Here is a 144,179-nt window from a genome sequence, read left to right on the forward strand (position 1 = left end):
AGATCATTCAAAATGCTGCGGCAAGGCTGTTAGCACGCATCCCCAGATTCCAGTCGACCAAACAGGCAATAAGAAACTTGCATTGGTTAACTGTGAGGAATCGCATCAGATTCAAGACCTTGTGTCTTACGTATAAAGCCCTCAAAGGTCAAGGCCCAGCGTTTCTTAAACAGAAACTATGTTACTATCTCCCGAAAAGACAGCTTCGATCGGAACAGAGACTTCTTCTGGTGGTGCCTCGCACCAGGACTGTTAAATGGGGCGATCGATGCTTCATAAACTCCGCAGCCAAACTCTGGAACACGCTTCCACTGGAACTAAAATTGGCACCTTCACTGATCCAATTCAGAAAACGGGTAAAAACATGGTTATTTGACCAATAACTGCCCAACATCTCTCCTCATAAGGTAGACTGCTTGAGTAACTGAGATTGCCAGCTTAAGTCGCAGCGCCGAGACACCTACGGGTATTTGTCGCGCTTTAGAAATGTTTAAAATAAATAAATAAATAAGCATTCAGCCTCCAGAGCCACTCCCAGGTAGTGGCGGAATGGACAGCAGTAGTCAGGTGGGTCATAAGCATTCAGCCTCCAGATCCACTCCCAGGCAGTGGCGGAATGGACAGCAGCAGTCAGGTGAGTCATAAGCATTCCGCCTCCAGAACCACTCCCAGGCAGTGGCGGAATGGACAGCAGCAGTCAGGTGAGTCAATAGCATTCCGCCTCCAGAGCCACTCCCAGGCAGTGGCGGAATGGACAGCAGCAGTCAGGTGAGTCATAAGCATTCCGCCTCCGGACCCACTCCCAGGCAGTGGCGGAATGGACAGCAGCAGTCAGGTGAGTCATAAGCATTCAGCCTCCAGACCCACTCCCAGGCAGTGGCGGAATGGACAGCAGCAGTCAGGTGAGTCATAAGCATTCCGCCTCCAGACCCACTCCCAGGCAGTGGGGGAATGGACAGCAGCAGTCAGGTGAGTCATAAGCATTCAGCCTCCAGACCCACTCCCAGGCAGTGGCGGCATGGACAGCAGCAGTCAGGTGAGTCATAAGCATTCAGCCTCCAGACCCACTCCCAGGCAGTGGCGGCATGGACAGCAGCAGTCAGGTGAGTCATAAGCATTCAGCCTCCAGACCCACTCCCAGGCAGTGGCGGAATGGACAGCAGCAGTCAGGTGAGTCATAAGCATTCCGCCTCCGGACCCACTCCCAGGCAGTGGCGGAATGGACAGCAGCAGTCAGGTGAGTCATAAGCATTCAGCCTCCGGACCCACTCCCAGGCAGTGGTGGAATGGACAGCAGCAGTCAGGTGAGTCATAAGCATTCAGCCTCCAGACCCACTCCCAGGCAGCGGTGGAATGGACAGCAGCAGTCAGGTGAGTCATAAGCATTCAGCCTCCAGAGCCACTCCCAGGCAGTGGCGGAATGGACAGCAGCAGTCAGGTGAGTCATAACCATTCAGCCTCCAGACCCACTCCCAGGCAGTGGCGGCATGGACAGCAGCATCATGTGAGTCATAAGCATTCAGCATTCAGCATCCAGACCCACTCCCAGGCAGTGGCGGAATGGACAGCAGCAGTCAGGTGAGTCATAAGCATTCAGCCTCCAGACCCACTCCCAGGCAGTGGCGGAATGGACAGCAGCAGTCAGGTGAGTCATAAGCATTCAGCCTCCAGACCCACTCCCAGGCAGTGGCGGAATGGAAGCAGCAGTCAGGTGAGTCATAAGCATTCAGCCTCCAGACCCACTCCCAGGCAGTGGCGGAATGGACAGCAGCAGTCAGGTGAGTCATAAGCATTCCGCCTCCAGACCCACTCCCAGGCAGTGGCGGAATGGACAGCAGCAGTCAGGTGAGTCATAAGCATTCAGCCTCCAGACCCACTCCCAGGCAGTGGCGGAATGGACAGCAGCAGTCAGGTGAGTCATAAGCATTCCCCCTCCAGAGCCACTCCCAGGCAGTGGCGGAATGGACAGCAGCAGTCAGGTGAGTCATAAGCATTCCGCCTCCAGACCCACTCCCAGGCAGTGGCGGAATGGACAGCAGCAGTCAGATGAGTCATAAGCATTCAGCCTCCAGACCCACTCCCAGGCAGTGGCGGAATGGACAGCAGCAGTCAGGTGAGTCATAAGCATTCCGCCTCCAGACCCACTCCCAGGCAGTGGCGGAATGGACAGCAGCAGTCAGGTGAGTCATAAGCATTCCGCCTCCAGAGCCACTCCCAGGCAGTGGCGGAATGGACAGCAGCAGTCAGGTGAGTCAATAGCATTCCGCCTCCAGAGCCACTCCCAGGCAGTGGCGGAATGGACAGCAGCAGTCAGGTGAGTCATAAGCATTCCGCCTCCGGACCCACTCCCAGGCAGTGGCGGAATGGACAGCAGCAGTCAGGTGAGTCATAAGCATTCAGCCTCCAGACCCACTCCCAGGCAGTGGCGGAATGGACAGCAGCAGTCAGGTGAGTCATAAGCATTCCGCCTCCAGACCCACTCCCAGGCAGTGGGGGAATGGACAGCAGCAGTCAGGTGAGTCATAAGCATTCAGCCTCCAGACCCACTCCCAGGCAGTGGCGGCATGGACAGCAGCAGTCAGGTGAGTCATAAGCATTCAGCCTCCAGACCCACTCCCAGGCAGTGGCGGAATGGACAGCAGCAGTCAGGTGAGTCATAAGCATTCAGCCTCCGGACCCACTCCCAGGCAGTGGCGGAATGGACAGCAGCAGTCAGGTGAGTCATAAGCATTCCGCCTCCGGACCCACTCCCAGGCAGTGGCGGAATGGACAGCAGCAGTCAGGTGAGTCATAAGCATTCAGCCTCCGGACCCACTCCCAGGCAGTGGTGGAATGGACAGCAGCAGTCAGGTGAGTCATAAGCATTCAGCCTCCAGACCCACTCCCAGGCAGCGGTGGAATGGACAGCAGCAGTCAGGCGAGTCATAAGCATTCCGCCTCCAGACCCACTCCCAGGCAGTGGCGGAATGGACAGCAGCAGTCAGGTGAGTCATAAGCTCTCAGCCTCCAGATCCACTCCCAGGCAGTGGCGGAATGGACAGCAGCAGTCAGGTGAGTCATAAGCATTCAGCCTCCAGAGCCACTCCCAGGCAGTGGCGGAATGGACAGCAGCAGTCAGGTGAGTCATAACCATTCAGCCTCCAGACCCACTCCCAGGCAGTGGCGGCATGGACAGCAGCATCAGGTGAGTCATAAGCATTCAGCATTCAGCATCCAGACCCACTCCCAGGCAGTGGCGGAATGGACAGCAGCAGTCAGGTGAGTCATAAGCATTCAGCCTCCAGACCCACTCCCAGGCAGTGGCGGAATGGAAGCAGCAGTCAGGTGAGTCATAAGCATTCAGCCTCCAGACCCACTCCCAGGCAGTGGCGGAATGGACAGCAGCAGTCAGGTGAGTCATAAGCATTCCGCCTCCAGACCCACTCCCAGGCAGTGGCGGAATGGACAGCAGCAGTCAGGTGAGTCATAAGCATTCAGCCTCCAGACCCACTCCCAGGCAGTGGCGGAATGGACAGCAGCAGTCAGGTGAGTCATAAGCATTCCCCCTCCAGAGCCACTCCCAGGCAGTGGCGGAATGGACAGCAGCAGTCAGGTGAGTCATAAGCATTCCGCCTCCAGACCCACTCCCAGGCAGTGGCGGAATGGACAGCAGCAGTCAGGTGAGTCATAAGCATTCAGCCTCCAGACCCACTCCCAGGCAGTGGCGGAATGGACAGCAGCAGTCAGGTGAGTCATAAGCATTCCGCCTCCAGACCCACTCCCAGGCAGTGGTGGAATGGACAGCAGCAGTCAGGTGAGTCATGAGCATTCCGCCTCCAGACCCACTCCCAGGCAGTGGTGGAATGGACAGCAGCAGTCAGGTGAGTCATGAGCATTCAGCCTCCAGACCCACTCCCAGGCAGTGGCGGAATGGACAGCAGCAGTCAGGTGAGTCATAAGCATTCAGCCTCCAGAGCCACTCCCAGGCAGTGGCGGAATGGACAGCAGCAGTCAGGTGAGTCATGAGCATTCAGCCTCCAGAGCCACTCCCAGGCAGTGGCGGAATGGACAGCAGCAGTCAGGTGAGTCATAAGCATTCAGCCTCCAGACCCACTCCCAGGCAGTGGCGGAACGGACAGCAGCAGTCAGGTGAGTCATAAGCATTCAGCCTCCAGACCCACTCCCAGGCAGTGGCGGAACGGACAGCAGCAGTCAGGTGAGTCATAAGCATTCAGCCTCCAGACCCACTCCCAGGCAGTGGCGGAATGGACAGCAGCAGTCAGGTGAGTCATAAGCATTCAGCCTCCGGACCCACTCCCAGGCAGTGGCGGAATGGACAGCAGCAGTCAGGTGAGTCATAAGCATTCCGCCTCCGGACCCACTCCCAGGCAGTGGCGGAATGGACAGCAGCAGTCAGGTGAGTCATAAGCATTCAGCCTCCGGACCCACTCCCAGGCAGTGGTGGAATGGACAGCAGCAGTCAGGTGAGTCATAAGCATTCAGCCTCCAGACCCACTCCCAGGCAGCGGTGGAATGGACAGCAGCAGTCAGGTGAGTCATAAGCATTCAGCCTCCAGAGCCACTCCCAGGCAGTGGCGGAATGGACAGCAGCAGTCAGGTGAGTCATAACCATTCAGCCTCCAGACCCACTCCCAGGCAGTGGCGGCATGGACAGCAGCATCAGGTGAGTCATAAGCATTCAGCATTCAGCATCCAGACCCACTCCCAGGCAGTGGCGGAATGGACAGCAGCAGTCAGGTGAGTCATAAGCATTCAGCCTCCAGACCCACTCCCAGGCAGTGGCGGAATGGAAGCAGCAGTCAGGTGAGTCATAAGCATTCAGCCTCCAGACCCACTCCCAGGCAGTGGCGGAATGGACAGCAGCAGTCAGGTGAGTCATAAGCATTCCGCCTCCAGACCCACTCCCAGGCAGTGGCGGAATGGACAGCAGCAGTCAGGTGAGTCATAAGCATTCCCCCTCCAGAGCCACTCCCAGGCAGTGGCGGAATGGACAGCAGCAGTCAGGTGAGTCATAAGCATTCCGCCTCCAGACCCACTCCCAGGCAGTGGCGGAATGGACAGCAGCAGTCAGGTGAGTCATAAGCATTCAGCCTCCAGACCCACTCCCAGGCAGTGGCGGAATGGACAGCAGCAGTCAGGTGAGTCATAAGCATTCCGCCTCCAGACCCACTCCCAGGCAGTGGTGGAATGGACAGCAGCAGTCAGGTGAGTCATGAGCATTCCGCCTCCAGACCCACTCCCAGGCAGTGGTGGAATGGACAGCAGCAGTCAGGTGAGTCATGAGCATTCAGCCTCCAGACCCACTCCCAGGCAGTGGCGGAATGGACAGCAGCAGTCAGGTGAGTCATAAGCATTCAGCCTCCAGAGCCACTCCCAGGCAGTGGCGGAATGGACAGCAGCAGTCAGGTGAGTCATAAGCATTCAGCCTCCAGACCCACTCCCAGGCAGTGGCGGAACGGACAGCAGCAGTCAGGTGAGTCATAAGCATTCAGCCTCCAGACCCACTCCCAGGCAGTGGCGGAACGGACAGCAGCAGTCAGGTGAGTCATAAGCATTCAGCCTCCAGACCCACTCCCAGGCAGTGGCGGAATGGACAGCAGCAGTCAGGTGAGTCATAAGCATTCAGCCTCCGGACCCACTCCCAGGCAGTGGCGGAATGGACAGCAGCAGTCAGGTGAGTCATAAGCATTCCGCCTCCGGACCCACTCCCAGGCAGTGGCGGAACGGACAGCAGCAGTCAGTTGAGTCATAAGCATTCAGCCTCCAGAGCCACTCCCAGGCAGTGGCGGAACGGACAGCAGCGGTCAGGTGAGTCATAAGCATTCAGCCTCCGGACCCACTCCCAGGCAGTGGCGGAACGGACAGCAGCGGTCAGGTGAGTCATAAGCATTCAGCCTCCAGACCCACTCCCAGGCAGTGGCGGAATGGACAGCAGCGGTCAGGTGAGTCATAAGCATTCAGCCTCCAGAGCCACTCCCAGGCAGTGGCGGAATGGACAGCAGCGGTCAGGTGAGTCATAAGCATTCAGCCTCCGGAGCCACTCCCAGGCAGTGGCGGAATGGACAGCAGCGGTCAGGTGAGTCATAAGCATTCCGCCTCCAGACCCACTCCCAGGCAGTGGCGGAATGGACAGCAGCGGTCAGGTGAGTCGTAAGCATTCCGCCTCCAGACCCACTCCCAGGCAGTGGCGGAATGGACAGCAGCAGTCAGGTGAGTCATAAGCATTCCGCCTCCAGACCCACTCCCAGGCAGTGGCGGAATGGACAGCAGCAGTCAGGTGAGTCATAAGCATTCAACCTCCGGACCCACTCCCAGGCAGTGGTGGAATGGACAGCAGCAGTCAGGTGAGTCATAAGCATTCAGCCTCCAGACCCAATCCCAGGCAGTGGCGGAATGGATAGCAGCAGTCAGGTGAGTCATAAGCATTCAGCCTCCGGACCCACTCCCAGGCAGTGGTGGAATAGACAGCAGCAGTCAGGTGAGTCATAAGCATTCCGCCTCCGGACCCACTCCCAGGCAGTGGCGGAATGGACAGCAGTAGTCAGGTGGGTCATAAGCATTCAGCCTCCAGATCCACTCCCAGGCAGTGGCGGAATGGACAGCAGCAGTCAGGTGAGTCATAAGCATTCCGCCTCCAGAACCACTCCCAGGCAGTGGCGGAATGGACAGCAGCAGTCAGGTGAGTCAATAGCATTCCGCCTCCAGAGCCACTCCCAGGCAGTGGCGGAATGGACAGCAGCAGTCAGGTGAGTCATAAGCATTCAGCCTCCGGACCCACTCCCAGGCAGTGGCGGAATGGACAGCAGCAGTCAGGTGAGTCATAAGCATTCAGCCTCCGGACCCACTCCCAGGCAGTGGCGGAATGGACAGCAGCAGTCAGGTGAGTCATAAGCATTCAGCCTCCAGACCCACTCCCAGGCAGCGGTGGAATGGACAGCAGCAGTCAGGTGAGTCATAAGCATTCAGCCTCCAGAGCCACTCCCAGGCAGTGGCGGAATGGACAGCAGCAGTCAGGTGAGTCATAACCATTCAGCCTCCAGACCCACTCCCAGGCAGTGGCGGCATGGACAGCAGCATCAGGTGAGTCATAAGCATTCAGCCTCCAGAGCCACTCCCAGGCAGTGGCGGAATGGACAGCAGCAGTCAGGCGAGTCATAAGCATTCCGCCTCCAGACCCACTCCCAGGCAGTGGCGGAATGGACAGCAGCAGTCAGGTGAGTCATAAGCATTCAGCCTCCAGAGCCACTCCCAGGCAGTGGCGGAATGGACAGCAGCAGTCAGGTGAGTCATAAGCATTCAGCCTCCAGACCCACTCCCAGGCAGTGGCGGAATGGACAGCAGCAGTCAGGTGAGTCATAAGCATTCAGCCTCCAGACCCACTCCCAGGCAGTGGCGGAATGGACAGCAGCAGTCAGGTGAGTCATAAGCATTCCGCCTCCAGAGCCACTCCCAGGCAGTGGCGGAATGGACAGCAGCAGTCAGGTGAGTCATAAGCATTCCCCCTCCAGACCCACTCCCAGGCAGTGGCGGCATGGACAGCAGCAGTCAGGTGTGTCATAAGCATTCAGCCTCCAGACCCACTCCCAGGCAGCGGCGGAATGGACAGCAGCAGTCAGGTGAGTCATAAGCATTCCGCCTCCAGACCCACTCCCAGGCAGCGGTGGAATGGACAGCAGCAGTCAGGTGAGTCATAAGCATTCCGCCTCCGGACCCACTCCCAGGCAGTGGCGGAATGGACAGCAGCAGTCAGGTGAGTCATAAGCATTCCGCCTCCAGACCCACTCCCAGGCAGTGGCGGAATGGACAGCAGCAGTCAGGTGAGTCATAAGCATTCAGCCTCCGGAGCCACTCCCAGGCAGTGGCGGAATGGACAGCAGCAGTCAGGTGAGTCATAAGCATTCAGCCTCCAGACCCACTCCCAGGCAGTGATGGAATGGACAGCAGCAGTCAGGTGAGTCATAAGCATTCAGCCTCCAGAGCCACTCCCAGGCAGTGGCGGAATAAACAGCAGCAGTCAGGTGAGTCATAAGCATTTCCCCTCCAGACCCACTCCCAGGCAGTGGCGGCATGGACAGCAGCAGTCAGGTGAGTCATAAGCATTCCGCCTCCAGACCCACTCCCAGGCAGCGGCGGAATGGACAGCAGCAGTCAGGTGAGTCATAAGCATTCCGCCTCCAGAGCCACTCCCAGGCAGTGGAGGAATGGACAGCAGCAGTCAGGTGAGTCATAAGCATTCAGCCTCCAGACCCACTCCCAGGCAGTGGCGGAATGGACAGCAGCAGTCAGGTGAGTCATAAGCATTCAGCCTCCAGACCCACTCCCAGGCAGTGGTGGAATGGACAGCAGCAGTCAGGTGAGTCATAAGCATTCCGCCTCCAGACCCACTATCAGATCTGGGAGAAGAACGCCCGCTCCTCCGAAATGCCCCTCCAATGTGGTGTGCCTCAGGGCTCCTCACTGAGCCCCACATTATTTAATATCTATATGTCCACATTGGAGGAGGTTATCACCCCTTTCGGAGTGAGTGTCATCAGCTATGCTGACGACACACAATTAGTGGTGTCTCTGTCCCACCCTAAACAACAGAAAGCTGATCTCCTCAACTGCCTCACGCAGGTCCATCACTGGATGAATAGATCAGCGCTAAAACTAAACGGGACAAAAACCGAGGTCCTTTTACTCGGCTCAAAAGGAACTTCACTCCCTCTGGACATGTGGCCAACATGTCTAGGTCCTCCCCCAGACCCAAAGACAGAGGTGAAAAGTCTGGGTGTTTGGATTGACTCGGAACTCTCATTCGCCCCGCAAGCAAAGAAGGTCGTAGGGACCTGTTTCGGTCTTCTAAAATCGTTGAGGAAAGTCCTGCCCCTTCTTCCTCCGAAATCGCAAAAACTACTAGTCCAAGGTCTTATTATATCAAGACTGGACTATAGTAATGCGATTTATCTGGGCGCACCGGAAGCAACACTGAATAAACTGCAAAGAATTCAGAATACTGCTGCCCGGATCATTACCAACACCCCGGCCAGATCATCGGCCAAACCTGCCCTCAAACTCCTTCATTGGCTCCCTATAAGGGAGAGAATTAAATTTAAAGCCTTGTGTTTGGTGCACAAAACTTTGAACAACCAAGGCCCCCCAGTTCTCCGCAATTTCATCACCCCTTACACAGCCACGAGATCCCTCCGTTCCAACGCAGAAAATCTCATCAACGCCCCAAGATTTAGGAAAGCACGTTCAGGAGGAAGACGGTTCTCGGTCCATGCCGCCCGTCTTTGGAACTCCCTTCCTCGTGATCTTCGTCTGGAACCCCAATACCTCCGGTTTAGGAAACTGCTTAAGACACATCTTTTTCCCTAGCTCCTATGTCCTCCTCGTGAACTCAGCCTCGGTCCTCAGTCTTACTGTTCTAGGGTTCTCCAGCGCTGGGATACCTCCGGGTGACTATGCGCTTTATAAAAATAAATAATAATAATAATAATAACTCCCAGGTAGTGGCGGAATGGACAGCAGCAGTCAGGTGAGTCATAAGCATTCGGCCTCCAGATCCACTCCCAGGCAGTGGCGGAATGGGCAGCAGCAGTCAGGTGAGTCATAAGCATTCAGCCTCCAGAGCCACTCCCAGGCAGCGGTGGAATGGACAGCAGCAGTCAGGTGAGTCATAAGCATTCAGCCTCCAGACCCACTCCCAGGCAGCGGCGGAATGGACAGCAGCAGTCAGGTGAGTCATAAGCATTCAGCCTCCAGAGCCACTCCCAGGCAGCGGTGGAATGGACAGCAGCAGTCAGGTGAGTCATAAGCATTCAGCCTCCAGACCCACTCCCAGGCAGCGGCGGAATGGACAGCAGCAGTCAGGTGAGTCATAAGCATTCAGCCTCCAGAGCCACTCCCAGGCAGTGGCGGAATGGACAGCAGCAGTCAGGTAAGTCATAAGCATTCAGCCTCCAGACCCACTCCCAGGCAGTGGTGGAATGGACAGCAGCAGTCAGGTGAGTCATAAGCATTCAGCCTCCAGACCCACTCCCAGACAGTGGTGGAATAGACAGCAGCAGTCAGGTGAGTCATAAGCATTCAGCCTCCAGATCCACTCCCAGGCAGTGGCGGAATGGACAGCAGCAGTCAGGTGAGTCATAAGCATTCAGCCTCCAGACCCACTCCCAGGTCCCCCTCCAGACCCACTCCCAGGCAGTGGCGGAATGGACAGCAGCAGTCAGGTGAGTCATAAGCATTCCGCCTCCAGACCCACTCCCAGGCAGTGGCGGAACGGACAGCAGCAGTCAGGTGAGTCATAAGCATTCCGCCTCCAGACCCACTCCCAGGCAGTGGTGGAATGGACAGCAGCAGTCAGGTGAGTCATAAGCATTCAGCCTCCAGACCCACTCCCAGGCAGTGGTGGAATGGACAGCAGCAGTCAGGTGAGTCGTAAGCATTCCGCCTCCAGACCCACTCCCAGGCAGTGGCGGAACGGACAGCAGCAGTCAGGTGAGTCATAAGCATTCCGCCTCCAGAGCCACTCCCAGGCAGCGGCGGAACGGACAGCAGCAGTCAGGTGAGTCATAAGCATTCAGCCTCCAGACCCACTCCCAGGCAGTGGCGGAATGGACAGCAGCAGTCAGGTAAGTCATAAGCATTCAGCCTCCAGACCCACTCCCAGGCAGTGGCGGAATGGACAGCAGCAGTCAGGTGAGTCATAAGCATTCAGCCTCCAGAGCCACTCCCAGGCAGTGGCGGAATGGACAGCAGCAGTCAGGTAAGTCATAAGCATTCAGCCTCCAGACCCACTCCCAGGCAGTGGCGGAATGGACAGCAGCAGTCAGGTGAGTCATAAGCATTCAGCCTCCAGACCCACTCCCAGGCAGTGGCGGAATAGACAGCAGCAGTCAGGTGAGTCATAAGCATTCAGCCTCCAGACCCACTCCCAGGCAGTGGTGGAATAGACAGCAGCAGTCAGGTGAGTCATAAGCATTCAGCCTCCAGACCCACTCCCAGGCAGTGGCGGAATGGACAGCAGCAGTCAGGTGAGTCATAAGCATTCAGCCTCCAGACCCACTCCCAGGCAGTGGCGGAATGGACAGCAGCAGTCAGGTGAGTCATAAGCATTCAGCCTCCAGATCCACTCCCAGGCAGTGGCGGAATGGACAGCAGCAGTCAGGTGAGTCATAAGCATTCAGCCTCCAGACCCACTCCCAGGCACTGGCGGAATGAACAGCAGCAGTCAGGTGAGTCATAAGCATTCAGCCTCCAGATCCACTCCCAGGCAGCGGCGGAATGGACAGCAGCAGTCAGGTGAGTCATAAGCATTCAGCCTCCAGATCCACTCCCAGGCAGTGGCGGAATGGAAAGCAGCAGTCAGGTGAGTCATAAGCATTCCGCCTCCAGACCCACTCCCAGGCAGTGGCGGAATGAACAGCAGCAGTCAGGTGAGTCATAAGCATTCCGCCTCCAGATCCACTCCCAGGCAGCGGTGGAATGGACAGCAGCAGTCAGGTGAGTCATAAGCATTCCGCCTCCAGACCCACTCCCAGGCAGTGGTGGAATGGACAGCAGCAGTCAGGTGAGTCATAAGCATTCCGCCTCCAGACCCACTCCCAGGCAGTGGTGGAATGGACAGCAGCAGTCAGGTGAGTCATGAGCATTCAGCCTCCAGACCCACTCCCAGGCAGTGGCGGAATGGACAGCAGCAGTCAGGTGAGTCATAAGCATTCAGCCTCCAGATCCACTCCCAGGCAGCGGCGGAATGGACAGCAGCAGTCAGGTGAGTCATAAGCATTCCGCCTCCAGACCCACTCCCAGGCAGTGGTGGAATGGACAGCAGCAGTCAGGTGAGTCATAAGCATTCAGCCTCCAGACCCACTCCCAGGCAGCGGTGGAATGGACAGCAGCAGTCAGGCGAGTCATAAGCATTCCGCCTCCAGACCCACTCCCAGGCAGTGGGGGAATGGACAGCAGCAGTCAGGTGAGTCATAAGCATTCAGCCTCCAGACCCACTCCCAGGCAGTGGTGGAATGGACAGCAGCAGTCAGGTGAGTCATAAGCATTCAACCTCCAGACCCACTCCCAGGCAGTGGGGGAATGGACAGCAGCAGTCAGGTGAGTCATAAGCATTCAGCCTCCAGACCCACTCCCAGGCAGTGGTGGAATGGACAGCAGCAGTCAGGTGAGTCATAAGCATTCAACCTCCAGACCCACTCCCAGGCAGTGGTGGAATGGACAGCAGCAGTCAGGTGAGTCATAAGCATTCCGCCTCCAGACCCACTCCCAGGCAGTGGCGGAATGAACAGCAGCAGTCAGGTGAGTCATAAGCATTCCGCCTCCAGATCCACTCCCAGGCAGCGGTGGAATGGACAGCAGCAGTCAGGTGAGTCATAAGCATTCCGCCTCCAGACCCACTCCCAGGCAGTGGTGGAATGGACAGCAGCAGTCAGGTGAGTCATAAGCATTCCGCCTCCAGACCCACTCCCAGGCAGTGGTGGAATGGACAGCAGCAGTCAGGTGAGTCATGAACATTCAGCCTCCAGACCCACTCCCAGGCAGTGGCGGAATGGACAGCAGCAGTCAGGTGAGTCATAAGCATTCAGCCTCCAGATCCACTCCCAGGCAGCGGCGGAATGGACAGCAGCAGTCAGGTGAGTCAAGCTCTCTGACTAGGGTTGTCACATTCCCAAGAGACGTTTATTTGTTTTATCAAGTCTGCTAATGACTGGACATTATACTAAATAGAACTGGAAACAAAATCAGATGTATTCATTTGGAACTTTCGATTTCTGTTTTTGGTTACTCTAAGTAACAGTCATGTTATCAGCACTAGAAAGTGCTGTCTTATTTATTTTATTTATTTTGAAAGTTTTATAGCGCGTGAACGAGATCCTTGCGGATAACAGAGCGCTTTACATTAAATAAGGTTTGTTTTACATCAATTCAATGCATGTTAAACACATGTACATGACGTCATAAAACAGTAAAGCAGTAAGTTTAAGCAAAGAGAACCATCCATTTGGCGCAAGTAAGGGGTAGAAATAAAGACTCAAGTGTCTAAGTGGGCATTTGTCATAGTAAAGATTATGAGCACAGGTAGGTTTGGTCTCGCAATTTCTTTAGAGAATGCTCAGGAGCATTTTGCCATGAGAATCGCTTTTACTTCCTGTTTGAAAGAAGCCATAGAAGAGCTCAGTCTGGCTTCTGGGCGTAAGGCATTCCGTATCCTGGGCGCCATCCCTGAGAAGGATCGTTTATAGGTTTTCTTCTTGTTGAATCTTTGGGGCTTCAGAAGTAGGTTGTCTGCGCTTTACTTCTTTGTAGTATGTTTAGTTAAAGGATGCAAATGTTACCAGCTTTAGGTGATTTTGCTTACTTTTTTACATGCTGGAATAACATATCGGCCCTGTGTTCATTTGATTTCTGCAGCATGTGCTTACCTGTATTAAGCCGCAATAAAGTGCAAAGGGATGAGGATGTGAAACGCTTCATGATCATTTCTTTCATATCTTCTATGCAAACACATCATTTCATATCAGTATGTTAATCTTCTATTTCAAGTGTTTTGAAACAGTTTCAATGTATTTTAGGGTTTCTTGTTGATAAAAAACGTCTAATATTTTATATTTATCCCTTTTTATGCACTTCATTGCTTTGTTTTACTTGAGAGAAAATGTCCCCTCAAGTTTCTCACATTTGGCAGTTCGCTGACAACACTAAAAGCCCTTCCATTTCTGGTGTGTTGAGCAGTTTTAAGATCTTAGAGTTTCTTGTTAGTCAGTTGGGTGAAATGTCTGATTTTTATATGGTTCGCTTCTCCTTAGTGTTTGGTTTTGCTCGCGTGACAGTGTCACTCACAGACGCTGAACGTCATTCGAAGACGCTGAACGTCACTCAGAGACGCTGAACGTCACTCGTAGACGCTGAACGTCACTCACAGACGCTGAACGTCACTTGTAGAGGCTGAACGTCACTCGTAGACGCTGAACGTCACTCACAGACGCTGAACGTCACTCATAATTCCGTAGAAATGATGTGAATGATGCAGGCAGCGATCGGAAAGCTTGGCAGCTGTGCCTCACATGGCCAAAGCTGAGCACTCACCATAGCCCCTGGCAGCGCAGAGACAGACCCACCCGGAGACCCAGCGGCTTGTCCGAAACTCCTGGCAGGTGCAACTGTTCCCTGAAAGCCTCCATGCCATCAGCGAGAGGCACCCATCCATCACCATAGGGTGCCGCTCCTGAAGAGGGCCCAGCAACAACGAGTTCGATTCTGGGAGAAACCTGGGGAGATCGCAGCTCCACTGCAACAACTTCGGAAACCACAGCTGAGACATCCACCAAGGTGTCACCAGGACAATCTCTGCCTGTTGTCTGATCACCTGTGTCATCACTCTGGGGATCAGTAAGAATGGGGGAAACGCCTATTGGATCGTGCTCGACCAATTCTGGAGAAAAGCATTGGTTGCCTGTGCCATTGGCTCCGGCCTCAAGCTGAAGAACTGGGGAATCTGGCACGTGAGTCTGGAGGCGAAGAGATCCGCTGGAAGGGGCCCCAAACTGCCTGAAGCCACTGAAAGACTTTGGGAAGCAACTTCCAGTCGCTGTAGTCTCTGAGGTATCTCGAGTTCCAATCCGCTACCTGATTGGACTGACCCGGGATGTACTCTGCCATCACCGAAATCTGATGAGTGAGGCAGTAATGCCAAAAGTCCTTGGCTAATTCTACCAGAAGAGACGATCTTGTGCCGCCCAACTTGTTGACATACCTCACCGTGGACACATTGTCTAAGCGGAGGAGGATGCAACAAGAGGTCTGCCTCAGCGACAGTGTCCGAATCGCGAAAGACCCGGCGAGAAGTTCTAAGCAATTTATATGCAAGTATAGCTCTTGCTGAGACCATCTGCCGCCCGTGGAGATGTCGCAGCAGCGTGCGCCCCAGCCCCAACGGCTGGCGTCTGACTCGATAACCACGTCGGGTTGAGAGCCGAAGATTGCCCTGCTGTTCCAGGCGTCGATATGACCTAGCCACCACTGTAGTTCAATCCTGACTTCCTGAGACAATGGGATGGCGTCCGAATAGGGCAGTCCCTTCTGAAGGTGTCTGATCTTTAGGCGCTGAAGGGCCCTGTAGTGAAGAGGGCCCGGAAATATTGCCTGAATTGATGAGGCCAAAATCCCTACCACTCTGGCGATGGCCCGGAGCGTGACCGTCTGTCTGCTCAACAGCGCCAGGATCTCCTTCTTGAGGTCCCTCAATTTCGCTTCGGGAAGACATAACTGAGCGGACCGCGAATCGATTGTGAACCCGAGGAAATCTATCAACTGTGTCGGGATGACCACTGACTTCTTCAGGTTGATTACAAACCCTAAGCTCTGAAGCAGTGTTGTCGCGAGACTGAGATGCTGCAGTAGAGAGGTCTGATTCTGTGCCATAATCAGGACATCGTCTAAATAAATTATTAGAAGTATTCCTCGCTCCCGTAGATGAGCGACCACTGGTTTCATCACCTTGGTGAAGCACCAAGGAGCTGAGGAAAGCCCGAAAGGAAGAGCCAAATACTCGTACCATCGGCTGTTCCACCTGAACTGTAGGAACCTGCTATGTGGCGGGAAGATTGGGATGGAGAGGTATGCGTCCTTGAGGTCCAGCCTGACCAACCAATCTCCTTCCTGCAATAAATCCTCCAAGAGATGGATTCCTTCCATCTTGAAATGATTGCACGTTAGAAATTGATTGAAATCTTTGAGGTTCAGAACAAGCCTGTTCCCACCCCTTTTCTTCTGCACAATGAAGATGTTGCTGCAGAAGCCGTGAGGCCCCTCGTTGCACGGTGCTATCGCGTGCTTCTGCAGCAATCCTGCAATCTCCTCGTCTATAAAACTGCGATCTTGTAGGGAAAAATGGAGATCTGCTGGGAGATTTGACTGAAAAGGACGAGAGTAAAACTCTAACCGAAAACCCTGGACGGTTTGCAACACCCAGACGTCCTTAGTTAGGTCCTGCCACTGTCGCAGACAGTGTTGAGTACGACCCCCAAAGGAAGAAGAGAAAGGTCTACAACACTCACCTGTGGATTGATGGGCCTTGAAGATCGTCCTGTTGTTGCCGGACTGGAAACGCCCTCTGTTAAATCCCCTGCGGGATGGATAGAAAGTACCTCCGCGTGTGGAGTCCCAGTCGTTTCTCCCGCGACCAAAGTCGCCTCTCTGGGAACCTTGTTGGAATCCACGGCCTGACGAGCGGCCCCCGTCTCGCCCGCCCGATTAAAAACACCTCTGTTGAAGACTCGAATTATCCCAGTTTGCGCTTTATCCAGGTTAGTAAATGTACCGACATACTTTGAAACGTCTTTGACGAAGCGCTCCCCGAAGAGCTGTCCCGCCGCTAGGGGTCCGGGTTCTGCGTCCGCCAGCTCCGTAAGATTGCTGTCCATCCTGATCAGGAGTGACTTGCGTCTCTCCGACAATATCGCACAATTGACGTTGCCAATAAGGCAGATGGCCCGTTGAGTCCAAACAGCAATGATATCCAGGTCTATTGGGGTAGGGCTCTCTTTGGCCGCCCAGGCCATCTCTAGTATCTTGGCCAAAGGGCCCACAACGTCCAGTATTTTTCATCCTGGCACCCATGCCAGGCGCGGTCGATGCCACGTTTGGGATCCTTTGAGAATTTCTTTAGGAATGTCATAAGGCTTGCATCAATTTCGGGCGTCTCCGCCATTTTGTCCGGCAGCTTAGGGCGCGGACATTCGGACTTTAGGCGATTACGCACTTCCCTTGGAAAACCTTTCCTCAGGTTCTCATGGAGGTAGACAGAAACCGCGGGGGAAGGTATCCAGTCCGATGACCTTGGGTGCATAATCTCGGAAGGGTCGAAGGTGAACGGGGTGTTCAGAGGTTCCGCCAGTGACGGAAGAGTAGTCCTCACCTCAGAGGAGCCTCCCCCACCAAAGAAGGCGTCAGTGTCGGTGTCGGTGTTGGTTGTGGTGGCATCTGTGTCGGTGTGGGCCTTAAGCTTAGCTTTGGCCTTCGTCCCTGCATAGGAATGATCACTGGCGGGCAACGCGGAAAGAGCCTGTGCATGAGGCCATTGCTGGGGGTTGGATGTGCCCTGACCAGAAGTAGAAGCCTCCGATTTTCTCTTCTGAGGCTTTCTATCGTAGCCGTGTCTCCTGGCGAAGCCTTCTAGCTGCTTCCTAATAGGGCGCAGGGCTGCCGCTAGGGCTTGCTGAACAGTTTGCAGGACCGTGGTCTCCGTCGCCCTGTTAACAGAGGACTGGACTGAGGCGTCCAATGCCTCCACAAGATTGTCCTCTAAAACAGCCTCCTGCTGTCCGTCACACGCCTCCTCCTCATCATTATATTCATCTGGGTACTTTAACAACTCATCCATAATCAAAGGGTGGAGTGAAGCAATTAGAAGTATGAATAAAGTTCAATTGAATTGCTGACAGTCTATTTCACAGCCACCAAGAGGGGTAACACAACACACTGCACCTATAAGCCCCCTCAGCAAAGCTGTAGTCTAGAAGGTCAGTGACCCAGGCCAATCAAAATGTATCAAGAGCGTGTGCTCACTCTCTTCTGGCCAGAATTTTACAACCTGAGGCAGGCGATATTCAGGCAGAGCGATAACCATCACAATTTGTGTTTAAAATAAGGGGAAATTCGCGCTGCAGCCGCACCGCCCAAGACACGACTGAAAAGTAGCCCAAAAGCAGTCCAAATCAGCGCGATTGGGGAGCGCGTTGCAGCCGAGAGCCACCCGGTGCTTGCGGCATCACACAGGGCGATGAGGGAAGCCCTTGTGCCTGTGCGAGGAGCGCGCGCCTAATGAGGGGAAGATAACCGGGAACAAAGACTCCGTGAAGAGAAAAGGTATCGATCTGCCCCGGCCAACGACCGCAAATCCAGCGCGCCTTGTATCGGCGCGGGTCAGAAATGTACCCAAGGAAGTAAATCAAGGAATATAGGATAAAGCGGGCTGAGAGACGCGCTCACCACGAAGCGCCCGCTAATGCACCATTCCCTCACAATAGATTCAAAATTATAACAGTAAGTGGAACAGAGATCAATCAGTCAGTAAAAATACCAAACAATCAGTAAATATACCAAACAACATGCCATAAAGCAGAGGGAGGAAACAAAAGTGCACTTATCTCTTGCTGTGAGCAGCAAAGAAAGAGGATGATGGGACCACGCAGAGGGTTCTTATGGACTATGGAGGCATGGCTAATGTGTGGGCATCATGGGCAATGTAGTTGTTTATACTGTTTGTAAAGAAAATATGGATTTTCATTGGCTGCTGTGTTTTGCAGTAAAGATAAGAGAAACATAATCTGAAGCCTCCGGTCCTGTAATAGAATCACAGGGATGACCGCTGCATGGATTCAACATCCAAAAACAACCGTCTTCAGTAACCAAAAATAGTTTTCTCTATTTGATTGTAAATACAATCAAATTAAAAAAGAGAAAAATAAGATTTGTGAGGGATGAGGCCTGAGGGGTGAAGCACGGAGAGCAGCTTGGAGTTTACAGTGTATTAAAAAAAACCTGCATAATTGTGTGTTGTGATGTCCCAGCAGAGCGCTGCTGCAGGCGAGGGCCAGGAGCTCCAGAGTCCACGCTGGCATCCAGGCGCTCAGATCCCTGCCCGCGCCCCTGGGCTTCGCCGCAGAGACGGGCATTGAAGGCTCAGCAGTCATTCACCACTGCTGCTTTCATGCAACATCCAGTCCAGGGCACAAGACCTAAACAAGCATTTGCAATGCAACGGTCTCGTCTTTGCCAAAGTTAGAGCTATTGGGATTGTAAATGACAACATTTTTATTTATGTGTTAGCTTTGAAAACAGATAAATAAATGGCATTGTCATTTACAATGCCAATAGCCTAATCTCTCGCAAATGCGAAACCTATTGCATTTGGAGCCACACAAAACCGGATCACAAGCAGGCAACTGAGGCACACCAAAAGCGGATCACAAGCAGGCAACAGAGGCACACCAAAAGCGGATCACAACCAGGCAACAGAGGCACACCAAAAGCGGATCACAAGCAGGCAACAGAGGCACATGAAAAGCGGATCACAACCAGGCAACAGAGGCACACGAAAAGCGGGTCGCAAGCAGGCAACAGAGGCACACGAAAACCCAATCACAAGCAGGCAACAGAGGCACACGAAAACCCGATCATAAGCAGGCAACAGAGGTGCACTAAAACCCAATCACAAACAGGCAACAGAGGCACACGAAAACCAGATCACAAGCAGGCAACAAAGGTGCACGAAAACCCGATCACAAGCAGGCAAAAGAGGCACACGAAAACCCGATCACAAGCAGGCAACAGAGGCACGCGAAAACCCGATCACAAGCAGGCAACAGTGGCACTCGAAAACCCGATCACAAGCAGGCAACAGTGGCACACGAAAACCCGATCACAAGCAGGCAACAGAGGCACACGAAAACAGCAGATGGGTGCAGAGCATTATTTGGAGGATTGAGCAAACCCACAGACCTTGTGAGTGAGAGGAGAAATAACCAGAATGGGCGGAAACCTTAAAACAAAGGGGAGGCTTCGGTAACTGGGTTGGAAAACGCATTATTAATGTTATCAAAACCCTGCGCCCTGAATGTCAGACCCCCTGAAGGTGATAAAATACCAGGGAAACGCTAGTGAATAGGGTAATTTAAAGGAATCTTGTATAAACACTGTGTGAAGCACAACCGTGTACAGGTGGATTTCCGTGAATAAGAGACATTAATTTGTGTACCATGACCATGCAACGTTGGGTCTGTGTGTTGTGAAAAGAGAAAAGCACTAAATGCATGTGGGTTACAGGAATACTGAGCCTTCAAGGCCAAGACCAATACCAATTGGTACGCAGGACACAATTAAGCATAGCAGAAAGAGCAGGGAAGAGAGCAGTTTAAAAAAATCAAAACTTAGTCAATGGGCCGTGTGAATGTAAGTACTAATACTGTGTTGTGTTTGTAATCTCGCGGTGTGACCCCTGGCAAATTAAGGTGGGAGTGCGGAGCTCGAGAACAGCTGGGCAAAATACCGGGAGGTCAGGGGATGTAGCATATTGCCAAAACCATAAGCACTATGGAAGCCTAGCAGGAAAAATTAACTGAGGCCTGTGCACAAATAAAAAGGACAATCGATGTTGGAAATAGACTCACCAGAAGCATCAAGATGACGACTGAGTAAATCAAAAGAGACGCCGGCAAGCAAGAAGGCAGGACTTATATGGCTGACGTGCTGGACCAAGCCAGAGGGGAAAAAAACAAAAAACAAATAACGACGAATCAGTCAGCGGCAGGTGAAGTTCTGACAGCACATCCACTAGTTGGCAGACTGCAAGGGACCTTCATGTTTGTCTATTATTGCAATAAACTAGTGTACGCATGAGTTCTTCTTCCATGGTCTTGACCACTGAAGATATTTTCAATAAAGTTTTTGTTTAAATAAAAAGTTCCGATGTGGTAGTTGCTTGCCAGTCCTGTTTATTTGTTGGTGCAGGGAGGAAGTTTCCCGAGCGGACAAGCGCAGCAAGGGGCGAAAAAACGCACATCAGAACAGGAAGTTGGTTGGGGGCAATTTGAGCTACATTTTAGGAAGCATATGGTTACACCATGTGACTTTACGTAGTGGACACCTAATGCAATGAGAACAAAGACATTTCTGTGAAAAAGAAAGCATTGTCCTTTTCAAAAAACCCTGGCGTTGATGAAACTGAAAGGTCTTCTGTGATGGTATTTAAAGGAAAAGGAATGATTTAAGAACTATTTCGGAGCATTCCATTTATCTTAAAATAGAGCAAGAGAAATAGGCTGCATTCCAATAAAAAGAAAGTCATTAAAACAGCATGCCGACAGGCGCCCCACGCTGTTAAATAATAGCACCTCTCCCGGAAAGGACCTATAATTAACGCAGCAGGTCTTCCGGAGAGGAGCACTCAAATTGAATGAACGCGCAAAAGCTGTTCATGTGGTGCACGTTCACAGACCTGCTCGTGGGAAGCGCGTTCACAGACCAAAGCCTGCTCGCGCACTGGTCTGCATTACTTGGAAGGTATCACAACAAGCCATATTTGTGTGTACACTTCCATGCAGGTGAAGTGGTGTGCCTTTTTGTTCGTACCGGCTCACACAGTTTGCTACCTCTTACTTTTTGTTTGGTCTTGATACTTGCACAAGTGCCACCATTGCCTATGTAACGTTTGTTCTTGTGTTTGAGTGTCCTCCATTTATTGCAGTATTATACCTCTACTTATACTTTGTACGCTTTTGTAATCTGCACACGTCACTTTTTCGTCTTGTAATGCACCGTTTGCTACCACTTGTACTTTGTTCACTCACGATTGTCACTTTTGTTTGCCTCATGTAATGTAACTTTTGCGATTTGTTAACTTGTATTGTTCTCTTATATCAGTTCTGTTCCTTTTGTAAAACGCTCTGACACCTTCGGGTACAGTCCACGCTATATTAAAACGCATAAATAAAAAAATACAATGGGCAGCTTGCTGCTTGAATGGGGAGGGGTGGGAGAGACGCGCACGCATTGTGGACGTGCACATTGCCGTGGTCTGCAGCTCGTGCCCCGTGGCGGCGCCTCCAGGCTTCACCGTGCTCTGGTCGGTGGGTGCTGCGCAGCTCGGCGGCACCTTCCTCATGTCGGCTCTGCAGCCCAACATGGACACCTCTTCCCTGGCGCTGCCCTCCGACCGGCAGCTGGACCAGCGGGACCGCGAGCAGCTGAAGAACGCCCGCGTGCAGGAGCAGGTGCGGCTGCGCCCCGGGACAACGGCGCGGAGCAGACCTACGCAGTTGAGCGCACGCCTGGGGCAGGGGCAGCACTGCCTGGAGAGGGCCATGGCTAGGGGTGGGGGACTGGGGCAGGGGTGGAAGGTGAGAAGCACCCGGGGTGGAGGGCTGCCTATTATCAAGCTGCTGGGGTTGGAGTAAATGTTCGGTAATTGTGTTAAAGTGTATAGGGACACACAACACGTATGACAGGTGTCATGCATAGAATAACAGAGCAGTATTTAGTCAATTGTTTTGCATAGAGTGGACATCATCCCAAGGCATGTTTAAGTGCTTTACACAGGAAAGCATTTGTATATCTCACGGGTTAGGCGAAGAGTATATATAATGCATAGTAACTTAAAAAGGAGAGAAAAACAATCATCTAAAAATGTCTAACTTGTATTTACAGTCATTTTTTCAGTACCAGCCAGTTAAAGGGTGAGGATGGGGCAGTCATATGGGCGTTATAGTTTATTGTTGTCAATATAAACGGGCGTAGCTGTAAGGGAGAGTGAAGGATGGGTTTGGTGGTGGTCTGGGCGGTGTGATTATATAATGTGACTAGACTGTCCACACAGCCTGACACATGATGTGTGGCTGGGGCGTGTTACACAACACAGCACCAGGTAGGCCACGAAGCTCTAAACGCCAAGGCCTGTTTGGTTTCATACTGCACTGCAATTTCGCACGTTCACACTGTTGACTCGAGCCAGCTGTGCACGCTTTGTGGCAGGCGCTTCTTACGTGCGCGTCCACAAACCAGAATCGCCGCGCGTGCCCCAGTCCGTCTCCCTTGAGAGGCATCTCGACGACAATAGGTCTCGAGAGCGAGACCTAAAAAGAAGTGGGAGGACTAACCTAGTTAACCAGTATGCAAGGGGGCATCACAGCACGTGACACAACAGCGTGTGGCATTACAGGAAGTGGCATCATATCGCATGGCATTACAGGAAGTGGCATCACAGCACGTGGCATCACAGGAAGTGGCATCACAGCACATGGAATTACAGGAAGTGGCATCACAGCACGTGGCATCACAGCACATGGCATCACAGGAAGTGGCATCACAGAGCTTGACACAACAGCACGTGGCATTACAGGAAGTGGCATCACAGGAAGTGGCATCACAGCGCATGGCATCACAGGAAGTGGTATCACAGGAAGTGGCATCACAGGAAGTTGCATCACAGGAAGTGGCATCACAGCACGTGGCATCACAGCACGTGGCATCACAGGAAGTGGTATCACAGCACGTGGCATCACAGCACGTGGCATCACAGGAAGTGGCATCACAAGAAGTGGCATCACAGGAAGTGGCCTCACAGGAGGTGGCATCACAGGCATAGCATCACAGCGCGTGGCATCACATGAAGTGGCATCAGATCTTAAGGAAGTGACATCAGATCTGAAGCCCTCACATACATGTTTAGCAGGCGTATCATGAGTACATTGGAACACATTTCAAGTATACTTGGTAACCCTACTGATTTAGGCAGAAGAGTCACACTTTTGTACGCTACACAAAAAAAAATAGTGCCTTTTGTCAGCGTAAAGCTTCCTCTAGCCATAGTGCTTTAAATGAAAAAAGTAGTGAAATTAAAATTATTACAACACCTCCTCAGAGTTACTAAGCGCTATATAAATGCTATTTATTGTGTGTAAATACTGAGAAAAACCAACACATCTGAGGTTCTTACTGTGCATGCATGTCTCCTTAACAGAGCCTGAGCAAACTGAAAAGCTGCCTCTTAAGTATGTGTGAAGTGCTACCAAAGTGCGAGCCTTTGTTTCCCCTCTGCTGCATTTCCTTCAAGGTGTGATGGTCCTGATTGCTGCCAGCCAGGAGACTCAAACAAAAGGAGGCCTGATACCCCCTCAGACTCGGCCTTTGTTATGGGCCTAGCAGGAGTCACAAATAAGAGAGCTCCACCGATCCCCTGCAGGTTGTTGCGGATCGAAAGCAGATAACGAGCAGGCGCTGCTGTAATTGTCCAGGTGTTTGCAAATTACACCGGGACAAAGTCAGCATCTTTTTCAGTGGGGCCCAACTTCTTGGCAGCCATCCTGTGAAAAAAGGGGGTGGATGGCGTCCACCCTGACTCATGCCCTGATCCAGTCCCTGGACCAATGAGACTTCCTGCACTCCTCACTGCTGCGGCCTCCCCACTGACTCCCTGCACTCATGAGACTCCCTACAGACATGAGACTCCCCTGGCCTGCCCTCCAAAGTCCCTGCACCCTTGAGACTGCCTGAGACCTGCCCTCCTCACTGCACCCATGAGACTCCCTGCGGCCTGCCCTCCTGACTGCTGCGGCCTCGCGGCCTGACTCCATGCACCCATGAGACTCCTTGTTGCCTGCCCTCCTGACTCCCTGCACCCACAAGACTCCCCACAGCCTGACCTCCTCACTGCTGCGGCCTCGCCACTGACTACCTGCACTCATGAGACTCCCTGCCTACGGCCTGCCCTCCTCACTGCTGCGGCTTCACCTCCTGACTCCCTGCACCCATGAGACTACCTACAAACATGAGACGCCCTACAGACATGAGACGCCGTACGACCTACCCTCCAAAGTCCCTGCGCCCTTGAGACTACCTGAGCCCTGCCCTCCTCACTGCACCCATGAGACTTCCTGCAGCCTGTTGTAGCACCAATCCATTAAAGAAATGGGGTAACCCAAAACGGTACTGGACCTGGGTAACGTATTAGTATAAACAGACAGTGGTCCGAGATCTAATATTTTAAACGTGGAAAAATCACAGTTAAATGAATCAGAAGGCGTATGTTATTTTAACCGCCCGGATCAATTGATGAAGAGAGATAGAGAATAGGCAACAGCGACAAACTCAAAATGTATGTACAATATTTTAATCTATTGTCAGGAAACACAAATTGCAATATTTCAATCTATTGTCAAAGCAGAATTCACAATATTATGTACTTTTTTACTTTTTTATGCATTGTCCCGTATTCAGAGCGTGCAGTAGAACAAAAAAGGGGTGTCAAAAGCAAGTGAGCGTGATAGAGTGAACGGAAAAGAATCACACAGATTTAAGAATTAATATTCCAAGCAATTCACAAGAAACACCAGCCAGAGAAGGCCGGTACCGTATAACCTGGCCACTACAATTAATCAGCATAAATTCCTTAATTTTTACTAGACAACAGATGGCAAAATATGTCTGCACTATATCCACAAGGGTGATGCAGTTAGTGGTCCAGGTTGGTTAAATGAAATGTCGACGTTTCGACTCGACTAGCGGCCATGCGGTCGTTTTACTCCTGGGCCATGCGAGTCTTCTTCAGGACAGGTGGGGACGGGACAATAGGGATCCCAATTTGGTGACCCCTACTAGGAGATAATGGTCATGGTTCCAACTCCACATATACTCAGTCCTTAAGTGTCCGGGGAAGTTGTCCAAGTGGTCTCTGTGTTCTGGTTAGGATTTCCTATCCGATGGGTGTACATGTGGCACTACATGTCTAAATTACTGGTCCTAATCATAGGTATTGGGTATTCTTAAAATCAGGCCCCTCCTCAAGAGTTAATCAATAAGCCTGAAAGACAGTGTCTCAGATAGGGGGGTTCGGAGGGTAGTTAATAAAATCAGGGCCTCCGAAAGGGCTGAGTCCCGGATAGTGGGGTCGATTAATCGTATGTTGAATCGGGCCACTCAATCAGGTCCGCGAGCGTCTAAGGAGGAAGCGCGTCTCTCAAGGGACTCGACGGCAATGCTCGGCGAGTCCCTTGAGAGACGCGCTTCCTCCTTAGACGCTCGCGGACCTGATTGAGTGGCCCGATTCAACATACGATTAATCGACCCCACTATCCGGGACTCAGCCCTTTCGGAGGCCCTGATTTTATTTACTACCCTCCGAACCCCCCTATCTGAGACACTGTCTTTCAGGCTTATTGATTAACTCTTGAGGAGGGGCCTGATTTTAAGAATACCCAATACCTATGATTGGGACCAGTAATTTAGACATGTAGTGCCACATGTACACCCATCGGATAGGAAATCCTAACCAGAACACAGAGACCACTTGGGCAACTTCCCCGGACACTTAAGGACTGAGTATATGTGGAGTTGGAACCATGACCATTATCTCCTAGTAGGGGTCACCAAATTGGGATCCCTATTGTCCCGTCCCCACCTGTCCTGAAGAAGACTCGCATGGCCCAGGAGTAAAACGACCGCATGGCCGCTAGTCGAGTCGAAACGTCGACATTTCATTTAACCAACCTGGACCACTAACTGCATCACCCTTGTGGATATAGTGCAGACATATTTTGCCATCTGTTGTCTAGTAAAAATTAAGGAATTTATGCTGATTAATTGTAGTGGCCAGGTTATACGGTACCGGCCTTCTCTGGCTGGTGTTTCTTGTGAATTGCTTGGAATATTAATTCTTAAATCTGTGTGATTCTTTTCCGTTCACTCTATCACGCTCACTTGCTTTTGACACCCCTTTTTTGTTCTACTGCACGCTCTGAATACGGGACAATGCATAAAAAAGTAAAAAAGTACATAATATTGTGAATTCTGCTTTGACAATAGATTGAAATATTGCAATTTGTGTTTCCTGACAATAGATTAAAATATTGTACATACATTTTGAGTTTGTCGCTGTTGCCTATTCTCTATCTCTCTTCATCAATTGATCCGGGCGGTTAAAATAACATACGCCCTCTGATTCATTTAACTGTGATTTTTCCACGTTTAAAATATTAGGTCTCGGACCACTGTCTGTTGTAGCACCAAAGCACTACAGCTCAAACCAGTTTGGCGCAAAACTGGACAAAGGACATGGGAGTATCCTTCCCACTGTCCAGCCCCTCCTCTGGGAAGGACCCCTGAATCATACCAACCCATTCCTTAGGGTACTTAATGGCTTACATGAGGGTGGGTCGCTAGATTCGTTGTGGGATTCGATTCAGATCAAACTCTGCGTCCTCTTTAACCGTCTGAACATTCTGACCGCGTCGGACTGACCACATTGAACTTTGCCTTAGGAATGGAGACTGCAACTGGGAAGACTCCATCAGCTCCTGATCGGTTCGTTCTGCAAGTCCGCTGCACTGCCAGTGTCTGCGCCCCATACTAGTCCCTTCCAGGTCCTGTGGACACCCAAAAACACCCAAAGGAATCTCCCTTGGAGTGAAGGAGTCACTCCGATGCATCCGCAGGCACCACAACACAGCTGACTGATTGCTGATCCTGATCTTCAACCGAGTCGGTAACACAGATGATTGTTCTACAACTTCATCGAGGCCTGCACTGTCTCCAAACTGAGTCTGAGGCCAGGATCCCTTGTCAACACCACCGGAATGAAGTCCCTTTGTCGGCTGGCCATTGTTAAGGCTCTCCAGAGATTTTCAGGCCCGTCGAGGGTCTTCCTTGATTCCAGTAGGTTCCCCTGCTTGCTCGGGGCCTACCCTGACTTACTTGAACGTTGTGAGTCTCTTGGACCTTGCTGGTCCCGGCACTGTACCTTTTCGTCTTCTTCCACGTTTTGCTGTTGCTAAGGCCTATTGGTGCTCCCGCTGGACACCGACCCCCTGGATATCGACAATCCGATGTGAGACTGCTCGTACAGCGTTCCTGGTCATCCTCAGCTGGACCACATAGCTGCCGAGACAAGGGCACTGTCAACTCTCCTGCAACAGCCGACACTGGTGGTCACTCGACCCTCATACCCCCTGGTCACTCCTGAGTGACCTAGACTCTGCCCCTTCTGCTTGCATGTTCTACTCTTCTTGAAATCACCCCTGGATTCCTCCAGACTCTTCCAGCTTATTTGCCAAGAACATCTAGTTGTCTAACTGTCCATCTTCCTTGGGGTGTCTTCCAAGTCCTCTGGGAAGGGTCCTTTTTTAATAATTACAACTGCAACTTCCCCATTGACTTACCTTGAGCAAGCAGTTGTGTATCCACTTAGCACATGGCCTCCATGGAGTTCCTGGGTCCTTACCTCGGGTGGTTCCTTGGTCCCCAGCACTCCTAAGTCTTCTGGGTCCACTCCCGACTTTGGTCTTTAGTCGCAGTCTACTACTTTTATATATGGTTTGGTCTCCCCCTGGAGACCACTGTATTTTCGTGCTACTTACCTGTCGTATACTCGAATTATTGTGTGTATTGTAATTATATCTCCGGGTAGGAGATATTGCATTGGGTTAGTGAGTGTCTGTAATAAATAACAATTTTTATAACTACACTGTGTGGTTCTTTGTCAATTAAACTGCACTATAAGTTTAGATACTGGTTAAACAAGCTGCTCTACACTCTTCCTAGCCTCAGGCTGCCCTCCACAGCTACCACTTGGAGAGCTTTCTAAGGTTGTCTAAACGACTAAAACACCATAAGCGTTGTCTGGATTGGTGCACGGTGCTATACTTGAATGAGTGCACCATATACGAAGCCAGCTTCCTACAACTCCTATTCTGATAATGATGTGGTGATTTGATAATTGTATTGTAATTGCATTTGTATAGCGCTTACTACCCTTGACAAGGCATCAAAGCGCTTTTTCGGCACATGGCAGGCTACTCCGGGACCCATGGAGGATTAGTGTTGAATTAGTATAGTGAAACATGCAAGTAAATTTAAAGTGGTGGATAGGTTAGTGAGTTATTTGGATTCGGAAGGATAGCAGAAGGATATAAGAGGAAAAAAGATTTGTATTTATATAGCGCTTGTTACCCCTGATGGGGGTGTTGGAGCACGCTACTCGGGAAACCCATAAGGATTACTGTTGAATTAGTATGGTGAAACATGAAATTAAATTGAGTGGTGGATATTAGTGAGTTATTTGGATTCGGAAGGATAGCGGAGGGATAGAACGGTAAGAACGTTTTGCATTCATATAGCACCTGTTACGCCTGATGGGTGTTGAAGTGCTTTTCTGGTGAGTAGTACGCTACTCTGGAACCCATAAGGATTGCTGTTGAATTAGTATGGTGAAACATGAAATTAATTTGAGTGGTGGATATGTTAGTCAGTTATTTGGATTGAGAAGTGTTGGGGAGGGGTAGAAAAGGGAAAAAGGTTTGCCTTTATATAGCGCTTCTAACCCTGATGGGGTGTTGAAACAATTTATAGGTGAGTAGCATGCTACTCTTGAACCCATAAAGGATTAGTGGTGAATTAGTATAGTGGAAAATGGAATTTGAGAAGTGTACATGTTAGTCTGTTATTTTGATTGAAAAGTATAGTGGAGGGATAGAAGAGTGAATGATTTTAGTTTTTTTTTATTTCAAATTTTAGGTCATAGCAGTAGGAGGAGGCTTTTGGATGAGTAAAAAGGGATTTTGGAGGGGAAGAGTCAGAGGGAAGAGTTTAGAAAGGTTTGCTTTGGGGATCGGTATAGTAAAAGAGGTGTCAAAGATGCACGGAAGGTAGAGTAGGAGAGAGTCTAGAAAGGGTTATTTTGGGGATCATAGTAGTGATGTGGTTTTTCGGGTAAATGTGAGAGTGGATGTAGAGGATATATTGATAGAGGTATTCGGTGAGAGATAGGGTAGTGCACTGGAATGAATAGTAGAAAGAGGTTTGAGATGAGTCAGAAGGTTGGGCCAGAAGATATATTGAGATAAGTATAGGCTGAGAAATAGGATAGTGCATTGGAAATGCCAAATTAGAAGAACGTTATAAATATATAGATCCGTAAGTACATTGAAAGTATATAGATGCATAAAGGAGGTAAGTATATGTAGATTAAAGATATTGATGGAGGTACGGGATGATAAATAAGGTATTGCATTGGATATGCTTTTTCAGGAGAAAAGTAACAGACACACGGATCCAAATACATGGAGGGACATAGATGCACAATGGAGGGGCCAGCTGACATTTGAGGAGGATTCCTCCAGCGAACAGCACCTCTATCCATAGCTACATCGGTTGTAATCACTAAATATGCGCCTTGCAGCTAGAATTTAAATCCAATAACTATTGTGCATCGTTGGGCCCACCGAGGAAGCAAATATCAATTTGGGTCTTAAGACCCATTCCGCTTAAGGATCCTGTGATCTGTATGTATTGATTACCAACTCCTGAAGAGGTTGCTTTCAGAGGCAAAGCAAAGAAGCATGGACAATAATACTCTTTCCAGAGGGAAATGGATGAAAACCTTAGCTGCTGACCTAAGGACTGAAGCCAGAGGAATGGAGCTGGAGCATTTGTTCTGCTCAAGGGTAAGCTTTCATACTGCAGAGTCCATAATCGCGTGTAAGCGGAACGAGAGTGATGGATTGTGATAAACGGGTTGTCGATGTTCAGATTGAGCCACCATACTTCAGAAAAGTCTAATGTAGGCTTCCGTGGAAGCTCTTGACTTTGATGGGCACGTCGTAAAGGTAAGGGAAGCGCTGGTGACTTGAGTTAAATAAAATCTTTCAGTGATGCCATGCATGTATTTTAAATGTGATTATTCAGAACTGGGAATTAATTAGCACTATATGAGCGAAAAGGCATGAAACCGTGCATTCTAAGTAGTCCTTCACGAGTTTAATGATTTAATAGCTATTAATCCTCACTTACAGCTGAATACGAATATATAAACTTTTCCCATGGAGTTATAGGACAACTCCGATGCTTTTGATTTGAATAAATGATGCGGCGCACATCAAGTCTCATGGCGGGGATTTCAATCTGAAGGTGAACACTTACATGATAATGCCACCCGGCCACGTCCAGCATCTTGAACTAGCAGCCTTGGGGGACAGGGATATGAAATGATGCACCCTGAACATCTAATGTAAACTCTCTAAGCTTCTGAAGCTGGAGAATGTCCTGTAAAGTGACACAGGTACATTTTGAGCTGGTACATTTCTGGAATTGAATGTCCATCTCGTACACTAGTCCCAACAAGAAACGACTTGAAATAAAATTACTTATTTTGCGATAAATTTGAGGGTCTCCTTTCTGCAGCAAGAGAATCCGGACTTGCAGCAGACTGAGGGGTTGGTGCACCGTCTACAAGATGAGCCCAATAGGGGCTTCAATAAACTGAGTTGCAGCCTCTATTGCCCCAGGTCCAGGACCCACCTGTCCAATGTTAAAGCAGTCTATTCTTGTAAACCAATCGAGATTCCCCTGCTAAATGGGCTGATTTAAAAAAAATGTTTTTACACGGGAAGGAATGGGTGTTTCAAACCACACACTCTGCAGTCAGAGAAAGTAAAGTGAATCTGACAATCTTGGTGGGGTATAGAGTGTTGAAAGGAAAGACCATTAAATACCTGTTAATGAACTATACACATTCAACTATACACATTCAGCAGGTAGGAAAGCAAAATAGAAGCACATTTTTTGTAGTTCTGAAGTGTGTTGGAAACAAAGATTTTAATAGGATCAAATGAAGACACTACTTGGTGATACACAAATGATTATATCACCATGTAGATTAAATGCAGCACACTAGCGCTTTAAATCTGCTGAGCCAGAGACTGCATATTCGTGCATTTTCCCATAAGAAGGGAATTGCCTGAAAGAAAAGACATTGGCCCACATGCATCACAGCAAAAACCGGTCGCAAACGGGCAGAATCTCAGAATCTGCCCCTTTGCGACCGGTATTTTTGCATTTGGGATGCATCATCCCAAATGCAAAAATCGCAATTTAAGTCATCTCTAAATTGTGATTACCTAAATTGCCATTGCATTTAAGGAATCGCAAATTGAGATTCCTTAAATGCAATGCATTCAAGTAAAAAAACTAGCGATTTCGCTAATTGGGAGCGCAAATTAGCATGAAGTTGAACATCATGGTAATTTGCAAAAACTTTGAAACATTTTTCAAAGTTCCATTTTACACACACACATGCCCTTGGGGCAAGTGTGTGTGCAAGATGTACTCATATGCAGATTTCAAGCGTGCAACAGGGTGTCCTTTTGACACCTTGGCACCCTTGAAATTGCATTCTCAATTTGCGATTCTCTAATTGAGAATCGCAAATTGAGAATGTCTTCCCATTCATTCCGATGGGCCTCTAGGCCCATATGAATGAATGGGGAGGAATTCCTTAATTACGATTCGCAATTTGTGAGTCGTAATTAAGAATGTTTACAAATAGCTATTTTTTAAGTGATTTCTACATGCATAGCCTTTTGCTAATCCTTACTAGCGAATCCTTATTTGTTGCTAATAAGGAATCTCAAATGACATTGTTGAGGCATGTGCCAGATTGTTGGGTCTGAATAGGACATTCTTCAAGCCTACAACGGGAAATAAAGACTGAAGAAGGTTTTTGAAATGTATGTTGTCTGTTTTTAAAAAAGATATGGTGGTTCTTTGAGCACACAGAAAGAGTAAAGTTGATTTAAATTTTTGATTGTCTGATGGGTTTACTTCTGAGGTCCAGAGGAGAATGAGATGGGTACTTCTAGCTCTTGCTATGGTTCGGGACTAAAATTCCGCTCATAAAAACCAAACACAAACTATAAAGAATTACTTCATTAAAGTTACCAGGTCTCGGACCACTGATACCAGAATCCGAGTACAGGACCTCTCATTCAGACAAGCGAAGCAACACATTCAAACCACTAGAGTAATAATGTTAAGACGCCAGACCCTTTATATCTGAATATAAAATCATTTATTAAGCTATTGTGCTTAGATATCAAAAGCAAATCAATCTGCAACAGAATAATATTGCACTCCATAAAGTATGCTAAATGACCTGACAAGTCACAAGCATCTATGAAAGTGTTTATAGTTTAAAAAAATGTGGAAGTGAAGCTGAGCAAAGTTAGCCGGTGAGTCTACCTGAACAATCCCTGCTATGGAAGAGCGGTCTCTTCCAGTGAACTAGAGATGCTAACACACTTTGTTAATATTTTGTTAACACAATTTTCTCATGTTGGGGACTAAGTGTTGTTTCATTTAACCCCCTCTGCAGGATCTTAATATGACAAATCAGTATAATAAATTTTCAAAGTACAGCTTAAATGCCTACAACCCGGAGGCTGACGCAGAATTGGCATCAATAACTGGCTTTTGTCAAGCAATAAAAGAAGATCTTTCCTCCTCCCCTTGTTTCTAACCTGGATAACACCCACTCTTCTGTCCCCCCCACCTCTGTAGAATTACTCTCTTAGATTTTAATTGCATCTCCTGGTTTCCTCTCTATGCCTTCATGTTCTGAGAGTTCACTGTAGCTAGTCCGTTCCTCTCACGCGTATCATTTAAGTGGATTGTGTTGGGGTGATACTAAGAGATACCAGGGGGTGGAAGTTCCCTGACATCTGTGGCGAGATAACCTAGGAAAGGGACCCATAATGTGTCAAACTTCAGAGGATATACCCGGTTAGCAAGAAAGCAATCTTTTCCACTTCCTGAATAGTGCATATTCTACAGAGGCAGTCATGTACAGTTGGTGTCCTTGTTCTCTCCCAAAGGGCACTTACAGCCTTTCTGATGGACGTCTGAAGGCTGCTACATTTAAAGCTATATAGATAACTGATGGTTTGGTACTGACCTGCCCATTTATTGCTCGCATTTGTGATTATTCATTTGTTGATTTAGGGCTTGGCAGGTTGGATGCTAGAGCCACGAACAAGTTTGGGTCCAGTGAGGCTTCACAAATGATTTGGGGGAAGCGTGAATCAAACCATTTATAAAACGCATCACACCCAGTGAATTAATGATAGATGGTCAAGTAAACACAGAAAGGGTAAAAGAGAAGACAGACAATCTTTCACTGTGCCCACCTCAAGGCCTTGCTGGACTAATGAACGAACACGCAAGGGAACACCCACCAGTTGAGAAGGAGCCAATGTTTCAGGCACCGCACCAAGCAACTCTTTCTTCCCAGTGCACTGCAAAGATAGACATTGTAGAATGCCATTTGGCCACAAGAATGGTATCAACTACCTCGGTTGTCAAAACAAACGCAGGAGGTCCATCTGAGGCCGCATCGGAGGATAGATACTCACACTCAGGAGTTCTGGGTACCACACTCTCCGATCCAGCACAGGGAGTGGAGAGTGACTTCGGCCGGGTCTGTCTTGATCTTCCTTAGAATTTGAGGCAAGAGGAGTAGAGGTGTAAATACATCCAGATGCCCTTCCTTTCATTGCGGCTACTACTGAGTATCTTGTCAGGACTGCAAGGAATAGATTTGCTGAAACTAGTTTCTTGATAGTGGCAAATAAATCTAGTCAGAATGTACCTACAGGACCCATAAGTGCCATCCGGCGTTCGGGATAAGGAGGATACACAAGGAGCCTCACAGCCATCCGCACTGAAACCCAGGATTGACCCCTAAAGGTCGGGTTCATATCCTGAATGCTCTGGCCTCCCTGCTACAGTGGACAGGCTTTAAATGCCACAGTCTTCAGAACTGCCCCAATGAATGGAATGTTCTGCTCAGGGCTCAGGTGGGACTTTGACTCATTGTCGGCGAAACCCAACAAAGTGAGGAGTATGACCATTGTCCGTAGGTGGTCTGCGATTGATTGTGGTGCGTTTGCCTTTAGCAGCCAGCTGTTGAAGCATGGGAATATGTGTCCTCCTGACATCGGAAGTTGGGCAGTTGCCACTACTATCACTTTTGTGTACCCCGAGGTGCCAAGGTAAGGCTGAAGGGGAGCACAGTATAATGAAAAGCTACTGGCCCACCTTGAACCACAGGTAACGCCAGCGAGACTGCGGAAGGGGAATGTGAAAATATATGTCCTGTAAGTCTAAAGACACCGTCTAGTGTCCTGAGGCCAGAGCCTGAAGGTTCTGAACCAGAGTTAGCATCCAGAGGGCAGAGGTCCCCCATGAGTTTGAGGCCTCAATCTTTCATTGGAATGAGGAAGTTACAGTATCCTTCTCTCTTCCCTCAATCTGCTACCCACTCCATGGCATTCTTAGACGACAGAAGATTGACTTCCTGAACCAGGACTGTGGAGTGCTCTTCCAAAAGTTGCTCTGGTGTGGAAAGAAGATGGAGTGGTAAGGTAATGAGAGGTAGGGCTCAGCCTCTTTGATCAATTTGTAAGACCCACCTGTCTGACATGATGGGTTCCAGTCAGGGCGGAAGTGGTGTATTCTGCATTCTACTGGTCAGCTACGCAGGAGCCTGAGGACAAACTAAAGCAGCTTGGTAGCCGCCTCAGCAAGCAAAGAGGAACTGGAGGATTGCGGTCCCTCCTGGTTTGAGTTGTTTATGTCAGGCCCACGCCCATGGCATCGACAGGGCTGGGACGGTTGCTGCAGTGCACACTGGGAGGTCTGGCATTATCTGTGAGCGAGCCCCCCAGGGCTTCACTATTGGTGGGGGACTGTTTAGCTAGTATCAATAACCCCAGGGATTGTGCTGCTGCACAACTGTCTTTGAATCACGCCAGGGCAGTATAAGCCCCGTCTCTGAAAAGTCTGGAGCTATCGAAGAACATGTCAAACAGGGATGCTGCAGGTCTCCACAAACCTCGTCCGGGCGTGCCTTCTGAGCAAGGCGCCAGTTCCAATGACTCTGCCATTGCGCTCTCTAGTGTCCAGGTGAGATCAGAGCGCATACTTGCCTGCGTTCTGACCATCATGGACCATTTGGGCTAACAAGGCCCAAGGTCCTCTGGGGCGCCATCATGATTTCACTAGCCACGTCCCATGAGGCTTGGGTGTACTTACCAAGATAGAAACTCCATTGATAGAGCTGGGTGCTAGATTAGCTGAAGAAAATATCCTGTTTATGAATGCATCAAGGTTTTTGGATTACCTACCGGGATGATTGGTTGGAAATTAATTTTGATTAACCTTGTCTTTTAAAGTTTGAACAATCAAGCTTTCTGGTTTACGGTGCTTGGTTAGGTCAAACCACTGGCGGGCATGAGGATGGCTTAGAACATGTATCAAGGCGAGCATCTGTAAGGGCTTCAAGAACGGTTTAGATGAAGCTGGCCCTGGCTTAAAGGATCTCCGTCAACACATTCATCGCCATCCATCAGGCCCGTGATTTGCAGTGGAAGCAGGACCAATGCATTAACTCAACCTCTTCTTATAGTTTCGCCTCAGCTTCCGAATCAACTTTGAGAGCATAAAGGTCACTTGTCAAGTGACGCAGTTTCATGATCTATCCTACGCGGTGGTCCCCCACACCAGAAAGACCAGATCGGGAGGCCGCTCCTTCTCCTTCCTCGAAGCCAGAGCCTAGAATGCTCTTCTGCTCCACCTCTGACAGACAACATTGCTTCCCATCTTCGAAAGAAACCTCAAAACCTGGCTCTTCGACGGATCCCCTCCTTGATAGACTGGAACCTGCACACCCTTACCTCCAGCGCCTTGAGACCCGTACGGGTGAGTAGTAGTGCTTAACAAACGCCTGATTGATTGATTAATTGATCAGAGCCCAAGCTCCACAGACGCAGCTTGTGCAGGTCCATGTCAGACATCTGCTTGCTGTAATCTAGGTGTTCAGTGGGGACTTTGTTCCCTTGCTCATTGTGACTGCAGGAAGACTGGAGTGGAGCTTCAGATCCGTGCCAAAGGGTGCAGAATGCAAGGAACTAACGTCTATGCACGGGAGTGGCACATATATGCTGTTTCTCTCTGTCAGTTTTAGGGCAGTATAGAGTCGCCGCAATGCCATACTGCGCCACCTACTGATGCCCAGGAGCATTGCTGGAAGAAGTCTCCAGATGGGGCTTGGATGGGTTCCAGAGGCGAAGAATCTGCAGCTAAAAGTATCCATCAGAATTTTTTATTTTGTTTTACATAAAAATGGGGAGTGATTTCTGTAAAACAATTAACAAACAGCCCGACACTGCAGCAGTTTCCTCTTAGCACAGGGGGACACTTACCCATATTTCTTATTCATGACCATCATAGCTTGCACATACACAACTGGCAGGAGAGCCACTCGACAGAAAGTGCATCTTCAGACCCTGTTGATCTGCCTATTCTGGGGCGGAAGGACTGCAAGCAAAGAGATTCGAAAGGTGGAGCTGGACGAGTCCCCACAGAAGAAGAATAGCAATTCTACCACCCTTTGAAATGAGGTGCGAGAACCAAGATGTGGTTATGGCCTCCCAAGGGTTAAGGGTTCCCTGTTAAACTTAGAAATGCATTTTCTAACAGAAGGTTATCCTAAGGGCACTTGATCTGCAAATGAGTTTGTTAATCTATGAATGGAATTTAGGCATTTGGTATCTAAACAGATCCTTTAATGAACTGATGTTAAAACTAAATATCAATGGTGACCGGTGTGAACCCTGGCGAATTCCATGACTGATGGGTGGCAGTGAAGATAAAAAATATACACACTAAACTCACCGCTTTACATCCACCACAAGAAACAACAAAACCAGACAAGGCTCGACTTATAGAGCCGGGCCAAAATGGAGGACATGATCAGGGCAGTCGAAGGCCCAGAAAGATGAAATGCTGCCTGCATGGACAGCCCTCCATTTGCTTGGACATGGGAGTGATTACAAGCGCAGACCAACAATATCTTTGCCTCAGTATTGATGGACTCCAGATTTCTGGTTCTTCAATCGGTCCCAGGTTTCACCAATGGTGCCTTGTTACCTTCTCTAAAACAGCAGTGCCTCCTGGTAAGCTATCCTAATTTCCATCATGGGCTCTGAACTGGATCTCTTTAAGAGGAGGGGGCCATTGCAGGTCTGTAAAGAGCTGACGGACAGGGAATAATTACTATATAGTCTGTTCGGTCATTTTTGCAGCAATATTGGATTAAATGTTAAGGTTTTTGGAGATTACAAATGTATTCAAGGTTTTGTGCACAGAGCCTCTCTTCCCAAAGACAACTTGAGGTCACATAATCTGCACTGCTTCATACACTGCCCGTGGTATGTTCCCTGCTACATCAGTACTACTTCACAAACAATTCTTTTTTTACTCTCACATCCTCTTTGAGGCATCACTTAGTTCCTGGACCACATCTGCGGGCTTTGTCCTCTGCCAAGTGGTCACCTGATGAGTAGAACAGCTGCCGGCAGACCCCTTAATCCCCATGCTAAGAGTGAGATCTAGCTATTGCGTGGAGATGGATTGCACTAGTGGGTTAAAAGATATCTGGTACTTTGTTTGATACTGGAATAAAAGAGCCATAACCTCCAAGGACGGAGTCAAGTATACGTCTTTTCCAGGTTTTTAAGAAGTGTGGCACACTGCCTGTTCTTTTTACGCAATACTGTAAAATTGACTGCGCATTTCGCTCTTTGATGAGTAAAAGCCTGTTTCCAAACCTACGATGATGGACCTATACTCACTGTGTTTTTGTAAAGGAAGTGATGTATATCTGCTTTCTTGTTTTTTAGGTGTACCTATAACATTCCACCCACCTCCTTCCTCTCATTTCTCTGACGTTTTTCTGGTAATGTACATCTAACACACACTGTAGTCTTGGGATGGCAACTCTACACTCAGCTTCTTTTGTTTGTATACCAGGTCAGGACCTTCATCAAGAGACAAGGGTTGTTACTATTCTCTCAAACTAAATCCAGATTATTGTTAACACTTAGCTTCTTTATGGGGTCCATACCTAGTCCCTTTCATAGACTCAATTTCTAAGTTTGGTTACAAAATCAACGTAATGTGCCACAACACATCTAGAACGATTTATACACTTCACAGTTTAGACCAGATGCTGCAATCATCACTGGCCATCGTTATTCCTCTCACTATTTGTGGGGAAGACTTGACAATCAGTTGCAATATAATTTCTTCTTCTGAGCCATATATGTGTAGTTGTCTTTAATTCTATGTGGATGTCTCTTATAACTCTCTTTTTTATGCATTGGTAAAACGACGATAACAACTCCATGTGCTCCCTAATTCGCTCATGGTCCACACTTTGGTATTTACATAATTTCCACTAGATGGAACTCACAATCGTCTACCATGTTTGGGTGTATTTTCTTGTGGACCTGCAGGTAGTCCTTTCGGTTGAATCCTTTTCCACATACAGTGCACCGATGCAGTCTTTCTCCTGTGTGCATTTTTTGGTGCCTATGGAAAGCTCCTATTTGATTGAAGCTTTTTCCACACACGGTACAATGATAAGGTCTCTCCCCTGTATGTATTCTCCTATGTATGAGCAAATTTGACATTGCTCCAAAGCTTTTACCACATTCAGTACATGCATATCTTCCTTTTAAGCTGTGTTCTTGATGATATTGTACATAGCAGCTCTTCGGGCTGGTTTGCCCACTGTCAGCATGTGTGCATGGTTTGCTACTTTGCGGTGTGGTTGATTCACAGAGAACACTGTTGTTTTTCACTGTACTCTCACAGCTCTTGTCTAATCTCCACTCGTAGGGTGTCGACTTCTGCAGAGCACTGCAAGCTCTTGGCCAATCTGCACTTTTCTCTCCTCCTTGTTCTTGAGTACTCGCTGGTGGCATCTGGCTATTGGAATGTCTTCTCTCAGAAATGTTCTGGACCATGTTTACTTTCCTCTTTTGTGCCACAGATTTGAAAATTGCAGGTTTTTCATGATATTGAAAAGAGGTACTCATGTTGCTCTTCATCGATCCATTTCCTGTAATATTGAAATAAACGAATGTTAGCTTTCTAGAAGGGAAATGGTGCATCAATCATTTCCACAGCAGGAGTGTATCGAAAGGCAGTAAGAGCGCAAGCTCTGTATACACAACCAAGCACTTTGTGGCTGGACCATGGGTACCAGGTGGTAGAATCACGACTGACTGACTGATTAAAGAGTTGTAAGGGTAAGCAGTGAAGACATTAGGCATTCTTTATGTTGAGACAATAACAGCATGGAGCTGGAGAGAGGACAATACTTTGTCTGCAGGCAGACATAGACTGTGAAAAAAAGCAGGGAAATGGGTAAGAGTTCAGCTCTCAATGAAGCCACCCACGAAAGCTACAGAATGAGCCTAACAGGTGCAGACAGAACAAACTACCCAGACAGGCTAATAGGAGTGAACCATCACCACTTTCTCACATGTGCAGACTTGCAGAAGGAACCACTGAGACAGATCAGCTAGAGAGCCACTACCACTTTGTAACGTGGAGCGACAGGAAGCCAGTCAGAGAAGCCATCCAGAGAGAGCTATTGACATCTCGTAACATGTGCAGACCTGCAGAACTAAGCACCTACATAGGTGCCGAGAGAGGACCACTGCCACCTTGTAATGTGTAGGAAGAACGAGCCACCCCGAGAGAACCATTGCCACCTTGTAACATGCAGACCTACCGAATGAACCTCCCAGGGAGAGCCTGTGCCTCCTTATAACATGCAGACTGAACGAGCCACCCAGAGAGAACCACTGCCGCCACCTAAGGTGCAGAACTGCAGAACAAGCCAATCGAACAGGCCACCCAGAGGAAGCCTTTCCCACCTTGTGACATGCAAGCACAATGAGACACCCAAATAGGCCACCTAGAGCAAAACATTACTGCCCTCTAACGTGCAGACAGAACAAACCACTCAGACAAACCAAGCCCAACCCACTTGTGCTGTCAAACTCCCATTGCAAATCAACCAACCCCTTCTAAACAAAGCCACATGCTCATTTCAGTGTTTGACTATGCTTGTGCTTTTTTAATATCACTCCATAAAACTCCTGAGTCTGCCCCAACTGGAGTCAGAGATATACAGCCTAATTCACAAAGGTAATGTACACTTGTGAGTACTTTTACACTTTTGAATAAGCTTACTAGCGGCGCGAAGGGTGCAGAAAGAGCAAGAGAAGTGCAGAAAGAAGCAACAGAGGTACAAAAAAAGGCAAGAGAGGTGCAGAAACAGGCAGGAAAGTTACAAAAAGAGGGAACAGGAGTGCAAAAAGAGGTCCAAGGGGTGCAGAAAGAGGCAAGAGGGATGCAGAAAGAAGCAAATGAGGTACAGAAAGAGGCAACAGAGGTGAAGAAAGACGCAAGAGAGGTGCAGAAGACAACAAGGGAAGTGCAGAAAGAAGCAGGAGAATTGCTGAAAAAAGCAAATGAGGTGCAGAAAGAGACAACAGAGGTGCAGAAAGAAGCAAGAGCAGTGCAGAAAGAACCAACAGAGGAGCAAAAAGAGGCAAGAGGGGCACAAAAAGAGGCAGCAGGGGTGCAGAAAGAAGGAAGAGAAGTGCAGAAAGATGCACCAGAGGTGCTGAAAGAGGCGCAAAGGGTGCAGAAAGAGGCAAGAGAAGTTCAGAAAAAAGCAACAGAGGTACAGAAAGAGACGAGAGAGGTGCAGAAGCAGGCAGGAAAGGTGTAGAAAGAGGAAAGAAGGGTACAGAAAGAGGCAAGAGGGGTTCAGAAAGAAGCAAGTGAGGTGCAGAAAGAGGCAACGGAGATGCAGAAAGACGCAAGAGAGGTGCAGAAACAAGCAAGAGAAGTGCAGAAAGAGGCAAAAGAATTGCTGAAAAACAACAAAGGTGTAAAAAGAAGCAAGAAAAGTGCAGAAAGAGGCAAGTGAGGTACAGAAAGAGGTGCAGAAAATGACAAGAGATCTGCAGAAAGAGGCAAGAGAGACACAAGAAAGGGAAGAAGGGTGCAGAAAGAACCAAGAGAGGTGCAGAAAGAGGGAAGACGAGTGCAGAAAGAAGCAACAGAGGTACAGAAGGAGGTAAGAGAAGTGCAGAAAGAGGCAAAAAAGTTGCGGAAACAGGAAAAAGGTGCTGAAAGAGGGAACAGGTGTGCAGACAGAGGCATGAGAGCTGCAGAAAGTTGAAACGACAAGTGCAGAAGAAGGCAAGTGGGTGCAGAAATGTGCAAGAGAGGTGTAGAAAGAAGCAAGAGCAGCGCAAAAGAACCAACAGAAATGCAGAAAGAGGCAAGAAGGGAGCAGAAAGAGGCAGGAGAGGTGCAGAATGAAGCAAATGGGGTACAGAAAGAGGGAAAAGGGGTGCAGAAAGAAGCAAGAGAAGTGCAGAAAGAAGCCAAAGAGGTGCAGCAAGAGGCAAGCGAGGCGCAGAAACAGGCAAGAAAGGAACAGAAAGAGGGAACGGGGTGCAGAAAGAGGTAAGAGGGGTAAGGAAATATGCCAGAGAGGTGCAGAAAGAAGCAAGAGCAGTGAAGAAAGAAGAAAGAGAAGTACAGAAAGAAGCAAGAGAGGCGGAGAAATAGCAAAGAAGGGTGGAGAAAAAGGCATGAGGGAGGCTGACATTTGCAAAAAAGGTGCAGAAAGAAGCAAGAGCAGTGCAGAAAGAACCAACAGAGGTGCAAAAAGTGACAAGAGGAGCACAGAAAAAGGTAGGAGAGGTGCACAAAGAGGCAAGAGGGATACAGAAAGAGGCACGAAGGGTGCAGAAAGAGCAAGAGAAGTGCAGAAAAAAGCAACAGAGATACAGAAAGAGGCATGAGAGGTGCAGAAACAGGCACGAAAGGTGCAGAAAGAAGGAACAGGGGTGCAGAAAGAGGCAAGAGAGGTACAGAAAGAGACAAGAGATCTGCAGAAAAAAGCAACAGAGGTGCCGAAAGAGGCAAGTAGGGTGCAGAAAGAAGAAAGAGAGGTGCAGAAAGAGGCAATAGGGTGCAGAAAGAAGCAACAGAGGTGCAGAAAGAAGCAAGAGGGGTACAGAAAGAGGCAAGAGAAGTGCAGAAAGAGGCAACAGAGGTATAGAAAGAGGCAATAGAAGTGCAGAAAGAAGCAACAGAGGTACTAAAAGAAGCAAGAGGGGTGCAGAAGAAGCAAGAGAAGTGAAGACAGAGGCAACAGAGGTACAGAAAGAGGCAAGAGTGGCTTGCCCACCATTAGTGCCAATTTAATACCCACATTTAGCAATAAGTAACAGGTGACCATTCTAGGTATGCAAAGGGCCTTCCAACACGCTCTAACACTTGTTGCTGCATTTTTGGTAACATTTGAGCTGTTTGAGCTAGAAACAAGATTTTTTGTGTTCAAATCTGCAGATTAGGGAGCAGACAATAGATTATAAGGCTAATGCGGAAAATGTATAATTGTGCGAAAGTCGGTGCAGCCAAACAGTTGCATAATTCCAGTGGTCCTGCTCATACCTCTGACTAGGTCCACAAGTGCTCCTCATTTATTCCTTTTTTTTGTCTCACTGAGTTCATAGTTGAGCTTCTATGGAAACGAGGAAGACTAAACCTGAGGTTACCAGTCCACAACACAAGACTATCATACCACATAATTACTCTCTATAACACAGTCCCACCCTACATAATTCCTATACACTAAATACCACATACTTTCTATCCACATAATTTCACCGCACAACTTACCACATGATTCCACTACACACAACGTACATCTGTGGTAAATATTTGATTTACCGTCCTAATTTCTATGCAGGTAAGTAATTAATCAATAATAACTCAATCGGAAAGAAAGAGGCAGAGTCCGTGGTGTTAGAGTTCTTAGGGGTTTTATTCCTTAAAAAGGAATGGTTCTTGAACCGGATATCATGTTCCTACCACCACTGGGGTGTAGGAAGGGATAGAGCAATATTTTATTGACAATACATAGCTTATATACTTAAATCGTACAGTAGAAACCAATACAGTAGGCGTAACAGCTGAGAGAAACAAGATAAGAGCACACACGTGGTAGTGATACGTAATTAGAAGGCGTGAATTAGGCGTGAACATAGAGGTGTGTGCTAGAAACGTCACAGGTAGGTGTCACGAGTGGGTGGCAACAAAGCAGAATCTTGTAATGTCAGCAGAAATCTGAGGCCTGGATGCGCGCGCAGCTGCATGACGTGTGATTGACGTGGAACTGGAGGGTGCAGGGGACTTGACATTTACACTGACGGAAAGAGACAGAAGTCTGGCATGTCAGATCAACTCGTACTTCTATCATATCTGATATCTGATGTTTGGGAACCATATTATCTAAACGGAAAAGGTCTCTGGGGCAGAAGCTATTCTATACTGACTGTGAGTGCGTGTATAAGCGCCTAAGTGTCTACATGAGATGCGAGGGCCATGGGCCTACCATGGTAACAGAGGCTATGAATTACTTGCACGGAGAAAGTGAGGCCGGGCCCTTTGCTCTGCAGCTGGGGGAATGTTTACTTAAACTAGTAGGCAGGAATGCATTTTCGAGGAGCGGAACAGATAATTCGAAGGTTGAATACAGTCTTGGCAGGCAGCAGGCTGAGCTAAGCGCCGTGAGCCGCGCAGGGAGTAAGGCAGAGGTCACGGGTACAGAGGCAGCCTGGGCTGAGGCTTTCAGAGTCAGAAGGCAGGAAAAAGGCTCGATGGCAGAATTCAGGGCCTACTTCGCCAGAGCTGAAAAACGTGTAAAGTACACCACAAAAAGACGTTGGCATAGCATACTTAGAAACGGAGTATTCAACCCATTCAGGGTGGGTCTGAAAGAGGACATATTAACGTTGGACGCAAATGTATTTGCGTCTTCATAGCTGGCACAGGAGGGAAGTTACATGCACTTTAAGCTGGTACATGGAGACGGTGGGGTACACGTTAGGGAACATTACTTGACCATAAAATTTATATTTCCTCATTCCCTCCTTGTTCCCTACGGACCCTTCATGATATATCGATCCTCATGAATCGATCAGTCTGTTCTTGTAACATCATTTGTTCTTCTTTCTTCCTTTCACGTTTTGAGAGAAAACTGGAATGTTCAATGCACGATGTGGCACACAGTCCACATATCGCTGGCCCACACTGTAGGCACAGGCAGCAACTGAATACTATGACAAGGGCAATGCCAAGGAAGGATAGGATCTTCCATCCCCAAGCGGTTAACGTTGTCCAGAACCAACCGGACCAAGTCCAGGTGCCTGGATTCTGATGTATCTGACTTGCAATTTTATGAAGACGTGTAATAGCTTGGTATACCGTTGGCGCGTTTTCTGGAATGAAAACACAGCAACTTGACCCGATGACCTTACAAGCTCCGCCTCTATCTGCCAAGATGACGTCAATAACAAGACGATTCTGAAGAACAACAACCCGCATGGCGGACTGCTCCTCTGTTAAGTTACCTAGGGCGGAGGCAGTTTCATTCACTACTGCTTCAAGTGTTCTAGTTAATCTGCGTATTAGTTTACTATTTTGGACGAGGCCTGTGAAGAAAAAGAATCCTTTATTGAAATCTGTGTATTGCTCCCATGCCGTTTCAGTATAGTCGACAATCGGGAGATCTCTTCGGAGTCTATTCTTTACTAGATTTGTATTTCTGTGATAATCAGGAGGGGCTAGAAAAACAGGTGGCAGAAGGAATGCAATGTAACAGGTACCATCCCAATCTGGAGGTAAGCGTATGTATGCGGTATGGCCACAAACAAAGTAGGAATGACGGGTAGCTCTAAAGGAAGATTTGCCTTGATCACTAAATTCGACCACAGTAGTACATTTACTATGACCTAAGTGTACTGAACCCTTCTTACTGACACATAAATCACCAGTGACTGGTAATACTGACATAGCAGGGAGAACTGGTGCAGCTTCGGATTCGACAGTAAGAATCATAAGGTTAATTGTATAATTACCTAATCCATATACTTCATTTTCTAGATCAGTTCCTATTCTAATGGGAAGTCCCTTCTTGTCAGGGTAACAGACATTAAGCAGAACTAAGTTCAAGTTTCCCCAAACCCAGCTCCCTTTAAAAACAGCGACATCAGGATCTAAGGAATTAATTATTCTAAACCATGCACCACAGGAGCCATTGTGAGTGAACGGGTACGGAAAGAGAGGCAGAACTCCCTTGTATTTCTGATAGGGAGGGAGTCGGCCACATATCCAGCAGTTTGTAGCGTTGTTAGTCTGATGGGAGTGGTGTAACATACTAATGAATGTGTTGTTGCGCAGCGCGAGTCTGTAAGAAAGTTCGTGGGGAGGTAATTCACTAAAAGAATGTTCGGCAGTGACATTGTAAGCAGATTGTTCACGCTTGAAGATAGGGTAATATATGGGAAGCAATATACTCGCAACAATAATCAGAAGACTTAGAAAAAACATAATCAATAACGTCACTATACAGTGACTGCGCAGTGATTTACAATATGTACGTTTCTTGAGTTGTCTCTTTCTCTCTCTATCTCGATCTAGGGGATACATGTCAGAAACTATTTAACCGATTCACCTAGGGGAGGACTTAAACAATTAAACTGTCTGACTGCTAGATCGAAGTTTCATTCGGTACTCCTCTTGGGGAGTTTTCTCTTGTTTGGTAACTTTAAAGTCTTTAGTATCGAGGCAGTCCTTTGAGGGGGTGGACGAGTCAGTTTCTGGCATCAGTTCATTGCATTTTTTTATATGACTCGTATGGATCCACCCCTTTCGGCCTTCCACCTTGATAGCGGTCCGCGTTGTAAGAAGGATGGTCTTCGGCTCTTTCCAGCGGGGCTCCAGCAGACTTTTCCTGTCGAAGTTCCTAATTAGCACTGTATCACCGGGACGGACATCGTGCGGCTTTACATCAGTGTTGTCGGGAAAGGCTGCGGCAACCTGTGAACGACATGATTGGAGTGCAGACATCAAGGAGGCAAGGTAATCTGTCAGCATATTACAATCAACATCGGTAATTTTCTTAGGTATGGGCGTCCCCCACATATTCGGTGGTCTGCCAAAGACCACTTCATACGGGGATAGTCCTGATCTCGAATGGGCGACCATTCTCATGTAGAACAATGCAACTGGCAGGGCGACTATCCAGTCGACCCCTTTCTCTTTACAGATTTTAGCAAGGCGGGTCTTTAGTGTCTGGTTATGCCTTTCTACAAGGCCAGCGGCTTCGGGATGTCGGACACAATGGAATCTCCACTGATATTCTAGCAGCAGGGAAACCTGTTTCATGAGTTCGGATGAGAATGGCTGTCCGTTATCTGAGTACACGACACGAGGCAAGCCGTATCGTGGGAAGAATTCTCGAACCAGCTGCCTGGCAGTGGTCGGGGCAGTGTAATCTGGGACTTGATATGCTTCAGTCCAACGGGAAAATGCACAAACAATTACGAGGACGTACTTGAATCCTCGACAACGGTCCATCTGGATATAATCCATCTGGAGGACTTCAAAAGGGTGATCGGGAGGATGAAATCCACCTTGCTCTACAGGGACGCTTTTACCTGGATTGAACTGACAACAGATCATGCAGGTACGCACTTTCTGTTTTGCTGCTGCTCGTAAGTGTTTGTTGTATCAGAGATTCTGTAAACTGTCTAACATCGCTTTCTCTCCTAGATGTGCTGGACTATGTGCTGTATTGATTATGACTTGAACCATAGAGTCGGGGAGAAACCATGTAGATTTTCCCTTCATCATCCAACCTTGATCTGTCTGGATCCCTCCTAGTTCAGTCCATTTCTTTATTTCATCTGTAGTAGCATGTGTCTGAATATCGATTACATCTAGTGTGGGATCCCTGACTGTCATACAATGTGTCGGTACTATTGTCTTTGTCACGTCAGTTATCTGGGTGTGAGTCAATGCTGTATGTTTTGCTGTCTGGTCTGCCAGGTCGTTACCCTGGGAAACAGAATCTGTAACTTTAGTATGTGCTTTACATTTCATGACGGATATGCCTGAAGGCAGATGTATTGCTTCTAACAGTGCTTGAATGAGGGGACCGTGTTGGATCTTGGCACCGTGAGAGGTCAAGAAACCTCGTTCTTGCCATAACACTCCGAAGTCGTGTACGACTCCGAAAGCATAACGGGAATCAGTGTATATGTTAACATTTCTGTTCTTGGCTAGTATACAGGCTCGGGTCAGAGCAATAAGCTCTGCCGCTTGAGCGGACAGTGTCTCAATACGATATGTTTCTTTAACTTCAGTTTCAGTGGTCACTGCATATGCGGCCACTAATTCTCCTGTACTTGTTCTCATACATGAACCATCCACGTAAAGTGTCAGGTCTGGATTTGTCAATGGAACATCTGTCAAGTCTCGTCGGGGCTTTGTTACTGCATTAATGATCTCTATACAATCATGCGGGGCTGGATCTGTCATAATCGAAGGTAACAATGTTGCGGGGTTTAGAATGCTGCAGCGTCTGATTTCTATGTGTGGCTGGAATAGCGTCAATTCATAACCTGTCAGTCGTGCTATAGTCAAGTGTTGGGTCTGAGTTCTGTTTAAAAGAACCTCTACAGAATGTGGAACTTGTACTGTTAATTGATGTCCTAAAACAATTGAGTCGCTCTGTCTGATTGCTAGTGCTGTTGCTGCTACCGACTTCAAGCACGCAGGGAGTGCCTGGGCTACTGAATCCAATGTACTTGAAAAATAAGCGCAAGGCTTATGTGTACCTGCTTGGTCTTGAGTGAGGACAGACAATGCTGTACCATCACGTTCTGTAACAAAAAGTGTAAAAGGTTTGCTGTAACATGGTGTCGCTAAAACTGGTGCTTGGCATAAAGCTTTCTTTAATTCCTCAAAGGCCTGTGTATGTTCCTGAGTCCAAGGAAGGACAGTCGAAGTCGCTGCCTCCTGTGTTGTCAACTGAATGAGTGGTTTAGCTAGAAATGCATACCGAGGAATCCATTGTCTGCAGTACGAGGTGAGGCCTATAAAGGCTCGCACTTCCTTTTGTGTCTGGGGTTGTGGCATATTTACAATTAACTGGATACGGTCAGGAGTGAGCTGTCTCCCCACTTTGGACAGCAAGTGACCCAAGTACACAACTTGCTGAACACAGAATTGTAGCTTCGAAGGAGACACCTTGTGTCCCTTGTCGGCCAGAAAATGTAAAACTGTCAATGATGCTTGTTCACATTCGGGCTCACTTCGTGCGGTGATCAGCAGATCATCGACGTATTGCAGTAAGGCGGTGTTAACTGGCATTTGAATACAATCAAGTTGTCTTTTCAGTGCTTGACTATAGATGCTGGGGCTTTCTGTGAATCCTTGAGGTGCGCGTGAAAATTTGAAACTTCGTCCATTTAAACTGAATCCGAAGAGATATTGACTCTCTGGATCAATAGGCACACTGAAGAAGGCGTTCTTGAGATCAATTACAGTAAAGAACGTTGCTTCTGAATCAATAGCAGTCAATAGGGAAGAGATGTCGGGAACCACAGGGTACTGTGGTACGATGCATTTATTCAGTTCTCGTAAATCAATCACCAGCCGATACACTGGCGGTGCATTGGGATCAGTACGTTTAAGAATCGGAATGATAGGGGAATTACAGATATTGGAGTCGGTTTCTACGACCACTCCTTGGGCAATGAGCTCTTCAATGATTTCCAGTAAAGCCACTACAGCATCGGGTGGTAACTTGTATTGTCTGATTCGTGGTAAAACAACACCTTGCTTCAGTGTAACACGGTATGGTGTAATGTGCATGCAGCCTACATCGGTTGGGCCTTGTGCCCACAAGTGATCCGGTACATTTTTCAATCTGACATCAAACTCTCGTAATACATAGTGACCCTTGAAATCTCGCAAAAAGAGTCTAACTCCTTCCGGAGAACAACATATCACTGCTCCTAGAGCCTTCAATGTCTTTATTCCTAACAAGTTTTCTGGACATGATTTCGTAAGTAACAAGTCTGTAACACGTGATAATGGACCCACAGCCAGAGGGACAGGTTTCGATACCTCATTTACAATAGGCTGTCCTGAAAAACCAAGGGAAACATTCTGTGAGCCTGAGAGGGGTGCCCCTGGGACTTCATCATGGCTGATTGTTGTGCGGCTTGCCCCTGTGTCAATTAAAAACTTTCTGTCTTTTCCCAATACTTGACTGTGTACATAAGGACCCTCTTGATCTACGGGAATCTCAATAAGAGGCAAGCCATCCTCCCTCTCTAGGCTGTTTCATGTGTATCGTGGATAATCGGGGTAATCAGATTGGGCATACTGGTACATCTGTTGTGAAACTTGCTGAGTCGCGGCAATGGGCTGTGGCTGTGACTGTGCCTGTGATACCGCTGCGTTTTGTCTCGTATGTGGTGGAGCATGCATAGGCTGTGTATTCTGCATGGGCTGTATATTCTGTGAAGTCTGTTGCTGGACCTGGTCTTGTCTAGGCGGATGCGGTCTTTCCTTAGTTTTACCTGTTGCTATATTATGTTTCATGTACGTAGTGACCTGGCTGCTTGCAATAATTGCATGTCCCTTTAACGGGAGCTGCTGCATTTCCTGTCTGGGCCGTACCCTTTCTCTGGCCGTCGGCTGGAACCGACTGGGCCACTAACATTTTCATTTTCGTGTCTTTCATGCGTTTCTGTTCATGATCCTGTTCTTCTCTGATTCTGTTCTGATGGTATTGTAACATCTGTAACATCTGGGATGGCGTATTTGCTTGCCATGTACTCTCAACCATATATACACGGTTCTTGACTGATGTCAGGGAATTCTCGACTAACTTTGATACAAAAAGATGCGGGTACTACTCGCTACTTGGTTTAAGACCACTATTAATAATGAAACATTTCTCGAATCTGGAATAGAAGTCACTAGTATCTTCGTCGTGTTTCTGTTTACAGGCTGAAATTGCGTCCCAGTCTTCCTTTCTAGTTGTCAGTAATCTTGGCAGAACCTGTACTATCAAACCTGGTAATGCTTTAGTTTTCTCCCCAAGGCCTAGCCCTGGGGTACGAAGTTTTTCCTCGTCTTCTATTTCTGCCCATATTATCTTTTTGTCTCCCACCTCCCATTCTCTTTCCTTCAGTTTCTCGTAGATGCCGGTGGGCAGCAGTACCTTTAACATTTTCATGATATCTGCATATGTATAATCTCCCATTAGTAACATGTCTTTAAGTTCTCTGTGAAAACCTGCAGGGTCTTTATCGTGACACGGTACTAGTTTCTTCATTTCCAATAGTTCTAACTTGGTCAGAGGTGTATGTACATACACACGTTTCAAGGTATTATCGGTACCCATAACTGGATGTACTTCTCGTAAAGGGTTCTGTCTTTCAAGACGCTCCATATGATAAATTTTTCTTTCTGGGGGCGGAGCGGGAACATATTCGGAGCTTAAGAAAGCGTTATATCTGTGCCGTTGTTCTAGAATTATTTGTATTAACTTGGTACTTAGGCCTCTCCATCTATCCATGAGTAGTGCTTCTAATGTATCGTGTAAGGGACCTGGATCAGAATGTTGATTTCTGTATAACCTGAGGAGGTGCTGAATCATATAGGTACCTGCTAATTTCTGCTCGTCTGGGGATAGGTTCAAGAATGTCTGCGCTACTGTTTCATCATTGTATATGTTAGGATTGTCAGCCCATAGTACTGCTGATCGTGCTAGTTCTTGTTCATCCATAGAATTGAGTACATGGTACCCCATTCGTTCTCGAAGCATTTTATCAGTGTCTTGAAACTGATGTTCAGGAGAATTCGGTTTTGTTATGCCAGAGAGAAAAACTCTCTTGCTTTCTGGACGAATGCCTTTCCTAAGGTAAGTTCCCTTACCTACATACGCTATCGTATCTGTAGTCTTTTCTGGTTCTTCAGGTCCTTCCTCCTCCTCGGAGGAGTCATTCTCTTTTTCTTTTTCTTTTTCGTGTATGTCTATTACTGCTTTTCTTATTTTCTTATACATGCTTGATATACAATTCTGTCTATCATGCTTTCCCTCGGATATATTTTGGCCCCACTTGTTTAGTGCTTCCATTTCATCCTGTTCTGTCTCGGGCCTGTCTCGTTCTCTTATTAAGCAATTTATGAAAAAGCGTAATATATATGCTTGAGTGTCAACTTTCTGATGTGCCAAGGCCTCCTTAATACTTTCAGGATTTTCCCCAGTCTGGACAAAATGATATATTTTATCTAGGTGATCGGTCATTCCTGAGAATAACATTAGGTAATCTGTAGCTTGTCGCAAGCGTAGTGAAGCTATCAACATTCTATCGTCTTTGCCGGGTACTGGATCATATCTGCAAACTGAAAGCGGTGCTTTGAGTCTGTCGAGACGGGGTGATTGGGGCGTAAGGTGGTTCTGCATGTCCCTAAGGTGTAATCTGTGTGTTGCTGGCGGGGTCTGGTAACCCCCGGTTGCACCTCCTGAGGTGGAGGCTTGGGCATTTTCCTTCTGTGGAGTCTGTATGTGTACTTGAACTTGTCTTTTAGTAGGATCAGGTAGAAACGGATTTGGTATATTAATTTTAGGTGCGGGAAGTGGTGGAGGAGGAGGAACGACAGGCTGTCGGACGGGGAAACCTTGTTGCGGTAATGGCGGGATATGGTCTGGAGGCGGGTTGCCATCTCCGTCACCGTCAGTAGGCGGGACGTGGGCACGTGGATTGGTGTAAGCGGGTGCTACATCGTTTAGATAGGAATTCAGAAATATGTCCTTAGTAGTCCTGTGATTTACTTTAGTTGGAACCAATGGTGGCGGTAGATCTTTCGGTATTTCTGAAGTGGCTTCAGGCGAACCCTCGGCCACAAGATACATGCCATTTACAAGATTGTTTCGTGCGCGATCTACTTGTTCTGATTTTACTCGGATCCCTTCAGTAACTAATTCGTTTTCTCGGGCTTTATCTGACTCTTCTCTATGTCTGTCTTCTCTACGGAGTGCTTTTTCAGCACGTTTATGTGATTCTTTACGCCAAAATTCTATGGCGTCTTTCTGAGATTGTCTGGCTTTCTTTTTCCATAGTGCTTCTTCTACCTTCATGATGCACTCGGCATCCCATGTTCCGGTAACAGGCCATCTGTGTCTCTCGTCTAGATGCTTAGTATAATCGGCCCATAAATCTAGATACAATATGGCATCTAAGCCATGCTTATGATACATGAAATTTCCAGGAGTGTCCCTAGGGGGGATAGGAATTTCTTCCTCTAGTATCCCTTTCCTAGTTCCTATCTGCTTTAACTTATTGAAAAACGGCATCTTGTTTACTTAGTACTGAATGCTCAATCCTTGCTACTTAATTCTGAACACAGCTAGTTACACAAGAACACAATAATGCACATTAAAAACAGTCACTCATACCACGACATTAATCACATGAAAGACATTTGAGACATATATGACTACCCCCCTATACTGGATGTACTGCTAAACAGCACAGATACACTGCTAAGAACAGTGCAAGAACCTGAATAACTGATATACTGCTAAACAGTACAGATACACTGTCTAAAACAGTGCAGACCGAATTTGTGTACCCAAACCCGTCTTTACCGGATACATAATAATGCACCCGTCTAGATACGTCCCAGCAATGGTACTCACCGGGAAGCACGGAAACAGAAGGCCTCGGAAAACTCGACTGGACTGGACCAGACTCGACTCGACTCGACACGTGGATACTTCGGAAACTGGTGGGCCTCTTGACACCTCGGACCTTGCTTCTTTCGGCTAGGCTCTGGTCGGGATCCTCCGCACTCCTCACCGCCTCGTCTGGGTGCTGATCGCAGTCTTCGTCACCTCCGTGGGCCGGAGGGAGATACAGGAAATCCTGCCAGTACCGGTATATGTGAATATCCCAGAGAGGCATAAACCCAATCACTGCAGGTTATAATTATTACTAGGGCTCCCGATTTTCAGTTTGAACTCATTTTTATACATAAATATGGACAGAAAACCATCAAGTTTCCTATCTGTATTTTTAAATATGGGTAACATACAGAAAGAAAAATGCAACGTACCCTGTAAGCACCTATCCTTGGCATGTAGTGCTGTAGATTCCCATGCTGGACATACTCCTGCCATTTAGTGTTTGGGTCAGATGTTGCAAGTTGTTTTTCTTCGATGAAAGCTTTTGAGTCCTGAGGTTTCAGTAACTCCTCTGGCGGTAAATGCGCCACTCACCGACATGTCACTAACTCCATTGTTAATTTACTTTTCGCCCAGCAGGTGAGAGTATGTATGGAGTAGTGCGTATAGAAGTTAAGTGACCATGCAAGTAGAAAAGAAAGGCATTAAAATTAAAAGATACCTGCAGCACCCACTGGCTTCCGGGAAGGTGGGTGGGCACATGTGAATCTAAAGCACTACAAGCATCGAACAGATGCTTACTGGCTAAGCACATATTCTATTCATTGCATGAGTGGCTGTAGAAACACATGCTGCGCAAAGACTGTACAGCAGTACACCCTTAAGCGGTGGCTAGACAGTGCTTGGTGCAAAGGTCTGAAACAATGTCTTGAGGACAGCTTGACCAACGCAAGCCTGCTACTTTGCCTGAACGTCCACAGTGTTTTGCAAATGTGTGCGGAGTGGACCACAGAGCAGCTCCACAGTATCAGCAATGGGTATACTGCCCAAGAGCTCCATAGTAGCTCCCTGTTTGCGAGTGGAGTGTGGCCTGGGGCGGGAAGGTAGGGCGCTTTTAGTGTCAGTATAGCAGGTCTGGCAAATACTGCCTTTGAAATGGGATGGAATTATCAGGCTGGCAAAAACATACACACAGCGATTTGGTCCTGACTGTGTAATACAAAAGAGCACGCTTAACGTCAAGTGTGTGGAGTGCCCTTTCAGCGATAGAGTCAGGTTGAGGTAAAACACTGGAAATAATATAGACAAATTAAGGCGGAAAGGGAAGAGCACTTTGGACAAAACCTTACGATTGCTTCTAAGAACCACTTTGTCTTTATGGAGTTGGAAAAAAGATTATTAAAGAACGAGGGCCTGCAACTCACTGACACACCTAAGTGACGTGATTGATATGAGGAAGGCAATCTTCCAGGATAGGAACTGAAGGGGGCAAGGATGCAGTGGCTCGAAAGGGAGTCCTGGGAGTTAAGTAAGGACAATTTTAAGGTTCCAAACCAGGACAAGAGAGCACCCGCAATGAAATTACATACTTAAGGCCCTCCATGAATGCTTTCATTGCCGGGATTTTGAAGAGGAAAGAATACTTTCGGTTCTGCATATATCAGCAATGGCAGCTAGATGTAGCCTGATGGACGTGCAACCTAAATCTGTTCTTTGAAGATGTAGGCAGTAACAAATAATGTCACTGGAGGGGTTGACAGATTGATGTTGTTTGGTATACAGTAGTGCACAAAACACTTCCACTTTGCAGTGTAGCAAGTGTTTGGTGGGCCTACGAGCCTCTTTTATAATTTTTATGCCCTCCTGCAGCAGACCAAGGTAACCAAACTCTAAGACCTCAGGAGCCAAATCACTAGATTGAGGCGCCTGGGGTCTGGGTGCCGGACTTTGCCTTGGTATTGAGGAGGTAAGTCCGGCCTGTTCAGGAGCTACTCAGGTGGAACAATGGATATCTCTAGCAGGGTTCAGAATCATGGTTGTCTTCCTCACCAAATGGAATAGGAGGAGATGAGGATAAGCGTAGGCAAAGATCCGTTACCAGTTCATCCACAGAGCACTGCCCTTGGACTGGGTGTTTAGAAACCTGTTGGCGAAGTTTTAGCATTACACGTTTTCTGCAGATGTAAAAAGGTCTTTGTCTGGGGAGCTCCCCCTGTGGAAGTAATGAAGCAGGACTTTCAGGTGCAGTTTCCGCTTGTGGGCTTGTTGCCGTGTCCTCCTGAGCAGGTCTGCAAAATTGTTCTCCACTCCGGAAGGCATCTGTTGTGCTAGGGATGACAGGTGAGGTGCGAATGTGTCTCCTTGTTTATGAAGGTAGAACACGGTTGTGTACTCTGTATGCACCACAACTACCTTGCCTTGGAACTGTTGGAGAAAAGCTGGAGCGCTAGATAAATGGCTAACAGTTCCAAGTGGTTGATGTGTAGACGCCTGCAATGAGGTGGCCAAACACATTGAACAAAGACATTAGACTCTCATATTGTTGCGATGGGCCCCCAAGCCAGCTAGCGATGTGTTCATTGTGATGGTCACCTGCAGAATTGGGTCTGCATATCGACCGCCTTGCAAAAGGTTTTTGCTGTTCCATCGCGGCAGAGAGTGAAGGGTGCTGGCATGCACCATGAAACCTAGACTGCGTAGGAGGGATCTGAGTGTGAGTCAGGCATTTTTGTCTGCTTGCGTTCTTGATCAGCCAGTCATGTGATTTCTCTTTTTTCGGAGGTGAGCAAATACTAATGCTAAATGTTTGGTAAAGACTCTCAGGCAGTAGTGACTCCGAAGGGTAGTACTGGAAGTGCTGGCCACTTACTGTGAAGTGGAGGTGGCAAAGATGAGATGGATGAATCTAGATGTAGAAGTAGGTGTCCTTCAGGTCAAGAATGGCCATGAACTCACCTTGCACACGTGAAAGTATTCTGGCAGGATGTATCTACGGAGAGGGTGCAGGGCGAGGATTGGCCAGAGAGATCTGTCCTTTTTGGGAATGGGGAAGTATATGGAGTAGGCGCCTTTGCCCTGGTGGTGATGGGCACTAGCTCAATGGCTCCTTTGGACAGGAGCGCCTGAACCTCCTAGTGTAGCAGTGTAAGGTGTGTCGGTCTCAGGGTGTGGGTGCGAGGAGGAATGTTTGGTGGGGTGGCAACGAGCTCTAGGCAGTAACCGTGCTCCAGTATGGGCAAGAGTCACTGGTCAGGGGTGATCTCCTTGCAGGGAAGAAAATGCTGCAAACTTCCACCGACAGGTCTTGTGTGGTCGGGGGATATAGGGTAAGCCTCCTTACTGGGGTGCCTCTGCCCTTAGAGCTTATCCTCCCTAAAGGAGCCTCTTGTGAAACCCCTACAACCCTGCTGGTGATAGCCCTGTTGCTGCCTTTAGTAGGATTGGGCAGATTCTGGGCAAGTGGCTTAGAGCTGCCTTTAGACGGTTGTCTCTAAAAGGAGTCCCTGCCAGAAAGGACCTGCAAGGCGCCCATTGTAAGAAAGTGGCTCTGTATATACTGGACCAAAGTAAGGGGCACTGTGCACAGAGTCCACAGTCCCCAGAGGTTTGGCAGAGGCTAAAGTTAGATATAACTTCTAAAGAGGTAGCTTGGTCGAGTAGTGAGGCAGTACCAGAGGACAGTGTAAAGCATTTGTTGTACACACTCGGTCAGCAAATGGTCTCACACACTCGAGAACTGAACTCTTGGCCAATTGTTTTGTACATAAAAATATATAGTTGTTTATTTTAGAACCACAAGTAGGTATCATAAAGACTTTCTCAGAATGAGATGTTGCAATTGGGTTCGTACCTCCTAGCATAGTGTACGCAGGCGGGACTGCATGTGCTGTGTTTGAGGTTGGATAGTTGCCAGTGATTGTTCCTTTAAGTGAGCGCTGTGTAGAGTTTCCGATGATAATCTCTCAGTAGTGTGAGATCTATAGCTAGAGCATCTATTTTATTTTCCAGGGATCTATTCTTGCAAGCACCACATCAAGTTTACCTAGAACTGAGGCACGATTGGATTCTGCAGGCTGCTGAACACCCAACAGCGGCATCAGTGGTCATGAGTGTATGAGCTGGGCACCGGATCGGAGGAGTTACATCTTTGCATCTGTGGTTTCAGCTTTGCTTAAGGGTACAGTGGCGTATTTCGGATTTAGGCTGGCTTGCGGGTGCCTGCTCAGGCAGCGACACCCCACAGCAAGAGAAGCCCAGAGCGGCAGATGGTGTCTGGGGAGAAACAGGTATGTAGGCCACAACAGGTCCTGGAAACAGTCTGGTATTGTGCCCTATAGGGAAGGTAGAAACAGCGGCGGCCTCCAGCCAACGTCATCAGGTTAAGGCTCCCGCAATATTTGATTGAGGGCAGTCAGGTCCCTGTCAGGCACCGGTCAGGCACCTTGGAGCGGTCCATCTGTGTAGTCCACAGTGGTCAGTAAAAGACACTAGTACACCCCTGCAGATGGTGTGCACCAGAAGGGAGCCCCAGTGAAGAAATATCAGGTAAGCAGAGAATCCATTTGGAGTCTATGTAATGTGGGCCGTTTGGCCAGAATGAGTCATGCAAGACCTGTGCTGTCCCGTAATACTGGCCTCCAGACCTACTGTCAACCCAAGCGCAGACCAGGTGAATCAAACAATTGCATTAGCCGCACACCCAGAGCCGTGATGAAAGGTTCTGCTGGTCCAGAGAGATGTATGCTGCCCTTGTGGGGTGTTCCCCACTTGTTGATAATTACCACAGGGGCGAATGGCTCAGGCCGTGGCAGTGGCTGCTCCAGAGGCCTTGGGACCCTGACCAATATACAGCAAGTTTTCTTCTCTGGACGAACAAGGGGAGAGTGCAGAGCAGGGAGTTGTGAGGTGGGATAAGGCGAGCCCCGCCCGGCAACAGTCTAACCAGTCTGTGTATTTCCCCGGATACCAATGGCCACGTGGCTTCAGAGCGGGCTGCTGTTGAGAGCTACCTATCCCACGGAGGCCGCTCCTGCTGCAGCTGGTTCCCAAGCTCCGATGACAGCGTCTGTGTTCAATCAGAGGAGTCGATGGCGGTCGGGTTGAGGATAAAAATGCAGATTATGGGATCGCGCTGCAGAGCTCATCTAATCCATGTCCGCCATTTTGGCCTCCGTGGCCACACCCCACAGGAATACACTGAATTACTTTAAAAAAAAAAATATTTTTATTGAGAAATGTTTGCACATATAGCACAGCACAACATATAATCCAAAAACAAAATTACAAATGTTATTTACTTTTCCATTCAAAGTACATTATTCCCAATTGTAAAAGAAAAGATGAGTTACCATAGGCCTTTCGTACATACACCTATTCCAATAGGACTGAGCGGGATATACCCGTACATCGTTTCTAACACCACTCCGCTATTCCTCCACTATGTCCCTTTTCCACAGCATCAACGGTTTCCAGATCTTCTTACCTAATGCCCTACCCCTTTTTCCTTTCCTTTCGTATATCCCCTTTTCAAGATTGTAAACAGCCAAAAGACTAGCAAGCCAATGCCGCATAACTGGGGAAGACACTGAATTACATTGTTACATTTAATAAAGCAAACTTCAGTTAGGAAACAGCTGGAAATCGAATTTAAAGGCACTTTAGTAGTTATTTCAAATTTGATTTAATGGTAGAATCAATTTTTAACAATTATAAGGAAAGGGTACTTTTAGAAAGCTATCTTTTAACCACCTTAAGCCTCTGAAAGCCTATTTGCACGAGTTCCAGCTTTCACTTGGCAGCTGAAGTGTGACATTTTCTCCCTGAGCAGGACAATCGCCTTGGGTGTGGGTTGGTGTTTCTGTTCCTTTGGCAGAATGACTATCTGAGGTTTGTCCAGGAACTAAGTTCACTTCCAAGAGTCTTACCCTACCACAGACAAAAGACAGCTGACACCTTGGCATGGCACTTCTGTGTTCCCTTAGTCAGGCAGCCTCCAATTCCAAAGGGATAACAGCTACCCCCAGACCTGGGTTAGAGGGACCACAGAGAAAGGATTGCTCATTTTCCTGCCCACACCTCTGGGGAGGGCACACAGGCTCTGCATAGGGGAAGAAAGGTTTTGTCCCCCTGCATGTAGGCAGCGAGAGGCACTGTGGGATTGCTTGCTGTGGGGCAGCAATCCCACCCCCACCAACAGTTTGGTTCTGGGAATAAATGCCTATTTTCAGAACACTACTGGACATATGGAAGATCAGAACCAGAAGAGGACTGAACTTGCAGTCTGGGACCTGAGAAGAGCCTGGAAGACTGAACCTGCTGTCCCTCTTGAACCCAGGACAAAGAAGCTGACCTCCTGTTCAATCTACAGGGACATGAAAAGCTACAAGAGGCCTTTACTACAACTGCCCAGCAGACCTGCCCTGGTCCATGCGGTTAGATGATTCTGCTGAAGTGAGTCTTGAACCCCAAGGTCTGTCCTGGGACCCTTGGTTTTTATCAAAGTGTACCTAACATATCCTGAAAACTTGAACCCAGAAACCTTTTGGATCTAAAGACATCTGCGGGGCTGGGACCAGCCGGTCAAGCTGTTCCGACGAAAGTGCATTCCAGCTGGCCTTAGGATGCAGGTTGTTCCCACTTGGAAAACCTCTGCAGCAGCAAATCCAGTTCAGCAGAGTCTGTTGGGGATGGTGTCTGGCCTTGTGGAACACTTTTCGGTTAGAGCCTGCATCCTTGTCTCGCTGGAAGAATCCAAGCTCCAAAAAAGTGACTGAGTCAGAACGTAGAAATCTTCCCAGGGCGAAGGCGCCAAAAGTATCCGGCTTGCAAGGGAGCTTCACTGGGTGGGGAATTCAAATTTCTCTGGGTCTCAGATTTACTGCCAAAAGGCAACGGCTTCACCAGAACCTTGTCCAGCAGCTATCCGTTGCCGTGGAGCACTCTGTAGGTACAGCCTGCAGTCTTGTCCCACTGAGCATTTTTGACTTCCAGTTCAGAGATTAAGTCGGGAGGTAAATATTCCAACCGGGCACACCTTGTTTCTGTACCCGACCCACGCTTCCTCCAGAAATGGTCGAGCCAGGACACATTTTGATAACATTCACCTGTAATTCCTTCGCTAGAACAAAAAATAGCTTGTTGGGTGAAATTCAATCAATGTTGTCAAATTAAGAAGGTCTTTCAATGAAGATCCTCTAGTTCCTCTGGGTCCATCTATACTTAAGCCTTCTTGACTTTGTCTAAGAAAGACTGAACTATTCCAGCAGCGCAGGAGTAAGTACGAAGACGAAATATAATATTCGCCAACCAGGAGTACAACTGAGTGTAACTCAAACTGCGCACAGAAAAATGGCCTTGTAGCCAGAAGGCTATTCTTACATAAAAGAGTACTTAAACATCTAAAAATGTCAGTGATCAATTCAGAACTTAAATGGCTCAGAGTCCATAATAAGAGGTCTTCTTTCAATACACGCCATATTCATGTGTAAGCAATCTGTTTCGAAGGCAGAGTAATTCCGGTCAGACTATGACAAAACATGAGATTGATAAAAGACAAAATGTTCTTGATCCAGTACAGCAGAGCCTAAATGGCATCTATAAAACTGCCACTTACCCTTGATTTAATTTTTGCCAATGACAAGAAAATTAAGTGACTCGTACAGGACAAATAGACATCGGGGTTTCCAACATTAAGTCTCTACTTTAGTCTTTTAGTGCAACTGACAGAAATAGAAATGAGAATCTGTATCGAAGCTGAAGTTGTTCCATGTGTTACGTTCAATTTGTTGATACAATATTCGCATTTTATCTATTTCATACGTTAGCCTCATTGCTAATGTTTCTCATATCTCTCCCCACTATTGCTTGACCTAGGATGTTTTGTAGACATCTGGCATTATGTACTGAGTCCCTGGTGATGGCCTTCAGCGCTGTAACAGGTGGAGGGACAGTTTCCTTTCGAAGTTTATGAATGGGACACACTCCAGGGCATACTAATCCTGCCTATTACCAATATGAGTGTATAGATTGAATCTCTTTTTATTGCTTTCTGATACTGTTTGACTTGGAGCATCCATGTAGACGAGTTCACTCACCTGCACCGCTGGGTATGCGCTCTCTTCTCTCGGAGTCTAGGTGACGGATAGACACTCACCTGCACCGCTGGGTATGCGTTCTCTTCTCTCGGAGTCTAGGTGACGGATAGACACTCACCTGCACCGCTGGGTATGCGCTCTCTTCTCTCGGAGTCTAGGTGACGGATAGACACTCACCTGCACCGCTGGGTATGCGCTCTCTGCTCTCGGAGTCTAGGTGAAGGATAGACACTCACCTGCACCGCTGGGTATGCGCTCTCTGCTCTCGGAGTCTAGGTGAAGGATAGACACTCACCTGCACCGCTGGGTATGCGCTCTCTGCTCTCGGAGTCTAGGTGATGGATAGACACTCACCTGCACCGCTGGGTATGCGCTCTCTTCTCTCGGAGTCTAGGTGACGGATAGACACTCATCTGCACCGCTGGGTATGCGCTCTATGCTCTCGGAGTCTAGGTGATGGATAGACACTCACCTGTACCGCTGGGTATGCGCTCTCTGCTCTCGGAGTCTAGGTGACGGATAGACACTCACCTGCACCGCTGGGTATGCGCTCTCTTCTCTCGGAGTCTAGGTGACGGATAGACACTCACCTGCACCGCTGGGTATGCGTTCTCTTCTCTCGGAGTCTAGGTGATGGATAGACACTCACCTGCACCGCTGGGTATGCGCTCTCTTCTCTCGGAGTCTAGGTGATGGATAGACACTCACCTGCACCGCTGGGTATGCGCTCTCTTCTCTCGGAGTCTAGGTGATGGATAGACACTCACCTGCACCGCTGGGTATGCGCTCTCTTCTCTCGGAGTCTAGGTGATGGATAGACACTCACCTGCACCGCTGGGTATGCGCTCTCTTCTCTCGGAGTCTAGGTGAAGGATAGACACTCACCTGCACCGCTGGGTATGAGCGCTCTTCTCTCGGAGTCTAGGTGATGGATAGACACTCACCTGCACCGCGGGGTATGCGCTCTTCTCTCGGAGTCTAGGTGATGGATAGACACTCACCTGCACCGCTGGGTATGCGTTCTCTTCTCTCAGAGTCTAGGTGACGGATAGACACTCACCTGCACCGCTGGGTATGCGCTCTCTTCTCTCGGAGTCTAGGTGAAGGATAGACACTCACCTGCACCGCTGGGTATGCGCTCTCTTCTCTCGGAGTCTAGGTGATGGATAGACACTCACCTGCACCGCTGGGTATGCGCTCTTCTCTCGGAGTCTAGGTGACGGATAGACACTCACCTGCACCACTGGGTATGCGCTCTCTTCTCTCGGAGTCTAGGTGATGGATAGACACTCACCTGCACCGCTGGGTATGCGCTCTTCTCTCGGAGTCTAGGTGACGGATAGACACTCACCTGCACCGCTGGGTATGCGCTCTCTTCTCTCGGAGTCTAGGTGATGGATAGACACTCACCTGCACCGCTGGGTATGCGCTCTTCTCTCGGAGTCTAGGTGACGGATAGACACTCACCTGCACCGCTGGGTATGCGCTCTCTTCTCCTGGAGTCTAGGTGACGGATAGACACTCACCTGCACCGCTGGGTATGCGCTCTCTTCTCTCGGAGTCTAGGTGACGGATAGACACTCACCTGCACCGCTGGGTATGCGCTCTCTTCTCTCGGAGTCTAGGTGACGGATAGACACTCACCTGCACCGCTGGGTATGCGCTCTCTTCTCCTGGAGTCTAGGTGACGGATAGACACTCACCTGCACCGCTGGGTATGCGCTCTCTTCTCTCAGAGTCTAGGTGATGGATAGACACTCACCTGCACCGCTGGGTATGCGCTCTCTTCTCTCGGAGTCTAGGTGACGGATAGACACTCACCTGTACCGCTGGGTATGCGATCTCTTCTCTCGGAGTCTAGGTGACGGATAGACACTCACCTGCACCGCTGGGTATGCGCTCTCTTCTCTCGGAGTCTAGCTGATGGATAGACACTCACCTGCACCGCTGGGTATGCGCTCTCTTCTCTCGGAGTCTAGGTGATGGATAGACACTCACCTGCACCGCTGGGTATGCGCTCTCTTCTCTCGGCGTCTAGGTGATGGATAGACACTCACCTGCACCGCGGGGTATGCGCTCTCTGCTCTCGGAGTCTAGGTGATGGATAGACACTCACCTGCACCGCTGGGTATGCGCTCTCTTCTCTCGGAGTCTAGGTGACGGATAGACACTCACCTGCACCGCTGGGTATGCGCTCTCTGCTCTCGGAGTCTAGGTGACGGATAGACACTCACCTGCACCGCTGGGTATGCGCTCTCTTCTCTTGGAGTCTAGGTGACGGATAGACACTCACCTGCACCGCTGGGTATGCGCTCTTCTCTCGGAGTCTAGGTGATGGATAGACACTCACCTGCACCGCTGGGTATGCGCTCTCTTCTCTCGGAGTCTAGGTGACGAATAGACACTCACCTGCACCGCTGGGTATGCGCTCTCTTCTCTCGGAGTCTAGGTGAAGGATAGACACTCACCTGCACCGCTGGGTATGCGCTCTCTGCTCTCGGAGTCTAGGTGAAGGATAGACACTCACCTGCACCGCTGGGTATGCGCTCTCTTCTCTCGGAGTCTAGGTGATGGATAGACACTCACCTGCACCGCTGGGTATGCGCTCTCTTCTCTCGGAGTCTAGGTGAAGGATAGACACTCACCTGCACCGCTGGGCATGCGCTCTCTTCTCTCGGAGTCTAGGTGACGGATAGACACTCACCTGCACCGCTGGGTATGCGCTCTCTTCTCTCGGAGTCTAGGTGACGGATAGACACTCACCTGCACCGCTGGGTATGCGCTCTCTTCTCTCGGAGTCTAGGTGACGGATAGACACTCACCTGCACCGCGGGGTATGCGCTCTCTTCTCTCGGAGTCTAGGTGACGGATAGACACTCACCTGCACCGCTGGGTATGCGCTCTCTTCTCTCGGAGTCTAGGTGACGGATAGACACTCACCTGCACCGCTGGGTATGCGCTCTCTTCTCTCGGAGTCTAGGTGATGGATAGACACTCACCTGCACCGCTGGGTATGCGCTCTCTTCTCTCGGAGTCTAGGTGATGGATAGACACTCACCTGCACCGCTGGGTATGCGCTCTCTTCTCTCGGAGTCTAGGTGATGGATAGACACTCACCTGCACCGCTGGGTATGCGCTCTCTTCTCTCGGAGTCTAGGTGATGGATAGACACTCACCTGCACCGCTGGGTATGCGCTCTCTGCTCTCGGAGTCTAGGTGACGGATAGACACTCACCTGCACCGCTGGGTATGCGCTCTCTTCTCTCGGAGTCTAGGTGACGGATAGACACTCACCTGCACCGCTGGGTATGCGCTCTCTGCTCTCGGAGTCTAGGTGATGGATAGACACTCACCTGCACAGCAGGGTATGCGCTCTCTTCTCTCGGAGTCTAGGTGATGGATAGACACTCACCTGCACCGCTGGGTATGCGCTCTCTTCTCTCGGAGTCTAGGTGACGGATAGACACTCACCTGCACCGCTGGGTATGCGCTCTCTTCTCTCGGAGTCTAGGTGATGGATAGACACTCACCTGCACCGCTGGGTATGCGCTCTCTGCTCTCGGAGTCTAGGTGAAGGATAGACACTCACCTGCACCGCTGGGTATGCGCTCTCTGCTCTCGGAGTCTAGGTGATGGATAGACACTCACCTGCACCGCTGGGTATGCGCTCTCTTCTCTCGGAGTCTAGGTGACGGATAGACACTCACCTGTACCGCTGGGTATGCGATCTCTTCTCTCGGAGTCTAGGTGACGGATAGACACTCACCTGCACCGCTGGTTATGCGCTCTCTTCTCTCGGAGTCTAGGTGACGGATAGACACTCACCTGCACCGATGGGTATGCGCTCTCTGCTCTCGGAGTCTAGGTGACGGATAGACACTCACCTGCACCGCTGGGTATGCGCTCTCTGCTCTCGGAGTCTAGGTGATGGATAGACACTCACCTGCACCGCTGGGTATGCGCTCTCTTCTCTCGGAGTCTAGGTGATGGATAGACACTCACCTGCACCGCTGGGTATGCGCTCTCTGCTCTCGGAGTCTAGGTGATGGATAGACACTCACCTGCACCACTGGGTATGCGCTCTCTTCTCTCGGAGTCTAGGTGAAGGATAGACACTCACCTGCACCGCTGGGTATGCGCTCTCTTCTCTCGGAGTCTAGGTGAAGGATAGACACTCACCTGCACCGCTGGGTATGCGCTCTCTTCTCTCGGAGTCTAGGTGAAGGATAGACACTCACCTGCACCGCTGGGTATGCGTTCTCTTCTCTTGGAGTCTAGGTGACGGATAGACACTCACCGGCACCGCTGGGTATGCGCTCTCTTCTCTCGGAGTCTAGGTGATGGATAGACACTCACCTGCACCGCTGGGTATGCGCTCTCTGCTCTCGGAGTCTAGGTGAAGGATAGACACTCACCTGCACCGCTGGGTATGCGCTCTCTTCTCTCGGAGTCTAGGTGATGGATAGACACTCACCTGCACCGCTGGGTATGCGCTCTCTTCTCTCGGAGTCTAGGTGATGGATAGACACTCACCTGCACCGCTGGGTATACGCTCTCTTCTCTCGGAGTCTAGGTGACGGATAGACACTCACCTGCACCGCTGGGTATGCGCTCTCTGCTCTCGGAGTCTAGGTGATGGATAGACACTCACCTGCACCGCTGGGTATGCGCTCTCTTCTCTCGGAGTCTAGGTGATGGATAGACACTCACCTGCACCGCTGGGTATGCGCTCTCTGCTCTCGGAGTCTAGGTGATGGATAGACACTCACCTGCACCACTGGGTATGCGCTCTCTTCTCTCGGAGTCTAGGTGATGGATAGACACTCACCTGCACCGCTGGGTATGCGCTCTCTTCTCTCGGAGTCTAGGTGACGGATAGACACTCACCTGCACCGCTGGGTATGCGCTCTCTTCTCTCGGAGTCTAGGTGATGGATAGACACTCACCTGCACCGCTGGGTATGCGCTCTCTGCTCTCGGAGTCTAGGTGACGGATAGGCACTCACCTGCACCGCTGGGTATGCGCTCTCTTCTCTCGGAGTCTAGGTGACGGATAGGCACTCACCTGCACCGCTGGGTATGCGCTCTCTGCTCTCGGAGTCTAGGTGATGGATAGACACTCACCAGCACCGCTGGGTATGCGCTCTCTTCTCCTGGAGTCTAGGTGACGGATAGACACTCACCTGCACCGCTGGGTATGCGCTCTCTTCTCTCGGAGTCTAGGTGACGGATAGACACTCACCTGCACCGCTGGGTATGCGCTCTCTTCTCTCGGAGTCTAGGTGATGGATAGACACTCACCTGCACCGCGGGGTATGCGCTCTCTTCTCTCGGAGTCTAGGTGATGGATAGACACTCACCTGCACCGCTGGGTATGCGCTCTCTTCTCTCGGAGTCTAGGTGAAGGATAGACACTCACCTGCACCGCTGGGTATGCGCTCTCTTCTCTCGGAGTCTAGCTGATGGATAGACACTCACCTGCACCGCTGGGTATGCGCTCTCTGCTCTCGGAGTCTAGGTGACGGATAGGCACTCACCTGCACCGCTGGGTATGCGCTCTCTTCTCTCGGAGTCTCGGTGATGGATAGACACTCACCTGCACCGCTGGGTATGCGCTCTCTTCTCTCGGAGTCTCGGTGACGGATAGACACTCACCTGCACCGCGGGGTATGCGCTCTTCTCTCGGAGTCTAGGTGATGGATAGACACTCACCTGCACCGCTGGGTATGCGTTCTCTTCTCTCGGAGTCTAGGTGATGGATAGACACTCACCTGCACCGCTGGGTATGCGCTCTCTTCTCTCGGAGTCTAGGTGATGGATAGACACTCACCTGCACCGCTGGGTATGCGCTCTCTTCTCTCGGAGTCTAGGTGATGGATAGACACTCACCTGCACCGCTGGGTATGCGCTCTCTTCTCTCGGAGTCTAGGTGATGGATAGACACTCACCTGCACCGCTGGGTATGCGCTCTCTTCTCTCGGAGTCTAGGTGATGGATAGACACTCACCTGCACCGCTGGGTATGCGCTCTCTGCTCTCGGAGTCTAGGTGATGGATAGACACTCACCTGCACCGCTGGGTATGCGCTCTCTGCTCTCGGAGTCTAGGTGATGGATAGACACTCACCTGCACCGCTGGGTATGCGCTCTCTGCTCTCGGAGTCTAGGTGATGGATAGACACTCACCTGCACCACTGGGTATGCGCTCTCTTCTCTCGGAGTCTAGGTGATGGATAGACACTCACCTGCACCACTGGGTATGCGCTCTCTTCTCTCGGAGTCTAGGTGATGGATAGACACTCACCTGCACCGCTGGGTATGCGCTCTCTGCTCTCGGAGTCTAGGTGATGGATAGACACTCACCTGCACCGCTGGGTATGCGCTCTCTTCTCTCGGAGTCTAGGTGATGGATAGACACTCACCTGCACCGCTGGGTATGCGCTCTCTGCTCTCGGAGTCTAGGTGATGGATAGACACTCACCTGCACCGCGGGGTATGCGCTCTCTGCTCTCGGAGTCTAGGTGACGGATAGACACTCACCTGTACCGCTGGGTATGCGCTCTCTTCTCTCGGAGTCTAGGTGATGGATAGACACTCACCTGCACCGCTGGGTATGCGCTCTCTGCTCTCGGAGTCTAGGTGACGGATAGACACTCACCAGCACCGCTGGGTATGCGCTCTCTTCTCTCGGAGTCTAGGTGATGGATAGACACTCACCTGCACCGCTGGGTTTGCGCTCTCTTCTCTCGGAGTCTAGGTGATGGATAGACACTCACCTGCACCGCTGGGTATGCGCTCTCTTCTCTCGGAGTCTAGGTGATGGATAGACACTCACCTGCACCACTGGGTATGCGCTCTCTTCTCTCGGAGTCTAGGTGAAGGATAGACACTCACCTGCACCGCTGGGTATGCGCTCTCTTCTCTCGGAGTCTAGGTGATGGATAGACACTCACCTGCACCGCTGGGTATGCGCTCTCTTCTCTCGGAGTCTAGGTGATGGATAGACACTCACCTGCACCGCTGGGTATGCGCTCTCTGCTCTCGGAGTCTAGGTGATGGATAGACACTCACCTGCACCGCTGGGTATGCGCTCTCTTCTCTCGGAGTCTAGGTGATGGATAGACACTCACCTGCACCGCTGGGTATGCGCTCTCTTCTTTAGGAGTCTAGGTGATGGATAGACACTCACCTGTACCGCTGGGTATGCGCTCTCTGCTCTCGGAGTCTAGGTGAAGGATAGACACTCACCTGCACCGCTGGGTATGCGCTCTCTTCTCTCGGAGTCTAGGTGATGGATAGACACTCACCTGCACCGCTGGGTATGCGCTCTCTTCTCTCGGAGTCTAGGTGACGGATAGACACTCACCTGCACCGCTGGGTATGCGCTCTCTTCTCTCGGAGTCTAGGTGATGAATAGACACTCACCTGCACCGCTGGGTATGCGCTCTCTTCTCTCGGAGTCTAGGTGACGGATAGACACTCACCTGCACCGCGGGGTATGCGCTCTCTTCTCTCGGAGTCTAGGTGACGGATAGACACTCACCTGCACCGCTGGGTATGCGCTCTCTTCTCTCGGAGTCTAGGTGACGGATAGACACTCACCTGCACCGCTGGGTATGCGCTCTCTTCTCTCGGAGTCTAGGTGATGGATAGACACTCACCTGCACCGCTGGGTATGCGCTCTCTTCTCTCGGAGTCTAGGTGATGGATAGACACTCACCTGCACCGCTGGGTATGCGCTCTCTTCTCTCGGAGTCTAGGTGATGGATAGACACTCACCTGCACCGCTGGGTATGCGCTCTCTTCTCTCGGAGTCTAGCTGATGGATAGACACTCACCTGCACCGCTGGGTATGCGCTCTCTTCTCTCGGAGTCTAGGTGATGGATAGACACTCACCTGCACCGCTGGGTATGCGCTCTCTTCTCTCGGAGTCTAGGTGATGGATAGACACTCACCTGCACCGCTGGGTATGCGCTCTCTTCTCTCGGAGTCTAGGTGACGGATAGACACTCACCTGCACCGCTGGGTATGCGCTCTCTGCTCTCGGAGTCTAGGTGATGGATAGACACTCACCTGCACCGCTGGGTATGCGCTCTCTGCTCTCGGAGTCTAGGTGATGGATAGACACTCACCTGCACCGCTGGGTATGCGCTCTCTGCTCTCGGAGTCTAGGTGACGGATAGACACTCACCTGCACCGCTGGGTATGCGCTCTCTTCTCTCGGAGTCTAGGTGACGGATAGACACTCACCTGCACCGCTGGGTATGCGCTCTCTGCTCTCGGAGTCTAGGTGATGGATAGACACTCACCTGCACAGCAGGGTATGCGCTCTCTTCTCTCGGAGTCTAGGTGATGGATAGACACTCACCTGCACCGCTGGGTATGCGCTCTCTTCTCTCGGAGTCTAGGTGATGGATAGACACTCACCTGCACCGCTGGGTAGGCGCTCTCTTCTCTCGGAGTCTAGGTGACGGATAGACACTCACCTGCACCGCTGGGTATGCGCTCTCTGCTCTCGGAGTCTAGGTGATGGATAGACACTCACCTGCACCGCTGGGTATGCGCTCTCTTCTCTCGGAGTCTAGGTGATGGATAGACACTCACCTGCACCGCTGGGTATGCGCTCTCTTCTCTCGGAGTCTAGCTGATGGATAGACACTCACCTGCACCGCTGGGTATGCGCTCTCTTCTCTCGGAGTCTAGGTGATGGATAGACACTCACCTGCACCGCTGGGTATGCGCTCTCTGCTCTCGGAGTCTAGGTGACGGATAGACACTCACCTGCACCGCTGGGTATGCGCTCTCTGCTCTCGGAGTCTAGGTGATGGATAGACACTCACCAGCACCGCTGGGTATGCGCTCTCTTCTCCTGGAGTCTAGGTGATGGATAGACACTCACCTGCACCGCTGGGTATGCGCTCTCTGCTCTCGGAGTCTAGGTGATGGATAGACACTCACCTGCACCGCTGGGTATGCGCTCTCTGCTCTCGGAGTCTAGGTGATGGATAGACACTCACCTGCACCGCTGGGTATGCGCTCTCTGCTCTCGGAGTCTAGGTGACGGATAGACACTCACCAGCACCGCTGGGTATGCGCTCTCTTCTCTCGGAGTCTAGGTGATGGATAGACACTCACCTGCACCGCTGGGATTGCGCTCTTTTCTCTCGGAGTCTAGGTGACGGATAGACACTCACCTGCACCGCTGGGTATGCGCTCTCTTCTCTCGGAGTCTAGGTGATGGATAGACACTCACCTGCACCGCTGGGTATGCGCTCTCTGCTCTCGGAGTCTAGGTGATGGATAGACACTCACCTGCACCGCGGGGTATGCGCTCTCTTCTCTCGGAGTCTAGGTGACGGATAGACACTCACCTGCACCGCTGGGTATGCGCTCTCTTCTCTCGGAGTCTAGGTGACGGATAGACACTCACCTGCACCGCTGGGTATGCGCTCTCTTCTCTCGGAGTCTAGGTGATGGATAGACACTCACCTGCACCGCTGGGTATGCGCTCTCTGCTCTCGGAGTCTAGGTGAAGGATAGACACTCACCTGCACCGCTGGGTATGCGCTCTCTTCTCTCGGAGTCTAGGTGATGGATAGACACTCACCTGCACCGCTGGGTATGCGCTCTCTTCTTTAGGAGTCTAGGTGATGGATAGACACTCACCTGTACCGCTGGGTATGCGCTCTTCTCTCGGAGTCTAGGTGACGGATAGACACTCACCTGCACCGCTGGGTATGCGCTCTCTTCTCTCGGAGTCTAGGTGACGGATAGACACTCACCTGCACCGCTGGGTATGCGCTCTCTTCTCTCGGAGTCTAGGTGATGGATAGACACTCACCTGCACCACTGGGTATGCGCTCTCTTCTCTCGGAGTCTAGGTGATGGATAGACACTCACCTGCACCGCTGGGTATGCGCTCTCTTCTCTCGGAGTCTAGGTGACGGATAGACACTCACCTGCACCGCTGGGTATGCGCTCTCTTCTCTCGGAGTCTAGGTGATGGATAGACACTCACCTGCACCGCTGGGTATGCGCTCTCTTCTCTCGGAGTCTAGGTGATGGATAGACACTCACCTGCACCGCTGGGTATGCGCTCTCTTCTCTCGGAGTCTAGGTGACGGATAGACACTCACCTGCACCGCTGGGTATGCGCTCTCTGCTCTCGGAGTCTAGGTGATGGATAGACACTCACCTGCACAGCAGGGTATGCGCTCTCTTCTCTCGGAGTCTAGGTGACGGATAGACACTCACCTGCACCGCTGGGTATGCGCTCTCTTCTCTCGGAGTCTAGGTGATGGATAGACACTCACCTGCACCACTGGGTATGCGCTCTCTTCTTTAGGAGTCTAGGTGATGGATAGACACTCACCTGTACCGCTGGGTATGCGCTCTCTGCTCTCGGAGTCTAGGTGATGGATAGACACTCACCTGCACCGCTGGGTATGCGCTCTCTTCTCTCGGAGTCTAGGTGATGGATAGACACTCACCTGCACCGCTGGGTATGCGCTCTCTTCTCTCGGAGTCTAGGTGATGGATAGACACTCACCTGCACCGCTGGGTATGGGCTCTCTTCTCTCGGAGTCTAGGTGACGGATAGACACTCACCTGCACCGCTGGGTATGCGCTCTTCTCTCGGAGTCTAGGTGAAGGATAGACACTCACCTGCACCGCTGGGTATGCGCTCTCTTCTCTCGGAGTCTAGGTGATGGATAGACACTCACCTGTACCGCTGGGTATGCGCTCTCTTCTCTCGGAGTCTAGGTGACAGATAGACACTCACCTGCACCGCTGGGTATGCGCTCTCCTCTCGGAGTCTAGGTGATGGATAGACACTCACCTGCACCGCTGGGTATGCGCTCTCTGCTCTCGGAGTCTAGGTGACGGATAGACACTCACCTGCACCGCTGGGTATGCGCTCTCTTCTCTCGGAGTCTAGGTGACGGATAGACACTCACCTGCACCGCTGGGTATGCGCTCTCTTCTCTCGGAGTCTAGGTGATGGATAGACACTCACCTGCACCGCTGGGTATGCGCTCTCTTCTCTCGGAGTCTAGGTGATGGATAGACACTCACCTGCACCGCTGGGTATGCGCTCTCTTCTCTCGGAGTCTAGGTGATGGATAGACACTCACCTGCACCGCTGGGTATGCGCTCTCTTCTCTCGGAGTCTAGGTGATGGATAGACACTCACCTGCACCGCTGGGTATGCGTTCTCTTCTCTCGGAGTCTAGGTGATGGATAGACACTCACCTGCACCGCTGGGTATGCGCTCTCTTCTCTCGGAGTCTAGGTGACGGATAGACACTCACCTGCACCGCTGGGTATGCGCTCTCTTCTCTCGGAGTCTAGGTGATGGATAGACACTCACCTGCACCGCTGGGTATGCGCTCTCTGCTCTCGGAGTCTAGGTGAAGGATAGACACTCACCTGCACCGCTGGGTATGCGCTCTCTTCTCTCGGAGTCTAGGTGATGGATAGACACTCACCTGCACCGCTGGGTATGCGCTCTCTGCTCTCGGAGTCTAGGTGATGGATAGACACTCACCTGCACCGCTGGGTATGCGTTCTCTTCTCTCGGAGTCTAGGTGACGGATAGACACTCACCTGCACCGCTGGGTATGCGCTCTCTTCTCCCGGAGTCTAGGTGATGGATAGACACTCACCTGCACCGCTGGGTATGCGCTCTTTGCTCTCGGAGTCTAGGTGATGGATAGACACTCACCTGCACCGCTGGGTATGCGCTCTTCTCTCGGAGTCTAGGTGACGGATAGACACTCACCTGCACCGCTGGGTATGCGCTCTCTTCTCTCGGAGTCTAGGTGACGGATAGACACTCACCTGCACCGCTGGGTATGCGCTCTTCTCTCGGAGTCTAGGTGATGGATAGACACTCACCTGCACCGCTGGGTATGCGCTCTCTTCTCTCGGAGTCTAGGTGATGGATAGACACTCACCTGCACCGCTGGGTATGCGCTCTCTTCTCTCGGAGTCTAGGTGACGGATAGACACTCACCTGCACCGCTGGGTATGCGCTCTCTGCTCTCGGAGTCTAGGTGATGGATAGACACTCACCTGCACAGCAGGGTATGCGCTCTCTTCTCTCGGAGTCTAGGTGATGGATAGACACTCACCTGCACCGCTGGGTAGGCGCTCTCTTCTCTCGGAGTCTAGGTGACGGATAGACACTCACCTGCACTGCTGGGTATGCGCTCTCTGCTCTCGGAGTCTAGGTGATGGATAGACACTCACCTGTACCGCTGGGTATGCGCTCTCTGCTCTCGGAGTCTATGTGATGGATAGGCACTCACCTGCACCGCTGGGTATGCGCTCTCTTCTCTCGGAGTCTAGGTGATGGATAGACACTCACCTGCACCGCTGGGTATGCGCTCTCTTCTCTCGGAGTCTAGGTGATGGATAGACACTCACCTGCACCGCTGGGTATGCGCTCTCTTCTCTCAGAGTCTAGGTGATGGATAGAGTACGAGTCATCCTCCGTTTTAATTTTCGGGGAACCAATTGATGCAATATCTGCAAACCCAGCAATAAAAAAGGAAGTACAGCACAAATGAATGGTTGGGAGAAACAGGTTCTTTGTTCTTCAAGTTGTTAAACATAATTATTAACAAAGAATAATAATCAGTGATGCAAGATCCATTAACAGGAAATGTTTATCTTCCACCCCAACAATTATTTATTTTATACTGGACGTATTTTTTGTTGAGCTGTGCAAGCACATATTTTTCAATCATTTTGGTGAGGAGCGGGAGGTTAGTGATAGGTCTGCAATTGTTCGGGTCGGCGTCCAGCTTTTTGAGAAGGGGGGTGCCTTGGCAGAGTTTGAGGGAGGAGTTTGTGATTTTGGTCCATTCAGGAGAGATGGTGCGGCTGAGATTTTTTGCAAGTGTCGCAGGGGTGGGGTCAGAGATGTGTGATGCCGGGTTCATGCTGAGGTTGATGGACTGTGAGGATGTTGGTTCAATAGGTAGCTCTAGCTGAGAAGTGGGAGAATGCCATGTGTCATGTGCCAATCAATTAATCCAATCAGGGGTTTGTAAAGCATGACTACTCACCCGTGAGGGTCTCAATGTACTGGTGGGGGGAGGGCTGGTCCTCCTGGGTCTGGAGTATCATTTGAAGAGCCAGGTCTTAAGGTCCTTCTTGAATTAGGTCAGCGACGCAGATTGGAGGTGGAGGGGCAGGGTGTTCCAGGTCTTGGCAGCAAGGAAGAAGAAGGAACTTCCTCCAGTTCTGGTCTTGTCGATCCTGGGGACGGAGGCTAGGGCGCGATAGGCAGATGGGAGATATCTGGCGGGTACGAGGAATGCTAGGCGGTGGTCCAGGTATGCTAGTCCTATGTTGTGGAGAGCTTTGTAGGCATGTGTGAGAAGCTTGAAGGTGATTCTCTTGTTGACTGGGAGCCAGTGGAGTTGTCGGAGTTGTTATGTGATGTGGCTGCGGCAGGAGATGTCAAGAACCAGTCTGGCGGCTGCGTTTTGAACATACTGTAGTTTCTTGAATTGTTTCGAGGAGAATCCTGGCGTAAAGTGTGTTGCCGTAGTCGAATTTGCTGGTGATGAGTGCGTGGGTGACGGTCTTACTGGAATCTATGGGGATCCAACTGAATGTCCTTCGAAGCAGCTAGAGTGTATAGAAGCAGGGTGAGGAAACTGAGTTGATTTGGCGGTTCATTGAGAGCAATGAGTTCAGTATGATGCCAAGCTTGAGTGCATGGTCCGTAAGGGGTGGGTGGGGGTCCCAGATCAGCTGGCCACCAGGAGTCATCCCAGTCTCAAGTGGTGGGACCCAGGTTGAGCACTTCAGTCTTGTCCGAGTTGAGCTTGAGGCAGCTGTCTTTCATCCAGGTGGCGAGAGTCTTCATTCTGCTCTGGAAGTTGGATCTGGCGGTTGTGGGTCCGTTGGTGAGGATCAGCTGCTTGTCATCAGAGTAGGAGACAATGTTGAGTCTGTGGCTTCTGATGATGTCTGCAAGGAGGACCATGTAGACGTTGAAGAGGATGGAGCTCACGGAGGAACTCTGGGGCACTCTGCAGCTGATCTGTGTAGATTCTGAAAGGAATGGGGGTAGTCTGACTCGCTGTATCCGGCCGTATGCTGGCAATTTTGAGTCTCATAATTATGGTGCAGTGGGACACTGTGTTGTAAGCGGCCAAGAGGACCAGTAGGATGACAGCTGCACTCTAGTCTCAGTCGAGGAGGGAGCGGATGTCATCGGTGGCAGCGATGAGTGCGGGCTCCGTGCTGTGGTTGCTTTGGATGCCGGATTGGGAGGAGTCCAGGAAGTGGGATGTGTAGGGGAAGAATGATTCTGATAATCAAACTGTATCGTTCGGTTGTCTGGCAATAGAGGGGGCTGAAGGGGGTGGAGTTAGTGCAAGCAGGATTTAGAGTAGACAGATTATTGGGTGGAGGTGAGGGTGCATGGATTAGTTCTCTAGTAGAGGGTGAGGGGACTTGGCTCTCCAATGTGGGGGGGTGGAGGTGCAACCAGATGGCATGGCGGCACAGAGCTAAGGGAAGTGGCGATCAAAGAGGGTTAGGTTTTGTTTAGAGGCATGGACTAGGATGTTCCAGTTTTTGTAGATGGTCATGGACATTTCTCGGTTGACATTCTGGGAAGGGGATACAGTGAGCTTAGTTCCATAAAGGACATTCATAGTATAGAAGATGAAGTCAGTTTTAAGGCCTCCGTGTGCAGGACTGAAGAAGATGCCAGTTATTAGTGTCTATTTAATTTATTTGTGCTTGACATTTTTTGCAGCAGTTTTGCAGAGGTTTCATGGGAACCTAATACGGTATGAGTTGGGGCCATACCTTTCCATGGTGGAGTTGCGGTGTAACATTGGTGTACAGTCCTATTGCACAGACGGCTATTTAGGGCCCTTCTCGGGGGAGGGGATCTGCCAAGATAATTCCCTGTTGCAGCGGAGGGTCATACCATGGATTAGGTGGAATGCCTGTTGTCTTTACTGGGGAAAGGGGGGCAGGGTCAGAGATGCGTGGAGAGGGGAAGTCGTTCAGGATTTGGTGGGGGGTTACCCGTGCAGTAACTGGTGCCTAGATTGCCCAGTAGCACCTGTGTGCTCATTTTCTTTAGTTCATTAATGGTCGAGGTGTCAATGGGTAGTGGCTGAGGTAAGGTTTGTATCATATCATATCCTATCATGTCATATCAAAAGGATTTGTAGAGTATGGCTTATCATCCCGGGCAGTATCCAGGCGGTAAGTATGAGCCGTTTAATCGAACAGCCAGGTCTTCAGTGGCATATAGGATGAGTTGGGGGTCGTCTGTGTATGAGATGACTTTGAATCTGTGGCTGCGGACGATGTTGGCTGGCGGAGTCATGTAGAAGTTGAAGAAAGTGGGGCTGAGTGAGGAGTCCTGGGGGACGCCGCAGATGGCGTCCTTGACTTTGGAGGTGTAGGGTGGTAGACAAATTCTTTGTGAGCGTCCTGTGTAAAAATGAGGTGATTAGCTTGAGTACGTTGCCTCTGATGCTGATGTGGTGAAGTCTGTTGACCGGGATGTGGTGGGACACGGTGTCAGAGGCCGCAGAGAGGTCGAGAAGGATAAGGGCAGTGGATTCTCCACAGTCGATGATGGTTCTGATGCAGTCTGTTGAGGCTATGAGGGCCATTTCTGTGCTGTGGGTGGTAAAGAAGCTGGATTGGGAGGTGTCTAGTAGGTTGTTTCTCTCCAGGTTATCTGTGAGCTGGTGGTTTATGGCTTTTTCAAGGGCGTTCACATGGAACAGGAGGAGTGAGATGAGGGGGGTAAATCTTGAGGTCGTTGGGGTCTGCGGTGAGTTTCTTTAGGAGGGGTCTCACTTCTGTGAGTGTCTATGTTTCTGGGAAGGTGGCGGTGTTGATGGCCGCTTTGAGGATGTAAGTGAGCGGAGGGCAGATGTCCTTCCATCCTAAGATGAAGGTGTGGTGTGGGCAGGAGTCTGTCGGAGTGCCTGAGTGTAAGGAAGTCATGATGGTCGCGGTGGTCTCAGTGTTGAGGGGGTTCCAGTCGGTGAGGTGGTTGTGTGGGATGTCGGCAGGAGTCGTGTGGAATGATCTCCATTGATTGAGCGTTGAAATTGCTGTAGATGTCTGCTATCTAGTTGTGGAAGTGGTTCAACAGGGCGTTGCAGAGGTCCTGTGTGGGGTTGTGTTTTTGATGGCTGCTGGGGCAGAGAGCTCTGTATATGATGTTGGATAGTTCCTTTGAGTGGCTGCTGCTGGTTTCGATGCGAGTGGCCAGGGTATCTTTTTTGGCTTCTATGAGGGAGCGGTGATATCTTCTGAGGGCGAACTTTAGTGCGGTGTGGTGTGTGGGGTCTCTGCTGGAGTGCCCTCGTCGCTCTATTCATTTGCATTCTCAGATGGCGCATTTGTTGGACCTCTTGGTGTTGGGTGGTTTGATGGGGAGATGCTGTCTGCGCTTGTTTGTAGGCCAGTTTGCCGGGGAGGACTAAGCAGTTCTAGCGTTAATAACATGGGTACGACATCAGGGTAAACCTGTACAGCATACATTGGACAGGCAGGGACACTACTGCTGATATGAAGTATAGTAGGTAAAGATCACAACGTGGCCAAAAGACAACATCAACATGAAATCACAGTGTATGCAGAAAGACAATATCGGTGGGCAAAGTCAGCTTGTATGCACAGAAACACAATAAATGCTTAGGGTAATGATGCAGTCGTACAATGCCAGGGACTAACATTGATAAGTTCAAGCAACGAACCAATAATGGCATAAGGCGGACAAGAGCCTAGTTCATATATAAGCATGTGCCATCATCAAAACAGTGTGGTAGTATAGTAAAACTTGTAGGCCTAAGAAACACTGTGTAACACATAGGATAATGATACAGTCGCACACTACAAGCAGTAGATGTGGACAGGTTCAAGCACCGAACCAATAATATTGTAAGGTAGACAAAACCAGGATTAGATTGAAGTATGATTAAACATCAGGCCAGTATTGGCATATGGTAAACAGAATATCTTGATGTTGTGAGTGACAGTATGTGCATGGAAATATAGTAAGCGCGCCCGGTAGCAGTGTAGGTCCACAGTACCAAGTTTTGACCTAGCTGTGTTCCGGCATCGAAATCTACGCTTTTGTCATAGGTGCTTTCAGCTGAAGATTAGCCACAAACAGGAGCTGGTGGTTGGTAGAAAACCTCTTGAGAGCGCTGCCCAATGTCATTCAGCTGCATTGGGATCCCAAACAGAAAACAGAGCCTGGTATTTGGTGGAGATCCCACCGACGTAGCCCAAAGAGCATTTCAATTGAAGAGGTAACGCAAAGAGTAGGCTGAGGCTGGAGACAGGTGGAAAACACACTGATGAAGTAGCCTTAGCTAGATGCCTGTTGCGTGAGGTAGCCCAAGCCTTCCTACTATGAAGAAGCTCAAAAACAAAAGGGAGAAATCTGACATGAAATCTTATTTTAGGGCCGCTGTGCAGGGGGAGAAGGGCAGCTCCAGCAGCTCCACCCTGTGCCCCAAGTTCTGGTGGAGTCAAGTCAAGTCAAGTCAAATAATTTATATAGCGCGCTACATACCCATAGGGTCTCAAGGCGCTTGAGAGAGGGTGGGAGGGGAAATTACATGTCGAATATCCAGGTTTTAAGTTGCTTTCTGAATGCTAGGTGGTTCTGAGTGAGGCGAAGGTGAATGGGAAGTGAGTTCCAGGTTTTAGCCGCCAGGCAGGAGAAGGATCTTCCTCCCATGGTGGTTTTGTTGATGCGAGGGACAGCGGCAAGGGCTAGGTTGGAAGAGCGTAGCTGGCGGGGGGGTGTAGAAGGAAAGTCGTGTGTTGAGGCATTCGGGTCCAAGTTCGTAAAGTGCTTTGTGTGCGTGGGTTAGGAGGCGGAATGTTATCCTCTTATTGACGGGAAGCCAGTGGAGGTTTTTCAGGTGGCCAGAAATGTGGTCTTTACGCGGGATGTCTAGTATGAGTCTGGCTGATGCGTTCTGGATGCGTTGGAGTTTTTTCTGAAGTTTGGCGGTGGTACCGGCGTATAGGGTGTTTCCGTAGTCCAGGCGGCTTGTAACCAGAGCATGGGTGACCGTTTTTCTAGTTTCGGTGGGGTTCCAGCAAAATGTTTTTTTGAGCATGCGGAGAATGTTAAAGCAGGATGTTGAAACGGCGTTGACTTGTCTGGTCATCGAGAGTGAGGAGTCCAGGATGACACCCAGGTTCCGTGCGTGGTCCGTCGGGATGGGTGCTTTTCCTAGGGCCTCTGGCCACCAAGAGTCGTCCCAGGCGGAGGGAGAGGTACCTAGGATAAGGACTTCTGTTTTGTCTGAATTCAGTTTCAGACGGCTGTGCTTCATCCACTCGGCGACTTCTTTCATTCCTTCATGTAGGTTGGTTTTGGCGGTGAGAGGGTCTTTGGTGAGTGAGAGGATCAGTTGAGTGTCATCGGCGTAGGAGATGATGTTGAGGTTGTGTTGGCGTGCGATGGTCGCGAGGGGGCTCATATATACGTTGAAGAGGGTGGGGCTGAGTGAAGATCCTTGTGGCACGCCGCAAATGACTTCAGTGGCCTCTGACTTGAACAGTGGGAGGCGGACTCTCTGAGTTCTTCCGGTAAGGAACGAGGTGATCCAGTCGAGTGATTTTCCTTGGATTCCGATGTTTCTGATGCGTTGTAACAGGGTGCTATGACAGACTGTGTCGAAGGCAGCAGAGAGGTCGAGGAGGATGAGGGCGACTGTGTCTCCATTGTCCAGTAGAGTTCGAATGTCGTCTGTTGCTGCGATGAGTGCGGTCTCAGTGCTGTGTTTGGCTCGGAAGCCGGACTGTGAAGAGTCGAGGGATCTGTTCGTTTCAAGGAAGGCGGCGAGCTGGTTGTTGACAATCCTTAGGCTGAGGCAGGTATTACAGGCTTGAGAGGCCAGCTGTGTTAGCAGCTGACCTGACCTGACCTGACTCAGAGGAAATAGCAAACCAAGAGGTGGTTCACTGTAGTGCTCGGACCATTACGCTCACCCTTCCACCCCAGAGTTGGGAGGGTCTGGAATCACACCCTCCTCCCGCCAAGCTTTCCATAACCTTCACGCTCCCTTTTATCAGATATCCACCAAGGGCTCCCGGGCTGCAGGGGGTGCAGAGAGAAGCAGCCCACTCAGCTTAACCTTTACGATGCAGTGGTGGCGGATGGCTACCCAGCAGATGGCTTCACAGGATCGCCGCAGTCGAGGCAAGATCACTCAGGAGGTGGCCCGCACAAGATTGCTGCAGTCGAAGCAAGGGCACATGTTCGCCCGACCCGCCCAGCAGCACACAGTGCAGCAGCGTCCAGAGGGCCGGGAGCCGCACACTTCCCCGGAGCCCCACACCACGGGACTCCCCATCGGCATGAGGCATGCCCAGAAGCAGACCGCGCTGAGGTGCGCAATGCAGCACAAGATGTGGATGTGGAGATGTGGAGAAGTGTGGCTCAGGGGTTAGAGGCGGCAGACCCAGAAGCCGAGATCGGTCCTGGACCAGGGTTCAAATCCCCGCCTCGGCGGGTCTTGGGCTAAAAAATTCCACGGACTCGATAATTCTCGCTCCGGTGCCTACTCGACTCACAGGTTCACACTCTGCGACTCTGGGCAATAGCTTGCTTATTCTCCACAACGGCCCCTCGCGGCGGGATGCCTGGCTTTCACCTTGTGGATACCCTGCCGGGGTTATCTCACAGGGGAATACCAGGACGGGTTCCCTAAGCAAGCGCTTAGATACCGGGTCGGTGATTTGCGCTATATAAATACATGTACATTTACATTTACATGTGGCACCGATGTCCCCACTGAACCACCTAGGTGCTACCCAGTGCGAGGCAGGGGTTGCTCGTGAGGGAAAAAACACTTACAACGCAACTTTTACAATGCACTACCTTTACAACGAAACTTTTACAACGCAACATCCATTACAACGCAACCATTACAACGCATGTCACAACAACGCATGCCACTACAACGCATGTCATTACAACGCAGTCATTACAACGCATAGCATTACATAGAATACCTACACTATCCAACACTTACCCTACTGTTGCACCCCCTGGAGTTGGAATAGTAATTTTTACCCCTACACTATCCAACACTTACCCTACTGCTGCATCCCCTGGAGTTAGAATAGTATTTTTTTTACCCCTACACTATCCAATACTTACCATACATGCAATGTAATGGTATGCGTTGTAATGGTATGCGTTGTAAATGTAGTATGCGTTGTAGTGGAATGCGTTGTAAAGGTAGTTTCAAATAATTCGTTGTAATGGCATGCGTTGTAATGGAATGCGTTGTAATGGATGTTGCGGTGTAAAAAATGCGTTGTAAAGGTATGAGTTGTAAAAGTATGCGTTGTAACGGCATACATCCTGCTGGTGAGGTAGGCTGAGCAGGTGGAGTGGGTTGCATGTCCTGGTAAGCTTTGCAGCTTCTTTTTTGGTCCTCGATCCGGCTGGGGGCGCTAGATTCCGATGGCAGTGGCCCCTATGTTTATTCCCCGTTCTCTTGAGTGGGGGGCGATGGCTGGGCTTTCGATAGGATTTGCGCCAATGGCGATCCCTAGCCCTGGGAGCATCTAGACGGAGCTCCCTACCAGTTGGCCACCTTGGAGCACAAAAAAACGTGTCGACCCATACCAATAATGAGAGAGTCCGTTGGTTTCTCACAACGCATCCATCACTGCTTTTAATCCTTGTCTACGGTTGCCATTATTAAAATAGAACACACTGTTGAGTAATTCAAAAGAAAATTTTAATTCACCTCTTTTTCTCATTTGAGATAATCAAACCACCCCCTCCCCCCCTAAAAAAAACCCACTCCAATGTAAAAAGCTGACAAAGGCACACTCTTGATGCGCTAGATATCCCGAATGATGACGCAAGCCACCAACCAGGCTGGTGGGTAAGGTGTCTTTAAAAAAAAAAACAACACATGCTCTTTCACACCCAGATTGAGGAGCATCTCAAAAGAATTAATAAGGAACTTGGTAGATGTTGCCTACTAACCTATTGGCTTTAGGTTAGTTTGTGCGCTAGTAGAGATTGCACTGCATTCCAACAGTTGTAAAAGGCAATTCAACGTAATGCTGGACTGAGGAGCAGATAATGGCTTATCAAGGCCCCAAATAATAGGTGCATGCCAGCAATACATATATTAAAAGGCCTGGATGCAGAGGATGCTGTTGTTATCATCCTGAACATGGAGCCTTTTGTTTCTATGGCAGTCATGAGCTTCAGTGTCAGACAGTAGGTTATCAGGCGGTTTAGTCTCCCTTTCTGACACCTTGACTTATTCTAAGTAGATTGTTCAGTCCAGAAGCAATCCAGTTATCATAATCTGTTAAATGCCCTGAGCAGCTCACTGGATCCCTTACTTGGTTCACCCATCTTAAATGTCATCCTAATATTACACTTCTCCTCTCCACGTCAGCGGAGTGTCTCCGCAGCGCACCTGATCTCCGTGAGTGGCAACAGGCTCATCCTTCTCAAGAGTCAACACATCCAACCTTTTACTAAGGATCTTGAGTTATACTCATGGTGCACGGGGCCAGGCTCTCAAGAGACCAGCCCCAAACGATCACTTTCAACAGAGGTGCAGTCAATCACAACATCTGTAAGAGATGACGGGCCTCTTCGGACGTCATCAATTCCCTGGGATTTGAAAATTTGTATGTGATAGTTCATTACGTGAAGTACTGCAGTATGAGCAGAGTTGCAATGTCGCTTTCAGGAGATAAAAATTAACAATCCATTTGACTCCATATCTCATTATAGATTACGACTACCTATTAAGTCATTAGCAGCTATCTTGGTATTAAAATTACCCCTAGTTGAACAGCATCTAAAAGACTCCATCGCGTGCACGTCTTTGTTTTATTGACCGATGACCCGTCTCCCTCATACACTAGAGTCTGCTGAGTGAAGGTTTATTTATAAGTGTTCCTTCAGGTACAGTCTGAGCGAGAGGCTACAGGCCTCGTGCTCCTTCTCTCAGCTCTGCAGGGCCTGTGAGATAGACCTTTCTCTTCAGTGGGCCAAGGAGGATCTGGTAGGACCTTCACCTTAGCACGCATCCACTCTGCAGGTGACACGCTTCTCTCACCTGTGCCGGGACTGCCGCCTTGCTCCTTCACAGATGTAACTTGCGTATCCTCCATGAACTCTTTTCCCATGAATAACATATCAGAATCAGCAGTCACGTGACCTGTCAAAGTAAGACAACAGCCGCGCTTTACACTTGTGTGTGTAAGATCACATGGAATAATTTGAGGCTCTAAATCCTTTAACTCATCTGCACAAAATAATTTATCATTATTCTTATTTTAAATTGATTATATTACACAGATATGTGTCCACTAGATAAGTTAATGATATATTCCCAATAAATACTTTGTACGTGAAAACAAACATATGGGTTGGTTTCGCCTTTAGCCGTTTTGCTGCTAAGAATATTCTCCCTTGTGGTAAGTCCTTTCATTTATGTTTCTGGAACTTCACACTTAAGCCTTCCAAGCATTCCCCCCTCAATAAGGGACATCAACAAATGGTTTGGATTGCAAGATCCCTAACTTCCCAGCATTCAGGTACAGCCAAAGTTATAAAAAATAATACCACAGTATGTTAACTTCTCCAAGGGATGGTCCATTTTCCCTTTTTATGTGCTTTCCACCTACTTGCAATTTACGGTGGAGAAAGATCTGAAGGCCATGGGTGAACCCGGAAAGCTATACATTTCTGAAAACTAGACATTATAAATTCAGCAACAGGTATTTTTTTTAATTAAAATAAAAAATAATGGAAAAAATAGAAATAGCTCACGTTTCCACCTGTAATTGTATACCTCAATTGCAAATTTACAAAAGCAATACATGGTTACGTCTGTTAGACCCTTCTCATTGTAGGTTTATGTAACGTTTGTTGGTTGTCCCTTTGTCCCCACCCTGTTTTTCTGTGAACCTTAGACAGACTTCCTTTTGTCTCTATGGTTGTCTCTTCCCTTATCCTCACTCTCTCTCTTCCCCTACCCCCCACTACTTTCTCTTGCCTTTCTCTCCTCCCCTAATTGTATTGCTGATTGTTTGATTTAATGTTTACTTGTTGGTCTTCTTCTAGTATATTGTTGAACCACATTGTTGCACTTCCTGTCGTCTCTCCTATCGTCTCCTACCACATCCTCCCTCTATTTATGTCTCTCCCTCCCTCCTCTCTCAATGTTTTGAGACTGAACTATTTTGTCTGATGCCCGATGGAGCTACTTGGTTTAGCTAAAGGGGAGCTGGGCCGTGGATTCCCTCCTTGGTCGTCACCTACCCAGTCGGTCTTTAGGCAGACTTCTTTTCGTCTCTCCTTATTGTCTCTTCCCTAGCTCCTATCCTCTTTCCCCTTGCCTGCTACTCTGCCTACCCCCTGTCCTTTGTGCCCTTTGACTAAGCACTCCTTCTCCCCTTGTTAGGGAAAGACCCAATATTTATACACTGGAGTCTCAGCGAACCCGCTGAGAGAGTCCACTGCGCCAAGGGAGCCACTCACACTTGAGGTATGGTATGGCACCCCTTGCCAAAGCACTCCATCTCCCTTTTTTGGGGAAGGATCCAGTATGTAGGCCTTGGAGTCTCGAAGACCTCTCTGAGAGAGTCCACTGCATAAAGGGAGCCTCTCGCAATAGAGATAGGGAAGGGATACCACTTCCCCTGGGATCACAGCTTACTGGACTTTGGACGTTGCCTTGACTCGTCTACCGGTTTGTGTCTTCGTCACCCTTCCCCTCTTCTCCCCATGCTGTGTCTCTCACCCTCCCCTCCCCTTCTCTTTCCCACCTTCATTATCTGTCTACTTCCCCGACTCCAACCCCCCCTGAATCTCTCACCTTGCCTTCTTTTCCCCTTACGTATTTGTGCCTATTGTTTATCTCGACCTTACAAGTAACTATGTTGCCATGCTCTAAGAACTGTGTAACCTATGTAACCTGTAACTATGATCTGATGCTCATGTAAAGCGCTGTGATACCTCCGGGTCTAGCCAGCGCTATATACAACTTTTTAAAATAAAAAATAAAAAATAAATAAAAAATAATTATATTTCACTGTGTACCCACCATGCTTCAATTCATACTGGGAAATTAATGGATGAAAAATGAGTGACCTCTCATTTTTTAAATGTGTCCTAGATACTAATTCTAGGGATGGTGGTTACTCGGAGAAGCCTGAGCTTAGGTTACCCACACCATCATGTGATTCAGAGGGTAATTTGCAAAACGTGATCTTTCTTGCACACTCACTCACATTTGGAAGCCAATAATGGAGAGACATTGAATTCATAATAACAATTGTTGCACTGTTCTGTGTGCCACACTTCTCCTGATAAACAAGGTACCTCACTTGTGAGGCATGGCTTGCGAACACGAATGATACACAAATGTCCCCAAAAAACAAAGCGGAGACATCAACATTTTTGGTGATGAAGGTAGATGTGTTATTTGGGCCCAGTCTCGGCCACCACCAAGGAAAATGTAAAGATTCATGCGTCCAATGTGAGTTAAATAGTAGATTATTAAAGAGGCAAAGCATTGTAGAGTGTCGTCAGTGCCTCATACAGAAGATCCCTTTAACCGCTCCGCAATCCAGATCCACTACCCTTCCAAATACACACAAGGGGCACGTGCCACTTACAAACACAACACATCTTCCTCCTTTAAAACCTGGCAAAATATACCAAAATAAATAAATAAACCAATAAGTTCTAACCCTAAAACAATAAATACAAAATACACATAACAATTATAAATATAATGTGTTCCTTGAGCAGGGAGCAGAATACAATATAATGCCAGCAACTGCATGGCAGTCCTCTCCGTTAAATCATAACTAAATCCTTAACTTGTTCTGGTTGCATACTGTCTCTTACCCACTTATTAGTGTGGGAAGATTGTGCAGGAACCATATCAGGGTTCTCCATACCGTTGCATGCAGGAGTGTCCCCTGGTTCACCCATCTCCACAACATTCTCATCACTCCCCTCCCTACAACAACGCTCACGATTTACACTGTTGTCATCGCACTCAAGACCTACATTTTGCCCTCATCATTCCACAGCCAACCATTCCTTATTTCCATATCACCTTCTCTTCCTTCCACACAAGAGTTTTGTTACATTTGGATAATTTACTGCAATGCAAAGTCTTAACCATCACTTAATGGAGCAGAAATAGAAACAAATGCGATCACCTGAAGGGGACTGTCTTATTTTTCTTTGACCTTTCTAAACTTTCACACCCATTTCAACTTGCACCCAATCACCTGACTCCAACACCACATTCTTAACACCATGTTCCTGACCAAAGTACTCTTTAAGCACCTCTTAGGCTCTCCTCAGGCTACTCATGATCACAGAGGAAGACCACTCTTCATGTCGATCTCCAGACAACCAAGGAGCATTGTCCTTCATAAATGGTTCTCGACTCGTTGACACTCGACACAGGCTGCACTCTATCAGGGGTGATTCTGTAAAACCAAATCAACTTGTCCAACCCTTATTCCCAGCACTTACCATTCTGAACGGCAATTTGTATACTGTCCATAATGACCCTATTGAAGCGCTCCACTGACCCATTGCTAGCAGGATGATAGAGGGGACAAGAATTGCTCCAACAACTCTGACACAAACTGTGATCCAATATCAGTCAACGATGTCTTAGGTATTACCTCTCTGAGGAACACCCCTTTAAAAAAATACAATTGCACGAGAATCAACCATGGTAAACACATATGTTTCTGGCCACTTGGAAAACAAATCCAAAAGGGCTATAAAGTATTTTGGAAATCCAGTACAATCAAGACCCATCCCTAGAATATCAATGGCTTTCCAAAGACCCTAGCGAATACTCGTAACTCCTAGGAGTGGTTTAAATGTGATGTGGGACTTGTCCACATTAGCACAGGACATACAATTCCTTACATATCTTTCCACATTAACACCAGGTCACCAAAAGTACATTTTAACTCGTATCTTAGGTTTGATCATTCCCAAAGGCCCTTCATGTATGATGGCCAAACCTTTGGACCTCAAGGATATAAGAGCTATTATCCTATCTCCTCGCAGCAAGCACCCCTTGTTATCAACTGACAACTCATTCCGTACTTCCCAAAATCTTTTGGAACTGTTATCCAGAAAGTTCATACTTGGCCAAACCATCTAGACAGCAATCTTTAATTGTACATAAAATTCTATCCTCCTCGTAAAACAACATTTCCAATCATCCACAGAAATGGCACAGTCTTCATCACCTCAGAAAAGCCTACGCTATAGAACTCCCATTCTCCCCCTATATGTTCTTCCATGATCAAGGGAGACCTGATTAGAAAATCTGCCACGTTGTTTTGTACGCCAGGGAAGTACTCAACATTATAATTACAATCCAAGAGCCTCTGAGACATTCGGACTACATATGGCGGTGCTTTTAACTCCTCAGTAGTCGTTAAGATTTTAGTCAAGGGCTTGTGGCCCGTGCGTAATGTAAACACAGAGCACCAAATATATTGCCTAAACTTTCCTAAAGCCCACACACAAGCCACCATCTTTCTACGACTGAAAACTTTTCCTCAGATGGAGACAAGGAATGTGAAGTAAGCAACAGTATGGGTTCATTTCCCTTCTTGTCAATTTGGGGAAGCAATGAACTGAGCCCCTTTCCATGGGCATCTGTGGTGACAACAGAACGAGCCAACAACATTCTGACAACCCCAGAAAGGATCTGACTTCATCCTCTGAGGCTGAAGCAGGTGCATTCTCGATGGACCCAAGATTTATTTTTTATGCGTGATTCCATTTCACTCACTTCATGCCCACGGTATGTCACAGATTTCACAGCAAATGCACTCTGCTGTCACCCCATTATGTTTCAACACCATTTGCAGCTTATCATCATGTTCCCATCACCAATAGATCATCCTGAAAATATACAACTCCAGTGGTGTCTTTAAAAATGTGATGCATCAACAGCTGGAATACAGCAGCAGCAACAGAACCTAGGCCAAAACGCATTCTTATGAAGCGATAACCAAAAGGGGTGATAAAAGCTGTATCATTTTTGCTATCTGGGTGCAAACTTACCTGAGGTGAGGTCGATGGAGTCAACCACTCAGTCAACGCCAGAGGTTCAATTATTCCATGGTCAACAAGTCTGTTTCATTCATACTGACCTCACCTCTCACTCTAGCAGGTGCGACAGATCTGTCTGGCATCTTCCTTCAAGGGGATCTTGTGAGTGAACCCCTGCAATTCTCGAACATTTCCTGTGAAAACCTCAGGGACTCTTGTGCAAAGGATGACACGCCCTCGCCTTCATCATCGATCAATAACACCTCTTCTACACTGTTGAGATTCAGCGGGATCCCCACGGTTTTTTGGTCTACCCAACTTATAACTGAGGCTCCCTTCACTGCCACATATAGTTTTCCCATGCCTCTATCATTCCTCAACTCAATCATAAAGAGGTCCTGTATCTTACCAAAGGAATACTTTCTCCAGTAACATTTTCTAGGCAAACATCAGGTAGTAAAAGTTCCCCACCTAAACAATGAAGACATTTGTGATCTCAAACCGAGTTGTTGACAATGGCAGGGGTATGGAATTGTTTCAAAAATCTACTTGTTGAAGGACAAAATGGCACAAAAATCTACTTGCCCTGCCAATAAATCTACTTGCCTTACCTCTTCGCTGAATCAATAAGATGGACAGACAAAAGTCTAAATTGGGTTTCAGACAGTGCTTGTAAACATTCCAGCACTTGAAACATTGAAGCTGCCATTTGGGAGAACAGCGTCACCAAAGATGCTGCATAAGGAATCAAAAAACTAAACATTAATACAGTGTACTCAGTACTGGTGAATCAGTATTATATAGTTACAGGATAACATTTTTGCATAAGGTATTTGCAAAGAATGCAAAAGGAGGTAACACATCAGCATGAACCAAGCTGGTATCCGCAAAACATTTGCGATCCGAGCAATAATCAGGACTGAATATGAATGTGATCTGTGATTACCTCTAGAATAGAGTGTCCTGCTCAGGAAAGCTTGGCTTTTCTAGCGGTCGAGGGAAGAGTAAGAGACAATTCCATTTTCCATTAGGGATAGGTCTGTAGATTTCAGCCCCCTTAGATCGAAGCACCCTCTCTGAAAGAGTGTACGGTTTTCATTTGGTGAAATCAAACTCTGTGACATTGTGATGCATAACGGCAAGACTGAAAACCCATGCAGCTCATTTGGGGTGGGGGACACACTTAGACCTATGCTGTAGAAATCTTACTAACATTACACAGGAAGTGCTAGAAGAATTATTCAAGAAATGAAGTGCCCTTTGAGGCATGTGGAACAATCACTAAGCCTGAATCCTTACTGCACCAGAGGCGTCTATCTAAGCATCTCAAAGAAAGAGTCTGCAGCAGCCGAGAGGAAGACCCATCATGAGAGTCGACAGCGATACTGGTTGCCCGGTCAGTAATATCTTCAACAAGCCCAAGACTCAATTTGTGTTACACAGGAAACATAAAACAGTGCCGGAACTCTGGAAGGAGAACACACACTGACAGTCCAGGGGGTGTTAAGTCAAGGCCAAGGGTGAATTACCCTGTCTCAGCTTGCTAAATGGAACTGATACAAGGAATGTTCATGTACTGAATGTTACACAATCTAAAATACCATGTCAGTCGATGATATTGAGGCCAGGGAAGTGCTATTGCTAATCTAACGTATAATATTAGTTTCCAGAGATTCTCAATGCATCAAGGTACGAACTTCAGGAATTTGTGTCTGTGAAAGTGAGTTACTACATGTATGCTGTGCCAGTGATTGACACTAGTAATTGAAACCTGAATGTTATCGCTCTATTTAATGGAATAGTTCTAGATAATTGTGTATAAGATTGAGGAGGACTAGTTATTAAATAATTATGGGGAAGAGCATTCCAACGCCCACAAGGTCAACTACTAGGCAAAACCCCCCTGTGCTAACCCCCACTGCCAAACCCACAGCCATTGATAAAAAGCTACAACAGGCAATAGGGGCTGCCGACAGTGAAACAGCACACACCGAGAGACGCCTCTCTATAACACCAACGATTCCAAGAACCCACAGCCATTGATATAAAGCTACAACAGGCAATAGGAGCTGTCGACAGTGAAATAGCATGCACTGAGAGACGCCTCTCTATAACACCAACGATTCCAAGAACCCCACAAACTTTGTAGCCAGGAGCACTCCCTTCTTTCCAAACACCTGATCTCCTGACCACTCCAGACTCACTCCCTAAACAAGAAAGTGTAGTTCTCGAAAATTCTAGTAAACTTATGACGGGAGGGGGCTAAAAAGAAAGGAGCACCGCGGAAACAAAAAGATCATAAGGGAGGGAAACATGTGAACCATAACCCTGAGGTGGTGATAAATCATCGACCAGTGGGACATGTAGCTGGTAAAAATAGCTCAGAATTAAGGGAGCCACCAATAAGGGCAACATTCATGGTAAAAGAGTTTAAAACCTACTTTGAACACCTCATAAAGTTAGAATTTGCAACAAGACGGATTGAAAACTTGACCTCATCGGTAGATTCTTGGGGGAGTAGAATTAATACAAATCACTGGATCCGTTAATTCTTTGGCCCAGACTACTGTCCCCCAACAAAATTAAGTGACTCCACCTGCCCTAACTGTGCTACCTGTCCCTGAAAGGCAAAAACCACAGCACAAGCAAAAGCCTTAGAACTATCCCCCTAACCCAACAAATCCAGGCCCCAGCCACTCCCTCATATGGGGTGAACCAAGCTGCAGACAATGCTTATGGCTCTAGGGACATGGCAACCATACCTGGCCCATTAGTGGAACGCCTTTTACCTAGTAATCGTAAAGGAGATAATAGGACTATACACCAATCGAACCTAAGGGAAAAAAATCCACTTTGCCATGTATAGATTTGCCCCCAGCTTCTTCTCCCTATGTGGTCATACCAGCTGGAGTCCCACAGCTGGAGTCCCACAGCTGGAGTCCCACAGCTGGAGTCCCACAGCTGGAGTCCCACAGCTGGAGATAGGTCGTGCAGAGTCGTATCCTGATTTAAAAAACAAAACTATCTTTTGTTTAATTAAACATAGACCTCTCCCCCACCGAATCCACAGTGAAATTTTATTTGCACGCAGGGTTAGCTGGTTGGGACAGAGGCAGAAAGAAATCCCGGGTGACAGTGTTTTGATCAACTTGAGGGACAGCAGGGTGGTCCAACACATTCTCGAATGGAGACCGCCCAGGGAGACAAGTGGTATTCACACACTCCACCGAGGCTATTTTTATCCTCCTAGCTCTTTGATAGAGAGTATGGAAAGTGTGTACAAAAAGAGGGAAATGAGACCACAGACTAAGAATCTACTAAACCCATGTTGGGGTCCTGAAACCGTCTCGCCGTTTAACATCCCTGTCAGCAATAGTTTTAGCCCCCTAGACCTGGTTGATTGACTAAACCCTTATGCTAATCACCAGGAACCTATGAATAACCAGCTAGTTAAGCCCCAAAATTGTGAAAGCCTGGTGCTCCCAGAACAACCTCTTAAGAAAAAACGATGAGGCTACATTTGTAGTCAGAATCCGTGGAGCTCCTGCTAAAACACCAGGGGATTACCACCGTCCCACACAAGGACGGGGCCCTACGCACATGAAGACTGGGACAGTCGAAGAACCACAAAACACTAAGAATTTATCCTGAAACATAGCAGGTCTCTCCTCTAAATGGGATCTTCTGGATTGGGGAGACTATGTAGATACCCATGAGCTATGTCTGTTCCAGGAAACATAGTCAACAATAGCATTGTATAGAGTAGGATACGTTGCTTAGTGCGCGCCAGCTGTTCAGGGGCCCAGGGGGAGACCCTCAGGGCAGGTATACAGTTGAGTTGTACAATCAAGATGGTAGACACCTCCTCCCCGAATACCTTGTGCATTCTCCTTTCCTTTGATAACTCTCTAAAGAGGACTATTATTAATTTTTATTCTCACCCAGTCAGGCAGGGACAAACCTCACAGACTGAGTGCTTGGCTTCCTTCCTTCCCACTCTACCCGAGTCTGTACACGTAATTATTGGAGGGGACGTTAATTGTCACTTCAAACCCCTTAACGGTATAACTACGACCATTACTAGCGAGGAAGACTCGGTCTGGGAAATACCAGAATGTAATAGCTACCCAATAAGGGGGTGGTCCCCCCTTGTCCTTCAATTTAACTCTTTTACATTCAGTCATCTGCTTAGGGCGTGTAATGGCCGCTTTCCCTCGGACAGTCCGGGGAACCCTACTTTTAATAAACAGGGACAGGCATCCATAATTGACTATATCCTGGTAGAGGTTGAGTTATGGCATAGAATTCTGGACTTTGCGGTCCAGCCTCGATGTGAGAGTGATCACAACCCATTGCTCCCAGCCCAAGGTTGACCAGGGAATGGTATCACATTCTGTCCCAAATTTAATTGCAACTGAAGGAGGCAGGAGAGTACAATGGCGAACATTTGCACAATCACAAGAAAAAATGTCCTCCCTCTACCAACAAATTATACAGTTTCTAGAAAACGCATTTGATGTCTCAGAAAATAGCCGAGGCCACGAATCATTGCTAGCGTTAGGTAAGAATTGCCAGGATTTGTTTTCAAACTTGGTGGAGTTTTTCTACAATGGGAAAAATAATAATAAGTCTGACCCTAAACCGAAACATCGTTGGTACAACAAAGCATGTAAGATGCAAAATGTGCTTTGTTATCAGGGATTAAGGATAAGGACAACCTATGAATCAAAGAAACTAGGGCACTCTATGAAAAAACCCTAGCTGAAGCCAAAGCATAGTGGGAGACTGAGAAATGGGAAGCTATTAAGAAAGCTTTAGACAATAGAGATATGGGAGGCTTTTGGAACCTAGTAAAAACTGGTAAATCCGAAGGCAACTCAGCGATCGAACCAAATCTGGGGGAAGAAGCTTGGAGATCCCATTTTTAACTTTTATATTCAAGGCCTTTAGATGGAGACGAAGTTGCAAGGGTATCTGTTATTGAGCCAATTCCCCTAAACACTTCTCCACCTCTCTGCACATTGGCAGAGGTTCTTCTGGCACTGGCAAAATTGCTACTAAATAAGGCACGGGTTGGACAGAATTCCTGGTGATCTGTTTAGGAATGAACAAACAGTATGGGCACCCTACCTACGGGTCTTATTTAACGCCATTATTCAAGGTATGGCACCCCCACCAACTTGGGCTGGCGCAGAAATCATTCCTATTTACAAAAAAGGCTCCCCTCTGAACCCGGAAAATTATCGGCCAATAAGCCTCATTGATGTCGCCCAAAAGATAGTTGCCCGGGTTCTTCTAGGCCGATTGCAATCATGGATGGATGAGGAGGACATCCTAACTCCTTTACCAGCTGGTTTTAGGTCAAAAACTTCGACCATCGAGCAGATTTTCAGATTGCAATTGATTCACTGGAAATCTGTAATCTTGGAGGGTGGCAGTCTTTACCTAACCTTCGTGGATCTCAAACCCGCATTTGATATGGTGAACCGCGATCAGCTATGGGGTCTACTCCTTGATATGGGAGTACCTGTACACCTTTGCGACCAGCTGAAGCGCCTACACGATGGTACTTATGCGAGGATAAGACATGGTAAGAAAGGGGAATTGACAGCTCCCTCCCTGCAGAGAAAGGGGTGAGACAGGAAAGTGTCCTAGCGCCGACTCGGTTCTCCCTCTTTCTAAATGATCTAATTGAAACTCTCTTGGCAGTGAAGGACATAGATTCACCAAGGTTAGCGAACCACAAAATACCAGCTTTAATGTTTGCGGACAATACGCTGCTCCTGCCCAAATCCCCTATGGGTATGCAGCGGGTATTGGAAGAGTTCACCCAATTTTGTAGGAAGAGGGATTTGGAGATAAAGATCCAGAAAACCAAATATATGGTATTCCATGCCAACACTAGAAACTGCCCTCCCCCCAAATGGAAGGTAGGCCTTTAGAGAGGGTGTCCATTTTTGATTATCTGGGCCTCACACTGAATGACAAGATGGATTGGGGGACCCAAATAAAGAAAGCCAATCTTAAATTAACTCAGTTTATAGGGGGCATTTTAAAAGTACATAAAAATGGCACCCAAAAGGTGGTGGGCCCTCCAGCTAAAATGTATAAGACCCAAACAAGGGGAGCTTCAACCCATGGAGCCGAACTTTGGGGGCATTGTTCATCCAACAATATGTTATCTGTAACAGAGAACACTTTCATCAGGAAGCTGATGGGTCTTCCCAAAAGCACTCCCCTCACCACATTAAGGATGGATCTGGGCATTGGCCCCATTACCGACTCAATTGCCTCTCGCCCACTTCTATTCTGGCTACGCCTATGGAGTACGCCCGGGTTAGAAACATATAGGGAGGAATTGAAGGATGTTGTGTCCATACTGGGAGCTGGGAATTTACCTTGGTTGTCCTTTTTTTGGAGTACATGTTACCCGATGGGAAGGGCAAATGTGTGGCTAACACCAGAAGAGACCTGCTCCTCTGTCTCTAAAAAATCCCTAACCCTTGCCTTTAAAGAATTCAAATGTGCCCACCTGTCCCAGAGTATGAATTCTTACTGTCTGACCTCCAGGTTCCTGGATGTCAAGCGGCAGTACAAGTTGGAGATGGCCCTTGATAGTATCCAAACCTTCATGGCAAAGAAATTGTATTTACAATTTAGACACAGGTCGCTTCCACTTCGTGCATTCACAAATAAATAGAAGGGAGCCATCAAACTAGATTGTCCTGGGTGCACTCAGGCAGAAGAAACAGAACTCCATGTCACTCTTCAGTCCTGCTTAGAGAAGGTCTAGGTCTAAGTGGGTCATCCAACTATTTAGAAACCTGGGGCTTAGAAACTACTTCAAGGTTTTAAGGCTTCTGAAATATGAGACACACCTATTATTCGTAGTCGCAATCTCGACATTGCACTGTGGTGCCTACGCAGAGGCATTATAAAGGGTAAAGAGCCGGGTAACATTTCATAGTGTCTTCTTCTTAACTGCCAGTGATTTGTATCTGCAGATATCTTTAAGTAGGGAAATCGTTTTGATATTGCTGTTTTTTCTGTTAATCAATTTTAATGTTTTTCTTTTAAATGATTTTTTTACAGAAAATGTCTTATTTATATTCCAATTGTTTTAGATGCTCCTTATACCACTTCTTATAGGATAATCTAGCAACAGCTGATGCACAGGATGGTTAACCAAGGGTTGGAGTAGTAGTGGGGAGAGAAAATATGTTATAAAACTGTAGCACATTGCTTAAGGCTTTGTGGTTTTAGCACTACCATTTTAATAGCCAATTGTCGGTCATATGAAATTTGTAATTTATGTATTGTTATAATCCTGCACTTTTATGGCTGCATAGCCGAAATAAAGTTTTTTGACTGACTGACTGAAACCTGTTTGTTTTCGAAAATTCTCAGCTGGAGAATAGAGACTGAGATAGCAAACTGTGGGGCCCTTTTGAGGGGGCATAGGGGCAGACGGGTCAGTGACATAATGGGCCTCATTTTGATGTAGGGCAGACCACCGCAAACAGGCCGCCGGTGGTGCTCTGCCCAATATCCAGGCCATTGATCCGACCGCTGGATTACAATGCTGGCGGTCTGAGTGATGATGTGAGGGGGAAAGACCACCGCCTCCGACAGGCTGAAGGAACTCATCAGGGTGCCGGTGGTACTCCTATCCCTACTATGAGGGCGGTGCCTGCGCAGGCACCCTTTCCGGCTGCCTTTTCACGGCGGTCCCTCCGCCATGGGAATGCAGCTGGAGGGGGACTTTGGGGGCCACAAGTGCATATATATATGCGCTCGTGGCCCCCAAAGCGCGTATATATATATATATATATTCACTAAACAAACCATAGGTTTTAGACCTTATATAGTTAGGAATTAACATATAAAAAACCATTGAAATTCCTCCTATATAGTTAGCTGGACATTTTATTGATATAAAACCAATGAAATTCGACATATAGTTAGGTGCACTAACTATATATTTCGCGCATCCGCAATCCAATGCTGATGATGTCACATATTACATCATTACTTCCTACCCGAGTGGGTGTGGCTGCAAGGCATTCTGGAAGTAGAAGTCCTTAGTATTACCCCAGTGGGTCCTCGGTTAACTGCTGCCAGTATTGAAATTAAAATCCCAAAAGACAATGCCCCTGCTGTTCACTGCAATAAAGATATTTGGCGCACCTTGATCCTGTCTTGCGGCTCATTCCACAACAGGCAGCATTCTTTTATGGATAATTGGCGGCCCAGCCTGGGTCGCGGAAGGAGCCCTGATGCCGTTGGCATTCCCGTGATGACGCCTAAAACGCCATCGCTAAGGAGACAGGAGCCGTTTTTTGCAGTAAGAAGATGCTCATGCGGGGACTCGATGTCTTCCACCACAACCCACTTGGGATTTTAATTTCAATACTGGCAGCAGTTAACCGAGGACCCACTGGGGTAATACTAAGGACTTCTACTTCCAGAATGCCTTGCAGCCACACCCACTCGAGTAGGAAGTAACATAAATGAAGGACTATGCCTCCGTTTAATGCTGTTCCGGTGCCTTTGATGAAGTGACCAGATCACGAAACGCGCCGGCAACTCCGGATTTCATTTGCAGTGCTGAAAGACAATGCCCCTGCTGTTCACTGCAATAAAGATATTTGGCGCACCTTGATCCTGTCTTGCGGCTCATTCCACAACAGGCAGCATTCTTTTATGGATAATTGGCGGCCCAGCCTGGGTCGCGGAAGGAGCCCTGATGCCGTTGGCATTCCCGTGATGACGCCTAAAACGCCATCGCTAAGGAGACAGGAGCCGTTTTTTGCAGTAAGAAGATGCTCATGCGGGGACTCGATGTCTTCCACCACAACCCACTTGGGATTTTAATTTCAATACTGGCAGCAGTTAACCGAGGACCCACTGGGGTAATACTAAGGACTTCTACTTCCAGAATGCCTTGCAGCCACACCCACTCGGGTAGGAAGTAACATAAATGAAGGACTATGCCTCCGTTTAATGCTGTTCCGGTGCCTTTGATGAAGTGACCAGATCACGAAACGCGTCGGCAACTCCGGATTTCATTTGCAGTGCTGAAAGACAATGCCCCTGCTGTTCACTGCAATAAAGATATTTGGCGCACCTTGATCATGTCTTGCGGCTCATTCCACAACAGGCAGCATTCTTTTATGGATAATTGGCGGCCCAGCCTGGGTCGCGGAAGGAGCCCTGATGCCGTTGGCATTCCCGTGATGACGCCTAAAACGCCATCGCTAAGGAGACAGGAGCCGTTTTTTGCAGTAAGAAGATGCTCATGCGGGGACTCGATGTCTTCCACCACAACCCACTTGGGATTTTAATTTCAATACTGGCAGCAGTTAACCGAGGACCCACTGGGGTAATACTAAGGACTTCTACTTCCAGAATGCCTTGCAGCTACACCCACTCGGGTAGGAAGTAACATAAATGAAGGACTATGCCTCCGTTTAATGCTGTTCCGGTGCCTTTGATGAAGTGACCAGATCACGAAACGCGTCGGCAACTCCGGATTTCATTTGCAGTGCTGAAAGACAATGCCCCTGCTGTTCACTGCAATAAAGATATTTGGCGCACCTTGATCCTGTCTTGCGGCTCATTCCACAACAGGCAGCATTCTTTTATGGATAATTGGCGGCCCAGCCTGGGTCGCGGAAGGAGCCCTGATGCCGTTGGCATTCCCGTGATGACGCCTAAAACGCCATCGCTAAGGAGACAGGAGCCGTTTTTTGCAGTAAGAAGATGCTCATGCGGGGACTCGATGTCTTCCACCACAACCCACTTGGGATTTTAATTTCAATACTGGCAGCAGTGAACCGAGGACCCACTGGGGTAATACTAAGGACTTCTACTTCCAGAATGCCTTGCAGCCACACCCACTCGGGTAGGAAGTAACATAAATGAAGGACTATGCCTCCGTTTAATGCTGTTCCGGTGCCTTTGATGAAGTGACCAGATCACGAAACGCGTCGGCAACTCCGGATTTCATTTGCAGTGCTGAAAGACAATGCCCCTGCTGTTCACTGCAATAAAGATATTTGGCGCACCTTGATCCTGTCTTGCGGCTCATTCCACAACAGGCAGCATTCTTTTATGGATAATTGGCGGCCCAGCCTGGGTCGCGGAAGGAGCCCTGATGCCGTTGGCATTCCCGTGATGACGCCTAAAACGCCATCGCTAAGGAGACAGGAGCCGTTTTTTGCAGTAAGAAGATGCTCATGCGGGGACTCGATGTCTTCCACCACAACCCACTTGGGATTTTAATTTCAATACTGGCAGCAGTTAACCGAGGACCCACTGGGGTAATACTAAGGACTTCTACTTCCAGAATGCCTTGCAGCCACACCCACTCGGGTAGGAAGTAACATAAATGAAGGACTATGCCTCCGTTTAATGCTGTTCCGGTGCCTTTGATGAAGTGACCAGATCACGAAACGCGTCGGCAACTCCGGATTTCATTTGCAGTGCTGAAAGACAATGCCCCTGCTGTTCACTGCAATAAAGATATTTGGCGCACCTTGATCCTGTCTTGCGGCTCATTCCACAACAGGCAGCATTCTTTTATGGATAATTGGCGGCCCAGCCTGGGTCGCAGAAGGAGCCCTGATGCCGTTGGCATTCCCGTGATGACGCCTAAACCGCCATCGCTAAGGAGACAGGAGCCGTTTTTTGCAGTAAGAAGATGCTCATGCGGGGACTCGATGTCTTCCACCACAACCCACTTGGGATTTTAATTTCAATACTGGCAGCAGTTAACCGAGGACCCACTGGGGTAATACTAAGGACTTCTACTTCCAGAATGCCTTGCAGCCACACCCACTCGGGTAGGAAGTAACATAAATGAAGGACTATGCCTCCGTTTAATGCTGTTCCGGTGCCTTTGATGAAGTGACCAGATCACGAAACGCGTCGGCAACTCCGGATTTCATTTGCAGTGCTGAAAGACAATGCCCCTGCTGTTCACTGCAATAAAGATATTTGGCGCACCTTGATCCTGTCTTGCGGCTCATTCCACAACAGGCAGCATTCTTTTATGGATATATATATATATATATATATATATATATATATATATATATATATATATATATATATATATATATTTCTTTCAAAATGTCCTGGTTTGTTTTCAAGAAATTGATTTTATTCGCAGAATGTCTAATAAGCTAATACCAAAAAAAAAAATTACGTTATGGTTACTTTAATAAAACATACGTTTATCAGACATTCTTTTTTTTCTTCATTATTGGTCTTAATTCGCTGCGCTACTTATTCAAGTTGTACATTATTTAAAAATACCTCTAATAAAATCTTGATAACACAATAAAGGGTAGTGAAAAATACTGTTTACCTCGTAAAAAATGTCCCTCCTGATGCGAGCTGCCCGATCAGAGATGTTGCCAAGTAATGGAAAAGGTGAGAGTACAAAAGACGCCCACTCCTCACACTTTTAGTAACAGAAGGGGTTGACTCTCAGACGGCAGCAAGGCTACGCAGGTCCCTACCACGCCCAGCGTCAGGGAAATGAAAAGGACTTTGATCTGCGATGCTGTCAGGCCGAACGCTGGGACTGACTCCAGGACGCCAGGTGTTTGCGGACTGGCAACAGGTACTTATGAAAGCAACGTCAATCAGGGCCGAAACAGGCCACAGCAGTCAGGCAACTTTGAAGGCTGTCTTTTATGCTGCAGCTAGAAAAGTCTGTTACTCCCGTGAATGCCATGGGCTCCATTGCAAGCCATTGGGCACTGGGAAACAGTGCCTGCAGGAAACCCCCCCACCCCAAACCACCCCCCACTACTGGTTGAGTAGATAAATCCACCAATAATTGCTCTAATCTTAGTTTCCCAAGCAACTAAGACTATACATGGAAATGCTGTCCCGAGATTAAGTTGCATTATAGAAAAATCAGTGTCAGAAGGTGCAAATTACAACTACGGTTAGGACAGTTATTTTTGAAATCCTATGTCGGCAAATGGTCATGACAAATATCAGATGCGTTCAGTGTGAAAGGTTAGCAATGGGTGAGTGAAAAGGGACCGTAAGTAGTGTTTAGTAGTGTGTGAGTGCATGGTGAAGTAGGTTTGTGGTGCGTGAGTGCAGGGTGAGTGGTGTCTGGTTTGAGGTGAGCGGAGTCTGGGTGCCGTGTGAATGGTGAGTGGGTGATGGGTGAGAGATGGGTGAATGGAGTGTGTGTAGTGTGGAAGATGGCGAAGCACATCCCGCGATGCAGAGGCAATGATGGTCGTCTGTAGAGCACGGTATGTAATGCATGACTAAAGGGTGAGTGAAGAGGGAGTGGTGGGCGTGTCTACTGTGTCCGGTGTAAGAGTGCAGTGTACATGAATTGTGACCACAGGCTAAGACAGGGTGAGTGAGAGGTTTATGGGTGCAGGGTAGGCAGTTTGTAAAGTGCAGGGTGATAGACGTGCCTATGTGATTGTAGGATTGAGGTCTCTATAAATGAAGGGTGAGATGCCCCCTTGTGAATACAGAGTGAGTTGCATGCTAAGATGAAAGCAGGGTGGAGCACTTTAAAAAAGGACCCATCGGCATTGCCAATGCTTGTGTATATTTTACGTTAGTGTAAACAAGGCTCCGAAGGGAGGCTGGGGGTCTCACAATTTTTATTTTGGAAGAAGTAGAGGAATTACATTATAGACAGTGTAGGTTGGGCCGTAGCGCACAGGGAACACGTGTTGACGTAAATTGGTTTACATGCCCAAAGACTATAGGTTGCACTAGCACTTCTAATAGACTTGATAAGTGTCTGCATTTCGAAGCCATGAAACGAACAGCCATAAAAGTAACGTTTTATGAGCAGACCGTTGGGCCACTTGGTCGTTTAAAAAAAAAAAAACAGCTCCAGGTTTTCGGTTGTTGTTAGATGACTGGAGCAGCGTGACTCACGGTTTGCAGCTTGCGGATTGCCGCAGCTCCGTATCTCTGCTCCGCTCTGCTCTTCTAGCGGTAATCAGTAATGGTGCAGGCGGGGGCTCCTCAGCACACGGGAGCCCCGCACAAGTACTGCACCAGCCCGCATCATTAACCGGTCTCCCCCTTGGCACGGGAGACCGGTCCGGACATCAAAGGCTTCCCCCAGGCAGGGGGAAGCGGAAACCACGTCCTCCCGGCCCCGCCTACAAGCAGGCGGCGGCGGCCATTTTAAGGCGGCTCGGGCCGCGGCGGTGATCTCGGCAGTAAAACGAGGGGTGAGCACCCTCGAAATTAAAATAAAACACAAGAAAATATAAGGCAGAAGCCCCCCAAGCCACCCCCCCCCAAAAAATCCAAAAATTCGCGGGGGTGCGCGCACGCGTGCGCGCTTATAGATATATAATTGATTTCTCTTCTAATTTTCTCAGGAACCACTGGAGGGATTTACACCATTTTACCAAAAGCGTGATCTGCATACCAGACACTACCATGTTGACAAGTTTGGTGTAATTCCCTTCAGCGGTTCAAGCTGTAGCTGAGTCTAAAGGTCCTATGGAAATTAACATGGGGAAAACACGTTTTGGGACCCCCCTTTTTTCTCAGCTCCCACTTGACGAATCCCCCCCAAATTTTCAGGGAAGGAGCGGAGCGAGCCATCTTCTTTGAGAAATTTGCGAAGATTCATCAACCAGGGCCAAAGTTATTCCCAATAGAATGTTGGGGATTTCCTATGGGAACCCGTCCTAACTATATATACCTACTGGCTACCGCCAGTAGGTAATATATATATATATGTATATATATATATATATATATATATATATATATATATATATATATATATATATATATATATACGCTTGTGGCCCCCAAAGTCCCCCTCCAGCTGCATTCCCATGGCGGTGGGACCGCCATGAAAAGGCAGTCATAAATATATATATATTTACAGAAAAAAATATATATATATAAATAAAGAAATAATGAACTTTAAATATATTTAAAATTAACACTAATATAATTTAAATGAAAAACATTTCATTCATTTAAAATTATATATAACTATTATAACAAATTAAGTAAACATATTATTATATACATTTAGTTACATATATTTCATTTTAAAATATTATTAAACTAATTTTATTTATTTTTTTCAAATATATTTTTATTGGCATTTTGTAGAAACTGATCATTAAAATACAATCAAGAGAAAAGGAAGGAATTTAAAACAAGAAAGAAGAGGTAGACACAATATAATGCACCTGTCTCAGACTACATTCAAGGGCGCGTGTCCCATCCATATAGAAGTATCTCATCAATGTTATAAAAGAGTTGTTCAACATCCATCTTTCTTGTACATGCCCGTTCCTGATGTGGATCATAACTTGCCATTGACAATATATAATGCCACATTAATTAGATGATGTGGTCACAGCAATATGCTAACAACTAGTGAAGCTGACGACTATCCCAACCCACCAATAGAACAAACTTGGCTGATGCGGGGGACCCCCCCCCCTCTTATCGGTACTCTCCAACCACCGTAGATCTGACCAAATACGAGCGCGATCTAAGTCCACCCAATCCCTCGCTAAACATCAAACCGCAGCAGCTCACGACTGTCCTGGCTCAAGCGTTTGGGTCCCACCATCTGGGCCTGGCAACCCATCAATCCTCCCTCGTCACTGCCCGACTCCTGCAGCCTCTCCCATGCAGCTGCTACTTCCCGCCACTGTTGGGCCATCGGGAGCATCCTCACGCCTCTAGCTACCTCCCACATCAATGCTCTGCCCTCTGCTCCCACCCACTCTATTACATCCCTATCCCAAGCCGAGATCCGCGGTCCTCTCACAGACTTTCACTCTAGCGTGTTCCTGCGTTAAGCTAAGCATCAATCAAACAATTCCCAATTTTGCGTTTAGGCGGTCTGGGGAAGAGACCTAACAGGCACGATTGAATTGTTAAGGCCAACTCCCTACCAAGCACCCCTTTGATCTAAACCAGCACCGCCTCCCAGTAAGGGCGTAACCTCTGGCAATCCCAAGTCATATGGACAAAGTTGGCGTCAGGATGCATACACCTGGGGCATGGTCTTACTTCCCCTACATATGTCACATTGAGCTGATGCAGTGTCATGTAGGTCATATGGGTATAATTAAATTGTATATATTTCAGTCGGGTGTTCCGGGAGGTTTTCCCAGGATATCGCAATACTTTACGCCACTCCTAGTTATGAAGAACCCTACCCTCCATCACATCCCATCGAAAAAGTTTCTTTCTTTCTTACTCACTTGTGGACAGGTCAACATTGATGATTTTCTCTACATCGTCAAGATCTTTAGAGCACAAGTCTTCTTTTTCCTTTGGTCTTAATGAAAAAACAGAATTAGCAATCAGGGGGCCTGTAATGAAAAGAGAAATATTATTAATTCAAGCTTTTGTGAAGCGACAAAATACAGCAGAAGCATTGCTATGAAGGAACTCGGAGGTAGACAAACTAGAATGAAAAAAAATGTACCAGTGATAAATGGGAGGGAAGAAAGTACACGGCCCAAACTGCAATTTCTGGCCAGTCTCCAGGTTATCGATGCTAAGTTTTGTTGTGTGAGCTAAATATGTCTGAGAGTTTTTAGTCATCTTGTGGACCACTGCCAACTACCAAACAAACTTTTATTTTACAATCATAAACAAGAAAGGGTTCCAAGGGGCCTACACCCCGTTTGAGAATACATTCCCGTCCAACCTCAGGAGTCTGTATTGTTTCATTGTTTTGCAATGAATGTTCGTTACAAAACATTGATACTTCTTGTATGGGATCACTATTTGGGAGGAACAATTACAGCACGGCCCTTCGAAATAGCTAATTGGTATCGAGTCGAAAAGTCATTTCATTTCATAAAGCTTTATTCGGAGCATTTAAAAAACATGTCCATAAAAGCACATATGATACAGACAATTCATGCATAATTCATAAAAGAAAACACATGATATAAAGTATACAATTATTAATTACAAACAATACATTAAACAATACATAACTCCAAGAAATACCACATGATACAAAATATCCAGAGGGGGATGGAATAAATATTTAAAAATGTACAGATATTTAAAAACACATACTTTTCCTGGCGCTAATAGCTTTAAGCAAAAAAGAAGCGGTAAAAAAGCAAATGTCCGGGTGATTCAGATTAAAGAGCAGTCTCATAGCATCCGAAGTGTTTCTCACTCCAAACCTATTAAATAATGGCTTCAAGTAGAATTTCCGTAACTCCCTATACAGTTCGCATGTTAATAAAAAGTGCTTAGTGCTTTGTTCAGTTTTATTATCACATTCACAAGGGCCAATAGGGCGCATTTTAATGTTTGGGCACGCAACCAGATAATGTACTATACCCATCCTCATTCTGGTTAGTACAAACTGGTGCGTGGTTCTTGTTACCTGTGACAGATATGGGCTGAAACCAGTAAATTCATTCATGCTATTGTACAGTACACATGTAGTTAACTTAGAATCCTCTAGAAGATGCCTTTCATTGCAGTGATTTAAAAAGATTGTTTTCACATTAGATTTGGGGATTTCCGAGAGACTATAAGGGTCCGTCAGCACATTGATCCCAAATAATTTTTGTAAACATTCAATAATATATTTCATCCAGGGGATCTTCAAGTGCTGGTCCAATAAAAAGCAGTCCTTAATAATTGCTCTGTTCAATGAAGTACCATCACTGAGCCAGATAGAGCGCCACAATAGTATGGGCCTTAACATAATCAGATCATTTAGGGCTTGGATCCCTGTTTCGTTGTGAACCAAAGAATTTGAAGTAGACTTGGGTAAACACAAGAGCTTTTTCAGGAAGAGGTTCTCCTCTACCTGAAGGCTCTTGGCAGATGACACACCCCAGACACCTGCCCCATAGAGGGCCGCAGAGAGACATTTAGCTTGGTAGATATTTAACATGTCTTTAATACGTCTATTCCCCAACTTCTTGGCAAACAAAAAGACCCCATTAGAACTCATGATCATCTTAGTTCTGACTACTTTATGTTCAGTGGCCCAGCTCCCATTATTGGAAAAGGTAATTCCCAAATAGCAAAAGTGTTCAACTTTTTTAACTGGTTCACCATCAATAACATAGTGGGTTTTACCTCTGATTTTTGCTTTTCCCGAACTGCATTCCATTACATATGTCTTAGACTTATTGATCACCAGTTTCCTGTTCTTAATGAAGGATACAAAACAATCCATCAGACGTTGGAGACCCAAGGGTGTCCTAGACAGTAGCACTGCGTCGTCCGCATAGAGTAATACAGGTATATTAAAGTTATTGACTCTAGGGGCATCCGCAGCGACTGTCTGCAGGGCAGATTCGACCTCATTAATAAAGAGGGTAAAAAGCAGGGGTGCTAAAACGCACCCCTGTCTAATACCTCTTCCAATCCCAAACTTTGTAGTACATTCCCCATTGGGTCCATAGCGGACACTGGTGCGAAGCTTTTCATACAGTCGGGCTAAGAAATATATAATGCCTTCAGGTGCACCCATTTCCAATAATTTGGCCCATAATATTGCGTGATCTACCAAATCAAAGGCGCTGCTAAGGTCAGCGAAACATAGATAAAGCGACCCTTTTTTCGCCTGGGTGTATTTTCCCACTAGTAGCTCTAAATTCAGGCACTGTTCAATAGTACCGCGGCCTTTCCTAAAGCCAAACTGACAGTTACTTAGGATCTCATTGGATTCTGCCCACTCCTCTAGTCTTACCAGAAGGACCCTACTCATAATTTTAACAGATGAGTCCAATAGGATATAGGTCGATAATTTTTAGCATCCCCCGGTCTCCTTTCTTATAAATGGGGATGATTATTGACTCTTCCCAAGTAGACGGTATTTTACAGCAGATAGCTGTGTTAAAGATTTTGGTAAGCAATGGACTCCAAATATCTGGCGCAGTTTTATACACGTCTATGGGAACGCCATCCGGCCCCTGGGCCTTACCTCCTTTACTAGATCTTATACTGGCCATGGTTTCTCCAATGGTAATATCTAAGGCTAGGGTAGGCCATCTATCTCCATGGGAATCTGTTAAATTACTAGAGTCAAAGATGTTAGAAAAATGCTGGATCCACGAGTCCATGCTCACATTAGATGTGAGTTCTGGGACCTTGTCATCTTTTAGGAATGGGCTGTTCACCGTGGACCAGAACAGGGTGCTATTATTCGTGTCCGCAGCTTGGGTGAGATTATCCCAGGCTTCTTGCTGTAATTCAGCTTTTCTACGTTTGAGGGTCATGTTATATCCCTGTCTAAGTTGGACCACCAAATCCTTGTCCCTTGGTTTTGCTGCAAGAGCCTCTTTAAGGTCATTCCGGGCAGTAGAGCAAGCATGGTCAAACCAACCCCTTATACACCTAACTTTAGACCCAGCCTCTTTAGTAAACTTTTTATTGATGATTGAATTAATCCTGTTAAAGTGATCGATACTGTCGGACGAGGTGTCTTCCTGTTCTAGAATTGCCGTGATCTCCATCAGCCAACTAGAGATAATGGAATCTGATGTTATGTCCGCTTTTTCTCCTTTCCACCTCAGTCTATATCCATTCTGTCTATGGGGTTCGATATTGGCAATGATACCCTGTTCACAGACATGATAATTTTTCCAGAAAGTTAATTCAGTAGTCAAACAGTTATGGTAACTCAACATGATATCTATCACCTTGGGCATTGGGCATAGCGGAGCAATGGTTGAAGACATGCACATAAAATCAATAATGGTATTCGCGCCCCTTCCTTTAAAAGTTGGTATATTTTCACCCATGTCGTTTTTGGCATTGTCCATAACTTCCATGTCATATTGTATCATAAAATTATTCAAAGTCGAAAAGTCATTTTAGGAGTTGGTATAAATAAAAACCCAATATATTATACCCAAGGGAAATGTTGATTCCGGGTAAAAGGGACAGTTTGTGTATTGTTATTGAGCGTCATTTGCGTATTTCTATATTCAAAGAGACCTGTACTTTTCTGCCTTAACTGGGACTTTGTGTGGCTACTGTTTTCAGTATTTGTAAGCACTTTCATACGAGTTTGGGTGGGGGGGGGGGGGCTCTGTGACTGGCCCATAATTCTGCAGAGGAGAATGTTGTGCACATTTTTTTGTGTCCAGCCTATGCCTCCGCCAGTAGGACCTGGCCAGCTCCCATATGCAGGCTGCTAAGTGAACCCAACAACTCTGCTGCACTTCGCATCATCAGGGCAGACTGCCTTCCGGCTGTAGCCACATTTGTGGGTGCTATGTGGGTGATCAGAAGGAATGTGCTTTCCCTCCCTGTACTTGTCTGAAATTGTTTGTATTATTTACTAGGTGCCACTCACTGTTTTATCTAAATGCACGTTTTGTAAATTACTGTTTTATTTTTTTAATCTGTTTTTTTAAGTTAGCGATTGTTTGAACATTGTTTAACTATGTTTCTATTAATTATTCTTCATTTTAATTTTGTTGGTGTTTTTGTGGCCGTGGTAGCCGAAATAAAGTTATTTGACCTGAAGTGAACACTAGCGACAGTCTAGAAAGGGTTGCCAGACAGGGTACAAGCACACAGTGGCATAAGAAAGAGTGAGTGCTATTTTTACCCTATGCAGGTAATCCTGCTTTGACTGAATTGTCTTCTCCCCTACTGTGCTAACGCCATCTTATTCGCTGCTAGGAGTGCCAGCAAGATTTGCTTACCCCTGTGGGACTGTAAGAGGAAAGTATTGTTTATCAGTAAGCCAACCATCATGTATGTGGAAAGTCTGGTAGTTTTGTCTTGAACGAGTTTTTCTGTTGTGTTGAGAACTTTTCCCCACCAGATCTGAGTTTTTGTGCAAGTCCGTAGCAAATAAATCAAGGTCCCTGCTGAGTCGCCACCCCTCCAGCATCTGCTTGAGGTTCTTGAATTCCATTCATGGAGGTTAACTGGAGAGCGATGTGACTAGCTACTAAGGTTATAGCTGTTTTATGTGTGTTTATTTGAGTGGTGTCAGAGCTCCAACATGTATATATCTCCAGTCGGTATCGCAGAAAGTGTGCCTTATTTCTCTTTAAATAGTGCTTCCAAAGCATTTTAAATTCTAACATGGATGCAGCCTGATATGCCTCATCTAAATATGATAAACGATGAAACCATGAAACAGAATGATGAGGGAGTATAAAGTAATCTATTCTTATAAAAAACCCAGAAATTTCTGCACATCTTGAGCAGGGCTCTTCGTACAGTACATATTGGTACCCTAAGCGTGCCAGGGTCATCTTACCCAGAGAGCTGAAGGCCAGCTGGATTTCCTTCATGACCTTCTTGTACAGCTCCTTCTGCCAGCACTGGAGCAGCTCCCACTCTTCGTCGGAGAAACAAGCGGCGACATGGCAGAACGTCAGCGGGGCCTGGAAGAGCAAGCATCAGAGCACAGAGTTCAATCTAGCACACCACAGGCCGCATATTTCTGTCACACAGACTAGCGTTTGCAAGTGTTCACAGTTTCAAAAGATACCAGAAGAAGACGTGACTCCCCCACTCTGAAGCAACTCTAAGTCCAGATTAACGCCTTCAGCCCGTCAGCGGCAACTTGAGAAATCCAAAACTCGCTTAAAAAAGAACACAGGACTATACAAGTTTTAGCAAACAAAAACTCAGTTTGGAATCCCTTCACAACAGAAACAATGTCCAGTAAATGACAATCACATAATTACTGGACAGAAACACTAATCCAAGTATGGGTAATGGGTTTATACTTTTGTGGTGTCATTTAGCTGTTTTAGCTATTCCCCATTTTTCAGACCACTTTTTGAATAAATAAGTACATATGTATGTGGTGTTTACATTCCGCAAACCTATCTGAAAGAACAATGAGGAAGTGATGTTCAAGTAGCCAGAGTGGCCTCGGTGGAAAGTAGGGGGCCCCTTCCTCCTTTAAGGACTAACATTTCAGGATTAGATATTGGGATTAAACATGGCATGGGCTGCTTCGTCAACAGAACGCGAGAGGTTTGAGGCTTCCAGACAGATATCCTGCAGACAGTGCAAAGCTGATGAACAAAGTCACCAGTTCAACCACTTGCCAATAAATAACAGGACAATACCAGAGCAAAATGAGCCTCCCACTCCCAACCCATATAACAGCTGAAGTTATGGAGGGCTGATCTCAGCAGCTAAACGAGGAAAATGGGAACTGGAAAGCTGTGATTGGAATGCATTTCTGGACAAGGCTGCAGGTAACGACAGCAGTATTTCACAAGCAGCCAGCTATTTTTAGAAATTGCTCCGATATTGGATCAGAAGGCACTTCAGAAAGAGCAACTTCTTCTATATGGGGACACAGTGATGCTCTCTCCTCACCACCCATCCTGCTGCACTCACCTCCCCTGGAGCCTGCTGGCACAGCTCTCTCCTCTCTCATCCTCTGCAATCAACTCCCCCGGGGCCTGCTGGCACAGCTCTCTCCTCTCTCATCCTCTGCACTCACCTCTCCCGGGGCCTGCTGGCACAGCTCTCTCCTCTCACATCCTCTGCACTCACCTCCCCTGGGGCCTGCTGGCACAGCTCTCTCCTCTCTCATCCTCTGCACTCACCTCTCCCGGGGCCTGCTGGCACAGCTCTCTCCTCTCACATCCTCTGCACTCACCTCCCCTGGGGCCTGCTGACACAGCTCTCTCCTCTCTCATCCTCTGCACTCACCTCCCCTGGGGCCTGCTGACACAGCTCTCTCCTCTCTCATCCTCTGCACTCACCTCCCCTGGGGCCTGCTGGCACAGCTCTCTCCTCTCTCATCCTGCTGCACTCACCTCCCCCGGGGCCTGCTGGCACAGCTCTCTCCTCTCCTCTCCCATCCTCTGCACTCACCTCCCCTGGGGCCTACTGGAACAGCTCTCTCCTCTCCCATCCTCTGCACTCACCTCCCCTGGGGCCTGCTGGCACAGCTCTCTCCTCTCTCATCCTCTGCACTCACCTCCCCCGGGGCCTGATGACACAGCTCTCTCCTCTCCCATCCTCTGCACTCACCTCCCCCGGGGCCTGCTGGCACAGCTCTCTCCTCTCTCATCCTCTGCACTCACCTCCCCTGGGGCCTGCTGGCACAGCTCTCTCCTCTCTCATCCTCTGCACTCACCTCCCCTGGGGCCTGCGGGCATAGCTCTCTCCTCTCCTCTCTCATCCTCTGCACTCACCTCCCCCGGGCTCTGCTGCTCTCTCCTCTCCCCCCCCCGGGTTCTGCTGCTCTCCTCGGCCTTTCATGGTGTTTCTGTTCAGAGGCCTCAGAGTCAGGGTCGGTGTCTGCAGCCTCCACGATTAGCCTCGGCGGCGCATGCGCAGAAGAGACCCTGACGCCCACGCTAGACACAACCAACGAACTACGCATGCGTAGAGGAGACTCAGGACACGTCCCGGATACACTAAACATCCGCGCATGCGTAGAAGAGACCCTGGCACCTACAGTTGATGCAACCAACGACCTACGCATGCGCAGAGGAGACTCAGACACATCCCGGAGATCGAAAACATCCGCGCATGCGTAGAAGAGACCCTGGCACCTACAGTTGATACAACCACGACCTACGCATGCGCAGAGGAGACTCAGACACATCACGGAGATACTAAACATCCGCGCATGCGTAGAGGAGACAGAACGCTGAGTGGAGACAGACCCATCAGCGCATGTTCGCCGGTAGAATACGGCCAGACCACGCCTAGCTAAGGTTCTTATTTTGCTCATGCTCAGTGTCGATGATCCAACTAGAAGCGCTGAACTGAAAAAGCGCTTAACTGAAGTAACGCGAACCTACGCATGCGCGGTATGATAGAGCGCCGACCGCCCACTAGAGAGACATTGCTCGTCTGCGCATGCTTTAATTATTGCAACTGTGCGTAGTGCGCGTGCTCAGTATGATCGCGCGGCCCGTGTTCTAAATATATCACCACCCCCGTCGTTTTGTACACCCCTACGTCAGAGGGGTGCCGTTACATGCAGGTTCTGCCTGTATATTCGCGCTGCCCCATCTGGTTGTGTACCCCTTCCTTGCGCATGCGTGAACATGCCCACTACTACCACGGGGCGCTTGGAAGCCAGGATGGCAGAGCATGCAAAGGCAGCGCCGCTGCTGAGGAGGTGGAAAGAGGCCTCTTCAGCAGCGCGGGCTGTATTTGGCCGCACTGTGCTTTAAGATGCCCCTTGGTTCAGCTCCCCCCTTCCCTGGGGGGGGGGGGGGCAGGAGGGTAGTGATAGGGAATGGAGGCAGGGAGCTGGGTCAGCAGACCCCAGTGTGGGCTCTGCTAAGTCATGCATTTCATTTTAGGAGTTCGGCAGGGAGGTGTCATATCGTGGTGCTTGCTGGGCGGCACATCATAACACAGGACACAGGTTAGTCGGATATTACTTTATTTCTTCATGTCGTACAGCTGCTCGTCAACACGTCCTTACTCGTCCCTGTCTTCGTCATAGTCTGTCCCCTTTCCTGTCTCGTCACCGGATCTGGTGTCCGGTGACCTGGTCACTCTGCCTGAGGACCCACAGGGTCCTAGCGCCCTACTGTCCGTCGCCCACACTGTCGGAACACCAGATCTCCCCCTTTGTTGCAAACAAATGTTCGTGACACATTTACTATCGTCCTCATTCACAGTTATGTTGATGGAGGTGAACGAACGAGAGGGAGGGAGAGAGAGAGAGAGAGAGAGAGAGAGAGAGAGAGAGAGTACTTGTCATTCTACATTTCTTCAATCAGTCTCTGTTGTTTGCTGCATGTCCTTCGTGAATCTAGTGTCTCCATCACTTCCTTGTCCTCTATCTCCAACCTTCCATGTGGCTGCAGTTGTCGCTGCCATTTCTTCTTTCTCCGCCTTCTTTGTCCTTGAAATGCTATCTGTCTCTTTTTTATTCGTCGTTGGTCGTAGGCAGCCGTTATCATCGACCCTTTCACTTTCGTCACCGCCAGTGATTCTTTTGAGAACTTGTTTTCTTATTATCCAGATTGTTTCTGTCTCAACCCCTTTGGTCCTGGCCATGCGGTGCCTCTTGCTTTTATTTCCTGGGTGGCGCCTGTTTGCTGCTGTTTCTCCTGCGCCAAAGTCCTCTCGTGTTATTCTTTTTTTTTTTTTTTTTTTATACACACCAACCACTGGACACAGGTTAGTTGTTATAATCTTCGCTTTATTAGTTACACAGGAGCAGTCTTCATCACGTCTGTCCTCTAGTCGGTCCTGATTCTTTCTTCTTTTCTTCTTCTTTCTGCTTTCCCTTTTTTCCTTTCTCTTTATTCTCTTTTCGTCTTTATTTCCTCTTTTCTTTCTTCCTCTCTCTTTATCTTTTCTTTCCTCTTTATTTTCTTCTTATCTCTTTATCTTCTTTCTTCTTTTCTTCTTCTTTTCTCTTTATTTTCTTTTTATCTCTTTATCTTCTTTCTTCTTTTCTTCTTTTTATCTCTTTATCTTCTTTCTTCTTTTCTTCTTCCTTTCTCTTTATTTTCTTCTTATCTCTTTATCTTCTTCCTCTTTGTTTTCTTCTTTTCTCTTTATCTTCTTTCTTCTTTTCTACTTTTTCTCTTATCTCTTTATCTTCTTTTCTTCTTGTCTCTTTATTTTCTTCTTGTCTCTTTATCTTCTTTCTTCCTCTTTGTTTTCTTCTTTTCTCTTTATCCACCTTTTTCTTGCTGTCTTTGTCTTTTCTTGTGTTGTTCTGCCCTTTTTCTGCAGTTTTTTTTTCTTCACGGTGTGCCTGGGCTTTCCTAGTCTTTTCGTCTTTATTTCCTTCTTTTCTCAGCTTTTCATCTTTCCTGCGACTTATTTCCTGTATTTATGTCTCTCCTTTTGTTTTCTTGTTGTTCTGCTTTGTTTCCTTTATTTGTCCTTTCTTTTTTTTTTTTTTTGTTTCTCTTTTCTGTCTTTTATTTAGCCTTCTCTGGCTTCTTCCACTCTCTTCTGCTCCTTTCTTTTGTATTTCTTTTTCTTCTTTCTCTTTGTCGATTTGTCTTTTTGTTTATATCCTTTCTCTTTCTTTCACTTTTTGTAGTCTTTTCTTGCCTTGTGGTGCTCTTTCACACTCTTTATTTGTGATTATTTCTTGTAATTCTTCTTTTATTCCTTTATTTCTGCCTTTTCCGGTGCTTCTGTACCTCTTTTATCTTTATTTTCAATTCATAGCGCTTGTTTTCGTCCTTTTTGCTCTTTTCCACTTTTTTTTTTTTTTTTTTTTTTTTTTTTGCTTGCCTTGTGGTGCTCTTTCACACTCTTTGTTTTAATTATTTCTTGTAATTATTCCTTTCTCCCTTTATTTCGGCCTTTTCCGGTGCTTCTGCACCTCTTTTAACTTTATTTTCGATTCTGTTCTTCTTTGCCTGTCCTCAAGATGGCCGCCCGCTTTTTCTCTTCTCCTATTGGCTCGTTTGCCTGATCCTGAAAATGGCCGCTGATGCTCTCGCGATATTTCGGAGCCAATCCTCATTCGCCTGACCCTACAATGGCCGCCCTTCTGTTCTGCTCGCTGATTGGCCCTATCCGCCTGGTTCAAACATGGCCGCCGCGGCTCTCGCGCTAATTTCTTCAATTTCACAAGCTTGGTGTTTGCGCTTACCGGGCTCAGTCGGACGTTTTCTTTCAGCGATCGCGGTGTTCTCTCGCGTCGCTGCACCTTACTCCTTCAATTTCTCTGTACTTTCCATGACGATGCACGTCCAAGGTGGGCTCTTGGCATTTCTTCTAGTATTCCTCGATGACCACGCGTCGATTCTTGACCCCTTCGTCGCCAGTTGTCATATCGTGGTGCTTGCTGGGCGGCACATCATAACACAGGACACAGGTTAGTCGGATATTACTTTATTTCTTCATGTCGTACAGCTGCTCGTCAACACGTCCTTACTCGTCCCTGTCTTCGTCATAGTCTGTCCCCTTTCCTGTCTCGTCACCGGATCTGGTGTCCGGTGACCTGGTCACTCTGCCTAAGGACCCACAGGGTCCTAGCGCCCTACTGTCCGTCGCCCACACTGTCGGAACACCACAGGAGGGACGGTGGGTTATTGAAGCGCAGTCGTCGGTCACAGGGCCCTCTTTCTCCTGGGAGTTCTCCCAGAGACGAGAGGGGCTGCTGCTGCATCCTGTGAGGAGAGGAGGGGGTGGAAGGGCTGCAGGAGCCCTGGGGCTTGGGTGGGATGAAGTGGCGAAGAACAGGGTGAAAGGGTGGGAGAGGTGGACAGCCTGCAGGGGGGTCTGTGGAAAAATGTGCAGAAAAAAGCGCCTGCCACAAACTGCACTTTAATATCACAAAACTGACGTTTGGTTGTCAACCTTGAGGACTAAACTTTCTCTATGTTTTTATAATTAACAATTGAACTTTGTGAGGACATCTTCCTGTGGGAATTAAGTCACTGCTTGCCCAAAAATCAGGACAAGAAGCACAGTAATTTTAATTTCCTCCAAGATCTTGAGGTATTGTCAAATAAAAGCATTGTTGGGAAATAATAACTGTGTAACATGGTTGTCACATGAAGACTGCAATTCAGAGCTTAGCCTTGCAAGCAGGGGTTGTCGTCATGAAGTGAACAATGGCCAAGCTCAGCAGAGGTGATTCGCAGTTCGAGTGCAAAGCAGCAAGTAACTCAGGGCCATAAAGAGATGGCTGAAAGTGGCACCTACGATGCTGCTCTCTTGTTTCAACAACTGTAAACCAGGATGACTAGTACTTTGGGGTTGGTTGGGGGGGGGGGGGGAGCTGGAGGGCTCTATTCTGCTTTGCTCTTTACATTTATAGTCCTGACAGGATTCCGCGGAAGCGTCTGATCCTCACATGCGGTCGGTCTAACACCGCTTACACATCGAGTTTGTCAAGAAAAGGGCAGCTTGTGCAGTATTTTTATTTCTACGTCTCGTTGCTATGATGAAGTCTGTTTTCGAAGGGGAAAGTGAGCGGCTCTCCATATCAGACAGGACCCCTCCCAGCCCAGAGGCCGCTCTAGTGTTTCACAGGTCTCGGCCGAGACCCTAAAACACCTACACACAATGTAGCACCTTCTGGCCAGGCGTGGCCCGAAGGATATAAATAAACGACCGGAGGTCGCTCGTGGCTTCCAGTCCCAGAGACTATCCAAGAGTGTGGTGTCATCATTTATATGCTCTGTGTAGGCCCTCACTGTGAGTTACCCTACTTCCTTACACTGGCGACGAGGGTGGTGCATTATTTCCCCTCGGAAGCAACCCAAGAAGAGTCGGAGAGGTGAGGAGGCATTATCGGCGCCGCTATACTGCGTGGCCGCCGGCATAAGTGTGAAGCTGAATGAAGACAGTGTTACCTGCTCTGGAAGTGGACGCGATAACTGCAAGTGCCGGTAAGCAGTGTGCGGTGAGCTGCGTGAGGGACCGGCAGGCAAGAGGCCCCTGGAGAGTGGGAGTCGCGGTGTTCGACGAGCCGAGTAAGCTACAGGCCCGAGTGAACGGCATCGCATGCGCAGTGCATGCGCGCTGGCCCAGACTGTGGAGACGCGTGTGAAGGTCTCCTACGCGGCGCAGAGGCAGCGGCTCCGATGACTGGAGCAAAGGCACGTTAAGCGTTCAGTGATTGGCGTGTGAAGCCAGTGAACAGCGGAGCAATATTTAAAGGGTCAAGCGGCCGTAGGGGCCGAGATACAAGAGTGAGGTCACCCGGAAGAGAGAAAAAAAAAAACTTTTGTAAATGCAAATGTGAAATTGCCCATAAGAAGAAAAACAAGCATTGGCAAATGGAAGCGTGAAACATGGATGTTGCACCACAGTGTGAATAACAGTGACTGGCAGTAAAGCCAAAAGGGGAATAAGCATTGGCACATGAGACACAGCCACAGTGTGAAAGCAGCAAGAAAGCGAGTGGACAACTGCATGTAGGGGTGGAAAGAAAAGTGTGGAAGAAAACCCCAACTAGTTCTTGTCATGATGTCTGTTGTCCAGGACCACGCAGTGCAAGGGGGAGCACCGCAGGTAGCAGCCCCAGCACAGGTGGCAGGGCCGGCAGGACAGCAGGCAGCGGGACCAATGATCCAACAGTCACCACACTCACAGATCAACCCCATACCGCCGTTCAGCGCACTAATTGATCCAGGGACGGCAGCACCAAGGTGGACGGTGTGGCTAAGCCGACTGAACAATTACTTCACTGCCACTAGGGAAAAAGACAACGAAGTGAAGAGATCTTTGCTCCTGCATTTTGGTGGGGATGAGCTCTACAAATTGTTCACGCACTTGCCGAAGACTGGGCTAGCAACGGACTATGATGCGGCTGTACAAGCGTTGAATGCACACTTTGACCCTCAGTTGAATCCTCATTATGAACTTTCAAGTTCAGGCAGTCCAGTCAGCGGGAAGGAGAAACGATGGACGCTTTCCATGCGAGGTTGAGAGAGCTCATAAGTACATGCCCTGATGATGATCAAACAAAAGAGGTAACAGCTCAGTTGATTCAAGGGTGCAAGAACAAACACCTTAGGACACTAATACTGAGACAACCCCGAATAACACTGGATTAAATATTAATGCTAGCCAGGTTACACGAGCTATCTGATGCGCGAGCCACAGCAATGGAGGCGGCCATAAACCCGACAGCGAACGCAGAAGTCACAGTAAAGACAGAAAGGGTGGATGCAGTGTGGATCAGTGGCCGAGGAGGACGAGGAAGATGGCTGACCAGAACGCCGCGCCGCACGCCTTGCGGCTCCTGTGGGTATGAAGAGCACAACCAAGATGGCTGCCCAGCACGTGGCAAGGCATGTGCCAAATGCAGTGGACTGAACCAGTTTGCCAGTGTCTGCAGGAGTAGTGCGAGAGGAAACTTTCGAGGGTCCGGAACAGCAGGCAGGAAACCACCGACGAAAGCGGTGAGACAACTAGCCCTAGAAGAGACCCACCACTCGAAAGGTGCGAGAACACAGGCCCGCTACCCACAGTGGTTGGATGATTCATCGACCGAGGATGAAGAAGAGTGCTACTACGTCTCGTTCGTGAGCGAACTCAAGAGACGACGGAGACCACAACCAAAGTGTCAGATTCAAATTGACGGCTCGACAGTCACTGGAGTCATAGACACAGGAGCCACAATCAACGTAATGGGCATTCAGCACTACAAGGCGCTACAACCCAGGCCACAATTGGTGCCATCGAAAGCTCGAACCTTGATGTATGGTAGCAAGACTTCACTACCATTACGAGGAAAAATGACTGTGCAAGTCAGAGCAGAGGATCAGGAGCTGACGACCACGTTCCATGTCATCGGCAGGGAAGCAGACTTGCTGATCGGAAGTCACACAGCAGAAGACCTCAAGCTAATCGCTTTTGCCAATGAAGTGAAGGCACTGCATACGGAGGAAATCCTACAGATGTTTCCATCGTTGTATCGAGGGCTGGGAACAATCAAAAGACCGCCAGTCAAACTACACATTGACAAGGCCATCCAGCCCATAGCATTGAGGCATCAGAGAATCCCGTTTCATCTTCGATCAGCAGTGGAGCAAGAACTGAGAAAATTAGAGGACCAATGTGTCATAGAGAAGGTAACGGGACCGACGCCATGGGTTTCGCCGATGGTGATTGCTGAGAAACCCAGACAACCAGGCCAAATACGGATATGCATCGACATGCAGATGCTCAATAAGGCGATCAAAAGGAAGAGATAAACGGGTATAGATGCCTTCAAGGGAATTCGTTTGAATAGTGTTTGTTAATTTACATTGATTTGAGAGGATAACTTAATGATCCCTATATGTAATTAATACATCACAGAGGGATAACTTAGCTATTTAGTTGACCTCAACAAGGTTTTGACACATAAACAACATATAAACAACAAGCACAAAGGTGTATTTAGAAAAATAGAATTTATCAAAAAAATCAAGAGGTAAATAATATCATATACAGATGAAAACAATTCACATAACAATTAGGACTGCAGGTATATGAGGAAATAAAATTGGTAAGTGACACAGTAGAACCTAAAAAAACAACTATCCCAGGTCAGAATCAATAAGACAATACAGGGATAAGATGAATGTCGACGTTTCGGTCTCCTAAAGAACACTTTTCGAGACCATCCTCAGGACTGATGTCAATTACGTACTGTATAGGACCAACTGTAATCTGAAATATAAATATTTACAATTACAAACCCATTATAAATTTTATAAATGTACTACACCCTTGTGACAAAACAAACAACAATTACACTCATACCTAGAGACAAAAACATTTGCATTATAGACAAACACAGAAAAATGGCAAATCTTTGTTAGCCAAACGAATGGTATTTCCATTGTTTATTAAAAACAATTAGTAGGTGCTCTATTCACTATCTGCACGTAAGCAATTCATCAAGAATGATTGGTCTGTTGTTAAGAAAAATATATCAAATAGCATTTACTTACTACAAAGAAAATTCTCAGACAAAGACATTAGATCAAAAAGGTCTGTAAACCTTGACTTTGTTACATATAGTTTTGACCACGATGATAAATTACGTTTTTTATTAATTCAAACCTTAACAAAAAATCGATTTTGTAGTACATAAAAAACATTGTACTCGACATTTTGAATACGTTAGCCTATTATATAGCTACATATTATCACAGGATTTTGTAAACAAGCAATTGGAGAGATGCTACTTAAGAAAAGAGCAGTTTCTTAATTCATGCGAGTGTTTTACAAACATGATCCATTAAGAAAGGTGATACTGTTACCTCAATCGGGAAGCTGCAAGTTTAAAGATGGAAAAAGGGGGGCTCGGACCACAAAATTGTATTTACTAAGGGTGCTGGAACTGCTCCTAAATACAAGAACACTTGGTTATTTGAGATTTGCACCGCAAATCATATAAGGCCAAAAAGAGAGGGTATTTAATACCTATTTATCTTTGGAATCACCACTTCAGTGTATTGCGGAAAGGTGATCAGAGTTTTCTATGGCGATGACAAATTCCGGATGCGCTATACGATACAAACCGGAAGAGAGATGTATCAATGTAAAAGTCAATGATACTTTAGAAAATCATTTTAGAACGAGTTTAGCCACATACCTCTATTCAATTCAATTCAATTTTATTAAATATGTTTTGGAACTCCGTAGAGATCCACATATTATACACTTACAAAACATAGTATAACATTTTGACCGTATATAACAACTCATGCAGGCAGTAATTATACAAAAGCAATTTACCATTCTACTAATAAAGTTCTAAGAAACATTAAAAAAAATTAAAAATTTTGTTACAAAAAATTCCATTTGGGGGACTAAGAATAGCATCCAACAAAGCTGTTACAGAAGAAATACCAAACTGAATACAAGCCGGTTTTATCTCGAGGCGCCGGTAAGTCAATAATGCGGGACAAACTAGCAGGACGTGTTTGGAATCTTGAATTGCAAGGTTACAGTAATTACATACATTGGATATTCCGTACCATTTGGCCAACAACTTGTTCAGGGGGAGCAAGTCCTGCCTGAGAAGTAGCCAAAAGCGGCGTAAGCCGTGCGGGATGTTCCATGACAGGTAGGGTTGTATTTGTCTGATTGAATAGGAATCAACAACTTGTATGGCCCCCTTTTTTTGTATTATTAAATTCCGATCCCTCTCGTAACTTAGCTTCCATGTAGCTTGTTTTAGTTGTAATTTTAATTGGTTCATGGAAAGCTCTAAGATGGATGCTTCCTCCAACTCCAAGAGAGTGATGGCTCTCCTATAGTTCTTTATTAGGATCGAGTATACATTTAGGGGGCCCATCAACTCTTTTGTAATAAGGGATCTGAGACTAGTTGGCTTTCCTTTGATCAGACTAATGACCCAGCGAATCACTCCTGCAAGTCCCTGAGCCCAGCTACTCCTAAGGCCGAGTTCTAAACGCAGGGTTGCAGCACTACAACTGTTATTAACCGAGGTTAAATTTCTCAATAGGGAGCCCTCCACTGAATCTAAAAAGCCCCATTCCGCTAGGTCAATTAATTCTACCCCATAGAGCAGAGTCGGGGGGACTTTTGCCCGAAAGGCCTCCAACAAATGAACAAAGTGTCTCTGGCCTGTTGATTTATACAGTGCTCTTAGGCCTTTACCCTGTGACTTTGCTTTTCGAGAGCTGCTTTCAATGTGTAATTTATTGCCTAAACTACTAGTGACTACCATACCTAGAAAGACATACGATTTTACTCTTTCTAATTTCTGACCTCCCAGTTCCCAACTAATGTGGTCCAATTTTAGTTTGTTTCGTCCTTCCAAGCACATTATCTTACTTTTAGAAATGTTTATTTTCAAAAAGTGCTCTTCAGAGAAGGTGTGTAGTGCATGTAGACGATTATTAAGACCCTTAGGGGAGAGGTCTAATATTAAAATGTCGTCCGCATACATTAGGCAGGGGATGTGTCTTTCGCCTAAGCGTGGAGCAATTCCTACACATGTTGATAAAGTGAGGGGAAGGTCGCTAACATAAAGGGAAAATAGGAGGGGAGCTAATAGGCAGCCCTGTTTGAGGCCATTTGCAGATGGAATGAGCCGGGAGAGACCTCTTTCTCCTCCCAACAGTACCTTACACCATGTGTCATCATGCAGATCCTGGACCAAGCGTAAGAGACTATGTGGCATTCCTAAGATGTGTAGCTTTCTCCACAATACCTTACGGTCAACCTTATCAAAGGCCGTGGAGAAATCTATGAAAGCCACATAGACTCTCCCCTTCCTTGCTCTTATGTACTTGTCAACTATTACCTGGAGGGCAGTTAGATTATCCATGGTCCCGTGGTTTTTTCTAAAGCCTGTCTGTTCAAGTGGAAGGATATTTGCAGATTCAACCCATGCATTTATCCGTTTAAGCAGGCATCTAGTAAAAACTTTGCCGATTGCATCCAACAATGCAATCTGGCGATAGTTCTGGGGGAGGTGACGATCACCCTTTTTGAACAATGGGACCAGGATGCTTCCCTTCCAGGAAGGTAGAACCTTTCTGCTTAATATGCAGGAATTAAAGATAGGGCATAAGAGCTTGCTCCATTTGACCCTGTTCTGCTTTAACACATTGATTGGAACTTCATCGGGGCCCATAGCCCCTGAACGTCTCATTTCCCCAATGGCGAGTTCTATGTCTTTTTCTGAAAAAGACTCTATCGGCGGGCTTGTGTCTATTAACCGTACCTGGGGTGAAACTGTATGGTTACTGGCATAGAGGTTTGAGACAAAATCCCTCCATATATGTTCCTCGATAGGGATGGGGAGCGGACTGGTTCTCGTTCCGCACCCTTCACCTATAAGGGACCAAAATTGTCTCAATTCTCCATTAGTTGCTGCTTCCTTTATTTTTACCCAGATGGTATCCTCTTTTTCTTTGCGAAGAGCATATAAGAGTCGCCTCCTTCTCCTTTTTAGTGTTGTTATTTGTCGGGATTTATCCTCAGTTCTATTTAAATATTGGGCCCTTATAAGTTTATTCAGGTCTACGTTAAGCGATTTCAGGGGACAGTGGATTATTTTAGTGGATTTTTTCTTGTTCTGTTTTTGAGCCCCTGTTATTATCGAGTCCAAAAATAGGGAAAAAAGCTCGTTTTCGCGGCCATACCAAGAGGGGAGCTCAGAGATTGCTATATCTAGCATATCCTCCAGGTAACGATGAGCCCTTGCATTCCAATAGCATCTTCCAGAACTGTTACCAACATTTATTTGGTTACTATTCAAGGACCATTGGTCACATTTAGGGGGATGTACGTTCATCGAGATGGAAATGATTTTATGATCGCTGAATATGGTTTCGATTACAGCGATATCCTTTAGTAACTCAAATGAATGAGACCCTATTATAACATAATCAAGAATCGATTCCCCTTGATACGATTTGTGAGTAAAGTTTGCTGGGGAGTCCGAGGGGAGACGCCCGTTTGCGATTATCCCATCGGATTCTGCCAACTCATTTAATAATAGTTTACCCCGTTTATTTGTTAATATACTTTCAGGGAACGTTGCCCGAGGAATATGGAGTGTTTCTTCTCTTATTTTGTTAGAAAATAGATTTAAGCTAAAGTTGGAGATTTTACAGTTCAAGTCCCCGGTTAGGATGATAACCGTTCCGGGATCTTTCTCCTTAATGCTCTGTATATGGAGGAAGATTTTATTTAAAATTGTATTAAAACCCGTTTCAGGTGGGATGTAAGCATTTATCAAGGCCAGGCGGATTCCAGCTAAGAGGTTGCCTGACCCAAACAAGGTTACTACCTGGAAAAGTTTACTCGGGTCCAAGAAGTGGTCGTAGTCCCAGTTTATACGGTTGGATTGAAGGCAGGCTATACCCCCACTGGCGTGGCCTTTTTTATTCGCAGTGGCGCTGCCTTCTAGTACAATATAGTCCTTCCCTATTTGGATATTTCCATTGCACCATGTCTCCTGGAGGCATATAATATTTGCCTCTAGGGACAAAAGAAATTGGGTTTTCTCCGTATTATTTTTTAGGCCTGCTGAATTCCACGATATTATGGATAGATCCGTGCTAAAGGAACTGATTGGATAACGGTTTACCCAAAGATTTGTCGGCTAATACTTTGGGAAGCCAATTCCAATGATCCTTTTCCTCTCTGGGGGTAGTTTGATAAGTTAAAAAAGAGGATTGAGCATAGGATACCACCCGAGAGTCATTGGACTTGCTTATTTTTAATTCTTTGATTTCACCCAAATTATTTATATTGCCTGTTGCGGCTAGCAGCAGGGAAGAGGGTGGATTCTGTTGGTTTAGCGCTTTAGCAGCATTATTCCGACTGGAGGGCATTAATACAGGAATTACATCTATTCCTCTACTCTGGAGGTCTTCAGCCCGTTGTAGGATGAGGTTAGCTACTAATTTGGAGTGAAACTTCACCCTCGTAACCGTCCCCACTTCAGACTTTTGTTGCAGAACTATGTCTAGGTCGGCTGATTGGATAAGTTTCAGATTGGCAGATTCTTGAAAGTATTTCAACAAGAGGGATCTGTTCAAAATACAGTCAGCTTCGAAAAGGGGAAAGAATTCTACCCATACAGTATCTATATTATTTTTCATGTATTCTTTACCCGTGATAACCTTTGCAGGTGCTTCCATGGGTGCAATTACAAAGGGATTGAATGATGGAATTTTTTGGGCGGGAAGATTTTGCTCTTGCCCTAATGGAATTGGTTTATCTGCTTCTTGGTTCATAGAACCTTGGGGGGGAGCACCCCGAGTTGTTACTCCCTGGAAGGCAGATGCGAAGGGATTAAGTACCGTTGTTGCTTGGGTAAGTGGCTTTTGAACCTGACCTGGGGAGGTCGATTTGTGTGCCACTTTTATATCCCTAGTATTATTGCTTTGTTGACCAAAGGTGAATATGTTAGAAATTGCTGACAAGGGGGATGTATGGGTAGGTAAAAAGGGTGATATTGCCTTGGATGTTAAGGCAATGTTTTCTTTGGCTGACATATTGACAGGGTTTTTGTTTTTTCCCACTGCCATCTGTACTTGGGGTGTCGCTTTCAGTAGGGGAGAGTTTAAGTGTTTCCTGAATAAAATTTTCCTCCGCCTATTTTTATCTATCCGTCTTAACAGTTTCCTCTTGTGCTTTCCGTTCTTTTTTATTGACACAATTTTCCCTCTATTATCAGTTTCCCCCTGAATAGCTTCCTCCTCTATGTCCCCGTCCCCCTTCTGTTTCTTAAAAATTGGGAATAAATCATTTCCAGTTTTTAGCGGGGTTTCCCCATGAGGTTTTATTTCAAAATCGTAATTTACTGAGCCATTTAAATTGGATAATGGCTGGGGAGCACTTATTTTCTCTTGTGCTATTTTTGAAGTAATTATAGCTACTGGGGAATGACCATTTATACCTATCTGGTCTGAGGCCGTGGGAGGGGAGGAGGGCCCCTTCCCGTCCACTTCCTTCTCTTTTTGGGTCCTCAGCAGGACTTTTAAAATTTGGGTCACTGTATCAAGCACACAATCAGATCCCCCCACAAATTTTTCCAATAAATTTAAGATAGAAGCCAATAAATGTTCTAAAATGTGGAGGGAGTCAGAAAGCGGTTTGTCGGGCCCCTTACATTGGAAGGAATTTATTCCGGTCAAATTTAAATTAGGGCTAGAGGAAAAGTGAGAGTGTGAGGTTTTGGAAGGAGTACTACTGTAAAGATGCAGGCCGGCATGGTTTGACATTAGCGGGGTGTTCTGGGGTAACTCAACTTTTGTGGGATCAGATTCTAAATACCGTTGACATAGGACTTCATCTAGAATCATTGGGGACAAACCGTTGTGAAATGACGTTTTGATTAGTGAACTGTTTGCTGGTTGAGTAGCTTCATCGAGGGGAATTGTCATGATGTTTAAATTATCTTGCTCTATGTCTTTTTTTGTTTTTATGATTACCTCTGGTGCTAGGTCAATATTATTTTTCAGAGTTGAAAATAGGGGGAGTGAGAACTCGCTCTTTGGGGGAGATTGTGGCGTCTTAACTGGACTTGAGTCTGCCATTACTTTTTTAATTTTAGGGCTCTCTCGAACGTTATTAGGGGCAGAATCTAAGTGGATAACTCCGGGGTCCTTTAGGTCCATTGCTTTATTGTCCACCCCTGAGGCTTTGTTTTTACCCTTTTCCCAGAAATTGAAAAGCTGACACGTACTTTTCATGTTGGTAGATTGGCTATGTTTGTTTCTAAGGGGATTTGATTTTGTTTTGGTGCTGGATCTTCCTACTATTATTTTACCAGATCTTAGTTTCTTTGTCATCGTGACAGGGGGACACTGTCGTGGTTGCACAGTAAAGTAACGTGGCCTAAGTGGATAGGGGACTCTGAGATTACACTGCAAGTGAATATTTCTAAGAACGGGAGCTTAAATACCTACCCAGCTGCAGACTAGCTATAGGTGCAGTCTCACAGGTAGTTTAAGGTAAGAATGGAGTATGGTTTACCGGGCCTAAGGGGGAGGGCCTAGCCTGGCCTTCTCGTGCCTCTGAGGGCCTCAGAGGGCCCGCCCTTGTCCCGGGCTTCTCCCGGGCGCTACCCGCGCGCTCCCGCGCAGCGGAGTACTGACACTCTATTTATTGACTGACCTTAGGAGAGGGCGTGGCCTTCAGGGAGAGCGTCACCAGGTGGAATCGGTGATGGCAGCTGCTGGGACTCTTGGGAGTTGGAGTCCAGCAGTCTGCTCGCTCGCAGCCCTGAGTGCCTCAAGCCCTTATACAAAGAGGACAATTACAGCAAGGTGCTGCTCCAATGAAGCGGGACCCGCGGAGCGGGTCCGGCGAAAAGTAGCGCTTTAAAGTGCGCTTCAGCAGGAACACAGAGCGCTATTTCAGTCCTCCAGCGCTTGGCACAGGCACAGTTCGGCAGAAAAAGGGTGCAGAAAGGTATCCGCTGCTGCTGAAGATCCGGCGCCTTTTGCAGGATAGTAGGGGGCGTGGCCTTCAGGGAGAGCGTCACCAGGTGGAATCGGTGATGGCAGCTGCTGGGACTCTTGGGAGTTGGAGTCCAGCAGTCTGCTCGCTCGCAGCCCTGAGTGCCTCAAGCCCTTAGTACAAAGATGACAATTACAGCAAGGTGCTGCTCCAATGAAGCGGGACCCGCGGAGCGGGTCCGGCGAAAAGTAGCGCTTTAAAGTGCGCTTCAGCAGGAACACAGAGCGCTATTTCAGTCCTCCAGCGCTTGGCACAGGCACAGTTCGGCAGAAAAAGGGTGCAGAAAGGTATCCGCTGCTGCTGAAGATCCGGCGCCTTTTGCAGGATAGTAGGGGGCGTGGCCTTCAGGGAGAGCGTCACCAGGTGGAATCGGTGATGGCAGCTGCTGGGACTCTTGGGAGTTGGAGTCCAGCAGTCTGCTCGCTCGCAGCCCTGAGTGCCTCAAGCCCTTAGTACAAAGATGACAATTACAGCAAGGTGCTGCTCCAATGAAGCGGGACCCGCGGAGCGGGTCCGGCGAAAAGTAGAGCTTTAAAGTGCGCTTCAGCAGGAACACAGAGCGCTATTTCAGTCTTCCAGCGCTTGGCACAGGCACAGTTCGGCAGAAAAAGGGTGCAGAAAGGTATCCGCTGCTGCTGAAGATCCGGCGCCTTTTGCAGGATAGTAGGGGGCGTGGCCTTCAGGGAGAGCGTCACCAGGTGGAATCGGTGATGGCAGCTGCTGGGACTCTTGGGAGTTGGAGTCCAGCAGTCTGCTCGCTCGCAGCCCTGAGTGCCTCAAGCCCTTAGTACAAAGATGACAATTACAGCAAGGTGCTGCTCCAATGAAGCGGGACCCGCGGAGCGGGTCCGGCGAAAAGTAGCGCTTTAAAGTGCGCTTCAGCAGGAACACAGAGCGCTATTTCAGTCCTCCAGCGCTTGGCACAGGCACAGTTCGGCAGAAAAAGGGTGCAGAAAGGTATCCGCTGCTGCTGAAGATCCGGCGCCTTTTGCAGGATAGTAGGGGGCGTGGCCTTCAGGGAGAGCGTCACCAGGTGGAATCGGTGATGGCAGCTGCTGGGACTCTTGGGAGTTGGAGACCAGCAGTCTGCTCGCTCGCAGCCCTGAGTGCCTCAAGCCCTTAGTACAAAGATGACAATTACAGCAAGGTGCTGCTCCAATGAAGCGGGACCCGCGGAGCGGGTCCGGCGAAAAGTAGCGCTTTAAAGTGCGCTTCAGCAGGAACACAGAGCGCTATTTCAGTCCTCCAGCGCTTGGCACAGGCACAGTTCGGCAGAAAAAGGGTTCAGAAAGGTATCCGCTGCTGCTGAAGATCCGGCGCCTTTTGCAGGATAGTAGGGGGCGTGGCCTTCAGGGAGAGCGTCACCAGGTGGAATCTGTGATGGCAGCTGCTGGGACTCTTGGGAGTTGGAGTCCAGCAGTCTGCTCGCTCGCAGCCCTGAGTGCCTCAAGCCCTTAGTACAAAGATGACAATTACAGCAAGGTGCTGCTCCAATGAAGCGGGACCCGGCGGAAAGTAGCGCTTTAAAGTGCGCTTCAGCAGGAACACAGAGCGCTATTTCAGTCCTCCAGCGCTTGGCACAGGCACATACCTCTACGTGAGGGTGGGAGGACCACCAAACAATAATGAGGGTAGATTGATCACCAAGCAGTGATGAAGGTATAGTCTTCATCCGTCATGGAATTATTTTGATATGAAACCCAGTCTGAAAGAATACATAATAGTCATTTGTAACCAATTTATATATGCCACAATCTATATTGAGTAAAGGAGGCAAACAGGATTTACCTAAAGGGACCACCGAATCGATATGGGAATCTGTTGCCACTGCATACACTCGGAGCGAATTCTATAAAATAAGAGAAAACAATGGAAGCTTAACGCTTATACGATTCAATGATTTTGGAGCTATTAAAAGGGACCTTTGGAGTACCGCTTACCTAGTATCTCAGCGTGGATCAAGATAGATGCGACAGGCAGCAAAGCAGAGGCAAAAATCTCAATTGCCGACCGAGTCTCTCTTTAAAGCGCCGCCAGGAGCGCGAAATAGGACTATAGAAAGAGACTTGGAATTGATGGAAACGGTCGCCATATTGGAATGGTCGAGAAACCGATTTGTATAAAGTCGACCAAAATATAGCGTTACTTGAAAACATCAAGTTAACACGTGGAGGAATTGTAAAAATGCACAAAGCAATACTAGTGGGCATGTGTCATAGAGATAGTTTTATAACCATATACTGATGTGTAAGTTAAATACAGATAATGTGTGATCATGTTGATCTGAAAAATGTATCACCAATAACATATTTCATGTGGACTTATTTTAATTTGAAGAAAAGGGAGACAGAGCATCACAGTCCTCAGGAATAATTGTATATTAGTGCCAAGAAAATATATATACACCACAATATTAAAATATTGTAGATACATTAAACAATGGATCAGTTGGTAAAACATCCGCGGTTCGAAGAAACAAATTAGAAGCTTTAATGTAAATAATGAACACAGTTATAAATACATACAGATATCTCTAACATGTATTGCAGATTGTGTTTGAAGGGGCAGCCAAATTCACCGGGGTAACTCTATGGAAGCATAGAGAGGGCATAAACAGGTTTTAGATAGAAGAGGGTGGTGATTAAGAAAGGCATGCCAAAGCGTGCCATTCTGTTGCAGAGTTTAAGCCCCTCTTGACTGTGTCAGTGAGACAGATAAGTTTACCTTCTCTTAATGAGAGAACCCTGTCAATGTTGTTCTGTCTTACATTTGGTCTGACGACTTCCAGAACCCACCAGAGCATATCCGTTTCTTTATGACCTTGTTGCAAGTAATGTTCCACTAGTGGGGCATTTTCTTTTTTGCAGCGGATCCGTGACTGGTGCTGTAGAATTCGTTTTTTGATGGGTTGAATAGTTTTACCTAGGTAATGTAACTGGCAGGGGCATTGAATGCAATAGACCACGTTAGTGGTGTTGCAGTTAGAGAAACTTTTGGCTGTGAAGTTCACATCATTGATTTTGCATGTTTTAACTGTCTTAGTAGTAGCACACGCCGCACACATATTGCATTTGTGGTGGCCTGTTAATGGGACTAGTTGCCTCATGTTGTCAACGATGTTTTCTTGGGTGGTGTTATCATATGCATGAATCAATCTATCCTGCAGATTAGTCCCTCTTTTGAAAGCAAAAAGAGGTTTCTGTATAAATTCAGGAATGGAATTAAGTAGATTCCATTGTCTCGATACAATTCTTTTGATTGCATTGGAGTGTGTACCAAATGTGGACACACACACAATGTTTGTTTTATTTTGGCGTTCATTAACAGTCAGTAAGGCTTCCCGGTTGTTGTACCAGACTCTTTTCATAGATTTTCTTAAGAGTCTGGAAGGATAGCCACGGGCTTGTAGTTTGTCCTTCAATTTTCTAGCTTCACAAAAGTAATCATCCTTGAACGTGCAATTTCGCCGAAGACGAAGAAATTGCCCAAAGGGTAACCCATCTTTCAGTGCCTGGGGATGATGGTTGGAATACCGCAATAAGGTGTTTCTAGCTGTTTTCTTAGTGCAAAGAGTAGTATACAGTTTATAGTTAGAATCAACTTTAATGGTAATATCTAGAAAAGGCATTTCGTTGGTATTATGTTCCAGTGTGAACTGAAGGTTAGTATTTCTAGAGTTCAACCAAAGGTGAAAGTCTTGCAGTTGGGCAACAGTTCCGTGCCACACCATAAAAACGTCATCTATATAACGTAGCCATTTCAGGATATTAGCAGAAAATGGATTGGAGGTGTGCCATATGTGTTGGTCCTCAAAACATGTGACATAGATATTCGCTATGTCTGGGGCAAAAATTGCGCCCATAGCAACTCCTTTCTGTTGTAAGTAGAATGAGTTTTGATATAGAAAGAAGTTTTCACAAAGAGGGATTCTGACACATTCAAGAATGAATGCCGTGGGGACAGAATGTGGTCTTGGTCTTGATTCCAAAAGAGTGTTTAAAATGTCAAGTACTTCTGTCTGTGGAATGTTAGTATACAAGCTTTCTATATCCATAGAAACAAGTATACTGGATGTTGGATCAAAATAAAAGTTTTCCGCCTCATTAATAACCGCTGTAGTATCTCTGATGTAGGATGGACGCTCAATGGCAAAGGGTCTGATGAAATAATCAGAGTACTGGGCAAGGGGCTTCAAGATGGAGTTACAGCCCGAAACAATTGGACGGCCTGGTGGGTTGTTTAAATCTTTATGCACCTTAGGGAGCAGATAGATCACAGGCAATGTAGGTGTTTTGTTGACCAAGAAAGAGGCCTCTTTGTCATTTAGCCAGCCTCCCTCTAGGCCAGATTTGCTTAAGGCTGCAATTTCCAGGGTAAGTCTTTTGATGGGGTTGCATGTCAATTTCTTGTAGTGTGTAGGTATAGACAATTGTCTCATCATTTCATCATTGTATTTAGACTTATCCCATAGAACTATGCCTCCTCCCTTATCTGCTGGTTTGAGCAGGGCTTGTGGCAAGTTCTGAAGATTTGAAGAGCTGATTGTTGTTCTTTAGATAAGTTAGATTTGTACTTCCAAGGATTTTGAAATAGATTTTCTATTTCTATATGGGTGGCATTCTCAAAGGTGATAATGTCTTTATTTACCATCGTATTGGATGGATAAAATGTAGAGGGATTTCTAAGTCCTGTAAAGCCTGTTTTGAAGTCTGAGGTGTTATTTGCAAAGAAATTTTTTTATCGAACTGTACGGAAAAACCGGTATAGTTCAAGTTTAGTTTGGAAAAGGTCATTTTTGTAAGTGGGGACAAAACTTAAACCGTTGGACAAAACTTTGACTTCTTGTTCAGAGAGATTATGGGTCGAAAGGTTGAAAATAGGTATGGTCAGATCATCCTTTACCATTCGTAATAGCGGTTCCGGGTCTGCCGGAACCCCGGGGTGTATTGTTTGCGGAAACATCCTCGCTTCGGTTGTTGGGGCCTCCCTGGTGGTCTGGAGCTTCGTTGGTCCTGAGCTAAAAAAGGTTGGTGACATGTGGAAGGTTGTTGGTCGTGCTGGCGATAGTTAGAATTGAATGATCTATCGCTGCCAGACTCGGAGCCGGTGTCAGAGAAATTAGTCTGTTTAGCCGGCTGCTGGTTAGGACCTTGAGATGTATAGAAATCTTTTCTCAAATAGGGATATGTTCTTTCTTTATTATATCTCCTGATGTCGTTTTGGAGTTTTTCAGTTGTCTTGTGGGAGTTGAACTCCTCAAATTCTTTGATGGTTTGTTGAATTTTGTCTAGGAGCAGCTTGCTATTACTAATTGAGCTATCCCCTGAGATCTTTTTCTGCAACAATTCAATTTCTTTTGTAAGAGTTTGGATTTGGCGATGTGCTGTTTCTATACTCAGGACCATCCAGGTCCTTGAGCATCTGTTGGCAGAGAAACTAAATCCAATTTTAAACTGTTTGTCGTCTACAAAGATAATTGGGATGTTACGTATTTGTAGACCTGCTGGGATGATATTGGCATTTAAACAATCTGTCAGAAATTTCGCATGTAATTCAGTGCGTAAAAGTTTCTTTTTCAGTCTTTCTAATTGATTAAGATCCGATTCATAAGGCAAGTTGGTAACAGGACCTTTGTTCCCTAGTAGGCAATGTCCGGATGCAACCTTCAGAATATATTCATCCGAATAAACTAAGGTTTCTGCCTCAGACATTGACTTGTAGAGGATTTTTAGAACAACCACTGATTAAAGCGGCTCACAACTGACTATTTTCTGCGAACAATACACCCCGGGGTTCCGGCAGACCCGGAAACGCTATTACGAATGGTAAAGGATGATCTGACCATACCTATTTTCAATCTTTCGACCCATAAACTATCTGAACAAGAAGTCAAAGTTTTGTCCAACGGTTTAAGTTGTGTCCCCACTTACAAAAATGACCTTTTCCAAACTAAACTTGAACTATTGAAATTATAAAAAAAACAGTGAGCGACCCAAAATACCCTTGAGGGCTTTAGTAATTAGATAAAGGGGTATAGATGCCTTCAATGGAATTCGTTTGAATAGTGTTTGTTAAATTAAATTGATTTGAGAGGATAACTTAATGATCCCTATATGTAATTAATACATCACAGAAGGATAACTTAGCTATTTAGTTGACCTCAACAAGGTTTTGACACATAAACAACATATAAACAACAAGCACAAAGGTGTATTTAGAAAAATAGAATTTAACAAAAAAATCAAGAGGTAAATAATATCATATACAGATGAAAACAATTCACATAACAATTAGGACTGCAGGTACATGAGGAAATAAAATTGGTAAGTGACACAGCAGAACCTAAAAAAACAACTATCCCAGGTCAGAATCAATAAGACAATACAGGGATAAGATGAATGTCGACGTTTCGGTCTCCTAAAGAACACTTTTCGAGACCATCCTCAGGACTGATGTCAATTACGTACTGTATAGGACCAACTGTAATCTGAAATATAAATATTTACTATTACAAACCCATTATAAATTTTATAAATGTACTACACCCTTGTGACAAAACAAACAACAATTACACTCATACCTAGAGACAAAAACATTTGCATTATAGACAAACACAGAAAAATGGCAAATCTTTGTTAGCCAAACGAATGGTATTTCCATTGTTTATTAAAAACAATTAGTAGGTGCTCTATTCACTATCTGCACGTAAGCAATTCATCAAGAATGATTGGTCTGTTGTTAAGAAAAATATATCAAATAGCATTTACGTACTACAAAGAAAATTCTCAGACAAAGACATTAGATCAAAAAGGTCTGTAAACCTTGACTTTGTTACATATAGTTTTGACCACGATGATAAATTAAGTTTTTTATTAATTCAAACCTTAATAAAAAATCGATTATGTAGTACATAAAAAACATTGTACTCGACATTTTGAATAAGTTAGCCTATTATATAGCTACATATTATCACAGGATTTTGTAAACAAGCAATTGGAGAGATGCTACTTAAGAAAAGAGCAGTTTCTTAATTCATGCGAGTGTTTTACAAACATGATCCATTAAGAAAGGTGATACTGTTACCTCAATCAGGAAGCTGCAAGTTTAAAGATGGAAAAAGGGGGGCTCGGACCACAAAATTGTATTTACCAAGGATACTGGAACTGCTCCTAAATACGAGAACACTTGGTTATTTGAGATTTACACCGCAAATCATATAAGGCCAAAAAGAGAGGGTATTCAATACCTATTTATCTTTGGAATCACCACTTCAGGGTATTGCGGAAAGGTGATCAGAGTTTCTATGGCGATGACAAATTCCGGATGCGCTATACGATACAAACCGGATGAGAGATGTATCAATGTAAAAGTCAATGATACTTTAGAAAATCATTTTAGAACGAGTTTAGCCACATACCTCTACGTGAGGGTGGGTGGACCACCAAACAATAATGAGGGTAGATTGATCACCAAGCGGTGATGAAGGTATAGTCTTCATCCGTCATGGAATTAATTTTGATATGAAACCCAGTCTGAAAGAATACATAATAGTAATTTGTAACCAATTTATATATGCCACAATCTATATTGAGTAAAGGAGGCAAAGAGGATTTACCTAAAGGGACCACCGAATCGATATGGGAATCTGTTGCCACTGCATACACTCGGAGCGAATTCTATAAAATAAGAGAAAACAATGGAAGCTTAACGCTTATACGATTCAATGATTTTGGAGCTATTAAAAGGGACCTTTGGAGTACCGCTTACCTAGTATCTCAGCGTGGATCAAGATAGATACGACAGGCAGCAGGGCAGAGGTAAAAATGTCAATTGCCGACCGAGTCTCTCTTTAAAGCGCCGTTTGGAGCGCGAAATAGGACTATAGAAAGAGACTTGGAATTGATGGAAACGGTCGCCATATTGGAATGGTCGAGAAACCGATATGTATAAAGTCGACCAAAATATAGCGTTACTTGAAAACATCAAGTTAACACGTGGAGGAATTGTAAAAATGCACAAAGCAATACTAGTGGGCATGTGTCATAGGGATAGTTTTATAACTATATACTGATGTGTAAGTTAAATACAGATAATGTGTGATCATGTTGATCTGAAAAATGTATCACCAATAACATATTTCATGTGGACTTATTTTAATTTGAAGAAAAGGGGGACAGAGCATCACAGTCCTCAGGAATAATTGTATATTAGTGCCAAGAAAATATATATACACCACAATATTAAAATATTGTAGATACATTAAACAATGGATCAGTTGGTAAAACATCCGCAGTTCAAAGAAACAAATTAGAAGCTTTAATGTAAATAATGAACACAGGTATAAATACATACAGATATCTCTAACATGTATTGCAGATTGTGTTTGAAGGGGCAGCCAAATTCACCGGGGTAACTCTATGGAAGCATAGAGAGGGCATAAACAGGTTTAAGATAGAAGAGGGTGGTGATTAAGAAAGGCATGCCAAAGCGTGCCATTCGGTTGCAGAGTTTAAGCCCCTCTTGACTGTGTCAGTGAGACAGATAAGTTTACCTTCTCTTAATGAGAGAACCCTGTCAATGTTGTTCTGTCTTACATTTGGTCTGACGACTTCCAGAACCCACCAGAGCATATCCGTTTCTTTATGACCTCGTTGCAAGTAATGTTCCACTAGTGGGGCATTTTCTTTTTTGCAGCGGATCCTTGACTGGTGCTGTAGAATTCGTTTTTTGATGGGTTGAATAGTTTTACCCAGGTAATGTAACTGGCAGGGGCTTTGAATGCAATAGACCACGTTAGTGGTGTTGCAGTTAGAGAAACTTTTGGCTGTGAAGTTCACATCATTGATTTTGCATGTTTTAACTGTCTTAGTAGTAGCACACGCCGCACACATATTGCATTTGTGGTGGCCTGTTAATGGGACTAGTTGCCTCATGTTGTCAACGATGTTTTCTTGGGTGGTGTTATCATATGCATGAATCAATCTATCCTGCAGATTAGTCCCTCTTTTGAAAGCAAAAAGAGGTTTCTGTGTTAATTCAGGAATGGAATGAAGTAGATTCCATTGTCTCGATACAATTCTTTTGATTGCATTGGAGTGTGTACCAAATGTGGACACACACACAATGTTTGTTTTATTTTGGCGTTCATTAACAGTCAGTAAGGCTTCCCGGTTGTTGTACCAGGCTCTTTTCATAGATTTTCTTAAGAGTCTGGAAGGATAGCCACGGGCTTGTAGTTTGTCCTTCAATTTTCTAGCTTCACAAAAGTAATCATCCTTTTTTTTTTAAAAAATTATTTTTGTTGGCGAGGATAGTAAAGAAGGCACAAATTATACAGTTATCAAGCCAGTTGACATATAAGGAACAAGTAGGTCAGGTCCAAAGGGAGTACACAGCCAGGTATTGCCCACATTAAGCGAGTAAAGGGATTCGCACTTGTGCTTCAAAGATCAAGTAAACAATATCAATGTCTACGCCAATTTTCATTTATGATGCAGTTCCAACCTAAATAACAATATAACAGTAACGAAGAACCCCATGAATGGCATTTTTAGCGCTGATCCGATCACATAAGGAGATGAAGGCAAGGGCCAATTAGAACGCGGTCCTTACAGTACAGTGTGGTCAAATGGGAATCACAACGAAAGACAGATATATGCAACAAGGAATGTCGGCATGGCTCAGGGGACTGCTACACTACCTCCCGACACCCCGCCCCAGATCCCCCCCCATCATCATCAGACTCCGAGGAAGCGGAGGAAAACAGCTCAGCTCTGGTGGCGTCTGACTCATCCTCCTCCATCCCCTCGATACACATGGCTCTCCAGGCGAGTAAGTCATCCTGGAGTTTCCCATCCCTGCGAGTGCGCTGCATATGTGTCTCCTCTGCCAAGGCCCATTCCTTGGCTTCCCGTAACCAACGAGGGATTTCAGGTGCCCTCTGGCCCACCCAGGTAATGGCCACCCGTCTCCTCACCAGAACCAGCAGAAGTTGCAGTAATTTGTAAGACAGACCCTTCTTCCTGGGTTTGGGCACTAACGCTAGCAAACAGTGAAGCGGGTCTAGTTGCAACTTAAGATGTGTGATCCGGGTAATGTGAGCTACCACCCTATTCCAAAAATCATGAACCAAGGGGCATTCCCAAGCCAGGTGAAGGAATCCCGCCCTTTCTACACCACATCTAGGGCAATTATGGCTTCTATCCGAGGAAATACGGTGGAGGGAGGCAGGTGTCATGGTAGTGCGATGGACAAAGTTAAAATGGATCAATTTGAAACGCGCATTGCAAGATACTTTACGAGTCAATAGTCCAATTCGCTTCCTCTGAGCCGGATCCAATTCAATCCCCAGGTCCGCTTCCCAAGCCACCCAAGCTGGCGCCAACGGGGGAGTCGAGTCTCTGCGCATGGCAGAGTAAAGGAGGGAAGTCAGGCGCCTACCTCTACCACTGGACAAAATGATGTCCAGGGTATTAGTGAGCTGGGGCGCCTCTGGGAATTGGGGCCACGTCGTCCTGGCCACATCCCGAAGACATCCGTAATGCAAGTACTGGCCCTCACGGAGTCCAAAGGAGTCCGCCGCTCTCTCAAAGGACACAAAAGAGTCGTCCGGATAAAGATCCGCGAGGGTCTCGCAACCGCCCAGGCGCCACTCTCGGAAAGACATATTTGCCTCCATTTTGAGTATCGGGGCCAGGATCCAAAGGGAGAGCTCCCTGTGAAACGGCGCGCGACGCAGAACCCGCTCAACGAACCGATGCCAAATATTAGCCGTATGCCTGACGACATAGGGCAGAGTGTTATCAGCGCCCCGACCTTGCATGAGAGCCTCCTGTAAGTCCCTGTCCGAAGCCTCACCCGCCAACAATGCCAATTCCCAGTTCTCGTTGTCAGCGAACCACCTGGCTGCCGGGAGAAGCTGCGCCGCATAGTAGTATAGATCAAACCTCGGGGCCTCTAGGCCGCCTTCATCCCAACACTGCGTCACCGTACGCAATGCGACCCTGCTGCGTCCACCCGCCCAGAGCAGGGATGTGAGGAGTGAGTTCAGCGTACGAAACACCCGGGGAGGCAATGGGCATAGGGTATTTTGCAGCACATATAGGACTCTAGGAAGCATCACCATCTTGGCAACTGCCAGTCGTCCCATAAGGGAGAGAGGGAGTGTGTTCCAAAAAGCAATGGATTTACGGAGGGCCACAAGAATTTTGTCCATATTATGAGTCAAGAGAGCCTCATCGAAGGCGGCCACTTGAATACCCAGGTACCGGAATGCCAGACGTTCGCACCGGAGGCCCAAATAGTAAGAATCCGCAGCCGGGTCGAGGACACCAGGAGTCAGTGGGAACACCAGGGACTTATTGACATTCATGCGCAGTCCAGAGGCTGCACCAAAGCGGTCCAAAAGCCGCAACAAAGCGGGGAGGGCCTCCACCGGAGAAGTCAGGTAGAACAGCGCATCGTCGGCGTAAAGGGAGATGACATTGGTATTGTCCCCCACCACCATACCCCAGTCATGCAACTCCTTGCGGGCAGATACGGCCAGGGGCTCAATTGCAAGAGCAAATAGAAGGGGGGACAAAGGGCAACCCTGCCGGGTACCCCTCCCCAACGGCCATTCATCAGATCGGGCAGAACCCAGACGGACCCTGGCCCGGGGCGCTCCATAGAGGACCCGGATCCAGTCTCGAAATCCGGGACCAAATCCCATCTTTAAAAGCACATGCATCAGATAACCCCAATGCACCGTATCAAAGGCTTTAGCCAGGTCAACGGAGACCAACACATGGGGAGCCTCTCGCCCCCGGACCTCATGCAATATGTGATTCAGGCGACGCAAATTCATCGCCGTATTACGACCGGGGACAAAGCCACACTGGTCCGGGTGGACGAGCTGGGCCACGTGCGAGGCAAGGCGATTGGCCAGCAGCTTAGTCAGGATTTTTGCGTCTGAGTTTATCAATGTGATAGGACGGTAAGCAGCGGGGTCTGTTTTATCACCACCCGACTTCAAAATCATACAAACCTCACCCTGATTTAAGGTGGGTGGGAGGGTACCCGTACGCAAAGCTTCCTTGTAGACCTGTAGAAGGAGGGGGGCCAGGGTATGCCCGAACGCATGGTAAAACTCCGCAGGGAATCCATCCCCGCCAGGGGTCTTGGCCCGGGGGAGTGCGGCTATCGCCGCAGTAATTTCACCCAACGTCAGCTTGACATCAAGTTGCTTCGCCGCCGCCTCTGGCAGGGTCTGCAGGCCGAGGTCTTCAAGGTATAAATGATAGACCTCCTCAGATATGGACAGGTCAGCCTCATACACAATACGCAGATGGTCTCGCAGGACTGCGAGTACATCGGTCTCCGAATGGACCATATCGCCACTGGGCGTCCGTAGGGCCACTATACGTTCGGCCGTGAACTCACGACGAAGTATCCAGGCCAACAAGCGTCCAGACTAATCCCCCTCACGGTGTATTCTCTGTCTATATTGGCCCAGCGTGAATTTATCGAGCCTCGTGAGAATGTCGTGGACCGACACCAGGGCAAGGCCCTCCGCCCGTTGATCCGACGCGTCCGGACCAGGCCGGGTTTGAACACGCAAAAGCTCAGCCTCCGCAGTCTGCAGGTCAGATAGCAGCTGTTTCCTGACCCCGTACGACAGGCCCATGCACGCTCGGCGGACGACCGCTTTCAGCGCCTCCCACTTAGTTGAATGTGACAGATCTCTCCCCGCCCAGTTGAGTTCCAGGTAATCGGAAAGTGACGATGCCACATGTTCCCGGGCCACCTGGTCTTGAAGCAGGTCAGTCGGCAGTCTCCACGTGCGTGGACGCTCCGTCCGATCAGGCCATTGTGCCACGCACGTGACCTGAGCATGATCCGATAGGTATCGGGCCTGGTGTGTAACCGTCAATGTGAGAAAGGAGGGGAGGTTGGCTGCTAGCACTCTGTCTAGTCTACTATGAGTACCATGTGTCGGGGTATAACATGTGTAAAGCTTCTGTGCGGGGTGACAGGCACTCCAGACATCCACTGCCCCTATGTTATGCATCACGTCCTGTAAGCACGCCGTCATACGGGGCTTAGTGCCCGCCCTAGGTGGATGACGGTCCAGCTCATGATGTAGCACGCAATTGAAATCCCCGAACCAGAGGAGGGGTGCGTCCAGGCTCGGAGCCACAAGATCTTGCATCTGGGAAAAAAAGGTCGGGTCATCAACATTCGGTGCGTACGTATTAAGGATCAGTAGGACTTTATCGTCCAATCTGAGTTTCGCCAATATGTACCTGCCTTCCACATCCGCATCTATATATTGGACAGCGCAGGGAACCCCAGGGGCCACCCAAATCAGAACCCCCCTAGCATATGTAGAATAGGAGGAATGGAAAATCTGGCCTCTCCATTTGTTGGTCAGCCGCTGCGCACCTTCTTCATCTAAGTGGGTCTCCTGTAAACAAGCAACTGAAACTCCATGGCGTTTGAGGAAGGTAAGGACCCTGTGTCTCTTAGTGCACGTACCCAGGCCACGCACATTCCACGTTAAGAATTTAAATCCCATGACCACCAATCACGCCCAACCGGGCAACAGTGTAAGCACAACCTAGGCCGTCGCCAGTAGGCCCCGCCACATAGAATTCTAGGGATGCATCGCATAGGACAAGCACCCTGCAAATCAGAATCAACATGCGCAAAATGCCAGTGTCATCATTGTCACAACCCCAGTCCCACCCCCCCAACAACCCCAACATATGAAACTTTGACTTGAACCCCCTCAACCCCACCACCCACGAGCAATAGGATAGCAACAACCAAAACCGCCACCCCGCCCTTCCCCCGCCAGTGCCAGGACGTGCACAGCCACCCCATTCAACACACTCCACACACACTCACACACAGCAAAACAACGTCACCCACCCACCCTCCCAGCTCCCCGAAAGACCCAGCGGATCTGTTATACGAACCCGGTCACATCTCCCTCCCTGGGTCAGCAATGCGGGAGGGACAGCCCCCACCCACACCTCCCACCTCCCGGAGCACACAGAACTCAGATGCCAAGCACAAGGTACCAACCAGTGTTCAATTGCCCCCAGCATCAAGGATAAACAGTCATAATCTTAAAGAGTTGCCGGGCCATAGGGAACTACACAATAAAGGCAAGCTCACAGTGGAGTCAATGGAAGCAGGGTAAGGATCATTCCAATTCTGGCGCCGTTAAGGCCGTCTCTGGGACCACTGGAGCCGCAGAATCCTTGTTCAGCGGCGTCTCCTGCAAAGTATCCAGTACCAAAATGTCATCAGGGGCGGCCGCCCCGTTCGGACTTGATCCAGCCCTCGCAGGCGAGTCGTCCATTAGGATGGCCCCATCCGGTCCCACCGTGGGTCGAGCCTCAGGAGGACCACGGGATCCAGAACGGCGATTTCTCCTGCCATGTCGCCGTCTTTGCGGCCTGGTCCCCCAAACGTCTCGCGAGCCCCCTTTCTCACCCGGGGGCAGATCATCTCCTCTGATCTCAAGCCACTCCCATACCTCCGCTGGCATCTCAAAGAAGTGTGCCCGGCCTTGGGAGAGCACCTTGAGCTTGGCAGGGTATAAAAGCATGTACTGAAGCTGCATGTCGCGTAGCTTTTGTTTGACTCCCAAGTAGGATTTCATTTGCTCCTGCACCTGCTGGGTGTAGTCGGGATAAATTGAAATATGACTGTTCTCAATTGTGTGGGGCCCGACTCCCTCGCCGCCTTAAGAATGCAGTCGCGGTCCTTATAGTTCAGGATTTTCGCGATGAGGGCTCTAGGGTCTTCCCCAGGTCATGGAGGGGGCACCAGGGCTCTGTGCGCCCGTTCCACAATGAAGACGCTGGACAATCCACTCGGACACAGATGTTCACGGATCCAAGTCTCTAGGAGGCGCTCAGGGTTCCCTGCCTCCAGCCGTTCCGGCACCCCCAGGACCCGTATGTTACTTCGGCGCGCCCTACCCTCCGCATCCTCGGCGCGCCTCTCCAATGCACGGGTAGTAGAGGTAAGTTGGGAGAGTGACTTCTGTAGGGACGCGACCTCCCCCTGTAGTTGAGTGATATTGCCCTCCGCATCCGAGACTTTATCCGCTACTTTGCGAAGGTCTGTCCGCAAAAGGTTCACATCTATGGAGACCATCTCTATTTGGCGTTCCAGGGCAGTGTGTGAACCCTGTATAGCCTTGAGAAGTTCCACTCTGGACGGCTCCAGCGGTTCCCCATCCTTATCTCCAGCGCCTGTCTGGCTCGTTATCCTCTGCGGCTGCAGGCGAGCGGTGGTGTATTGCATAATCGTGTTAGGTTGAGTAGCCTTAGGGCCACGCCCAGAATGGCCCGCCATAGCAATTGTTAGAGGTTCGCTCGGTTCAAACAGGAAGGGCCCCTCAGAAGCCACCCAAGCAAGGTAGGGTATGCGCACACCACAGCGCTCGAAGGATATAGGGCAAGTGGCGTCTAGGTCCAATCAAACCAAAAGGCAAGACAGCGTAGGATCAGGTCCCGTCCGCCCACCCCTACTGGGGGACCAGGAGGCAAGGCCCCGGCAAGACAACAGTAGGCAGCGCAGGCCACAAGTCAGGTTCCACCACTGCTTTACGTCGTGCTCTCCACCTAGGCTCCGCAGGACTGGGCAGGGCGGAGCACAGATGCACCCCGCTACCGGCCGCCACTGACCCTCAAGAGGCCGCTCGACACCGTCTCCAAAATGGCGGATGCGTGGGGGAGGGGCGCCGGTCGTCCACGGGCCCAGCAACACCACCCTAAGGACCCCTCCAATGTCTCACAGTTAGCGAAAGCCCTTAGCCCCCTCAAGGTGCACTTCAGACTTCAAAACAGGCTTTACAGGACTTAGAAATCCCTCTACATTTTATCCATCCAATACGATGGTAAATAAAGACATTATCACCTTTGAGAATGCCACCCTTATAGAAATAGAAAATCTATTTCAAAATCCTTGCAAGTACAAATCTAACTTATCTAAAGAACAACAATAAGTCTAAATACAATGATGAAATGATGAGACAATTGTCTATACCTACACACTACAAGAAATTGATATGCAACCCCACCAAAAGACTTACCCTGGAAATTGCAGCCTTAAGCAAATCTGGCCTAGAGGGAGGCTGGCTAAATGACAAAGAGGCCTCTTTCTTGGTCAACAAAACACCTACATTGCCTGTGATCTATCTGCTCCCTAAGGTGCATAAAGATTTAAACAACCCACCAGGCCGTCCAATTGTTTCGGGCTGTAACTCCATCTTGAAGCCCCTTGCCCAGTACTCTGATTATTTCATCAGACCCTTTGCCATTGAGCGTCCATCCTACATCAGAGATACTACAGCGGTTATTAATGAGGTGGAAAACTTTTATTTTGATCCAACATCCAGTATACTTGTTTCTATGGATATAGAAAGCTTGTATACTAACATTCCACAGACAGAAGTACTTGACATTTTAAACACTCTTTTGGAATCAAGACCAAGACCACATTCTGTCCCCACGGCATTCATTCTTGAATGTGTCAGAATCCCTCTTTGTGAAAACTTCTTTCTATATCAAAACTCATTCTACTTACAACAGAAAGGAGTTGCTATGGGCGCGATTTTTGCCCCAGACATAGCGAATATCTATGTCGCATGTTTTGAGGACCAACACATATGGCATACCTCCAATCCATTTTCTGCTAATATCCTGAAATGGCTACGTTATATAGATGACGTTTTTATGGTGTGGCACGGAACTGTTGCCCAACTGCAAGACTTTCACCTTTGGTTGAACTCTAGAAATACTAACCTTCAGTTCACACTGGAACATAATACCAATGAAATGCCTTTTCTAGATATTACCATTAAAGTTAATTCTAACTATAAACTGTACACTACTCTTTTCACTAAGAAAACAGCTAGAAACACCTTATTGCGGTATTCCAGCCATCATCCCCAGGCACTGAAAGATGGGTTACCCTTTGGGCATTTTCTTCGTCTTCGACGAAATTGCACGTTCAAGGATGATTACTTTTGTGAAGCTAGAAAATTGAAGGACAAACTACAAGCCCGTGGCTATCCTTCCAGACTCTTAAGAAAATCTATGAAAAGAGTCTGGTACAACAACCGGGAAGCCTTACTGACTGTTAATGAACTCCAAAATAAAACAAACATTGTGTGTGTGTCCACATTTGGTACACACTCCAATGCAATCAAAAGAATTGTATCGAGACAATGGAATCTACTTCATTCCATTCCTGAATTTACACAGAAACCTCTTTTTGCTTTCAAAAGAGGGACTAATCTGCAGGATAGATTGATTCATGCATATGATAACACCACCCAAGAAAACATCGTTGACAACATGAGGCAACTAGTCCCATTAACAGGCCACCACAAATGCAATATGTGTGCGGCGTGTGCTACTACTAAGACAGTTAAAACATCAGTGGCGGTTTCTCACCGAGGGCGTCGGGGCTCCGCCCCCGTTACATTCTACAATATTACAGCAATGCCCACATACATTTTATTTTATTTAAATAAATTCCCCCTTTGGTATTTGGTAATGTATACTGTACATACTTGTTGTATTTGGAACACCGGGCACTGTCTGCCTCATTTACTGACACCGCGGCGCTGCGTTGTGCAGTGACCCCTGTCACGTGACTCTGCTTGACTGCTTGCTTGCTCCGTCTCTGAAGCTTAAGCGTTTGCCGGCTGAAAACCTCACAGCCCTGAAGTCTGTGAGGTCATCAGCTCGGCAAAGACTGAGCTTCAAGGCCCAGTCTCCACCCCCTGATGGCGTGAAGGTAGAGTTAGCCCCGGGCGTTTTAATTTTAAGCCCGGTATCGCAAACTCTCCACGTCAATCAGAGAGTGGAGACTGGAGAGCTTGTTACCCCTCCCTTTTCCAACTCGTCACAGGGCGTGGTGGGAGTGAACCCACCCTGTGACGACTTGGGAATGGGTGTGGCTGTGGCAGGTGAAGTCTGCGCAGACTCTGAGTCTACTTCCCGCGCACGAGTCTTCATCAATTAAAGTGATGGAAGCCATTTCACTACTGCTGTCTGTGTCACTGCAGAAGTTCAGACTGCTTGGATTTAGAGCCGAGGCCAGGGCCGGAGGCAGTCAATCAGACTCGTATTCAACGTTACGTTCCGGCAGTTCACAAAGTAAGGCTCAGGCTGGCATTTTTTTTTTACTTATGTAGGTCCGTTCAGCCTTAAGGCCTTGCCACATTGATTGATGTCAGGGTGGGTAGGAGGGCAGACACAGTACATCGCCAAATATTTTACTTCCGTTCAGAGTTCAACAATTGCATATCTATTCTTTGCCCTTCATAAATTAAACGAAACGTTTATTCAAACGATGTATTTTTGTGCAATGCAAACACATCTTTCACTGACTAATCAAACAATGGTGAATGTATGGTGGGTGTTACATGTGCGCTCTTGCTACATTACACAAGCTCAGAGGTTTTTGTAAGCACCACGAGGCTAAGCGATTTGCCCAGAATTACAGGATCTATTAGAGCCAACAGCAGTCTGCAAGAAACCCCTTTCTGCTTCCTCCTACGAAGATTGGATTACATGCCCAGTAGGATAGTCCCAAAGGCGGGAGCCTATAAAAGGACTGAAGACAAGGCATATTAATGATGTCCAAGCTCTGTGTGGCCTGTGACTGACTCTGTCCCAGCCTCACCAGCCTTTCAGAAGAATAGGCCTGACTCATGTCATGATTTCTCCCACTGGACTGTTAACTGTCGCACCAGCAACCTTAGAAAGCAGAGACTCGGACCCCAAACCTACA

At 47.8% G+C, this 144,179-nt stretch overlaps 1 protein-coding gene across 1 annotated transcript; it reads right to left on the reverse strand.

Moving 5' to 3' along the window:
* Positions 1-37,599: 37,599 nt before the first annotated feature.
* On the reverse strand, positions 37,600-112,007 carry LOC147663866 (uncharacterized). Its single transcript, XM_086950141.1, has 7 exons — positions 111,798-112,007; positions 108,271-108,397; positions 103,265-103,375; positions 83,023-83,124; positions 73,332-73,426; positions 39,540-39,561; positions 37,600-39,277 (listed from the first exon to the last, which is right to left on the reverse strand). Exons 1-7 carry the CDS (start codon positions 112,005-112,007, stop codon positions 38,598-38,600), a joined length of 1,347 nt encoding a protein of 448 aa, XP_086806267.1. The 3' UTR covers positions 37,600-38,597.
* Between the last annotated feature and the right edge of the window lie 32,172 nt (positions 112,008-144,179).

The sequence above is a fragment of the Lissotriton vulgaris genome, unplaced genomic scaffold, assembly GCF_964263255.1.
Source record: "Lissotriton vulgaris unplaced genomic scaffold, aLisVul1.2 SCAFFOLD_2673, whole genome shotgun sequence".
Taxonomy (NCBI): domain Eukaryota; kingdom Metazoa; phylum Chordata; class Amphibia; order Caudata; family Salamandridae; genus Lissotriton; species Lissotriton vulgaris.

Coding starts and splice junctions, on each gene's coding strand:
- LOC147663866 (XM_086950141.1), bottom strand. CDS start 112,007: ATGGCCAGGACCAAAGGGGTTGAGACAGAAACAATCTGGATAATAAGA. Junction 103,376..108,270: donor GCTGGCCTTCAGCTCTCTGG/GTAAGATGACCC, acceptor TTTTCATTACAG/GCCCCCTGATTGCTAATTCT. Junction 39,278..39,539: donor TATGTCTGCCTGCAGACAAA/GTATTGTCCTCT, acceptor TCAATATTACAG/GAAATGGATCGATGAAGAGC.